Source organism: Oncorhynchus kisutch, unplaced genomic scaffold (genome assembly GCF_002021735.2).
Source record: "Oncorhynchus kisutch isolate 150728-3 unplaced genomic scaffold, Okis_V2 scaffold4063, whole genome shotgun sequence".
NCBI lineage: Eukaryota > Metazoa > Chordata > Actinopteri > Salmoniformes > Salmonidae > Oncorhynchus > Oncorhynchus kisutch.
Genome location: NW_022266008.1, coordinates 42,694 through 186,872, shown reverse-complemented (window position 1 = coordinate 186,872; position 144,179 = coordinate 42,694). Strand labels below are relative to the sequence as shown.

General features: G+C 43.9%; 5 protein-coding genes across 9 annotated transcripts; 4 read left to right on the top strand and 1 right to left on the bottom strand.

The window, feature by feature from the left end:
* The first annotated feature begins 10,556 nt into the window (after positions 1-10,556).
* On the top strand, positions 10,557-32,628 carry LOC109887010 (angiotensin-converting enzyme 2). The gene is made up of 18 exons (XM_031822084.1): positions 10,557-10,782; positions 11,071-11,229; positions 11,993-12,086; positions 12,774-12,920; positions 13,542-13,654; positions 18,655-18,760; positions 18,962-19,059; positions 19,245-19,417; positions 22,139-22,365; positions 23,800-23,944; positions 28,415-28,513; positions 29,827-29,949; positions 30,058-30,236; positions 30,483-30,541; positions 30,650-30,750; positions 30,920-31,036; positions 31,324-31,518; positions 32,337-32,628. The coding sequence occupies exons 1-18, from the start codon at positions 10,591-10,593 to the stop codon at positions 32,431-32,433; spliced, it is 2,424 nt and encodes an 807-aa protein (XP_031677944.1). The 5' UTR covers positions 10,557-10,590; the 3' UTR covers positions 32,434-32,628.
* Positions 32,572-61,555, bottom strand: LOC109879260 (uncharacterized). Its single transcript, XM_031822085.1, has 8 exons — positions 61,383-61,555; positions 61,039-61,160; positions 56,737-56,833; positions 44,785-44,936; positions 43,834-44,051; positions 41,609-41,746; positions 41,228-41,367; positions 32,572-33,419 (listed from the first exon to the last, which is right to left on the bottom strand). The coding sequence occupies exons 1-8, from the start codon at positions 61,392-61,394 to the stop codon at positions 33,201-33,203; spliced, it is 1,098 nt and encodes a 365-aa protein (XP_031677945.1). The 5' UTR covers positions 61,395-61,555; the 3' UTR covers positions 32,572-33,200.
* A 5,907-nt stretch (positions 61,556-67,462) lies between these two features.
* Positions 67,463-91,303, top strand: LOC109877237 (uncharacterized). 2 transcript variants are annotated; one of them, XM_031822079.1, is made up of 10 exons: positions 67,463-68,523; positions 71,590-71,777; positions 72,257-72,447; positions 72,758-72,973; positions 77,458-77,788; positions 79,627-79,763; positions 82,251-82,490; positions 84,165-84,335; positions 90,221-90,310; positions 90,757-91,303. In XM_031822079.1, exons 2-10 carry the CDS (start codon positions 71,597-71,599, stop codon positions 90,931-90,933), a joined length of 1,734 nt encoding a protein of 577 aa, XP_031677939.1. In that variant the 5' UTR covers positions 67,463-68,523; positions 71,590-71,596; the 3' UTR covers positions 90,934-91,303. The 2 variants fall into 2 exon arrangements, with proteins under 2 accessions (XP_031677939.1, XP_031677940.1); XM_031822080.1 differs by having other exon boundaries at positions 67,464-68,523; positions 79,630-79,763.
* Positions 90,945-120,680, top strand: LOC109886293 (pirin). 3 transcript variants are annotated; one of them, XM_031822081.1, is made up of 10 exons: positions 90,948-91,366; positions 91,667-91,823; positions 91,956-92,048; positions 97,293-97,373; positions 103,416-103,622; positions 116,212-116,296; positions 117,164-117,208; positions 120,033-120,115; positions 120,199-120,265; positions 120,369-120,680. In XM_031822081.1, the coding sequence occupies exons 2-10, from the start codon at positions 91,731-91,733 to the stop codon at positions 120,485-120,487; spliced, it is 873 nt and encodes a 290-aa protein (XP_031677941.1). In that variant the 5' UTR covers positions 90,948-91,366; positions 91,667-91,730; the 3' UTR covers positions 120,488-120,680. The 3 variants fall into 3 exon arrangements, with proteins under 3 accessions (XP_031677943.1, XP_031677942.1, XP_031677941.1); XM_031822083.1 differs by lacking the exon at positions 97,293-97,373 and having other exon boundaries at positions 90,945-91,366; XM_031822082.1 differs by lacking the exon at positions 117,164-117,208 and having other exon boundaries at positions 90,945-91,366.
* Positions 120,681-122,568: 1,888 nt separating this feature from the next.
* Positions 122,569-130,726, top strand: LOC116352729 (vascular endothelial growth factor D-like). 2 transcript variants are annotated; one of them, XM_031822086.1, is made up of 7 exons: positions 122,569-123,520; positions 126,792-127,050; positions 127,474-127,664; positions 129,257-129,390; positions 129,479-129,597; positions 129,997-130,185; positions 130,392-130,726. In XM_031822086.1, the coding sequence occupies exons 1-6, from the start codon at positions 123,419-123,421 to the stop codon at positions 130,131-130,133; spliced, it is 942 nt and encodes a 313-aa protein (XP_031677946.1). In that variant the 5' UTR covers positions 122,569-123,418; the 3' UTR covers positions 130,134-130,185; positions 130,392-130,726. The 2 variants fall into 2 exon arrangements, with proteins under 2 accessions (XP_031677946.1, XP_031677947.1); XM_031822087.1 differs by lacking the exon at positions 130,392-130,726 and having other exon boundaries at positions 129,479-129,639; positions 129,997-130,111.
* The last annotated feature ends 13,453 nt before the right edge of the window (positions 130,727-144,179 follow it).

Below are 144,179 nucleotides of genomic sequence, written 5' to 3'. Positions count from 1 at the left end.
TGACAATTCCACTTTATATACATCACAGAAGACTGGAATATAACAAAGATGTTTGACGAAAGAAACCCTGGATTTCAAATCAATTCAAATTTGTCACATGCACCAAATACAACAGGTGTAGGTAGACCTTACCGTGAAATGCTGAATACAACAGGTGTAGGTAGACCTTATCGTGAAATGCTGAATACAACAGGTGTAGGTAGACCTTATCGTGAAATGCTGAATACAACAGGTGTAGGTAGACCTTATCGTGAAATGCTGAATACAACAGGTGTAGGTAGACCTTATCGTGAAATGCTGAATACAACAGGTGTAGGTAGACCTTATCGTGAAATGCTGAATACAACAGGTGTAGGTAGACCTTATCGTGAAATGCTGAATACAACAGGTGTAGGTAGACCTTATCGTGAAATGCTGAATACAACAGGTGTAGGTAGACCTTATCGTGAAATGCTGAATACAACAGGTGTAGGTAGACCTTATCGTGAAATGCTGAATACAACAGGTGTAGGTAGACCTTATCGTGAAATGCTGAATACAACAGGTGTAGGTAGACCTTATCGTGAAATGCTTACTTACAAGCCCTTAACCAACAATGCAGTTCAATAAATAGAGTTAAGAAAATATTTACTAAATAAACTAAAGTAAAAAAATCAAATAAAAAGTAACACAATAAAATTAAATAACAATAACGAGGCTATATACAGAAGGTACTGGTACTGAGTCAGTGTGCGGGGATACAGGTTAGTCGAGGTCATTTGTACATGTAAGTAGGGGTGAAGTGACTCTACATAGATAATAAACAGAGAGTAGCAGCAGTGTACATGTAAGTAGGGGTGAAGTGACTCTACATAGATAATAAACAGAGAGTAGCAGCAGTGTACATGTAAGTAGGGGTGAAGTGACTATACATAGATAATAAACAGAGAGTAGCAGCAGTGTACATGTAAGTAGGGGTGAAGTGACTCTACATAGATAATAAACAGAGAGTAGCAGCAGTGTACATGTAAGTAGGGGTGAAGTGACTCTACATAGATAATAAACAGAGAGTAGCAGCAGTGTACATGTAAGTAGGGGTGAAGTGACTCTACATAGATAATAAACAGAGAGTAGCAGCAGTGTACATGTAAGTAGGGGTGAAGTGACTCTACATAGATAATATACAGAGAGTAGCAGCAGTGTACATGTAAGTAGGGGTGAAGTGACTCTACATAGATAATATACAGAGAGTAGCAGCAGTGTACATGTAAGTAGGGGTGAAGTGACTCTACATAGATAATAAACAGAGAGTAGCAGCAGTGTACATGTAAGTAGGGGTGAAGTGACTATACATAGATAATATACAGAGAGTAGCAGCAGTGTACATGTAAGTAGGGGTGAAGTGACTATGTATAGATAATAAACAGAGAGTAGCAGCAGTGTACATGTAAGTAGGGGTGAAGTGACTCTACATAGATAATAAACAGAGAGTAGCAGCAGTGTACATGTAAGTAGGGGTGAAGTGACTCTACATAGATAATAAACAGAGAGTAGCAGCAGTGTACATGTAAGTAGGGGTGAAGTGACTCTACATAGATAATAAACAGAGAGTAGCAGCAGTGTACATGTAAGTAGGGGTGAAGTGACTCTACATAGATAATAAACAGAGAGTAGCAGCAGTGTACATGTAAGTAGGGGTGAAGTGACTCTACATAGATAATAAACAGAGAGTAGCAGCAGTGTACATGTAAGTAGGGGTGAAGTGACTCTACATAGATAATAAACAGAGAGTAGCAGCAGTGTACATGTAAGTAGGGGTGAAGTGACTCTACATAGATAATAAACAGAGAGTAGCAGCAGTGTACATGTAAGTAGGGGTGAAGTGACTATACATAGATAATAAACAGAGAGTAGCAGCAGTGTACATGTAAGTAGGGGTGAAGTGACTCTACATAGATAATAAACAGTGAGTAGCCCAATGCAAATAGTCTGGGTGGCCATTTGATGAATTGTTCAGCAGTCTTATGGGGGTAGAAGCTGTTAAGAGGCCTTTAGGACCTGACCTTGGGGCTCCGGTACCGCTTGCCGTGCGGTAGCAGAGAGAGTCTATGACTTGGGTGACTGGAGTCTTTGACAATTTTTTGGGCCTTCCTCTGACACTGCCTTGTGTATAGGTCCTGGATGGCAGGATTTTCAGCAGGTTAAAAAAAAAATATGTTTATTAAACACCTAACACAAACACCACATCTGAGGTGAAAGGTGACAGAGAGGTGTTTGTCAGACCACTTCCACATCTGAGGTGAAAGGTGACAGAGAGGTGTTTGTCAGACCATGAGACATCTGAGGTGAAAGGTGACAGAGAGGTGTTTGTCAGACCATGAGACATCTGAGGTGAAAGGTGACAGAGAGGTGTTTGTCAGACCATGAGACATCTGAGGTGAAAGGTGACAGAGAGGTGTTTGTCAGACCATGAGACATCTGAGGTGAAAGGTGACAGAGAGGTGTTTGTCAGACCATGAGACATCTGAGGTGAAAGGTGACAGAGAGGTGTTTGTCAGACCACTTCCACATCTGAGGTGAAAGGTGACAGAGAGGTGTTTGTCAGACCATGAGACATCCCCAAAATCTGTCTTCTCACAAAAAACGTCTGGAGCATCTGAACGATTTGACCTATTAAAAACGATTATGACTACTTTATCTCACGAACACGACGATGTTCTTCGTTTTGCTATCCGACCCCCGAAAGGGGGTCACGGGACTCGTCTGAAGGTAACCGGGACTGGATTAAAACAACTAATAGAAGTCGAAGGTAGTTTGTGCCTACACCCGAAAAGGGGTTAAAACCTGTATGTGATTTAGGACTGACACTTACAAATCTTGTTTCTTATGATAGATTTTTTGACATGTCTGAATGTGTTATTCAATTAGTTTCTATAGGCTTTAGTACTAAAGGCAAAAATATACATTTCTGTCTGATAAAGCTATTCCTGGAATACCTGATAGTTATGTCAGAACATGAGAGAGAGAGAGAGAGAGAGAGAGAGAGAGAGAGAGAGAGAGAGAGAGAGAAAGACAGAGAGAGAGGCTGATTCTTCTGTGACTGTAGAGCAGCCCCCTCTTGTGGCAGATCTCGTAACTTCATCTATCTGGAATCAATCACATGCAGCATAACTAACGGAGGTCTCTCTCTCTCTCTGTCTCTCTCTCTCTCTCTCTCGCTCTCTGTCTCTCTCTCTCTCTCTCTCTCTCTGTCTCTCTCTCTCTCTCTCTCTCAGGGTGTTGTCCAAGTTGCAATGATATCAAGCAGCTACATAATGATAACAACTCAAAAACAGCCATTTCCTGAAAGGACATTAAAAGGGATGGTTTACGATGTTATTGTTCGGCCTGTCAGTCATGACACTAGAAGATTAATCTCTGGTGTAACAGTGAGAAGTGAGGGAACTCCTCTGTGTTTTGGCCTGAAGTCACAGACACTTGATATTTGGGTAAACAGCTTGCGTCCCAAATGGCTTCTTATTCTCTATAGAGTGCACAAACGTTGACCAGGGTTCATAGTGCTCTGGTCAAAAGTAACCTAGTGCACTCAATAGGACATAGGGTGCCATTAGGAACGCAGACATTGTCACCTGATCCTGAGGCAGACATGGAGGGAGTGATACGGTTACGCGGGCGATGCACTGAAAGCCTGAACAGGTATCCTTCCACCACGGCCTAGGGGCCACACAGGAAGTGACTCTATAATACTGGACGTCAGTCAGGGAAACACAGATAGAAGAAAGAAACACCCCATGTGACTTTTTGGTCACTAGGCAACACATTTGAGCAGTTTCATCTCTCTGGATACTCATGCAATACACATTCAGTCCAAAATAAACGACAACTCCATTCTGAGGTAAAGAGATTTAAAAAATATATATAGTGTACTGACAAAATACAAAAAGTCCATTAGTTGTTTGGTTTTAGTAGACCAATAAAATGAAACCCAAAGCATATGATGATATAGTGATATACATCTAAAATGAATGAGTTGAACAAGATGGAACAACCCCCACAATCCCTTTCAGCTGTTCTCCTGCTGATTCATTTACTGAGACAGAAATACAATACTGGGGACTGCAGGTACTGGGGTCAGATATCTGTTACCATATTGTTGTAATAACAAGTTTAATAATCAACTTTCCCTTGATCTGATCGATACTTATCTCCCTTTAGGGCCCAAAGGTGCATGTCTTGCAGTTTCCATCCTGCCTGTAACAGTCCCTGAGTCTGATAAGGTGTCAGCTACAACCAAGAGGCCAATGAAGACCTGCCGTTTCTTTTTAAATCATGTTCCCCTGCTGAAGTACAGCTAAGGACACAGGAAACCAAACCGTTGGGAATTGATCTGTTAAAAGGAGTTTCCTTCCCTGTGTTAATAAAGTAGTTCCTTATAAACAATCTACTAAAGGCTTATTGACGAACAATAAATATATTGTTATATAAATATTAAGTATTTTTGTTAAGTATTATAAAGTATCTATGTTTTGGGAAAAGTTTGCTAAACATTTGCAGTGGTGCATTTGAGATGACTAACTGTTAAACATCCAAACATTTGCAGTGGTGCATTTGAGATGACTAACTGTTAAACATCCAAACATTTGCAGTGGTGCATTTGAGATGACTAACTGTTAAACATCCAAACATTTGCAGTGGTGCATTTGAGATGACTAACTGTTAAACATCCAAACATTTGCAGTGGTGCATTTGAGATGACTAACTGTTAAACATCCAAACATTTGCAGTGGTGCATTTGAGATGACTAACTGTTAAACATCCAAACATTTGCAGTGGTGCATTTGAGATGACTAACTGTTAAACATCCAAACATTTGCAGTGGTGCATTTGAGATGACTAACTGTTAAACATCCAAACATTTGCAGTGGTGCATTTGAGATGACTAACTGTTAAACATCCAAACATTTGCAGTGGTGCATTTGAGATGACTAACTGTTAAACATCCAAACATTTGCAGTGGTGCGTTTGAGATGACTAACTGTTAAACATCCAAACATTTGCAGTGGTGCATTTGAGATGACTAACTGTTAAACATCTAAACATTTGCAGTGGTGCATTTGAGATGACTAACTGTTAAACATCCAAACATTTGCAGTGGTGCATTTGAGATGACTAACTGTTAAACATCCAAACATTTGCAGTGGTGCATTTGAGATGACTAACTGTTAAACATCCAAACATTTGCAGTGGTGTATTTGAGATGACTAACTGTTAAACATCCAAACATTTGCAGTGGTGCATTTGAGATGACTAACTGTTAAACATCCAAACATTTGCAGTGGTGCATTTGAGATGACTAACTGTTAAACATCCAAACATTTGCAGTGGTGCATTTGAGATGACTAACTGTTAAACATCCAAACATTTGCAGTGGTGCATTTGAGATGACTAACTGTTAAACATCCAAACATTTGCAGTGGTGCATTTGAGATGACTAACTGTTAAACATCCAAACATTTGCAGTGGTGCATTTGAGATGACTAACTGTTAAACATCCAAACATTTGCAGTGGTGCATTTGAGATGACTAACTGTTAAACATCCAAACATTTGCAGTGGTGCATTTGAGATGACTAACTGTTAAACATCCAAACATTTGCAGTGGTGCATTTGAGATGACTAACTGTTAAACATCCAAACATTTGCAGTGGTGCATTTGAGATGACTAACTGTTAAACATCCAAACATTTGCAGTGGTGCATTTGAGATGACTAACTGTTAAACATCCAAACATTTGCAGTGGTGCATTTGAGATGACTAACTGTTAAACATCCAAACATTTGCAGTGGTGCATTTGAGATGACTAACTGTTAAACATCCAAACATTTGCAGTGGTGCATTTGAGATGACTAACTGTTAAACATCCAAACATTTGCAGTGGTGCATTTGAGATGACTAACTGTTAAACATCCAAACATTTGCAGTGGTGCATTTGAGATGACTAACTGTTAAACATCCAAACATTTGCAGTGGTGCATTTGAGATGACTAACTGTTAAACATCCAAACATTTGCAGTGGTGCATTTGAGATGACTAACTGTTAAACATCCAAACATTTGTGCAGTCATTTTACTACATTGAACAGAGCTAATACATTTTAAGTTTGGTTTGAGTTCCTTTTAGGTCATGTCCCAAATGGCACCTTATTCCCTACACAGTGCACTATGGGCCATAGGGCCCTGGTCAAAAGTAGTGCACCACATAGGGAACATGGTCAAATTTGGGACAAATCTTAATGGATGTTTTTATTGATGTACTTTAGTGCAGCTGGACCAGGAGATCAGGGTTATCAGACCTAGCTGCCATCAGCTGTCTCCATAACCTCTAGTAGTACTGGTAGCTGTGTGGATCTTGTAGTATATAACCACTAGATTCAGCCGCGGGATGCTTTTTTCTTGAGCTGATGGTCAGGGGGTCAGAACATAATTACAAATCATTTGTAGACTGCAAATTGACAGCATTTTGAAGCCCAGACATAATATTTGCATACAACATAATCATTTCAAACCTCGCTTACATTTGTACAGTATAAGATCACATATATCTCTCACGTTCGTCATAATGAGGAGACCAAGGAGCAGCGTGAATAGAGTTCCACATTTTTTTAATAAAGAGAAACTCACCAAAACAAAACAATAAAGTTTAAATGAAACGTGAAGCTACTGGTGTGCACTCAGGCAACTCAATGTAGACAAGATCCCACAAACACAAATGAGGGAAATGGCTACCTAAATATGATCCCCAATCAGAGACAACGATAAACAGCTGTCTCTAATTGGGAACCATATCAGGCCAACATAGAAAAAACCTAGATGACCCACCCTAGTCACTATCACGCCCCAACCAACAGAGAATAAAGCTTACTATGGTCAGGGCGTGACATACACGTGGGAATAGATTTCCAAAATTAAAATCACTTGGAGCCGTTTTGCTGGTGCTTTGACAGTATTTTAAGTAAAATAAAATAAATAATAATTGGCTGAGAAAACTTGGGGGGACATATAAATCCCTGTGGGCCAAATTCGGCTCGCGGGCCACCAGTTGGGGAACCCTGCCGTACATATTGTTTTTAAATATATTTATTGTCATATGTCCAATGTGTTTCCACTATGTGCTGCAAAATGAATTGCCCCCTGTGGATAATAAAGACTCTACTCTACTCTGTTCTACTCTACTCTACTCTACTCTACTCTGTTCTACTCTACTCTACTCTACTCTGTTCTACTCTACTCTACTCTATTCTACTCTGTTATATTCTACTCTGTTCTATTCTACTCTGTTCTATTCTACTCTGTTCTATTCTACTCTACTCTGTTCTATTCTACTCTGTTCTACTCTACTCTGTTCTATTCTACTCTGTTCTATTCTACTCTACTCTGTTCTATTCTACTCTACTCTATTCTACTCTACTCTGTTCTATTCTACTCTGTTTTGTTCTATTCTATTCTACTCTACTCTGTTCTACTCTACTCTGTTCCACTCTACTCTGTTCTACTCTACTCTGTTCTATTCTACTCTTGTAACGGCGTTCTTCGTTTGTCGAAAGAGAGTCGGACCGAAATGCAGCGTAGTGGTTAATCATGTCTTTAATGAAAAAAGTGACGATACATGAAATAACTTAATAAATACAAAAACAACAAACGGAACGTGAAACCTAATTACAGCCTATCTGGTGAAACTACACAGAGACAGGAACAATCACCCACGAAAGACAAAGCGAACTCAGGCTACCTAAATACGGTTCCCAATCAGAGGCAACGAGAATCACCTGACTGCTGATTGAGAACCGCCTCAGGCAGCCAAGCCTACACTCGACACACCCCTAATCAACCACAATCCCAATGCCTACAAAAAAAAACAATACGACAACACAATAACCCATGTCACACCCTGGCCTGAACAAATAATTAAAGAAAACACAAAATACTAAGACCAAGGCGTGACAACGCTGTTCTATTATATTCTACTCTATTCTATTCTACTCTACTCTGTTCTATTTTATTCTGTTCTATTCTATTCTACTCTACTCTGTTCTACTCTACTCTGTTTTATTCTACTCTACTCTGTTCTGTTCTACTCTACTCTATTCTACTCTGTTCTATTCTACTCTGTTCTATTCTATTCTACTCTACTCTGTTCTATTCTACTCTACTCTACTCTGTTCTATTCTACTCTACTCTGTTCTATTCTATTCTACTCTACTCTGTTCTATTCTACTCTATTCTACTCTGTTCTATTCTATTCTACTCTACTCTGTTCTATTCTACTCTATTCTACTCTGTTCTATTCTATTCTATTCTACTCTGTTCTATTCTATTCTATTCTACTCTACTCTACTCTACTCTGTTCTATTCTATTCTATTCTATTCTACTCTATTCTACTCTATTCTGTTCTACTCTACTATACTCTGTTCTACTCTACTCTGTTCTATTCTACTCTGTTCTATTCTACTCTACTCTGTTCTATTCTACTCTGTTCTATTCTATTCTGTTCTACTCTATTCTGTTCTACTCTACACTACTCTGTTCTATTTTATTCTGTTCTATTCTACTCTACTCTACTCTGTTCTATTCTACTCTGTTCTATTCTACTCTGTTCTATTCTACTCTACTCTACTCTATTATACTCTACTCTACTCTATTCTACTCTACTCTGTTCTATTCTATTCTATTCTATTCTATTCTACTCTACTCTGTTCTAATCTACTCTACTCTACTCTGTTCCATTTTATTCTGTTCTATTCTATTCTACTCTACTCTACTATACTCTGTTCTACTCTACTCTGTTCTATTCTACTCTGTTCTATTCTACTCTACTCTGTTCTATTCTACTCTGTTCTATTCTATTCTGTTCTACTCTATTCTGTTCTACTCTACACTACTCTGTTCTATTTTATTCTGTTCTATTCTACTCTACTCTACTCTGTTCTATTCTACTCTGTTCTATTCTACTCTGTTCTATTCTACTCTACTCTACTCTATTATACTCTACTCTACTCTATTCTACTCTACTCTGTTCTATTCTATTCTATTCTATTCTATTCTACTCTACTCTGTTCTAATCTACTCTACTCTACTCTGTTCCATTTTATTCTGTTCTATTCTATTCTACTCTACTCTACTCTGTTCTATTTGATTCTGTTCTATTCTATTCTACTCTGTTCTACTCTACTCTACTCTGTTCTACTCTACTCTGTTCTATTCTATTCTATTCTACTCTATTCTACTCTACTCTACTCTGTTCTATTCTACTCTACTCTGTTCTATTCTATTCTACTCTACTCTGTTATATTCTATTCTACTCTGTTCTATTCTACTCTAATCTGTTCTACTCTACTCTACTCTGTTCTATTCTACTCTACTCTGTTCTATTCTACTCTACTCTGTTCTATTCTACTCTACTCTGTTCTATTCTATTCTACTCTGTTCTATTCTACTCTACTCTGTTCTATTCTACTCTACTCTGTTCTATTCTACTCTACTCTGTTCTATTCTACTCTACTCTATTCTATTCTACTCTACTCTGTTCTATTATACTCTACTCTGTTCTATTCTACTCTATTCTGTTTCATTCTACTCTACTCTGTCCTATTCTACTCTACTCTGTTCTATTCTACTCTACTCTGTTTTATTCTACTCTACTCTGTTCTATTCTACTCTACTCTGTTTTATTCTACTCTACTCTGTTCTACTCTACTCTGTTTTATTCTACTCTACTCTGTTCTGTTCTACTCTACTCTATTCTACTCTGTTCTATTCTACTCTGTTCTATTCTATTCTACTCTACTCTACTCTGTTCTATTCTACTCTACTCTGTTCTGTTCTATTCTACTCTACTGTACTGTACTGTACTCTATTCAATTCTATTCTACTCTGTTCTATTCTACTCTACTCTGTTCTATTCTACTCTACTCTACTCTGTTCTATTCTACTCTACTCTGTTCTATTCTATTCTACTCTGTTCTATTCTACTCTGTTCTATTCTACTCTGTTCTATTCTACTCTACTCTGTTCTATTCTACTCTACTCTACTCTGTTCTATTCTACTCTACTCTACTCTGTTCTATTCTACTCTACTCTACTCTGTTCTATTCTACTCTACTGTACTGTACTGTACTCTATTCAATTCTATTTTACTCTGTTCTATTCTATTCTACTCTGTTCTATTCTACTCTGTTCTATTCTACTCTATTCAATTCTACTCTACTCTGTTCTATTCTACTCTACTCTACTGTACTGTACTCTATTCAATTCTACACTACTCTGTTTTATTTTAAGCTACAGCAAGACTTAGAAACTGTCAGTAACTTCAAGACAATGTTATAGTTGTAGAACAAAGGCAATGTTATTTTTGAGATATTAGCCCATCTGCCGTGCGATAGCTGGCCCACTGACGTACACTGTACCCTTCTATCCACCAATCTGTGTGTAAAGAACAAGATACACGCAGGAGTTATGACTCTGACCGAAGGGCGAAGACAGCTCTTATAGTTAGATATAAGTGAATAAGAGACTGAGGCGGTCTCAGTGTGACTGTAGAGGACATTCATACAGGATGTCTATGACCAGGCTTCTTCTAGTGGGGCTGATTGCTGTGGCCTGTGTGGCAGCACAGTCAGACTTAGAGAGAAGGGCACAGGAGTTTCTGAACCAGTTTGATGGGAACGCTACTCATCTCATGTATCAGTATTCCCTGGCATCATGGGCGTACAACACAGATATTTCCCAGGAGAATTTAGACAAACTGGTAAGTTTTCTGGTAGATTTAAAGTGGCACTAATGAAAGGCAGAGTTTCAAAGCCATCTTCAAGAATGGCTTGACTGAATTGACTGAATTGAGAAACACGGTGGATCTATGGTTCTGGTTCTGAACAATGTCAATAATGGTATATTGCTGTCAATTTTGGATTAGTAGGCTACATCTCAACACATAACTCCAGACAGACAACTAGTTATTTGATATTGTCTATTGTATTGTATTGTTAATATTAGGAATCAAATGTAATTTCTGTCAATGTTTTGTTAATGGTTTCAGGGTGTACAGAGCGCAATCTGGGGAGAATACTACAGCACAGTATCCAAGGAGTCTGAGAAGTTTCCAATCGATCAGATCAGGGATCCACTGATCAAACTCCAGCTGATTTCCCTCCAGGACAAGGGCTCTGGGGCCTTGTCCGCAGACAAAGCGGCACATGTAAGACACATTTTTTCACTGCTACCTCTCTTCTATTAGTCTGACTGTCCTCATCTCTTCTATCAGTCTGACTGTCCTCATCTCTTCTATTAGCCTGACTGTCCTCATCTCTTCTATTAGTCTGACTGTCCTCATCTCTTCTATTAGCCTGACTGTCCTCATCTCTTCTATTACTCTGACTGTCCTCATCTCTTCTATTAGTCTGACTGTCCTCATCTCTTCTATTAGTCTGACTGTCCTCATCTCTTCTATTACTCTGACTGTCCTCATCTCTTCTATTAGTCTGACTGTCCTCATCTCTTCTATTAGTCTGACTGTCCTCATCTCTTCTATTAGTCTGACTGTCCTCATCTCTTCTATTAGTCTGACTGTCCTCATCTCTTCTATTAGTCTGACTGTCCTCATCTCTTCTATTAGTATGACTGTCCTCATCGCTTCTATTACAGGCTAGTCAAATACTCAAGGGAACAGGCAACATAGCATAACTTGTTGTTGTTAATGTTGTTGTTGTTGATGTTGTTGTTGTTGATGTTGTTGTTGTTGATGTTGTTGTTGTTAATGTTGTTGTTGATGTTGTTGTTGTTAATGTTGTTGTTGTTGTTGATGTTGTTGTTGTTAATGTTGTTGTTGTTGTTGTTGTTGATGTTGTTGTTGTTGATGTTGTTGTTGTTGTTAATGTTGTTGTTAATGTTGTTGTTAATGTTGTTGTTAATGTTGTTGTTGTTGTTAATGTTGTTGTTGTTGTTGTTGTACTTCATGTCAGCTGAACAAAGTGATGAATGAGATGAGCTCCATCTACAGTACAGGCACGGTGTGCAAGAGAGAAGACCCCTTCAACTGTCAAACTTTGGAACCAGGTAAAAGCCAGAGTCCCACATGGCCCTGGGGGAAAGTAGGACACTAAGTAATGAATAGGGTGCCATTTGGTATGGGTACAAAGTACCAACTGCCAGCTCGGCTGTGGCAACCTGACTTTACGACCGACTGCCCTTTTACGGATGTCCAAGGTCATTGACTGAGTCCCAAACGGCACTCTATTCCCGATATAGGGCACTACTTTTGACCAGGGCCCTAGTAGTGTCAAACGTAGAGCAAAATATAGGGTAAAAAGTAGTGCACTATTTAGGGCCAAAGGTAGTGTACTAAATTGTGTACCAGTGGGATGCAGACCCTAGACTTTTATATAAAAACTGTATATCTCAAGACTACTAGTCACTCTGTCAGATACTTCAACAACAAAAAGCCCTGCCGAAAAAACTCCCCTACTTTTGAAGGAATAGTATTTCTTGTAAAAGGTGTCTCCTCACTTCAGGTTTTGGATGTCTTGGTGAGGGAGATGGCTTCAGAAATCTGAGGTCAGATAGTGGTTTAATGTTGTGTATGAAAAAAGGAATCCCAGCTCAATGATATTCCTGTATGCGAAGATACATAAAATAATAACACAAATACAAGGGAATGGACAAGAATACCGGTGTGCTGGAGTTTCTATTTCCAATATGAACTAGCCTTTTGTCAACTGGTTTACTACTGTGTCTAATGTCTAGGGCTGGAGAGTGTAATGGCCAACATGGACAGTGACTACTATGAGCGTCTGCATGTATGGGAGGGCTGGAGAGTGGAGGTAGGGAAGAAGATGAGGCCTCTGTATGAAGACTATGTGGACCTTAAGAACGAAGCTGCCAAACTCAATGGTAGACCTACTAATACTACTACTACTACTACTACTATACTACTACTACTACTACTACTACTACTACTCCTATACTGCTATTATTACTACGAGTACTACTACTAGTACACCACCATACTACTGCGCATCTACTATACTACTACTACTACTACTACTACTACTACTATACTGCTAATATTACTACGAGTACTACTACTATACTGCTATTATTACTACGAGTACTACTACTAGTACACCACCATACTACTACTACTGCGCATCTACTATACTACTACTATACTACTACTACTACTACTGCTAGTATTATAGTGCTACTCCTACTACTACTTCTGCTATAATTACTACTATTACTACTATACTAGTACTACTACTACTACTACTACTACTACTAATACTATTACTATATTACTACTACTACTACTATTACTACTACTAATACTATTACTTCTATATTACTACTACACTACTACTATATTACTATACCACTACTAATATATTACTACTATACTACTACTATATTACTATACTACAAATAATATATTACCAATATACTACAACTATATTACTACCATACTACTACTGCAAACCTGTCCAACTACTACTACTATATCTATCGCCACAGATTATGAGGACTACGGAGATTATTGGCGGTCCAACTATGAAACTATCGATGACAGCCCATACAACTACGCCAGGGGCCAACTGATGACCGATGTGAGGCGCATTTACAAAGAGGTACGTTGTCGACTGTTGTTGTGGTGCTTCAACTACACTGAGCTTTTCTCACATACAAATTAAATGTATTGTATGTAGCAAAAAAAAAACACTTTTAATAAAATATTATTGATACTATTTTGTATTATTGGATGTATTTGTTATTGTATATATTACTGTATTGTGCAAGTTATGGGCTTTACTTTCTAAATGTAATCCGTTCCAGTTACTAGTTACCTGTCCAAAATTGTAATCAGTTCTGCAAACTTTGGATTACCCAAGTGTAACGGATGTGAAACGGCTATTTTAGTTAGCGGTGGTGCGCGCTAAATAGCGTTACAATCGGTGACGTCACCTGCTTGAAGTAGTAGTTCCCCTTGCTCTGCAGGGTCCGCGGCTTTTGTGGAGCGACGGGTAACGATGCTTCGTGGGTGACTGTTGTTGATGTGTACAGAGGGTCCCTGGTTCGCGCCCGGGTATGGGCGAGGGGACGGTCTGAAGTTATACTGTTACACAAACACAGTAACGTAATCCGAATACCTTTAGACACTTAAGAAGCACAGGTTAGCGTTTTTTCGTCATGAATCTTCTTATGGAGGCAGCGCTGCAAAGTGGTCACTAGCTTCCACAGCCACAAAGTCATCAAATCTGATTTTAAACCTAAGCCTAATGTTAACCCTAACCACACTGCTAACCCATAATGTCTAGCCGTAACCTTAAATAAAAAATATAGCCAATTTTGACTCTGCAGCTGGCCTATCTAGCTGAAATCGCTCAGTTCTGCCTCCAGGACAAGACTCATCCCAATTTATTTTATTTTTTCCTTTATTTAACCAGGCAAGTCAGTTAAGAACAAATTCTTATTTTCAATGACGGCCTAGGAACAGTGGGTTAACTGCCTGTTCAGGGGCAGAACGACAGATTTGTACCTTGTCAGCTCGGAGATTTAACGCTCTAACCACTAACCACTGCTTAAGAGGCATTAGAAGAAGATACAAAACAATATTACCAATTGAACAACATCTACTGCAGGATAAGTTCATGTTAAAGTTTACATAGCTGGCCATATATGGATGTTTCATTTTACCTAAATGGGTTGGTTATGTAGACTTCTTCTAACCCATCGCTTTCTACTACTGTATAGAATATAATAGGATTAGGCTATATCTTTACATTAAACACCAGTCTGTCATATTCCTGTCATTCCAATTAATTTAATACCCCTTGATCTTAAAGAATAGGACTTGGAAATATGGAAATATAGATTAGTCAAATAGTTTTACCTGAGTATAACCCAATAACTAAGGACTAATTAGCCGGGTATGGGCGAGGTTATGATTTTGTTGTCATCGACGACTGATTGGGCTTTCTCGTGGTCATCTTAATTATTATTTTATTTTTTTGCCAATATGTAGAAAAATATGACGGGGGCGTTGAGAAGGGAGGAACTGCCTCAAACTTGTATTCCATAGGCTGGGATCCGCACTATGAAGCGGTTGCAAGAACGCATTTTATACTGGCTGTATACTGGCATATTCATTACGCCTTTTCTGTTGCAAAACGTTTCTTAAACGGAAGCAAACTGGACATAACGGGGAGGGACCTACCTCAATTTGTCCAATAGAAACTATTGTTTTGCTCTGTTTGCTTCCGTTTGGTTCTGTCACAAAAACCACGATTGATAGGCAGCTTAAACTTCTTATATTCAACCATTATTGGGTTAAAATACACATATACATTTGTGAACAGCCACCCACATTCACAACATCCACAATCCGTAAGGCACAAATAGCTAAATGAGAGCGCTGCAAGTGTGATTCACATCCATGCGCTATGCAGCCTAGATATCAGTAATAAGTGATGTCCATATCGCCCGTTGAGCTACACCACTACTGTCGTCCTTACCTCCAAGTGTCTATTGAAGTTGGATAACCTTTGAATGCCGACAGCAGTCACTCCATCAGAAGACATAGTTTGGACTGTAGCATACAAAAAAATATTCCTGCGATCCATCAAACGCATTTGTTGTGTCATCATAGTGGTCTCTAATTTGTGGTCAGACTCGCTCAGGCAGAACAAATAAAAATGACCGAGGTAAAGACAGTTTAAAGTTGGATATTCGCGCTTTCAAACTTCAATGGCTTTCAAACCATTTGAGCCACAGACCTCCAAATAAGTGTCATGATGTTGGAAAAATTGCGCACACCAGATTTGGACATTGATTTGCTTTCCAAAGCTAATAAACATGTGGAAATGTGAGCAGCATTTTGTATTCCTAGTTGAAATAGTTAGGGAGCGTAAACAAAGTACAAACTTTTTTTACATTTGAATTTCAATAGCTCCTTGGTCATGTGACCTACGGACTTCAAACAAGGTTCAGAATGTCCACTCAGTGGGCCTACACATTGCACACCCTTTAGTTTGTCAATTTTCATCTCACACATTTTAACATGAATTTTTCTAAATTTAAAATGTCAATAGCTCCTTGGTCATGTGACTTAATGACTTCAAACAAGGTCCAGAATGTCAACTGACTGTCCCTTCTATATTGCACACCCTTTAGTTTGTCCATTTTCATCTCACAAGATTTTACATACATTTTTCTAAATTAAAAATGTATATCTTACAGGCCTACATCTTCTCTAACTTCGTAGGTGTGTCACCTCACCAAATCTGAATACCATGATGTTGACATATTTGCTATATTTGCTCTGCCTTTTTTGTCATCTAAACATGTATGTGGCTTTACATGACTGAAAGGTGCAGGTGTCCGAGGCACAGAAGTAAGGTGAGGCTTTTTTCCCGGGCTGTAACTAGCTTTGACATGCTTGTATTTGAATGCTAAGGTGCAACATGGGTTGACCTTATTACATTCAGAATACAGCAGGTCTGTCCGTGGCTGGTGTAGATTTGAGGTACCCGATAAGGGCTTTATTTCCTTCCACCTGTCCATCTTAATAGAAATGGAAAAGGACTTTGCTCCTGGTCTGGTCATTCTTTTAGCACAACTCACTTGTCCTGTCCCTCTGTCTCCCCGTAGTACTCTTCATCACTTTGTGCTTGTCTGTCATCTTTCCTGTCCTCTAGAGTATCTTCCTCACCTTCTGTCTCTCTGTCTCCGGAGTACTCTTCATCACTTTGTGCTTGTATGTCATCTTTCCTGTCCTCTAGAGTCTCTTCCTCACCTTCTGTCCCTCTGTCTCCGTAGTACTCTTCATCACTTTGTGCTTGTATGTCATCTTTCCTGTCTTCTAGAGTCTCTTCCTCACCTTCTGTCTCTCTGTCTCCGTAGTACTCTTCATCACTTTGTGTTTGTCTGTCATCTTTCCTGTCCTCTAGAGTCTCTTCCTCACCTTCTGTCTCTCTGTCTCTGGAGTACTCTTCATCACTTTGTGTTTGTCTGTCATCTTTCCTGTCCTCTAGAGTATCTTCCTCACCTTCTGTCTCTCTGTCTCTGGAGTACTCTTCATCACTTTGTGCTTGTATGTCATCTTTCCTGTCCTCTAGAGTCTCTTCCTCACCTTCTGTCTCTCTGTCTCTGGAGTACTCTTCATCACTTTGTGCTTGTATGTCATCTTTCCTGTCCTCTAGAGTCTCTTCCTCACCTTCTAAACTGCGTGCAACATAGAAGGATTTGTCTTCATGTACAGTATGAAAGTGATGCTATGAAAACGATTCTTTCACGTTATGAAGCTCACTGTGTCTGACGAATCACTGCCTATTACTGTGATTAAAAAGAGCTCATGAAACATTGTTTTTCATGAGGCCTACCTGTGCGCCTTCCTTTAAAACTTATTTGGGATCAGTGCTGTCCTGGGAAATGTTCTTGTTACTTACAACCTAATGCTAATCTCATTAGCCTACGTTAGCTCAACCTAATGCTAATCTCATTAGCCTACGTTAGCTCAACCTAATGCTAATCTCATTAGCCTACGTTAGCTCAACCTAATGCTAATCGCATTAGCCTATGTTAGCTCAACCGACCCACGGAAGGGACACTGATCCCGAAGAAGTTTTAAGCACCTCTGTTCGAACACCTCTCCTGTCCTTGATCCAAACCACATACAGCCATTTGCAGTGCTTTTCAGTGTCCATGTGAAAGATAGTTATTGCGAGGCTGGAACATTTGTTAACTTCAACATTTTAATTTTTTAACACCGATGTAAAGTTTACAGATTTATTCTAATAACATGAGATGAAAGTAGACAAACATCAGAGTGTACGATATGAAGGTATAGTCAGTGGACATTCTGAACCTTGTTTGAAGTCAGTAGGTCACATGACCAAGGAGCTATTGAAATTTTAAATTTAGAAAAATTAATGTAAAATCATATGAGATGAAAATGGACAAACTAAAGGGTGTGCAATATAGAAGTGTATTCAGTGGACATTCTGGACCTTGTTCATGTCAGTAGGTCACATGACCAAGGAGCTATTGAAATTCAAAAATGTACATAAATAATTTAAAATAGTGCGAGTTGTAAATGAACAAAAAAAAGTGTGTGCAATGTGTGTCTATGCCATCAGGTTAGCTACAATCAGTTCTGAAAGTTGTAGGAGTAATGGTTAAAGAGCTATTGAAATGTGAAAAATTTGATTTGTCACTATGTTGACGGTCCCTAACTGCTGTTGGTGGACGTAAGGAAAACTACAGGCGAATGAATATCTGTCGAATATCCAACCTGAAACTGTCTTAACCTCGGTATAAAAAAAAGTGTCCCTTTTTTTCCAATGCTGATTTGAATGTCATTGAGAAACAGAAAGGTGTCAAATAATTTGTTTGTTTCCTTTCTGAATTTAAAAGTAATACCAGAAGTAATCATATCTGTACCTGTAATCTGATTACAATATTTTTGCTGGTAACACAACGAATTAGAGTTAGATGTTTGGAATCCGTTATATGTCATCCTTTACCTCAACCAGTGTGCTTTATTTGCATTCTGCAAATGGGACTTGCCACATCAAAGATATTGTGTTTTTATGTGTTATTGCACACCATCAACTCTATTGTGTCTTTCCAGATCCTCCCCCTCTACAAAGAGCTGCATGCCTATGTGAGGTCTAAGCTGCAGGCCAAACACCCTGAACACATCCACCCAGAGGGGGGCCTACCTGCACATCTACTGGGTAAGATCACTGGACAGGGCTCAGCTTTCGCTCCAACACTGCTGGAACATGACTGAGTCAGTTTATGAAGGTCTTCTCTCTCTCTCTCTCTCTCTCTCTCTCTCTCTCTCTCTCTCTCTCTCTCGCTCTCTCTCTCTCTGTTCTCTCTGTCTCTCTCTCTCTCTCTCTCTCTCTCTCTCTCTCTCTAATTACCTTTTTCAGGTGACATGTGGGGAAGGTTTTGGACAGGTCTTTACCCCATCTCAACCCCTTTTCCAGAGAAAATCGATATTGATGTGACGAACGCTATGATCGCACAGGTTGAGTGAAAATAAATCATGATCTGCTATTGTATGTATCCAACATAAACCTTGAAAATGGTAGACTAGGAATCGTGGGTTGGATCTGAAGGAAACAAGTGTGACTTTAATGGTGACTTCTGTTACTTTCAATTCTTACCTCCTAAAATACCCTGTGAGTTAAACACCTTTTTTGTAATTCCCAGAAATGGCCTAAGGACAGACTGTTCCAAGAAGCAGAGAAGTTTTTCATGTCGGTGGGTCTATACAAGATGTTTGATAACTTCTGGAAGGACTCTATGCTGGAGAAACCGACTGATGGCAGGAAGGTAGTGTGCCACCCTACAGCCTGGGACATGGGGAACAGAGAGGACTTCAGGTAACAGGAATCGTATTCATCCTGCATTTAACTCATCTAGCAGGTAAGGGCATTGGGCCAGTAAACAAAAAGGTTGCTGGATTGACTCCCTGAGCAGGCAAGGTGGAAAACTCTGCTGTTCCGCCTTTGAGCAAGGCACTTAACCTCCGACAACAACTGCTCCCCGGGTGTTGATGACGTGGGCGGCGATTAACGTCGGCCCTCCGCACCTCTCTGATTCAGAGGGGTTGGGTTAAATGCGGAAGACACGTTTTGGTTGAATGCATTCAGTTATACAACAAACTAGGTATCTCACTTTCCCTTTACGTAGCCCAGGACATGCAGAGTGACAAGCCTTACGGAGGGACAGAGAGGACTTCAGGTAACAGGAATCATGTTCCTACTGTATTTATCCCTGGACACGCAGTAAGTAGAGCCTTAGGGAGGGACAGAGAGGACTTCAGGTAACAGGAATCATGTTCCTACTGTATTTATCCCTGGACACGCAGTAAGTAGAGCCTTAGGGAGGGACAGAGAGGACTTCAGGTAACAGGAATCATGTTCCTACTGTATTTATCCCTGGACACGCAGTAAGTAGAGCCTTAGGGAGGGACAGAGAGGACTTCAGGTAACAGGAATCATGTTCCTACTGTATTTATCCCTGGACACGCAGTAAGTAGAGCCTTACGGAGGGACAGAGAGGACTTCAGGTAACATGAATCATGTTCCTACTGTATTTATCCCTGGACACGCAGTAAGTAGAGCCTTAGGGAGGGACAGAGAGGACTTCAGGTAACAGGAATCATGTTCCTACTGTATTTATCCCTGGACACGCAGTAAGTAGAGCCTTAGGGAGGGACAGAGAGGACTTCAGGTAACAGGAATCATGTTCCTACTGTATTTATCCCTGGACACGCAGTAAGTAGAGCCTTAGGAAGGGACAGAGAGACTGCAGGCACTAACTACTGATATAGAATTCATTTCCTGTTAGTCGCAGCAGTATGTCATAAAGATATGAAGGAATTCTGTTGTGAAACAGAAGTCATCAATGTAAAAATCCACAGCACGTTGAACTGCTTTTCAAAATGCTGTACACACATGTAGAATTAAATATGAGGGAGTTTATCTGATTTTGTAGGCTATACCTCCTTACACTCAGCATCAACTGTAATGATTAAATATTCATCAGAAATATGAACTTATTATACGGTATTGTACTGTATTATATACTGTATTACTGTATTATACTGTATTACTGTATTACTGTATTATACTGTATTACTGTATTATATACTGTATTACTGTATTACTGTATTATACTGTATTATATACTGTATTACTGTATTATATACTGTATTACTGTATTACTGTATTATACTGTATTACTGTATTATATACTGTATTACTGTATTATACTGTATTACTGTATTATACTGTATTACGGTATTATATACTGTATTACTGTAATGTACTGTATTATATACTGTATTACTGTATTACTGTATTACTGTATTACTGTATTATACTGTATTACTGTATTACTGTATTATACTGTATTACTGTATTATATACTGTATTACTGTAATGTACTGTATTATATACTGTATTACTGTATTATACTGTATTACTGTATTACTGTATTATACTGTATTATATACTGTATTATATACTGTATTACTGTAATGTACTGTATTATATACGGTATTACTGTATTATACTGTATTGTGTATTATAACGTATTATACTGTATTATATACTGTATTACTGTATTACTATATTATAGTGTATTATGTATTATAACATATTATACTGTATTATATACTGTATTACTGTATTATGCTGTATTATGTATTATAACGTAGTATACTGTATTATACTGTATTATATACTGTATTACTGTATTATACTGTATTATGTATTATAACATATTATACTGTATTATATACTGCATTACTGTATTATACTGTATTATGTATTATAACGTATTATACTGTATTATATACTGTATTACTGTATTATACTGTATTATGTATTATAACGTATTATACTGTATTATATACTGTATTACAGTATTATGTATTATAACAAATTATACTGTATTATGTATTATAACGTATTATACTGTATTATATACTGTATTATACTGTATTATGTATTATAACGTATTATACTGTATTATATACTGTATTACTGTATTATACTGTATTATATATTATAACGTATTATACTGTATTATATACTGTATTACTGTATTATGTATTATAACATATTATACTGTATTATGTATTATAACGTATTATACTGTATTATATACTGTATTATACTGTATTATGTATTATAACGTATTATACTGTATTATATACTGTATTACTGTATTATACTGTATTATATATTATAACGTATTATACTGTATTATATACTGTATTACTGTATTATGTATTATAACATATTATACTGTATTATATATTATATTACTGTATTATGTATTATAACGTATTATACTGTATTATATACTGTATTACTGTATTATACTGTATTATATATTATAACGTATTATACTGTATTATATACTGTATTACTGTATTATGTATTATAACATATTATACTGTATTATACGTATTATAATGCATTATACTGTAGTATATTGTATTATTCTGTATTATACTGTTTTATAATGTATTATACTCTATTATACTGTACTTCCCTGACTTTGTCTACTTCTTAAATTTCCCCCATTTCCAGGATCAAGATGTGTACGGAGGTGAACATGGACCACTTCCTGACAGCGCATCATGAGATGGGACACAACCAGTACCAGATGGCCTACAGGAACCTGTCCTACCTGCTGAGAGACGGGGCTAACGAGGGCTTCCACGAGGCCGTGGGGGAGATCATGTCCCTGTCCGCTGCCACCCCCAAACACCTGAAGGCCCTGGGACTCCTGCCAGACGACTTCGTCGAGGATAAAGGTGACACCTGAGTCAGGGGTAGGGGCAGGTAGTGGGAGAAGCAGATCTAGATCTGAGGATAACAGTTAGACAACAGTTGTTGTTGTTGTTATAGCTGGTCTATGGAATACCTGAGTTACACCTGAACAGAATCAGGGTCAGGGACAGGGTCAGGAACAGGGTCAAGGTCAGGGACAGGGTCAGGGACAGGGACAGGATCAGGGTCAGGGACAGGGTCAGGGACAGGATCAGGGTCAGGGTCAGGGACAGGGTCAGGAACAGGATCAGGGTTAGGGTAAGGGTCAGGGACAGGGTCAGGAACAGGGTCAGGGTCAGGGACAGGGACAGGATCAGGGTCAGGGTCAGGGTCAGGGTCAGGGTCAGGGTCAGGGTCAGGGACAGGGTCAGGGACAGGGACAGGGACAGGATCAGGGTCAGGGACAGGAACAGGATCAGGGTCAGGGACAGGGTCAGGGTCAGGGACAGGATCAGGGTCAGGGACAGGGACAGGGACAGGGTCAGGGACAGGGACAGGGACAGGATCAGGGTCTGGGTCAGGGACAGGGACAGGATCAGGGACAGGATCAGGGTCAGGGACAGGGACAGGGTCAGGGTCAGGGACAGGGTCAGGGTCAGGGTCAGGGTCAGGGTCAGGGTCAGGGACAGGATCAGGGACAGGGTCAGGGACAGGGACAGGGTCAGGGACAGGAACAGGGACAGGGTCAGGGTCAGGACAGAGCCAGGGTCAGGGACAGGGACAGGGTCAGGGACAGGGTCAGGGACAGGACAGAGCCAGGGTCAGGGTCAGGGACAGGGTCAGGACAGAGCCAGGACAGGGACAGGGTCAGGGACAGGGCCAGGGCCAGGGTCAGGGTCAGGATCAGGGTCAGGGACAGGGCCAGGGTCAGGGACAGGGCCAGGGTCAGGGACAGGACAGAGCCAGGGTCAGGGTCAGGACAGAGTCAGGGACAGGGTCATGGACAGGGTCAGGGACAGGGTCAGGACAGAGCCAGGGTCAGGGACAGGGTCAGGGACAGGGTCAGGACAGAGCCAGGACAGGGACAGGGTCAGGGACAGGGTCAGGGACAGGGCCAGGGTCAGGATCAGGGTCAGGGACAGGGCCAGGGACAGGGTCAGGGCCAGGGTCAGGGACAGGGCCAGGGTCAGGGACAGGGTCAGGACAGATTCAGGGCCAAGGCCAGGGCAGGTATGAGCAAATCTACATGTATATCTGATGGGGATAATTGACACTGAGTCAGACCGTGTTGTAGGTTTTGTTTCACGTTGTTTCATCAAAATGGCTCCTCTAGTGACTCCGTGTCTCGGATAACACCCGAGAAGTGCCCTACTCTTTGACCAGAGACCACTACACTCTGTTTTCTATATAGTGTCAGCATTCTAGATGTACCCTCTCTCAAACACACACTTCTTCCTCTTCCTCCCGCTCCAATGCAGAGACTGAGATCAACTTCCTGATGAAGCAGGCCCTGACCACCGTGGCCACCCTGCCTTTCACCTACATGCTAGAGGAGTGGAGGTGGCAGGTCTTCCTGGGGACCATCCCCAAGGACCAGTGGATGCAGCGCTGGTGGGAGATGAAGTAAGGAAGGACCTCTTCTGGAGCTCCTTCAGCTTGTCATAGGTCACAGTTGATTTAGCTTTAGCTGATTTGTATTTATATATTTTTTTATTTCACCTTTATTTAACCAGGTAGGCTAGTTGAGAACACCTTTATTTAACCAGGTAGGCTAGTTGAGAACACCTTTATTTAACCAGGTAGGCTAGTTGAGAACACCTTTATTTAACCAGGTAGGCTAGTTGAGAACACCTTTATTTAACCAGGTAGGCTAGTTGAGAACACCTTTATTTAACCAGGTAGGCTAGTTGAGAACACCTTTATTTAACCAGGTAGGCTAGTTGAGAACACCTTTATTTAACCAGGTAGGCTAGTTGAGAACACCTTTATTTAACCAGGTAGGCTAGTTGAGAACACCTTTATTTAACCAGGTAGGCTAGTTGAGAACACCTTTATTTAACCAGGTAGGCTAGTTGAGAACACCTTATTTAACCAGGTAGGCTAGTTGAGAACACCTTTATTTAACCAGGTAGGCTAGTTGAGAACACCTTTATTTAACCAGGTAGGCTAGTTGAGAACACCTTTATTTAACCAGGTAGGCTAGTTGAGAACACCTTTATTTAACCAGGTAGGCTAGTTGAGAACACCTTTATTTAACCAGGTAGGCTAGTTGAGAACACCTTTATTTAACCAGGTAGGCTAGTTGAGAACACCTTTATTTAACCAGGTAGGCTAGTTGAGAACACCTTTATTTAACCAGGTAGGCTAGTTGAGAACACCTTTATTTAACCAGGTAGGCTAGTTGAGAACACCTTTATTTAACCAGGTAGGCTAGTTGAGAACACCTTTATTTAACCAGGTAGGCTAGTTGAGAACACCTTTATTTAACCAGGTAGGCTAGTTGAGAACACCTTTATTTAACCAGGTAGGCTAGTTGAGAACACCTTTATTTAACCAGGTAGGCTAGTTGAGAACACCTTTATTTAACCAGGTAGGCTAGTTGAGAACACCTTTATTTAACCAGGTAGGCTAGTTGAGAACACCTTTATTTAACCAGGTAGGCTAGTTGAGAACACCTTTATTTAACCAGGTAGGCTAGTTGAGAACACCTTTATTTAACCAGGTAGGCTAGTTGAGAACACCTTTATTTAACCAGGTAGGCTAGTTGAGAACACCTTTATTTAACCAGGTAGGCTAGTTGAGAACACCTTTATTTAACCAGGTAGGCTAGTTGAGAACACCTTTATTTAACCAGGTAGGCTAGTTGAGAACACCTTTATTTAACCAGGTAGGCTAGTTGAGAACACCTTTATTTAACCAGGTAGGCTAGTTGAGAACACCTTTATTTAACCAGGTAGGCTAGTGAGAACACCTTTATTTAACCAGGTAGGCTAGTTGAGAACACCTTTATTTAACCAGGTAGGCTAGTTGAGAACACCTTTATTTAACCAGGTAGGCTAGTTGAGAACACCTTTATTTAACCAGGTAGGCTAGTTGAGAACACCTTTATTTAACCAGGTAGGCTAGTTGAGAACACCTTTATTTAACCAGGTAGGCTAGTTGAGAACACCTTTATTTAACCAGGTAGGCTAGTTGAGAACACCTTTATTTAACCAGGTAGGCTAGTTGAGAACACCTTTATTTAACCAGGTAGGCTAGTTGAGAACACCTTTATTTAACCAGGTAGGCTAGTTGAGAACACCTTTATTTAACCAGGTAGGCTAGTTGAGAACACCTTTATTTAACCAGGTAGGCTAGTTGAGAACACCTTTATTAACCAGGTAGGCTAGTTGAGAACACCTTTATTTAACCAGGTAGGCTAGTTGAGAACACCTTTATTTAACCAGGTAGGCTAGTTGAGAACACCTTTATTTAACCAGGTAGGCTAGTTGAGAACACCTTTATTTAACCAGGTAGGCTAGTTGAGAACACCTTTACTTAACCAGGGTAGGCTCGTTGAGAACACCTTTATTTAACCAGGTAGGCTAGTTGAGAACACCTTTATTTAACCAGGTAGGCTAGTTGAGAACACCTTTATTTAACCAGGTAGGCTAGTTGAGAACACCTTTATTTAACCAGGTAGGCTAGTTGAGAACACCTTTATTTAACCAGGTAGGCTCGTTGAGAACACCTTTATTTAACCAGGTAGGCTAGTTGAGAACACCTTTATTTAACCAGGTAGGCTAGTTGAGAAACCTTTATTTAACCAGGTAGGCTAGTTGAGAACACCTTTATTTAACCAGGTAGGCTAGTTGAGAACACCTTTATTTAACCAGGTAGGCTAGTTGAGAACACCTTTATTTAACCAGGTAGGCTAGTTGAGAACACCTTTATTTAACCAGGTAGGCTAGTTGAGAACACCTTTATTTAACCAGGTAGGCTAGTTGAGAACACCTTTATTTAACCAGGTAGGCTAGTTGAGAACACCTTTATTTAACCAGGTAGGCTAGTTGAGAACACCTTTATTTAACCAGGTAGGCTAGTTGAGAACACCTTTATTTAACCAGGTAGGCTAGTTGAGAACACCTTTATTTAACCAGGTAGGCTAGTTGAGAACACCTTTATTTAACCAGGTAGGCTAGTTGAGAACACCTTTATTTAACCAGGTAGGCCAGTTGAGAACACCTTATTTAACCAGGTAGGCTAGTTGAGAACACCTTTATTTAACCAGGTAGGCTAGTTGAGAACACCTTTATTTAACCAGGTAGGCTAGTTGAGAACACCTTTATTTAACCAGGTAGGCCAGTTGAGAACACCTTTATTTAACCAGGTAGGCTAGTTGAGAACACCTTTATTTAACCAGGTAGGCTAGTTGAGAACACCTTATTTAACCAGGTAGGCTAGTTGAGAACACCTTTATTTAACCAGGTAGGCTAGTTGAGAACACCTTTATTTAACCAGGTAGGCTAGTTGAGAACACCTTTATTTAAACCAGGTAGGCTAGTTGAGAACACCTTTATTTAACCAGGTAGGCTAGTTGAGAACACCTTTATTTAACCAGGTAGGCTAGTTGAGAACACCTTTATTTAACCAGGTAGGCTAGTTGAGAACACCTTTATTTAACCAGGTAGGCTAGTTGAGAACACCTTTATTTAACCAGGTAGGCTAGTTGAGAACACCTTTATTTAACCAGGTAGGCTAGTTGAGAACACCTTTATTTAACCAGGTAGGCAAGTTGAGAACAAGTTCTCATTTACAATTGCGACCTGGCCAAGATAAAGCAAAGCAGTTCGACAGATAAAACGACACAGAGTTACACATGGAGTAAAAACAAACATACAGTCAATAATGCAGTATAAACAAGTCTATATACAATGTGAGCAAATGAGGTGAGAAGGGAGGTAAAGGCAAAAAAGGCCATGATGGCAAAGTAAATACAATATAGCAAGTAAAATACTGGAATGGTAGTTTTGCAATGGAAGAATGTGCAAAGTAGAAATAAAAATAATGGGGTGCAAAGGAGCAAAATAAATAAATAAATTTAAATTAAATACAGTTGGGAAAGAGGTAGTTGTTTGGGCTAAATTATAGGTGGTCTATGTACAGGTGCAGTAATCTGTGAGCTGCTCTGACAGTTGGTGCTTAAAGCTAGTGAGGGAGATAAGTGTTTCCAGTTTCAGAGATTTTTGTAGTTCGTTCCAGTCATTGGCAGCAGAGAACTGGAAGGAGAGGCGGCCAAAGAAAGAATTGGTTTTGGGGGTGACTAGAGAGATATACCTGCTGGAGCGTGTGCTACAGGTGGGAGATGCTATGGTGACCAGCGAGCTGAGATAAGGGGGGACTTTACCTAGCAGGGTCTTGTAGATGACATGGAGCCAGTGGGTTTGGCGACGAGTATGAAGCGAGGGCCAGCCAACGAGAGCGTACAGGTCGCAATGGTGGGTAGTATATGGGGCTTTGGTGATAAAACGGATTGCACTGTGATAGACTGCATCCAATTTGTTGAGTAGGGTATTGGAGGCTATTTTGTAAATGACATCGCCGAAGTCGAGGATTGGTAGGATGGTCAGTTTTACAAGGGTATGTTTGGCAGCATGAGTGAAGGATGCTTTGTTGCGAAATAGGAAGCCAATTCTAGATTTAACTTTGGATTGGAGATGTTTGATATGGGTCTGGAAGGAGAGTTTACAGTCTAACCAGACACCTAAGTATTTGTAGTTGTCCACGTATTCTAAGTCAGAGCCGTCCAGAGTAGTGATGTTGGACAGGCGGGTAGGTGCAGGTAGCGATCGGTTGAAGAGCATGCATTTAGTTTTACTTGTATTTAAGAGCAATTGGAGGCCACGGAAGGAGAGTTGTATGGCATTGAAGCTTGCCTGGAGGGTTGTTAACACAGTGATGGGAGATAAAGAATCATAAACAATATATCAGTGTTGTATATCAATGTAAAGAAGCAGCTCTAGTGGAGGTTTAGTGTTTTTACCTCATAGTTGGTTTCGCAATACACTATAGGGACATTAGAATGCTAACTATTGATGCTAACTCTGTTACCAGGAGGGATATGGTCGGTGTAGTGGAGCCCTTACCCAGAGATGAGACATACTGTGACCCGCCTGCTCTGTTCCACGTGTCCGGAGACTACTCCTTCATCAGGTCTCATCTCAATATCCCTCACATCCAGCCATTCTCACTACTCCTTCATCAGGTCTCATCTCAATATCCCTCACATCCAGCCATTCTCACTACTCCTTCATCAGGTCTCATCTCAATATCCCTCACATCCAGCCATTCTCACTACTCCTTCATCAGGTCTCATCTCAATACTCCTCACATCCAACCATTCTCACTACTCCTTCATCAGGTCTCATCTCAACACCCCTCACATCCAGCCATTCTCAATACCCCTCACATCCAACCATCCTCACTACCCCTCACATCTAGCCATTCTCACTACTCCTTCATCAGGTCTCATCTCAACACCCCTCACATCCAGCCATTCTCACTACTCCTTCATCAGGTCTCATCTCAACACCCCTCACATCCAGCCATTCTCACTACTCCTTCATCAGGTCTCATCTCAACACCCCTCACATCCAGCCATTCTCACTACTCCTTCATCAGGTCTCATCTCAATACTCCTCACATCCAGCCATTCTCACTACTCCTTCATCAGGTCTCATCTCAACACCCCTCACATCCAGCCATTCTCACTACTCCTTCATCAGGTCTCATCTCAATACTCCTCACATCCAGCCATTCTCACTACTCCTTCATCAGGTCTCATCTCAATATCCCTCACATCCAGCCATTCTCACTACTCCTTCATCAGGTCTCATCTCAATACTCCTCACATCCAGCCATTCTCACTACTCCTTCATCGGGTCTCATCTCAACACCCCTCACATCCAGCCATCCTCACTACTCCTTCATCAGGTCTCATCTCACTACCCCTCACATCCAGTCATTCTCAACACCCCTCACATCCAGCCATTCTCAACACCCCTCACATCCAGCCATTCTCAACACCCCTCACATCCAGCCATTCTCAACACCCCTCACATCCAGTCATTTAGCTTTAGGTGGTGGGAGATGATGAAGCATAGACATGTACTGTACTTGACCCAGGACTGTCTCTGTCTGTCATAGATACTTCACCAGGACATGTACTGTACTTGACCCAGGACTGTCTCTGTCTGTCATAGATACTTCACCAGGACATGTACTGTATCTGACCCAGGACTGTCTCTGTCTGTCATAGATACTTCACCAAGACACGTACTGTACTTGACCCAGGACTGTCTCTGTCATAGATACTTCACCAGGACATGTACTGTACTTGACCTAGGACTGTCTCTGTCATAGATACTTCACCAGGACATGTACTGTACTTGACCTAGGACTGTCTCTGTCATAGATACTTCACCAGGACATGTACTGTATCTGACCCAGGACTGTCTCTGTCATAGATACTTCACCAGGACTATCTATCAGTTCCAGTTCCAGAAGGCTCTCTGTGAGGCAGCTGGCCACTCTGGTCCCTTATTCAAGTGTGACATCACCAACTCTACAGCAGCCGGGGACAAGCTCAGGTGCTCCTACCAAATCTGTTTGTTGTTGCGTCTGTCATGTCTACTTCTAAGAATGCTGAATGGACAATGAACAAGTAATCAAACTAACAACCACATCTCATTTTACAGGACGATGCTGGAGTTCGGGAGGTCAAAGTCGTGGACCAGAGCCCTGGAGACGATTTCAGGAAATCCCAAGATGGACTCCGCCCCTCTCCTGGACTACTTCAAGGACCTCCATGTTTGGCTACTAGAAGAAAACAGGAAGAACAACAGGAAGCCAGGATGGAAAGCAGCTGAGGACCCATGTGAGTACCTATAGAGTAGTGTCCCTATCCATACTAGGGCACTATCTAGTGTACATAGCCAATATATCGCTTCACACAAAGTAGTACAAACGTACAGTGGACCCATGTGAGTCCAGATTCTGTATCTAGCTCACTATCCAGTATGCATAGTCAATACATCGCTCCATACTATGTTCTATGCAGTTTTAGATGTAGCTAAAAGTGATATATTCTATAAATAATGCGTATTTCCTATCTGTTCAACAGTCTCAGAGAATGCCTACAAAGTGAGGTTGAGTCTGAAAGCAGCAATGGGTGACAAGGCAGTGAGTACACTAAGCTGAACTTGGTTGTAAAACAGCTCCACTACCTTTTCGTTTGGACGATCTCTTCATATAATCCAGTTGAACTGACTTGAATTGTTTCTCTTCCAGTACAAGTGGAACGCCAACGAGATGTACCTGTTCAAAGCCAACATGGCCTACGCCATGAGACAGTATTACCTTGAGGTCAACAAGACGGCAGCTCTTTTCACGTAAGTGTTTCACAATAAAAGTCCACCTAGACGTCACTCACTCTCAGCTTTGCTTCTCTTTATGTCAGTCACTCCCATCACATTCCAGAATGTATATATATATATTGTATCAATATTATTTATTAGAACTTTCTTGTGACATCACATCATTTTATTATCTTTGTTCCAGGACAGAGAACATCCACACCTACAAGGAGACAGCCAGAATCTCTTTCTACTTTGTGGTGACTGACCCTGCCAACTCTGCCGTGGTCATTCCCAAAGCTGAGGTAGAGGCTGCTATCAGGTAAAGGAGTCAACCCTTGAACGTGAGCTGATTACACATGCTAAAACAAACCTTGGCCGATCATATCTGCCAAACTGATTGAGTGAGCGACACCACAAGACTGTCTGAAACAGAGTAATAACACTTTGTGTAGCATTCTTGATGTGGTTTCTGAAACTACAGCCATAAACAAAGTTGCATTTTCCAACCAGTATTCAGTAAATCCTCTTATGGATGTTTTATTCCAGTGTTTGTACATGAAACATTACCCATAACCCCATGACTCAAGCCATCGTTCATCTCACTAGGATGTCCAGAGGTCGAATCAATGACGCATTCAAACTGGACGATAAAACTCTGGAGTTCGAGGGTCTCCTAGCAACGCTGGCCCCGCCCGTGGAGCAGCCGGTCACCGTCTGGCTGGTGGTGTTTGGGGTGGTCATGGGACTGGTGGTCTGCATGGGCTGTTACCTGATCATCTCTGGCTTCAGAGACAGGAAGAAGTGAGTCTGGGCCGTATTCATAACAGGGTTGATCATCTCTGGCTTAAGAGACAGGAAGAAGTGAGTCTGGGCCGTATTCATAACAGGGTTGATCATCTCTGGCTTAAGAGACAGGAAGAAGTGAGTCTGGGCCGTATTCATAACAGGGTTGATCATCTCTGGCTTAAGAGACAGGAAGAAGTGAGTCTGGGCCGTATTCATAACAGGGTTGATCATCTCTGGTTTCAGAGACAGGAAGAAGTGAGTCTGGGACATAAAACAGGGTTGATCATCTCTGGTTTCAGAGACAGGAAGAAGTGAGTCTGGGACATAAAACAGGGTTGATCATGTCTGGTTTCAGAGACAGGAAGAAGTGAGCCTGGGCCGTATTCATTATAGGATTGCAAAATTCTTCCAACCAGGATTTCTGGAAAACCAGGGAAATTTGGGCAAAGTTACCAGGATTTTGCAACCCTATTCATAAAGCATACCAGAATAAGAGTGCTGATCTAGGATCAGGTCCTCCCTGTCCATGTAATCATATATTCATTATGATCTAAAAGGCAAACCTGATCCTAGGTCAGCGCCAACTGTGAGATGCTTTATGTTGTTTTAAGGAATGAAAAGAGTAGAGGTTCAAATACAGTTTGAACCAAACTTAATCCTAAAATCTAGTCAACCTAAATCAACAACTTCAAGTATTTGACATGTATTCGATCCAGGTCTGGAAGAGACAAATTAATTGCTACATATTTTATTAACAACCTCACAATTTGCTAAATGTTAATTTAAGCAATTTTTAAAGACACATGACAGTTCTATCTCTTCTATCTCTCCAGGAAATGTGCAGCGAAAGCTGAAGAGAACGCAGAGAACCCCTACGGCGTGACCAACAAAACATTTGAGAGGGAAGACGATGAACAGACAGGGTTCTGAGTCGCTGATTGTCAGTGGGAAAGTTTTGACAGCTGACTTGACAGATCTGAAAACCCCCTACAACAACAACAACAACAGCTCTTTCAAGAAGACCACATTAGAAGTTGGATCATTCGTTGAAATTATGTATAAATTCAAGACAGTTTTAGAATATATTTTTATTCTAAATAAAAAAAGACTTAAGTCACAGAAACATATAAAAGCATTACTCATCTGACTAAACGATCAATAACTGAAAACTACAAACAAATGCTAATTATTTGTGTATGATACATAGCTACTTCTCTCTGCAATAGCAGAATAAACAGGCCACTGCTGCATTACACACACACACACACACACGTATTGTAATATCAGTACACATCCATTCTTTTCCTGGGCTCTGTTACTCTACATTCAATGAATCTACAGTACATTTATGGTAGCCAGTATAACCCACTCAGCAATCATCATTGTTTTCCAGGGACTCATGGGATCAATACAAAATGACATGTTATAAAATGGTGGTATAAAATGGTGGTATAAAATGATGGTATAAAATGGTGGTATAAAATGATGGTATAAAATGGTGGTATAAAATGATGGTATAAAATGGTGGTATAAATTGATGGTATAAAATGATGGTATAAAATGATGGTATAAAATGGTGTTATAAAATGATGGTATAAAATGATGGTATAAAATGGTGGTATAAAATGGTGGTATAAAAATACACTATAGAAACTACATAGAGAAACATAACATGCAGAAACAACAAACCCTCTTCATCATTTATGGATGACAAAGAAGAATGACTGGTCCCCCGTCATCCCCTGGGGTTTCCCCAAAACTACTTTGGTCTTGTTAGAAGTGTGGATGAACCAGCCCTGGCAGTAGGCGGACTCAAACCGGCGCTGTTTGCTCATTTCAGCCTTCATGTAGAAGACAAACGCCTGGATCTCCTCATCATCCTTCCTGATGCTTTTCAGTCTGTGTTGGTCACAAGTCTGAAAGGATATGTACAGGTTAAAGATATTATTATTATTCAACAATTCCTTTTAGTCCTTGTGCATATCTACCGAAATCTGCTTTTAAAGCCTGAATGGACCTGTGCAGTATAGGTAACATAATTCACTACTCAAATTCAACATGAACATGGAATAACCATAACACAACAGGGAATAACAATAACACAACATGGAACAACAATAACAGGGTATAACAATAACACAACAGAGAATAACAATAGTCCTTGGTCTCATTTCCTTTACTGACGACTATGAAGTTATTTGAAAAATATGCAATTAGTGGTGAACTAAAAATACATATAGTAGCAATTATATTGAACACATCTTAAAGTCTTTATCCTTAAGAGTCTATTGATGCACATCTGTGTGTCAAGCTAGTGAACGTCATTTAAAAAAATCCCCATCTAAATCCGTCAGCTTAAGCTAGAGATATTTGCACGGGCTGAGTCTCGATCCCCCACATCCGCCTATGTTGCCCTTCCGCGTCTGCGGTGGAAGGTGGCCGAGCTCCAGCTGTGTTTGTCAGACCATGAGCCATCCCGGAAATCAGTTCTCTCACGAAAAATGTCTGTAGCATCCGAACGGTTTGGCCTACTAACTCTATGGAAAGATGACTCTCACAAACACGTCTGTAGCATCCGAACGGTTTGGCCTACTAACTCTATGGAAAGATGACTCTCACAAACACGTCTGTAGCATCCGAACGGTTTGGCCTACTAACTCTATGGAAAGATGACTCTCACAAACACGTCTGTAGCATCCGAACGGTTTGGCCTACTAACTCTATGGAAAGATGACTCTCACAAACACGATGGTGTTCTCCGTTTTGCTTTACGACTCCCACAAGAGTCTTTGAGAATCGTCTGAAGGGAACTCATACAAATAAATGGAATGGAATTAGCTTTGTGCCAACACAAATAAGGGGTTAAATGTGTGTCCAAAAAAACACAACTATTTCCTAAGCTTTCTTGACATCTCGTTGATATAGGACAGATCACTTCAAAACAACCATGTTATAAAATGATGGTATATAAAATAACTATAGAGAAACATAACATGCAGAAACAACAAACCCTCTTCATCATTTATGGATGACAAAGAAGAACGACTGGTCCCCCGTCATCCCCTGGGGTTTCCCCAAAACTACTTTGGTCTTGTTAGAAGTGTGGATGAACCAGCCCTGGCAGTAGGCGGACTCAAACCGGAGTTGTTTGCTCATTTCAGCCTTCATGTAGAAGACAAACGCCTGGATCTCCTCATCATCCTTCCTGATGCTTTTCAGTTTGTCACAAGACTGAAAGGACGTGTTAAAACTATCAAAACCTTCCTTATGATGCATTTTGACTGTCATTTTGACTGTCATTTTGACTGTCATTTTGACCATTTCTGAATGTTATGTGTTTCTTTGGGCTATAATAGTAAAGGCCAAATTCAATATTTTATCAAATATACCTAAAGAAGTCCTAAAATTCTACATCAAATAGCTAAATGATCCATGGTATGACCATCTTAAAACACTTCCATATGTTAGTCTAGTAGATCCTGGACTAAATGTTGTGTTAAGTTAAACCCAGGAATCATCCTGGATAAAGTAAGGTCCATCTGGGTGAGAACTCAAGGTAATAAATGTCAGATTATGAGTTTAAAAAGTATTACTGTGTATTTTGGGTACTAGACCCGTGGTAAATATCCCTTTATTATACTGTTTAGAAATTACTTTATGACCTAAACCTAAATACATGCAAATTATGTGAATTTCAAATTGCAAATATACCCGAAGCGCTCACCAACAATATAGTGCCATCTGTAGGTCTCATTGAACTGAAATAGTGAAAATACACCTGAAGATCTCGCCAAACTTGTCAAATATATATATATTATCTGTTAAAAAAACATGGGAGCCTCTTAATTGTAAAGAGCAGGCTGTTGAGACTGAAGACAAATGGTCTCTGGACTACCAAGTAGCTCAGAGTTGTAGGAGTTCTCTCAAGATGAGTAAATGGAGAACTTTCCTAAATCAGTTTACGGACACCATCTGGCCAAAGGGTGGTTCCCTGGACCGAGCAAGAATCAAACGCTGCCACAAAAAGTCATTTGAAATTAACCACGGTCGGGACCGTGACCAATGCCTCCTGACAGTAACATTATTTTCCCGTTTGGCTAATTTGAAAACACCAGACTTCAGTGGTTGAATCTCAAACACAACATGTAAAAACTAGATGAGGAACTGGAGTCACAAAGATCTCAAATTCAAGACCTCATCCGACAGAACACGCTCCACACTCCGTAGTAGGGGAAAACTAACCAGGTGACGTCGACCAGGTTCACCAGTTGGGAAGCGAAACTGCTGTCAGGGGACATGTAGTAAAATGTGCTAGGCTAAACCCCGCAACTCTCCTACCTATCCCGACAACACCATCCATCACTGCTGTCTAGACGTGATGGTGACATCGTCACTGCCAACCAGGACTTGAGTGACGTGCCTTTTAAATGCTGACTTAGTGTCATATTCAGATGGGTCATCCAACCTGGACCAAATGGGAAATAGATGGGCGGGGCCCGCTGTAGTCACAGACCACACATGGCTAGGGTCTGCTCCGTTACATACTGGTACCTCAGCACAGTTGGCAGAGGGGACGGCGCTGACACACGCGTTGATGCTGACAGAGGGATGGTGCCTCGATCACACCATCAGCGTTATTACGCAAAAAGGTACGCAGCAGCATCTGGATGTGTGCAGCATCAGTTCAACATTCCCCTTCTGCTACCACTTCTGTCAAGCTGTTTACACATGCAGTTTTACACCAACATACACCACCACACAGAACGCACTGCAACGCACTGCAGCAAGGCAAACATTCCATTGGAAATGAATGTACTTCTGGGGTTCCAAAACGTCATGACGCCGTCGGTGTGATGGAGGCGTAAGGTGACAATCTATACTGATTCAAGGTATGTATGTGGTGTTTGCCAGGACTTCAGGAGGTTGTGGAAACGGCGTGGGTTTATGACGTTGTTAAACACGACGGTAGCGGCATTGTTAGGAGCGGCGGCGTTACCCAACGCTGGTGTTATTATTAAATGTGCCGCCCACTTTTAGGGCCGATTCTGTTACGAAAGGGGATGCCAGTGCTGACATGGCCATGGTACCTCCTCCCCTCACCCATGGTTCCGCCTCCCCTCACCCATGGTTCCTCCTCCCCTCACCCATGGTTCCTCCTCCCCTCACGGGACTCACCCATGGTGACTGTACATACTTCTACTGATGCTGTTAATATGCAAAACCATGCTGATACCGTTGAAAAGTTTGAGGTCTTCAGGCTGAAAACCCGATGACGACGGTGTCTGGCGCCCCCCAGACGGCCGTACGCCACTCATACTACTTCCCTATCTTGCACACATACGTATAGTATCATGGAATAACGCACGAGTCCAAGGAGAGATGTTAGGAATGTGTAGGAAAGAATGGTATTGTCCCAAATTTGGCCCAATTTGCAAAAACAAAATGGTTAAAAAGATCTGAAACACAACATGAAAACAACCACTCCAGTTACTGGAATGGGAACCAGATCACTACCATGGGAACCCTTTGGAAAGCTTCAAATCAATGTCATCTGTTTACCACCAAGTAAAGGGTCAAAATATTGTTTGTATTAGATACGTTCTCCAAGTGGGTTGAAGTCGCCCCCCCCCCCCCCCCACTAGGAGGAATGTTGCTACCACCGAAGCTAAAACCCTGTTGAGAGACTATATTCCCAGATGGGGAGTGCCTGGGCACCTGGAAAGTGACCAGGGCCCGGAATTTATGACTGATAAAGGCTAGCGCACTAGGCTACCTGCCGCCCCGTTGTTCCCTAGAACAACTGAACATACCTGTTCTGTATATTCCCACTATCCTTAAAGAACTCGCTGAGTTGCATGAATTGACTGAGTCTGCCGTGCCCATATCACCCAGTTGAAGGCTAACCACCATTATACATTCCTCTGTAAATGTCAAGGTGAAAGCTGCAATTGGTTCCTTTAGCAGTGAAAGGGGGACTGGTGATCAGACTGACCTATGGGTTATGACCCGATGTCTGTGCTGCCTAGTGCCGGGCGGTACAGAGGGCAGGTGCCCTCTGGGAAAAGTGCCCCCTTTGACGATGTAGGGAGGGACGTCTCGGTCCCTTGTACCACTACAATAAGGAGCCAGAGGACTATAGCTCGTCTGAAATACCTAACCGCAATGTCTATTAGAGGGCCTTGAACCACCTGACCCCAATGTCAATTAGAGGGCCTTGAACCACCTAACCCCAATGTCTATTAGAGGGCCTTGAACCACCTAACCCCAATGTCTATTAGAGGGCCTTGAACCACCTAACCCCAATGTCTATTAGAGAGCCTTGAACCACCTAACCCCAATGTCAATTAGAGGGCCTTGAACCACCTAACCCCAATGTCTATTAGAGGGCCTTGAACCACCTAACCCCAATGTCTATTAGAGAGACTTGAACCACCTAACCCCAATGTCAATTAGAGAGCCTTGAACCACATGACCCCAATGTATATTAGAAGGCCTTGAACCACCTAACCCCAATGTCAATTAGAAAGCCTTGAACCACCTAACCCCAATGTCAATTAGAGGGCCTTGAACCACCTAACCCCAATGTCAATTAGAGGGCCTTGAACCACCCAACCCCAATGTCTATTAGAGGGCCTTGAACCACCTAACCCCAATGTCTATTAGAGAGACTTGAACCACCTAACCCCAATGTCAATTAGAGAGCCTTGAACCACCTAACCCCAATGTATATTAGAGGGCCTTGAACCACCTAACCCCAATGTCAATTAGAGGGCCTTGAACCACCTAACCCCAATGTCTATTAGAGGGCCTTGAACCACCTAACCCCAATGTCTATTAGAGAGACTTGAACCACCTAACCCCAATGTCTATTAGAGGGCCTTGAACCACCTGACCCCAATGTCTATTAGAGGGCCTTGAACCACCTAACCCCAATGTCAATTAGAGGGCCTTGAACCACCTAACCGCAATGTCTATTAGAGAGCCTTGAACCACCTGACCCCAATGTATATTAGAAGGCCTTGAACCACCTGACCCCAATGTCTATTAGAGGGCCTTGAACCACCTAACCCCAATGTATATTAGAAGGCCTTGAACCACCTAACCCCAATGTCAATTAGAGGGCCTTGAACCACCTAACCCCAATGTCAATTAGAGGGCCTTGAACCACCTAACCCCAATGTCAATTAGAGTGCCTTGAACCACCTAACCCCAATGTCAATTAGAGGGCCTTGAACCACCTAACCCCAATGTCAATTAGAGGGCCTTGAACCACCTAACCCCAATGTCTATTAGAGGGCCTTGAACCACCTAACCCCAATGTCTATTAGAGAGCCTTGAACCACCTAACCCCAATGTCAATTAGAGAGCCTTGAACCACCTAACCCCAATGTATATTAGAGGGCCTTGAACCACCTAACCCCAATGTATATTAGAGAGCCTTGAACCACCTAACCCCAATGTCAATTAGAGGGCCTTGATCCACATGACCCCAATGTCTATTAGAGGGCCTTGGACCACATGACCCCAATGTCTATTAGAGGGCCTTGAACCACCTGACCCCAATGTATATTAGAGGGCCTTGAACCACATGACCCCAATGTCTATTAGAGAGCCTTGAACCACCTAACCCCAATGTATATTAGAGGGCCTTGAACCACCTAACCCCAAAGTCTATTAGAGAGCCTTGAACCACCTAACCCCAATGTATATTAGAGGGCCTTGAACCACCTAACCCCAATGTCAATTAGAGAGCCTTGAACCACCTAACCCCAATGTCAATTAGAGAGCCTTGAACCACCTAACCCCAATGTCAATTAGAAGGCATTGAACCACCTAACCCCAATGTCAATTAGAGAGCCTTGAACCACCTAACCCCAATGTCAATTAGAGAGCCTTGAACCACATGACCCCAATGTATATTAGAAGGCCTTGAACCACCTAACCCCAATGTCAATTAGAAAGCCTTGAACCACCTAACCCCAATGTCAATTAGAGGGCCTTGAACCACCTAACCCCAATGTCAATTAGAGGGCCTTGAACCACCTAACCCCAATGTCTATTAGAGGGCCTTGAACCACCTAACCCCAATGTCTATTAGAGAGACTTGAACCACCTAACCCCAATGTCAATTAGAGAGCCTTGAACCACCTAACCCCAATGTATATTAGAGGGCCTTGAACCACCTAACCCCAATGTCTATTAGAGGGCCTTGAACCACCTAACCCCAATGTCTATTAGAGAGCCTTGAACCACCTAACCCCAATGTATATTAGAGGGCCTTGAACCACCTAACCCCAATGTCTATTAGAGAGCCTTGAACCACCTAACCCCAATGTATATTAGAGGGCCTTGAACCACCTAACCCCAATGTCTATTAGAGAGCCTTGAACCACCTAACCCCAATGTATATTAGAGAGCTTTGAACCACCTAACCCCAATGTCAATTAGAGGGCCTTGATCCACATGACCCCAATGTCTATTAGAGGGCCTTGGACCACATGACCCCAATGTCTATTAGAGGGCCTTGAACCACCTGACCCCAATGTATATTAGAGGGCCTTGAACCACATGACCCCAATGTCTATTAGAGAGCCTTGAACCACCTAACCCCAATGTATATTAGAGGGCCTTGAACCACCTAACCCCAATGTATATTAGAGAGCCTTGAACCACCTGACCCCAATGTATATTAGAGAGCCTTGAACCACCTGACCCCAATGTCTATTAGAGAGCCTTGAACCACCTGACCCCAATGTATATTAGAGGGCCTTGAACCACCTGACCCCAATGTATATTAGAGAGCCTTGAACCACCTGACCCCAATGTCTATTAGAGGACCTTGAACCACATGACCCCAAAGTCTATTAGAGAGCCTTGAACCACCTGACCCCAATGTATATTAGAGAGCCTTGAACCACCTGACCCCAATGTCAATTAGAGAGCCTTGAACCACCTAACCCCAATGTCAATTAGAGGGCCTTGAACCACCTGACCATAATGTCTATTAGAGGGCCTTGAACCACCTGACCCCAATGTATATTAGAGAGCCTTGAACCACCTAACCCCAATGTATATTAGAGAGCCTTGAACCACCTAACCCCAATGTATATTAGAGAGCCTTGAACCACCTGACCCCAATGTATATTAGAAGGCATTGAACCACCTAACCCCGCTTTTGACACCTTGTTGAGTCCGTGTCCCGACAAATTGAGGCTGTTCTGAGGGCAAAAAGGGGGACTGGGGGTGCAACTCAGTATTAGAAAGGTGTTCCTAATGTTCGGCATAGTCAGGGTATAGTCAGGGTATAGTCAGTGTATAGTCAGTGTATAGTCAGTGTATAGTCAGGGTATAGTCAGGGTATAGTCAGTGTATAGTCAGTGTATAGTCAGGGTATAGTCAGGGTATAGTCAGGGTATAGTCAGGGTATAGTCAGTGTATAGTCAGTGTATAGTCAGTGTATAGTCAGGGTATAGTCAGGGTATAGTCAGGGTATAGTCAGTGTATAGTCAGTGTATGCTGTGACCTTGTGAGGAGTTATTTGTGTGTCTGTAGAAATATCCTCTCTTTAGGGAAGTAGTATTGAGAGTCTGTTGTACTGTTTTGGTTTACCCTGCAATAAATAGAGTATGAGAACCCAACTTGATACTCTCCTTTTGTAGTTTCGTTTGTCAGGGCCTTGCTAACAGTAGTCTTAGCAGCAGAAAGCAGAAGGGTATGTGCTCACCCCAACACAGAGAGAGACTCGCTCTCCGTCCTTAACACACTTGAGGAAACAGTTAGTGCTGGTGAAGTTGAGCACCACAGGGACCCCCCGAAACTCTCCGTCCACACAGTCAGACTTGTAGTGATAGATGGTGATCTTCTCTGGAATCAATCAATCAATAAACAAAATCAGTTATTACCATAGTAACAAAAAACATTGGGCTAAAGTTAACGTTGGCAGTCCGTAGTCCAGACTGTCCATCATCAAGTTAATATTTGTATTATATATTATATAACTAATTCCCATTACAATGTTTAATAAACAGTTTTATAATTGTTATTATGATAAAAGAAGAAGAAAATTGACGACATAAATACAAAAACACATTATTCTATAACAAACCTGGAGTTGCTGACAAACTAGGAATACTCCACATCTTATGTGTGAGTCTACGCCGAAGGTACGTGCGACATAAATAGTTTTCAATAAAGAGGTTGTCAAACTGTTGTACTTTTTCCAAGTTGCCCATTCCTCGTGACACTGAACACAAAAAGAGAGAAACAAACAGACACAAACGGTCATCAGAAAATACAATGAAGAAGATGAGGAAACACACCTCAACAAGCTCTTCCTTTGGATGATGTCATTGTTTGGGACCCATGGCAGAGCATTGGTGAAGCAGCACAAGTGAAATAATCCCATGGTGCTGAGAGTGGAGGAGATGTGGAAGGGATCCAGTCTAGTTTATATCTATGTGGAGGAGATGTGGAAGGGATCCAGTCTAGTTTATATCTATGTGGAGAAGATGTGGAAGGGATCCAGTCTAGTTTATAACTATGTGGAGGAGATGTGGAAGGGATCCAGTCTAGTTTATAACTATGTGGAGGAGATGTGGAAGGGATCCAGTCTAGTTTATAACTATGTGGAGGAGATGTGGACGGGATCCAGTCTAGTTTATAACTATGTGGAGGAGATGTGGAAAGGATCCAGTCTAGTTTATAACTATGTGGAGGAGATGTGGAAAGGATCCAGTCTAGTTTATAACTATGTGGAGGAGATGTGGAAAGGATCCAGTCTAGTTTATAACTATGTGGAGGAGATGTGGAAGGGATCCAGTCTAGTTTATAACTATGTGGAGGAGATGTGGAAGGGATCCAGTCTAGTTTATAACTATGTGGAGGAGATGTGGAAGGGATCCAGTCTAGTTTATAACTATGTGGAGGAGATGTGGAAGGGATCCAGTCTAGTTTATAACTATGTGGAGGAGATGTGGAAGGGATCCAGTCTAGTTTATAACTATGTGGAGGAGATGTGGAAGGGATCCAGTCTAGTTTATAACTATGTGGAGGAGATGTGGAAGGGATCCAGTCTAGTTTATAACTATGTGGAGGAGATGTGGAAGGGATCCAGTCTAGTTTATAACTATGTGGAGGAGATGTGGAAGGGATCCAGTCTAGTTTATAACTATGGAGGAGATGTGGACGGGATCCAGTCTAGTTTATAACTATGTGGAGGAGATGTGGAAGGGATCCAGTCTAGTTTATAACTATGTGGAGGAGATGTGGAAGGGATCCAGTCTAGTTTATAACTATGTGGAGGAGATGTGGAAGGGATCCAGTCTAGTTTATAACTATGTGGAGGAGATGTGGAAGGGATCCAGTCTAGTTTATAAATACATGGACATGGTGATTGTGATATGGATCCAGTCTAGTTTATAAATACGTGGACATGGTGATTGTGATATGGATCCAGTCAAGTTTATAAATACGTGGACATGGTGATTGTGATATGGATCCAGTCTAGTTTATAAATACGTGGACATGGTGATTGTGATATGGATCCAGTCTAGTTTATAAATACGTGGACATGGTGATTGTGATATGGTATTCATGACCAGGGTTTCACTTCTCTGTCGGAAAGGTCATGGGAGACAGTAATGAGGGAAGTGTATTTCACATTACACAAAATAACCTGTATTTACTCAGAAATTATGTGATTAAATGGTTCATTCACAGTAATAAATATGAAAAAATAGCTTCTATAAGCACCACTAGCCACGATTTGGAACCAGTTAGAGTTAAATAAATTGTAATTATACTGTAATAAAATATCAAAATGTAACTATGATTGTTTCTACAAGCATCGCTATTGCCCGCGATTTGGAACCAGGTAGAGTTGAGTAAGTAGTTCCAGAAAGTATCTGTTGTCACCATACAATGTCTTCTTAAAAGCCAGGCAAAAAGCAGTTAGTTACAACAGTAGAATAAAATGCTCCAGAAGCACTGCTCGGTTGGCAGAACCGATGCTGTTAATAAAAGGAACAGCCTACTTATCAACCAGACGCGTTGAATCTTTTGAAGTCAGCACCAGAACATACCCAGGGTACACCCTGGTTAGATGAAGGGTGGCCTGCTGTGGTCTAGCTTGTGGTTATATGCTGCCACTCCCCAGTGCTCATGTATCGTGTCTGTCTGGGTACGAAACCATCCCACTATCTATTGAACACAATCTTCTCCTGTCTTTCCTGTCCCCTCTACTCACTGTCCTATCAATTAAAAGCAAGTGAAAAATACAAGTGTGCTGGGAACTGCCCCCACTGCTTACAAATACATATCATTCAAACTTACCCAGGGTGACTTTGCTGGACTCTGCGACCATGACAACCTCGTTGAAGTTACAATCCGACTTGCCACAGTTGTGACAAGAGCTCCCGTCACCGCAGCCACGCCCCCTCACCACAGAGATTCTGGTGTTCGTCATGGCAACCAGGAACAGATCGTCAACCTCCCCATCGGCTTTGTTGACATCCTCTTCTGTGAGGTCTTCCATGGGGCGATAGGAGTCACTTCATTCAGGGACGATACATGACGTTATACATTTATATGGAGATTCGTATGAGGCCAGTGGTCCATTAAAACAGGGTTTCCCCAAACTAGGTCCCGGGGCCCCCTGGGTGAACGCTTTGGTTTTTACCCCAGCACTACACAGCTGATTCAAATAATCAACGCTTGACGATGAGTTGGGTATTTGAATCAGCTGTGTTATGCTACGGCAAAAACCTAAACGTGCTCGGGGTTTGGGAAACATCCAAATACATTATACACTAAATATAATATGAGTGTTAACACACGTTCCAGGAATATACAGTGACCTCTAAAAATATTGGAGTGTGACATATTTTTGGGGGGAGTTTGACTCTGTACTCAAGCACTTTGGATTTGAAATGATACAATGACTGTGAGGTTAAATTGTCAGCTTTAATACAGCTAATGTATTATTTACTATTCATTTCTATTGGGCACAAAATGATCTAAAACAAACAACCAAAACAAACAGCAAATGCATCCAACACATTTGTAGAGTCACAAGTTTCATGTAAATCATTACGTGGAATATGGGACCAAATACTTAACTATGTATTGATGTAGTAAAAAGTTAAGTAAATTTGTCCCAATACTTTTGGTCCCCTAAAATGTGGGGACTATGTACGAAAACAGTTAATGGATGATTGACTGACTGACTGACTGACTGACTGACTGACTGAGTGATTGAGTGACTGGTTGATTGATTCAGCCCACCTCTCCAGGTCGTCCAGGTCATCCTCTCGTCTCATCTCCAGGCTGAAGCTGAGTATGGTGCTCTCCTTGGAGACCGGGTGGAGAGCCCTGGCCTCAGCCCCCTCCTCTGGGCATCTCTCTGGTGGAGGAGCCCTGCTGGCTTGGTGGACAGTCTAGAGAGATGGGAAGAGACAAGACTATCTGAATAACAACACTGATGTCCTTCCTCTTCCTACCTGGAGAGGTAAAGAAACCTGTGTACCATAAACAATGGCAACACCGCTTTCAATGTCAATGTAAGGGAGTTCATTAGAAACATATGTTTACGTTGCCAAAGCAAGTGAAAGATACAATTAAAATAAACACTCACAATAGTTCCAAAAGGATAAAGACATTTCAAAAGTCATGTCTATATACAGTGTTGTAATGTTATGCAAATAGTTATAGTACAAAAGGGAAATTAAATAAACATAAATATGGGTTGTATTCACAATGCTGTTTGTTCTTCACTGGTTGACCTTTTCTTGTGGCAACAGGTCACACATCTTGCTGCTGTGATGTCACACTGTGGTATTTCACCCAATAGATATGGGAGTTTATCAAAATTGGATTTGATTTCAAAAATCTTTACGGGTCTGTACAATCTGAGGGAAATATGTGTCTCTAATATGGTCATACATTGGGCACGAGGTTAGGAAGTGCAGCTCAGTTTTCACCTCATTTTTTGGGCAGTTTGCACATAGCCTGTCTTCTCTTGAGAGCCAGGTCTGCCTACGGCGGCCTTTCTAAATAGCAAGGCTATGCTCACGGAGTTTGTACAAAGCTTTCCTTAAGTTTGGGTCAGTCAGTGGTCAGGTATTCTGCCACTGTGTACTCTCCGTTTTGGGCCAAATAGCATTCTAGTTTTCTCTGTTTTTTTGTTAATTCTTTCCAATGTGTCAAGTAATTATCTTTTTGTTTTCTGATGATTTGGTTGGGTCTAATTGTGTTGCTGTCCTGGGGCTCTGTGGGGTGTGTTTGTGAACAGAGCCCCAGGACCAGCTTGCTTAGGGGACTCTTCTCTCTGTAGTGGTTTGCTTTGTATCCTTTTCATTGCTTTTTTCTGAATTATGATCATTAGTGGGTATCAGCCAAATTCTGCTCTGCATGCATTATTTGGTGTTTTATGTTGTACACTGAGGATAGTTTTGCAGAATTAAGCATACAGAGTCTCAATTTGATGCTTGTCCCATTGTGTGAATTCTTGGTTGGTGAGCGGACCTCACAACCATAAAGGGTAATGGGTTCTATAACTGATTCAAGTATTTTTAGCCAGAACCTAATTGGTATGCCGAATTTTATGTTCCTTTTGATGGCACATGTTCCTCGCCTTGTCTCTCAGATCGTTCACAGCTTTGTGGAAGTGACCTGTGGTCCCGATGTTTAGGCCAGGGTATGTATAGTTTTTTTTTGTGTTCTAGGGCAACAGTGTCCAGATGGAATTTGTATTTGTTGACCTGGCAACTGGAACTTTTTTGGAACACCATTATTTTTTGTCTTGCTGAGATTTACTGTCAGGGCCCAGGTCTGACAAAATTCCCCTGTCGCTCTCTCTCTCTCTCTCCCTCTCTCTCTGACTAATATTCAGATTAATGGGTTCAAACGGTGACTCAAAACATCAATCAATGTTGGTCACTTCTGGTAAATATCTTATTCATAGGTTTCACCTCAGTCATACCATTGTTATGAAAATGATCAAGCCGCCCTCTACCAGCAGCGTTTTCCTTCTAAATTGGGCTACAATGAAAATGATGTCATGGGTAAAATGTATTGGTTGCAGGTTTTTGGGCTACTTTTAAATGTCTTAAAAATATATATTTCACTGTGACCTGCTGCTTCTGACTTTCAGGCAGTGAGGCAGCCTGTTGCTGAGTGAGTGAATGAGAGAGACTATTTTAACTATTTGCACATCCTTACATCACTGTATATAGACATAATATGACATTTGAAATGTCTTTATTCTTTTGTAACTTCTGTGAGTGTAATGTTTACTGTTAATTGTATTGTTTATTATCTACTTCACTTGTTTTAGAAATGTTAACAAAACATATCCTATGCCAAAAAAAGCCCCTAACTAACATTGAAACTGAGTGAGTGAGCGGTGGGGGAGCGCCGGAGGCCTATAAGTGTGTTGAGCCCGAGCGCTGCAAGCGGACAGCCATGTCACGTGAATGAAAGGAGCCGGAGGAGCACGCGCGCACGTCGTGACACTTCCCCCCCCCCCAGTTGTAGGTAGGCTATTTAGTGTCATCATGGAGACACCTACAGTAATTTCCATTAAAAAAAAACATTAACACGCTAGGACTGATGCACAAAGAAATAAGGCGACAAAGCACAGGAAAGCGACTTTATGTTCATTTTGATACATTCGCTCAGAGGTGGTTTAAACGGCATTCTAATGACGACATTGCATATAGAAAACCATACTGTATGAAGCGACGGGTGGAAATTTGAAATTGAAGTTCTGGAACTCCCTCGTCTGCTTCTTTTATGGGGAAAAGTTCACAATGAAAATATTACATTAAATGTCGAGAATATAACATTTGTATCTGTTGGCCAACAATTAGCATATTGATTTCTATGCCTATGTAGGCTACTGTAGCCTACCATTTTATACAATAAACACGTTGAAATGACAATATGACTGGAGTCATTGCAAATCAATTAGTTTTTTAAACATTTATGGATAGCCAGGGGTTATCTCCAACATTCAGACATCATTTAGAAACAAAGCACGTGTGTTTAGTGAGTCTGCCAGATCAGAGGCATTAGGGATGACCAGGGATGTTCTCTTGATAAATGCGTGAATTAGACACTTTCTGTCCTTAAGCATTCAAAAATGTAAAGAGTACTTTTGTCAGGGAAAATATATGGTGTAAAAGTACCTACTTTTCTTTTAGGAATGTAGTAAAGTAAAAGTTGTCAAAAATATAAATAGTAAAGTACAGATACCCTAAAAAATGAAGTAATAATAATTAAGTATTTTTACATAAGTACTTTACACCACTGGATTTAATAAATAGGCTATATTATAACTTTAGTTTATTGTTGTTGTAGCCTTATGTTATTATACAATTATGAATGGCCAAGTTTAGTTAATTAAGTTGGATGTTATCAATTGTGATCATGGTCACAGTGCTAACTCAATTACCAATCAGCTGTTTGTTGGAATTGATTATATTGAAAGTAAATCAGTCAGATTAGACTACAGGAAAATAAATACAAACACTGGCTGTTGTTGACAAGCATAGGTCTATTGTTCACATTTGGTTCAGTGATTGAAATTACGACCCCATCCTCAGTAGCCTATTCGGCAACTGAAGCACTTAATACCTTGAAATCGCCTCGATATTCATGTTGAATGAATTAGTCTGTCAATTCGAACTAAGCAAGCTGCTAAATAGTTCATGTCACATCTTGCCTAGGCTACTGTAGGCTATCTGAAATTAGATGTAGGCCTATCAGGGGCTATAAGCTACCTGCATCCAGCTACCCAAACCATGACAAAGTTGAATTACAATCATAAACCTGGATTTTAGTCATTTGGCCTAGCCTACGCTGATTGAAATGACAAGTCAATCTCGCAAATAGGCCATTTATAATGGTTTGTAGTCTTAACATCTGGCACATTTTCCAGAAAATAGCCATACATTCATTTTTTAAAGTTTAATAAGGGCAAATGATCTTTACTCTCACAAAATATAAGATGGCGCCGAAGAGGATGAACGTTTTACATGCTCCTAACCAACTGAGCTATTTTGTTAGTTTTTTTGCGTTGCTTGTTACTTGTTTTTTAAACTTATTTTGTACATAATGTTGCTGCTACCATCTCTTATGACCAAAAATATCTTCTGGACATCAGAACAGCGATTACTCACCACGAACTGGAAGAAGCTTTTTCCTTTAACGAGTCCGACAAGACGGATATACTGGTTTCCCGGGAACAGGCCCAAATCCCCGTTATTTGCGTGAAGAAACGAAGGAGGAAAAGAAGGTGCTGAGAATCCGTAGATCGAGCGAGTAAACTCCCACTGTTATCTGTTCTACTTGCTAACATGCAATCATTGGAAAATAAAATTAATGACCTACGATTATGTTTATCCTACCAACGGGACATTAAAAATGGTAATATCTTATGTTTCACCGACTCGTGGCTGAATGACGACACGGACAATATAGAGCTGGTGGGATTTTCCATGCACCGGCAGAACAGAGAAGAAGCTACTTCTGGTAAGAGAAGGGGTGGGGGTGTGTGTCTTTTTGTCAATAACAGTCAATAAAGAAGTCTCGAGGTATTGCTCGCCTGAGGTAGAGTACCTTATGATAAGCTGTAGACCACACTATCTATATTATTCGTAACCATCTATTTATCACCACAGACCGATGCTGGCACTAAGACCGCACTCAACCAAATCTATAAGGCCCTAAGCAAACAAGGAAATGCTCATCCAGAAGCGGCGCTCCTAGTGGCCGGGAACTTTAATGCAGGTAAACTTATATCAGTTGTACCATTTTTTTGCCAGCATGTCACATGTACAACCAGAGGGGGGAATAAAATACATTTTTTTTTAAACTCAAAGCCCAACTTTACTCCACACAGAGATACATACAAAGCTCTCCCCCACCCTCCATTTGGCAAATCTGACCATAATTCCATCCTCCTGATTCCTGCTTTACAAACAAAAACTAAAGCAGGAAGTACCGGTGACTCGCTCAATACAGAAGTGTTCCAGGATTCATCCATTGGCGTTGAGGAGTCATCGGCTTCATCAATAAGTGTATCGACAACGTCGTCCCCACAGTGACTGTACATACATACCCCAACCAGAAGCCATGGATTACAGGCAACATCCGCATCGAGCTAAAGGCTAGAGCTGCCGCTTTCAAGGAGCGGAACACTAATCTGGACGCTTATAAGAAATTCCACTGTGCCCTCAAATGAACCATCAAACAAGTAAAGCATCAATACAGGATTCACTTCTTGAGTGTAGGGGGCAGTATTTTCGTTTTTGGCAACAAAAGAAAACATACCCATTTGAAACGGCCTATTTCTCAGGCCCAGAAACTAGAATATGCATATAATTGTCAGATTAGGATAGAAAACACTCTAAAAAGTTTCCAAAACTGTCAAATATTGTCTGAGTATAACAGAACTGATATTACAGGTGAAAACCTGAGGAAAATCCAACAAGAAAGGTGCTGTTGTTCCTGAAAGCTCTCTGTTCCATTGGATGCCTTGCCTCCATTTAAAGGGATATCAACCAGATTCCTTTTCCTATGGCTTCCTCAATCTGTGAACAGTCTTTAGACATAGTTTCAGGCTTTTATTTAGAAAAATGAGCGAGAAAGAACCCATCGCGTCAGTGGATGGCTGGGTGCCAGCAGAGTTTTTCATGCGCATCAGCCATTTTCTCTCTCTCGCCTATGGAAGAAGCTACATTCCGGTTGACATATTATCGATTATATATTGTAAAAACAACCTGATTGATTGATTATAAACAACATTTGACATCTTTCTACGCACTTTACGGATACTATTTGGAATTTTCATCTGCGATGTCGTGACCGCTCGAGCCTGTGGATTTCTGAACATAATGAGCCAAACAAATGGAGGTATTTTGGATATAAAAATAATATTTATGGAACAAAAGGAATTTTTATTATGTAACTGGGAGTCTCGTGAGTGCAAACATCCGAAGATCAAAGGTAAGCAATTTAATTTATTGCTTTTCTGACTTTCATGACCAATCTACTTGGCTGCTACCTGTTTGTAATATTTTGTCTACTGAGAGAGATGTTCTTACAGAAACGCTTGTTATGCTTTCGCCGAAAAGCTTTATTGAAATCTGACACGCCAGGTGGATTAACAACAAGCTAAGCTGTGTTTTGCTATATTGCACTTGTGATTTCATGAAAATTAAATATTTTTAGTAATTTAATTTGGTTGAAAATGATCCCGCTGACGGGATGGGTGCGTCAAGAAGTTAAGATTGAATCCTACTACGCCGGCTCTGATGCTCGTCGGATGAGGCAGGGCTTGAAAACTATTACGGACTACAAAGGGAAACCCAGACATGAGCCGAGCTAAATGCCTTTTATGCTCGCTTCGAGGTAAGCAACACTGAAGTAGGCATGAGAGCACCAGCTGTTCTGGATGACTGTGTGATAACGCTCTCAGTAGCCGATGTGAGCAAGACCTTTAAACAGGTCAACATTCACAAAGCCGTGGGACAGACGGATTACCAGGACGTGTACTCAAAGCATGCATGGACCAACTGGCAAGTGTCTTCACTGATATTTTCAACCTCTCCCTGACCGAGTCTGTCATACCTACATGTTTCAAGCAGACCACCATAGGACTACAGGAAAAGGAGGGCCGAACAGGCCCCCATTAACATTGACGGGGCTGTAGTGGAGCGGGTCAAGAGTTCAAGTTCCTTGGTGCCCATATCACCAACGAACTATCATGGTCCAAACACACCAAGACAGTCATGAAGAGGGCACGACAAAACTAAATGCATGCTCTTCAACAAATCACGGCTCGCACCCCCGACTAGCATCACTACACTGGACGGTTCTGACTTAGAATATGTGGACAACTATAAATACCTAGGTGTCTGGCTCGACTGTAAATGCTCCTTCCAGACTCACATTAAGCATCTTCAATCCAAACTTAAATATAGATTTGGCTTCCTATTTCGCAACAAAGCCTCCCTTCACTCATGCTGCCAAACATACTCTCGTAAAACTGACTATCCTACCGATCCTTGACTTTGGCGATGTCATTTACAAAATAGCCTCCAACACACTACTCAGCAAATTGGATGCAGTCTATCACAGTGCCATCCGTTTTGTGACCAAAGCCCCATATACTACCCAACCCTGCGATTTGTATGATCTCGTTGGCTGGTCCTCGCTACATATTCGTTGCCAAACCCACTGTCTCCAGGTCATCTATAAATCTTTGCTAGGTAAAGCTCCGCCTTATCTCAACTCACTGGTCACCATAGCAACACCCAACCGTCACACGTGCTGCAGCAGGTATATTTCACTTGCCATCCCCAAAGCCAACACCTCTTTTGGCCGCCTTTCCTTCCAGTTCTCTGCTGCCAATGACTGGAACTAGTTACAAAAATAAATAAAATATAAAAATCACTGAAGTTGGATACATATCTTCCTCACTAACTTTAAGTGTCAGCTGTCAGAGCAGCTTACCGATCGCTGCAGCCCATCTGTAAATACCCCAGCCAACCAACTACCTACCTCATCCCCATATTTGTTTTTCTGCTCTTTTGCACACCAGTGTTTCTATTTGCACATATCACTCCAGTGTAAGTTGCTAAATTGTAATTACTTCGCCACTTCGCCTATTTATTGCCTTACCTCCTTACTTCATTTGCACACAGTGTACACAGATTTTTCTATTGTGTTATTGACTATACGTTTGTTTATCCCCTGTGTAACTGTGTTGTTTTTGTCGCACCTTATCTTGGCCAGGTCGCAGTTGTAAAGGAGAACTTGTTCTCAACTGGCCTACCTGGTTAAATAAAAAATGTCATCAAATACAGAGGTAGTGCGTATGGCCCAATGCGTCACTGGGGCCAAGCTTCCTGCCATCCAGGATCTATATACCAGGCAGTGTCAGAGGAAAGCCCATAAAATTGTAGGAGACTCCAGCGGTACCGGAGTGCCAAGTCTAGGACCAAAAGGCTCATCAACAGCAGCAGGGTAGCCTAGTGGTTAGAGTGTTGGACTAGTAACCGGAAGGTTTCAAGTTCAAACCCCAGAGCTGACAAGGTACAAATCTGTCGTTCTGCCTCTGAACAGGCAGTTAACCCACTGTTCCTAGGCTGTCATTGAAAATAAGAATTTGTTCTTAACTGACTTGCCTGGTTAAATAAAGATTAATTAATAACACACCCAAGCAATAAGACGGCTGAGATATTTTCTTCTTCTTGAACTGCACTGGTTAAGGGCTTGTAAGTCATCATTTCACGGTAAAGTGAAACACTACACTTGTTGTATTCGGCGCATGTGACAAATAAAATTTGATTTAATTTGATTTTGTACACTGCTGCTACGCTGTTTATTATCTATGCATAGTCACTTCAACCCTACCTACATGTCCAGATTACCTCAACTAACCTGTACCCCACACACTGACTCGGTACCCACTGTATATAGCCTCGTTATTGTTATGTTGTTATTGTGTTACTTTAAGGGATTGTAAGTAATAATTTCACGGTAAGGGCTACAATTGTTCTACTCGGCGCATGTAACAAATAAAGTTTGATTTGATATTCAAATTCCTTAGCTAGTCATATTAGTTCACAATAATTATTATTTTGATGGAAAACAGAATTTTGCTTCTTAAGTCTTTAGAAGTTAAGTCGATATTCACTCGATAACGTTATTGACAAAAATTGTTTATTGGCTAATTGTGCCAACTCCTTTCATGCTGCGAAAAAAACAATTGGGCTAGTTTAGGCCTTGTGGGTGGGTTTTGAGTAATCAATGTTATCAGACCTGGCAACCCTGACGGGCGGCGTAATAGTGGTGCCCTAAAGTCGTGATAAGCCCAGTCATTCTGGACGGAGGGTACGGCTGTTTAGTCTAAATTACACTATAGTGTCACGCCTTGGTCTTAGTATTTTGTGTTTTCTTTAATTATTTGTTCAGGCCAGGGTGTGACATGGGTTTATTGTGTTGTCGTATTGGGGTTTTTGTAGGCATTGGGATTGTGGCTGATTAGGGGTGTGTCTAGCATAGGCTTGGCTGCCTGAGGCGGTTCTCAATCAGAGTCAGGTGATTCTCGTTGTCTCTGATTGGGAACCATATTTAGGTAGCCTGGGTTTCACTGTGTGTTTGTGGGTGATTGTTCCTGTCTTTGTGTGTGTTAGCACCAGACAGGCTGTTTCGGTTTTCACATTACGTTTATTGTTTTTTTTGTAAGTTCGTGTTTCGTTATTTAATATACATGGATTGCAATAGCCACGCTGCATTTTGGTCCGATCCTTGTTCTATCTCTTCGTCAGAGGAGGAGATAGAAGAGAGCCGTTACAGAATCACCCACCACACACGGACCAAGCAGCGTGGTAACAGGCAGCGACAGCAGGAGCAGCGAAAGGAGGAATGGACATGGGAGGACGTTATGGACAGCAGGAGTATGGAGTATACGACGTGGGAGGAAATAGACAGGTGGGCGGTCGACCCAGAGAGAGTGCCGGAGCCCGCCAGGGATTCGCTGGAGCAGTGCGAAGAGGGCTATAGGAGAATGGAGTCGAAGAGAAAGACACGGCGGCGCAGAAAGAAACCCGAAAGTCAGCCCCAGAAATGTATTGGGGGGGGGCTCAGGGAGAGTGTGGCAGAGTCAGGAGTCAGAGCTGAGCCAACTCTCCCTGTTAATCGTGAGGAGCAGCGATCAAAGGACTTCTGGACTTGGGAAGAAATATTGGACGGAAAAGGACCCTGGGCACAGCCTGGTGAATATCGACGCCCCAAAGAAGAACTGGAGGCGACTAAAGCGGAGAGGCGCTGGTATGAAGAGGCAGCACGGCGACGCGGATGGAAGCCTGAGAGTCACCCCCAAAAAATTATTGGGGGGGGGGGGCTCACAGGGAGTATGGCGATGCCAGGTAGGAGACCTGCGCAAACTCCCTGTGCTTACCGGGGGGCTAAAAAGACCGGGCAGGCACCGTGTTATGCTGTGGAGTGCACGGTGTCTCCAGTGCGGGTGCATAGCCCGGTACGGTACATACCAGCTCTTCGTATTAGCTGGGCTAGAGTGGGCATCGAGCCAAGTAAGGTTGGGCAGGCTCGGTGCTCAAGAGCTCCAGTGCGCCTGCACGGTCCGGTCTATCCAGAGCCACCTCCACACACCAGTCCTCCGGTAGCAGCTCCCCGCACCAGGCTTCCTGTGCGTGTCCTCGATCCAGTACCACCAGTTCCAGCACCACGCACCAGGCCTTCAGTGCGCCTCGCCTGTTCAGCACAGCCAGAGCCATCCTTCTCTCTAGCGCTGTCGGAGCCTCCCACCTGTTCAGCGCAGCCAGCGTTTTCCTCCTCTCCTGCGCTGTCGGAGTCTCCCGCCTGTTCAGCGCTTCCAGAGCCTTCCTCCTCTACAGCGCTGCCGGAGCCTCCTGCCTGTTCAACGCAGCCAGAGCTGCCAGTCTGCATGGAGCAGCCAGAGCTGCCAGTCTACATGGAGCAGCCAGAGCTGTCAGCCTGCATGGAGCAGCCTGAGCTGTCAGTCTGCATGGAGCAGCCAGAGCTGCCAGTCTGCATGGAGCAGCCAGAGCTGCCAGTCTACATGGAGCAGCCAGAGCTGTCAGCCTGCATGGAGCAGCCAGTCTGCATGGAGCAGCCAGAGCTGTCAGTCTGCATGGAGCAGCCAGAGCTGTCAATCTGCATGGAGCAGCCAGAGTTGCCAATCTACATGGAGCAGCCAGAGCTGTCAGTCTGCATGGAGCAGCCAGAGCAGCTAGATCCGCTAATCAGCCATGATCTTCCAGATCTGCCAGTCAACCAGACTCTTCCAGATCTGCCAGTCAACCAGACTCTTCCAGATCTGCCAGTCAACCAGACTCTTCCAGATCCGCCAGCCAGCCAGGATCTGCCGGAGCCAACTACCTGCCTGAGCTTCATCTCAGTACTGGGCTTCCTCTCAGTACTGGGCTTCCTCTCGGTACTGGGCATCCCCTCTGTACTGGGCTTCTCCTCAGTCCCGGGCTTCCCCTCAGTCCCGGGCTTCCCCTCAGTCCCGGGCTTCCCCTCAGTCCCGGGCTGCCCCTCAGTCCCGGGCTGCCCCTCAGTCCCGAGCTGCCTCAGTCCCGAGCTGCCCCTCAGTCACGAGCTGCCCCTCAGTCCAGTGGGGTTCTGGGTGAGGACTACGAGGTCATGGTCGGCGGCGAGGGTGGACTATCCCAGGACGCAAGGGGGAGGAACTAAGACATTTATGGAGTGGGGTCCACGTCCCGAGCCGGAGCCGCCACCATGGACAGACGCCCACCCGGACCCTCCCTATGGTTTTGAGGTGCGTCCGGGAGTCCGCACCTTGGGGGGGGGGGGGGGGGGGGGGGGGGGGTTCTGTCACGCCTTGGTCTTAGTATTTTGTGTTTTCTTTAATTATTTGTTCAGGCCAGGGTGTGACATGGTTTATTGTGTTGTCGTATTGGGGTTTTTGTAGGCATTGGGATTGTGGCTGATTAGGGGTGTGTCTAGCATAGGCTTGGCTGCCTGAGGCAGTTCTCAATCAGAGTCAGGTGATTCTCGTTGTCTCTGATTGGGAACCATATTTAGGTAGCCTGGGTTTCACTGTGTGTTTGTGGGTGATTGTTCCTGTCTTTGTGTGTGTTAGCACCAGACAGGCTGTTTCGGTTTTCACATTACGTTTATTGTTTTTTTTGTAAGTTCGTGTTTCGTTATTTAATATACATGGATTGCAATAGCCACGCTGCATTTTGGTCCGATCCTTGTTCTATCTCTTCGTCAGAGGAGGAGATAGAAGAGAGCCGTTACATATAGTACCTGGAAATAAGATGACATTGCTAAACGAGTCAAATATTTAGTTAGAAACAACTTTTCCAGCATTATCATGTCGTCAAATTTACTTTAGACTGATGGCAATGTTGTCATTAGCGAGCAAAGTTCATCAAAAATAGCTAGCAATGCTAACGGCAGCTACCTCAATTTTATCTAACGTTATACTGCATCTAAAGTTTTGCTACTAATTATTTGCATCCTTTTGAATGGCATTGTATTTCTAAGCCACTGTAACGCACTTTTGATTAAATCTTAATCAGTGCTCATTGACAATACATTTTAGTAGAATGCTCAGTTGGGCATTAGTTCAAAACAATATTGTGATGAAACATGCAACCCATGAAGAGAGTGAAGTGATATAAGAACTCTCCTCCAGCTATATCTATCACTCACCAACATGGGGTTTCCTTCCGTCAGAATCTTGGCGAAGGCCTCTGGGGATAGATCCTGTAGGTCCACTCCATTGATCGTCAGGAGCTTGTCCCCTTCACTGAGGAACAACAACACCACATACCTGTTTTATATATATATTTATATATTTATTAGGTTTTTTTCATTGCAACTGCCACCCACAGGAGGACTCTCAATGAGTGTAAACTGCCTGTTGCCGCTCTGCTAATCATCAGATGGGGGAAGGAGAGGAGGTAGAGGGCCCACGTGGGCAACTCTTAAAAAATATTCAGCTAATGTCTTCTGGCATGTAAATGATGTAGATTTGCATGATATGCATTTTTAAAAAGGCAGATTTTTAAAAAGGGGATCTCTATAAAAAAAACAAAGCCCTGGGGCCTATGATTTCTTAATATGGCCCTGCACAGACCCCGTGGTTCAATCTACACAGACCCCAGTGGTTCAATCTACACAGACCCCATGGTTTAATCTACACAGACCCCGTGGTTCAATCTACACAGACCCCGTGGTTCAATCTACACAGACCCCATGGTTTAATCTACACAGACCCCGTGGTTTAATCAACACAGACCCCATGGTTCAATCTACACAGACCCCGTGGTTTAATCAACACAGACCCCGTGGTTCAATCTACACAGACCCCATGGTTTAATCTACACAGACCCCATGGTTTAATCTACACAGACCCCGTGGTTTAATCAACACAGACCCCATGGTTCAATCTACACAGACCCCGTGGTTCAATCTACACAGACCCAGTGGTTCAATCTACACAGACCCAGTGGTTCAATCTACACAGACCCTGTGGTTCAATCTACACAGACCCTGTGGTTCAATCTACACAGACCCAGTGGTTCAATCTACACAGACCCAGTGGTTCAATCTACACAGACCCAGTGGTTCAATCTACACAGACCCAGTGGTTCAATCTACACAGACCCTGTGGTTCAATCTACACAGACCCTGTGGTTCAATCTACACAGACCCAGTGGTTCAATCTACACAGACCCAGTGGTTCAATCTACACAGACCCCGTGGTTCAATCTACACAGACCCTGTGGTTCAATCTACACAGACCCTGTGGTTTAATCTACACAGACCCAGTGGTTCAATCTACACAGACCCCGTGGTTCAATCTACACAGACCCCGTGGTTCAATCTACACAGACCCAGTGGTTCAATCTACACAGACCCAGTGGTTCAATCTACACAGACCCAGTGGTTCAATCTACACAGACCCAGTGGTTCAATCTACACAGACCCAGTGGTTCAATCTACACAGACCCTGTGGTTCAATCTACACAGACCCTGTGGTTCAATCTACACAGACCCAGTGGTTCAATCTACACAGACCCAGTGGTTCAATCTACACAGACCCAGTGGTTCAATCTACACAGACCCAGTGGTTCAATCTACACAGACCCTGTGGTTCAATCTACACAGACCCTGTGGTTCAATCTACACAGACCCAGTGGTTCAATCTACACAGACCCAGTGGTTCAATCTACACAGACCCAGTGGTTCAATCTACACAGACCCCGTGGTTCAATCTACACAGACCCTGTGGTTCAATCTACACAGACCCTGTGGTTAATCTACACAGACCCAGTGGTTCAATCTACACAGACCCCGTGGTTCAATCTACACAGACCCCGTGGTTCAATCTACACAGACCCAGTGGTTCAATCTACACAGACCCAGTGGTTCAATCTACACAGACCCAGTGGTTCAATCTACACAGACCCAGTGGTTCAATCTACACAGACCAAGTGGTTCAATCTACACAGACCCCGTGGTTCAATCTACACAGACCCCGTGGTTCAATCTACACAGACCCAGTGGTTCAATCTACACAGACCCCGTGGTTCAATCAACACAGACCCCGTGATTCAATCAACACAGACCCCGTGGTTCAATCTACACAGACCCAGTGGTTCAATCTACACAGACCCCGTGGTTCAATCTACACAGACCCAGTGGTTCAATCTACACAGACCCCGTGGTTCAATCTACACAGACCCAGTGGTTCAATCTACACAGACCCAGTGGTTCAATCTACACAGACCCCGTGGTTCAATCAACACAGACCCCGTGGTTCAATCAACACAGACCCCGTGGTTCAATCTACACAGACCCAGTGGTTCAATCTACACAGACCCCGTGGTTCAATCTACACAGACCCAGTGGTTCAATCTACACAGACCCCGTGGTTCAATCTACACAGACCCAGTGGTTCAATCTACACAGACCCCGTGGTTCAATCTACACAGACCCAGTGGTTCAATCTACACAGACCCAGTGGTTCAATCTACACAGACCCAGTGTTTCAATCTACACAGACCCAGTGGTTCAATCTACACAGACCCCGTGGTTCAATCTACACAGACCCCGTGGTTCAATCTACACAGACCCCGTGGTTCAATCTACACAGACCCTGTGGTTCAATCTACACAGACCCTGTGGTTCAATCTACACAGACCCAGTGGTTCAATCTACACAGACCCCGTGGTTCAATCTACACAGACCCAGTGGTTCAATCTACACAGACCCCGTGGTTTAATCTACACAGACCCCGTGGTTTAATCTACACAGACCCAGTGGTTTAATCTACACAGACCCAGTGGTTCAATCTACACAGACCCAGTGGTTCAATCTACACAGACCCCGTGGTTCAATCTACACAGACCCAGTGGTTCAATCTACACAGACCCCGTGGTTCAATCTACACAGACCCTGTGGTTCAATCTACACAGACCCAGTGGTTCAATCTACACAGACCCCGTGGTTCAATCTACACAGACCCCGTGGTTCAATCTACACAGACCCAGTGGTTCAATCTACACAGACCCAGTGGTTCAATCTACACAGACCCAGTGGTTCAATCTACACAGACCCCGTGGTTCAATCTACACAGACCCAGTGGTTCAATCTACACAGACCCAGTGGTTCAATCTACACAGACCCAGTGGTTCAATCTACACAGACCCAGTGGTTCAATCTACACAGACCCAGTGGTTTAATCTACACAGACCCTGTGGTTTAATCTACACAGACCCCATGGTTCAATCTACACAGACCCAGTGGTTCAATCTACACAGACCCAGTGGTTTAATCTACACAGACCCAGTGGTTTAATCTACACAGACCCAGTGGTTCAATCTACACAGACCCAGTGGTTTAATCTACACAGACCCAGTGGTTTAATCTACACAGACCCCGTGGTTCAATCTACACAGACCCAGTGGTTCAATCTACACAGACCCTGTGGTTTAATCTACACAGACCCAGTGGTTCAATCTACACAGACCCAGTGGTTCAATCTACACAGACCCCGTGGTTTAATCTGCACAGACCCCATGGTTCAATCTACACAGACCCAGTGGTTCAATCTACACAGACCCAGTGGTTCAATCTACACAGACCCAGTGGTTCAATCTACACAGACCCAGTGGTTCAATCTACACAGACCCCGTGGTTCAATCTACACAGACCCAGTGGTTCAATCTAAACAGACCCCGTGGTTTAATCTACACAGACCCCGTGGTTCAATCTACACAGACCCCGTGGTTCAATCTACACAGACCCCGTGGTTCAATCTACACAGACCCCGTGGTTCAATCTACACAGACCCCGTGGTTCAATCTACACAGACCCCGTGGTTCAATCTACACAGACCCAGTGGTTTAATCTACACAGACCCCGTGGTTCAATCTACACAGACCCCGTGGTTCAATCTACACAGACCCCGTGGTTTAATCAACACAGACCCCATGGTTCAATCTACACAGACCCGGTGGTTTAATCTACACAGACCCCGTGGTTCAATCTACACAGACCCAGTGGTTCAATCTACACAGACCCAGTGGTTCAATCTACACAGACCCAGTGGTTTAATCTACACAGACCCAGTGGTTCAATCTACACAGACCCCGTGGTTCAATCTACACAGACCCCGTGGTTCAATCTACACAGACCCCGTGGTTCAATCTACACAGACCCAGTGGTTTAATCTACACAGACCCCGTGGTTCAATCTACACAGACCTGGAGAAAAACAATACAGCTTTTTATGACATTCAGGGGTGGAATTACCAAAATAAATAACTCTGTGACCTCACCCCTGACATTAGATCAAAAACTATTTCCTTACATCATGAAGGAGTTTTACTTATGGGAAGTCCCTCTTGTTTCCCTCTAAAATGTCTCAACTCCTCTATCCTTAAAAGGTTTCAACCTACAGTATATTCAAATTCTTCACAGATAAACAGAGGTTATCAGAGGTTACCTGGCGAAGGCTCCTCCTCCTTGTCCTCCTTTCTTGAACTTGAGGATCTTCTCCACTTCATAGTGGTGTTTCCCATCCTCCTCTGTGTGAAGTATAGAGATACCTCCCTTCACAGGTGAATCCTATGGACCGGAATGGAAATCATAGCAACTCACATTACCATACATGGTTGAAAACAAAGCCTTAGCCTCCACGTGACGACTACTACTGTATACATTGTTGAAAAGACCAAAGAGCATATCCCTGATCCCTCACATTTCTACTACCCTACCCTACATTGTTACAATTCAAATAGAAAACTACAACATAAACTGGAAGGGAAGTGATGCAGTCATATCACTTACTGTGATATCCATATCCTTCTCTAGGTCTCCCCACTGGTAGTGTGTAGGCAGTCTCCCTACTGGTAGTATGTACACAGTCTCCCTACTGGTAGTGTGTAGGCAGTCTTCTGACTGGTAGTGAGTGTTAGCAGTCTCCCCACTGGTAGTGTGTGGGCAGTGCCACAAGTCCTGACTTAAATAGCTTTGTATAGGAGGGTTGACCAGGCACTTCTGCATCATGTGAACCGAGCAGCCAGAGAGGAAGTAGGTACACGCACACAAGAGGGACTATTATTTTGCCAAAAGAGGATCTTCTGCAGAACGAGGAACTGGTCATGAGTTGTAAAATGGAAAAACAATAGATTACAAGAACACAGCTGTTTGAGTGTTAAATGGACAATTCAAAGTCTGCTTGTGTACTAGCTATCCACTCATTAAACTCTTAGCTGTGTTGAAAATGTTGGCTTTCCAGGTATGACATGGCATCAACGTCCTCACCACAAACAGATCTGTGGCTTCGGTAGCTCCTTGTTAGCCTGGTCCCTGATTACTGTGTGCCGTCAGGCCCAACTCCCATGGTCATTGTTTGGCAAGACAGCACACACAGACCTGGAAGCAGGCTAGCTCTCTGTTGCAATACGAAGAAATGACTCACTACATACAATTGAAGTCGGAAGTTTACATACACTTAAGTTGGAGTCAATAAAACTCGTTTTTCAACCACTCCACACATTTCTTGTTAATAAATTATAGTTTTGGCAAATCGGTTAGGACATCTACTTTGTGCATAACAAATAATTTCCCCAACAATTGTTAACATACAGATTATTTCACTTATAATTCACAGTATCACAATTCCAGTGGGTCAGAAGTTTACATACACTAAGTTGACTGTGCCTTTAAACAGCTTGGAAAATTCATGAAAATTATGTCATGGCTTTAGAAGCTTCTGATAGGCTAACTGACATCATTTGAGTCAATTTTGAGGTGTGCCTGTGGATGTATTTCAAGGCCTACCTTCAAACTCAGTGCCTCTTTGCTTGACATCATGGGAAAATCAACAGAAATCAGCCAAAAAATTGTAGACCTCCACAAGTCTGGTTCATCCTTGGGAGCAATTTCCAAACGCCTGAAGGTACCATGTTCATCTGTACAAACAATAGTACGCAAGTATAAATACCATGGGACCACGCAGCCGTCATACTACTCAGGAAGGAAACACGTTCTGTCTAGAGATGAATGCACCTTGGTGCGAAAAGTGCAAATCAATACCCGAACAACAGCAAAGGACCTTGTGAAGATGCTGGAGGAAACAGGTAAAAAAGTATCTATAGCCACAGTAAAATGAGTCCTATATCGAAGTACTTTTTGGAGAAATGTCCTCTGGTCTGATGAAATAAAAATAGAACTGTTTGGCCATAATGACCATCGTTATGTTTGAAGGAAAAAGGGGGAGGCTTGCAAGCCGAAGAACACCATCCCAAAAGTGAAGAACGAGGGTGGCAGCATCATGTTGTGGGGGTGCTTTGCTGCAGGAGGGCCAGGTGCACTTCACAAAATAGATGGCATCACGAGGGAGGAACATGATGTGGATATATTGAAGCAACATCTCAATCAGTCAGGAAGTCAAAGCTTGGTCGCAAATGGGTCTTCCAAATGGACAATGACCCCAAGCATACTTCCAAAGTTGTGGCCAAATGGCTTAATGACAACAAAGTTAAGGTATTGGAATGGCCATCACAAAGCGCTGACCTCAATCCCATAGAAAATGTGTGGGCAGAACTGAAAAAGCGTGTGCGAGCAAGGAGGCCTACAAACCTGAAAAAAATATTTTTTGGGGGGGGGCACATGGAGCCATCTGTACCGGCTCAATGCACCAGGCCACCAGTGCGCCTCCCCAGCACGGTACATCCTGTGCCTGCTCCCTGCACTCGCCCTGAAGAGCCAGAGACCTTCAGGGAGGCGATGGAGAAGTTGGGAGAGAGAGAGAGAGAAGAGAGATGTTGGTTTGGTGTGTTCGGCACCGCATTGGCCCTGAAGAGCGTGTTACCAGTCTGGTACAACCTGTGCGCACCAGGTCTCCAGTGCTCCTCCCCAGTCCGGTATGTCCTGTGTCTGCTTTCTGCACTCGCCCTGAGGAGTGTGTCACCAGTCCAGTGCAACCTGTGCCGGCTCCACGCATCAGGCCTCCAGTGCGCCTACCCAGTCCGGTACGTCCTATGCCTGCTCCCTGCACTCGCCCTGAAGAGTGTGTCACCAGTCCGGTGCAACCTGTACCACCTCCACACACAAGGCCTCCAGTGCGTATTCACAGTCCAGAGCTTCCGGCGACGGTTCACAGTCCGGAGCTTCCAGCGACGGTTCACGGTCCGGAGCTTCCGGCGACAGTCCTTGGTCCGGAACCTCCAGTGACGGTCCACGGTCCGGAACCCCCAGCGACGGTCCACGGTCCGGAACCCCCAACGACGGTCAACGGTCTGGAACCCCAGCGATGGTCCACTGCCCGGAACCCCCAGCGACGGTCCACGGTCCGGAACCTCCAGCGACGGTCAACGGTCCGGAACCTCCAGCGACGGTCAACGGTCCGGTACCTCCAGCGACAGTCAACCTTCTGTGACGATCAACGGCCCGGCACCTTCTGTGACAGTCATTGGCCCGGAGCTTCCTGTGACGGTCAATGGTCCGGAGCTTCCAGGCACGCCGTCCAGTCCAGCTCCATGGCTGGAGCCTTCTTCTGCGCCGGTGCCCAGTCCAGGCACGGCGTCCAGTCCCCACTCCAATGCCGAAGCCTTCCTCTGCACCGGTGCCCAGTCCAGGCACGGCGTCCAGTCCCCGCTCCATGGCCGGAGCCTTCTTCTGTCCCGGTGCCCAGTCCAGGCACGGCGTCCAGTCCCGCTCCATACCGAAGCCTTCTTCTGCGCCGGTGCCCAGTCCAGGCACGGCGTCCAGTCCCGCTCCAAGGCCGGAGCCTTCCTCTGCGCTGGTGCCCAGTCCAGGCATGGAGTTCAGCCCGGCATCATGGCCGGATCCGGGGTCCGGGTGGGAGCTACGACCCGCACCGGAGCCGCCACCGACACTAGTCACCCCCCCACCCTCCCCATTTTGTTTCAGGTTTTGCAGCCGGAGTCCGCACCTTTGGGGGTGGGGGGTACTGTCACGCCCTGACCATAGAGAGCCCTTGGTTCTCTATAGTGTTGTAGGTCAGAGCGTGACTTGGGGGGTGTTCTAGTTTTTTCCTATTTCTATGTTGGTTAGTTTGGTATGGTTCCCAAGTAGAGGCAGCTGATTATCGTTGTCTTTAATTGGGGATCATATTTAAGTTCTCCATTGTTCCCACCTGGGTTATGGGATATTGTTTGTGTTAGTGTGTTTGGCCACTACGACTTCACGTTCTTTGTAGTTTTGTTGTTTTGGTTTCTAGTTTCACTTTGTATTAAAAAGATGTGGAACTCAATCCACGCTACGCCTTGGTCCGCTCATTTCGAAGAACGTTACTGTAGGTGAACTTCAGACTTCAACTGTACATCACAATAGAGATGGCTTGGTCCGCTCATTTCGAAGAACGTTACTGTAGGTGAACTTCAGACTTCAACTGTACATCACAATAGAGATGGCTTGGTCCGCTCATTTAGAAGAACGTTACTGTAGGTGAACATATTTTTGTTTGACCGAGCTTCCTCAAAACATCTTTTGACACGATGCTCGATTAGAGTTGTTTATACATTGAAATGCATCCCTTTAGTAACTAGGCGTTGACTGTTTGAAAGTAGAGTGTTGTTATTTCCAGAAGTGGGATTTTAAAAAAGCAGAAGCATTTGAAGGTCTAGATCATTGAAGGTACAGGTGGTGGCTGAATTTAAGTACAGAAGTGAAGATTAGGGATGTTGATTGAAACAATGAAAGGTTTATGCATACAGATGAGTGAACACACACTAACACATACAAACACAATGACACACTGCCTCACTAACACCATACAGAGACATGGTCCTTCACCTCCATGGGAAAGCCTAGAAAGGGGAACATCGAGGGGAACTGAGATGATGACCCTGTAGACAGGAAATCACATCACAATCGCAGCTTCCTCTGTGAAGTCAACTGAAAATATGAGGTTCTCCCAGATTAACTTGACCATGTTGACCGTTCACGGTGTGTGTGTCTGTGTGTGTCTGTGTGTCTGTGTGTGTCTGTGTGTGTCTGTGTGTGTCTGTGTAAGATACTTACACTACTGTTCAACAGTTTGGGATCACTTAGAAATCTCCTTGTTTTTTAAAGAAAAGCAAATGTTTTGTTCATTAAAATAACATCAAATTGATCAAAAATACAGTGTAGACATTGTTAATGTTGTAAATTACTTTTGTAGTTGGAAACGGCTGATTTTTTTAATGGAATATCTACATAGGCGTACAGAGGCCCATTATCAGCAACCATCACTCCTGTGTTCCAATGGCACGTTGTGTTAGCTAATCCAAGTTTATCATTTTAAAAGGCTTATTGATCATTAGAAAACCCTATTGCAATTATGGTAGCACAGCTGAACACTGTTGTTCTGATTAAAAAAGCAATAAAACTGTCCTTCTTGAAACTAGTTGAGTATCTGGAGCATCAGCATTTGTGGGTTCGATTACAGGCTCAAAATGGCCAGAAACAAAGCACTTTCCTCTGAAACTCTTCAGTCTATTCTTGCTCTGAGAAATTAAGGCTATTCCATGTGAGAAATTTCCAAGAAATTGAAGATCTCGTACAACACTGTGTACTACTCCCTTCACAGAACTGCGCAAACTGGCTCTAACCAGAATAGAAAGATGATTAGGAGGCCCCTGGTCCCCAACTGAGCAAGAGGACAAGTACATTAGAGTGTCTAGTTTGAGAAACAGACTCCTCACAAGTCCTCAACTGGAAGCTTCATTAAATAGTGCCCGCAAAACACTAGTCTCAACGTCAACAGTGAAGAGGCGACTCTGGGATGCTGGCCTTCTAGGCAGAGCTCCTCTGTCCAGTGTCTGTGTTCTTTTGCCCATCTTAATCTTTTCTTTTTATTAGCCAGTATGAGAAATGGCTTTTTCTTTGCAACTCTGCCTAGAAGGTCAGCATCCCGGAGTCGCCTCTTCACTGTTGACATTGAGACTGGTGTTTTACGGGTACTATTTAATGAAGCTGCCAGTTGAGGACTTATGAGTCGTAACATAGTCAAGCTAAATCTGGGACACTCAAATTAGTATGATATGTTACGTTTGGTATAGTTACTTAAAACAGAAGGTTACTGTAGGCAAACCAATAGGAGGGTGGTCGGTCGAGAATGTCGAGCAACCCAAAGGTTGCATGTTTGAATATACTGTAATTACGGACAACTTCAGCATTTTAGCCAATAAGGAACTTTTCAAGTACTTACGACTTTGTTGCTATTTTTCAACTGCTTAGCATTCTAGCTAACCCTTACCCTAACCCTAACCATAATGCTTTTAGCTATCCTTTCCCCCGAACCCTAACCTTAACTCTAACCCCTAGCCTAGCTAACATTAGCGTTAGCCACCTAGCAAACATTAGTCACAACAAATTGGAATTTGTAACATATTATACTTTTAGCAAATTCATAACATGTCATACAAGTTGTAATGCGTAACATATCATACAAAATGGGTGATGGACATCCACAAAATAATTACATACCATACGAAACATAAAATATCATGCTAAATGGAATGTCTCGGACTTACGTAAAGAATAATATGAGACCAGGTTGTGTGTTTACACATTTATCACATTTATAGGACGTCTCTATAGTGCAATTGGTAGGTAGCCTAGAGGTTAGAGCGAAGGACTAATAGCCAGAAGGTTGCTGGTTCTAGTGGTCTAAAAAGTCTGTTATATTTTTTTCAAAATCAATCCTATGATGTCATAGGTTCAGGGAGCACCATTGGTGGACAGTATCAAGTCAGTTTAGATAACAGTGGTAATAAGCTGTGAGAGTGTGAGAGAGTTCAGAGCACCCCTCCCCCCTTCTTTATGACAAGGCTATTTTGAGAGCCCTCCTGGTAGCCAATGACACTCAACTGTGTCTATAGATGCCTGAGGTAGATAGGGTTTCAGCCCTGACCAGCTGTGGGCTGCCTACCACCATTTTCATCTTTAGTTGTTTTCAGCCTTAATTGATTTCAGCCTTAGTATTAATTGTTTTCAGCCTTAGTATTCATTGTTTTCAGCCTTAGTATTCATTGTTTTCAGCCTTAGTATTAATTGTTTTCAGCCTTAGTATTCATTGTTTTCAGCCTTAGTATTCATTGTTTTCAGCCTTAGTATTCATTGTTTTCAGCCTTATTAGTATATGTTGATTTCAGGCATAGTTGTTTTCAGCCTTAATTGATTTCAGCCTTAGTGTTCGTTGTTTACAGCCTTAGTATTAATTGTTTTCAGCCTTAGTATTCATTGTTTTCAGCCTTAGTATATGTTGTTTTCAGCCTTAGTATTAATTGTTTTCAGCCTTAGTATTCATTGTTTTCAGCCTTAGTATTCATTGTTTTCAGCCTTAGTATTCATTGTTTTCAGCCTTATTAGTATATGTTGATTTCAGGCATAGTTGTTTTCAGCCGTAGTGTATGTTGTTTTCAGCCTTAGTATATGTTGTTTTCAGCCTTAGTATTCATTGTTTTCAGCCTTAGTATTCATTGTTTTCAGCCTTATTAGTATATGTTGATTTCAGGCATAGTTGTTTTCAGCCTTAATTGTTTTCAGCCTTAGTATTAATTGTTTTCAGCCTTAGTATTAATTGTTTTCAGCCTTAGTATTCATTGTTTTCAGCCTTAGTATTCATTGTTTTCAGCCTTAGTATTCATTGTTTTCAGCCTTAGTATTCATTGTTTTCAGCCTTAGTATTAATTGTTTTCAGCCTTAGTATTAATTGTTTTCAGCCTTAGTATTAATTGTTTTCAGCCTTAGTATTCATTGTTTTCAGCCTTAGTATTAATTGTTTTCAGCCTTAGTATTCATTGTTTTCAGCCTTAGTATTCATTGTTTTCAGCCTTATTAGTATATGTTGATTTCAGGCATAGTTGTTTTCAGCCGTAGTATATGTTGACTGTTTTATGTTGACACACTGTGGCTGTTGGAGGCTTTGCGTATTTTGACCAACTGAATTGACAGATACTGGAATCTTATTAATAAGGTACTGTGTTTTGTGTTATGTTTGTGTGTTTGTGTGTTTGACAAACTGAGTTGACAGATACTGAAAGTTCAACGAGGTACTGTTTTGTGTTTACTTGGTCTTGGTACTTTTTAGGTAGCTAAATGACTAACTAGCCTATGGTAAGTGAAAATATATCTGAAGCAGTAGGCTTGTCGTGTTGGCATGAAATCTTAAACTGCCACACATTCCAGTAGGGTAGAGATCCTTCTGGAAGGCTTAGTGGTCTCAAAATCACTCACTGTTTTGCTGGGTAGTACTTTGCAGTGGAGAGTTAGAGATTGACATTGTGTGTGTGTGAGTGTGGTTGTGTGTGTGCATACCTGCATATGTGTGTGTTATATGAACAGTCTCTACTCCCAAGCCATAAGACTGCTAAATAGTTAGTTAAAGTGTTAACCAAATAGCTACCTGGACTATCTGCAATGACTCTCTTCACACTAACTCTTTTGACTCATCACTGTTGTTACTGTTTATTATCTATCCTGTTACCCCTACCTAGAGTATACTGCTGCTACTGTCTATTATCTATCCTGTTACCCCTACCTAGAGTATACTGTTGTTACTGTTTATTATCTATCCTGTTACCCCTACCTAGAGTATACTGTTGTTACTGTTTATTATCTATCCTGTTACCCCTACCTAGAGTATACTGTTGTTACTGTTTATTATCTATCCTGTTGACTAGTCACTGTATCCCTACCTATATGTACATATCTACCTCAATTACCTTGTACCTGTGCACATGGACTCGTACTGGTACTCTGTGTAATATAGCCAAGTTATCATTGACTCAGTACTGGTACTCTGCGTATATAGCCAAGTTATCATTGACTCAGTTCTGGTACTCTGTGTAAACAGCCAAGTTATCATTGACTCAGTTCTGGTACTCTGTGTAAACAGCCAAGTTATCATTGACTCAGTGCTGGTACTCTGTGTAAACAGCCAAGTTATCATTGACTCAGTGCTGGTACTCTGTGTAAACAGCCAAGTTATCATTGACTCAGTGCTGGTACTCTGTGTAAACAGCCAAGTTATCATTGACTCAGTGCTGGTACTCTGTGTAAACAGCCAAGTTATCATTGACTCAGTGCTGGTACTCTGTGTAAACAGCCAAGTTATTGTTTCTCAGTGGGGATTTATTCCTTGTGTTATTATCTTTCTGTTATTTCTCTTTCTGTTTCTCCGTATGGTTGGGAAGGACGGTCAGGTCAGGAAGGATGGTTGGGAAGGACGGTCAGGTCAGGAAGGATGGTTGGGAAGGACGGTCAGGTCAGGAAGGATGGTTGGGAAGGACGGTCAGGTCAGGCAGGATGGTTGGGAAGGACGGTCAGGTCAGGAAGGATGGTTGGGAAGGACGGTCAGGTCAGGAAGGATGGTTGGGAAGGACGGTCAGGTCAGGAAGGATGGTTGGGAAGGACGGTCAGGTCAGGAAGGATGGTTGGGAAGGACGGTCAGGTCAGGAAGGATGGTTGGGAAGGACGGTCAGGTCAGGAAGGATGGTTGGGAAGGACGGTCAGGTCAGGCAGGATGGTTGGGAAGGACGGTCAGGTCAGGCAGGATGGTTGGGAAGGACGGTCAGGTCAGGAAGGATGGTTGGGAAGGACGGTCAGGTCAGGAAGGATGGTTGGGAAGGACGGTCAGGTCAGGCAGGATGGTTGGGAAGGACGGTCAGGTCAGGAAGGATGGTTGGGAAGGACGGTCAGGTCAGGAAGGATGGTTGGGAAGGACGGTCAGGTCAGGAAGGATGGTTGGGAAGGACGGTCAGGTCAGGAAGGATGGTTGGGAAGGACGGTCAGGTCAGGAAGGATGGTTGGGAAGGACGGTCAGGTCAGGAAGGATGGTTGGGAAGGACGGTCAGGTCAGGAAGGATGGTTGGGAAGGACGGTCAGGTCAGGAAGGATGGTTGGGAAGGACGGTCAGGTCAGGAAGGATGGTTGGGAAGGACGGTCAGGTCAGGAAGGATGGTTGGGAAGGACGGTCAGGTCAGGAAGGATGGTTGGGAAGGACGGTCAGGTCAGGAAGGATGGTTGGGAAGGACGGTCAGGTCAGGAAGGATGGTTGGGAAGGACGGTCAGGTCAGGAAGGATGGTTGGGAAGGACGGTCAGGTCAGGAAGGATGGTTGGGAAGGACGGTCAGGTCAGGAAGGATGGTTGGGAAGGACGGTCAGGTCAGGAAGGATGGTTGGGAAGGACGGTCAGGTCAGGAAGGATGGTTGGGAAGGACGGTCAGGTCAGGCAGGATGGTTGGGAAGGACGGTCAGGTCAGGAAGGATGGTTGGGAAGGACGGTCAGGTCAGGAAGGATGGTTGGGAAGGACGGTCAGGTCAGGCAGGATGGTTGGGAAGGACGGTCAGGTCAGGAAGGATGGTTGGGAAGGACGGTCAGGTCAGGAAGGATGGTTGGGAAGGACGGTCAGGTCAGGAAGGATGGTTGGGAAGGACGGTCAGGTCAGGAAGGATGGTTGGGAAGGACGGTCAGGTCAGGAAGGATGGTTGGGAAGGACGGTCAGGTCAGGCAGGATGGTTGGGAAGGACGGTCAGGTCAGGAAGGATGGTTGGGAAGGACGGTCAGGTCAGGAAGGATGGTTGGGAAGGACGGTCAGGTCAGGAAGGATGGTTGGGAAGGACGGTCAGGTCAGGCAGGATGGTTGGGAAGGACGGTCAGGTCAGGAAGGATGGTTGGGAAGGACGGTCAGGTCAGGAAGGATGGTTGGGAAGGACGGTCAGGTCAGGAAGGATGGTTGGGAAGGACGGTCAGGTCAGGAAGGATGGTTGGGAAGGACGGTCAGGTCAGGAAGGATGGTTGGGAAGGACGGTCAGGTCAGGAAGGATGGTTGGGAAGGACGGTCAGGTCAGGAAGGATGGTTGGGAAGGACGGTCAGGTCAGGAAGGATGGTTGGGAAGGACGGTCAGGTCAGGAAGGATGGTTGGGAAGGACGGTCAGGTCAGGAAGGATGGTTGGTTGTTTACCAAGGACTAGAATGTTTAAAAAAATTTGATTTAGATTTTGTAACTTTTGTCTGTGCTGGTGTTTGTCTCATGCCAGCCGTGTGATGTTGGACGTCCTGATAATAGGTGGAGGACCCCAGGCCCTGACCCTGGCCACCCTGCTGTCCTGTCCAGACCAGGCCCTGACCCCACCTCCCCCCAACACAGACATCCTCCAGGGGATCCAGTTCAGCCAGGGCAGGGCCAAGACCAGCCGCTCTAAGAGCAAGAGAGGAGGAGCTACCCGTGAGGATAACTACACTGCAAGCTCAATGTTTTTTACGTGAGCTTTTCATAAAGGGCCCAGATGAAGCCTGTTCCCAGACTAAAGAGTGAATGTTTATTAAAAGGGCGTTTTAGTCAGGGGTCCAGGAAAACATCCCAGAAAGTAGACTGATGTTTTTCCTCCCATTTCAGTTAGGAGAGACATTCCTCTATAATCTCCCTACACATATAGTGTACAGCATGCTGTTGGTGCTCTCTGTTTGACAGGTCTCTAATCTCTCCCCATCCCCATGACAACAGCCAGCTGAGGAGCAGGTCACTCCAAGCCGGGCTCAGATCCAGTCTCTTAGACTAAAAAGAAAATCTCCATTGAAAGTGGTTTTTAGTCGAGGTTGAAGGTGTAGGCTTAATTTGCCTGTATAGACTGTATTTTAGTCTCTCCAGTTCACACCGTTCTGCTGGCGATGCTGTCTGGTTGACAGGTGTGTAATATCTCCCAGGACAGCAGACAGCCGAGCCCGAGGAGCAGGCCACTCCAGACCCAGAGTCAGTTACATCTTGCCCTCTGCTGGCCTTCAGAGTGGTGGACTCATACGGAACATGGACCTCGCTGTGGGAGAGCCAGTTCAGAGCACTCAACATCCCTCACCTTCGCTCACACACCCTGGTGCACACAGACCCACTCAATAAGGTATATCCCTCACCTTCGCTCACACACCCTGGTGCACACAGACCCACTCAATAAGGTATATCCCTCACCTTCACTCACACACCCTGGTGCACACAGACCCACTCAATAAGGTACAACCCTCAACTTCGCTCACACACCCTGGTGCACACAGACATACACACACTCAACAAGGTTGATGGTCCCTGCTGTAGGGTTGAATGAATGGTTCCTTCTGGACAACGCGAGTTGAGGTCACTTCAGTTTTCAATCCAGTCAATTCAGGCAGGGTACTTGTTTTTGCCTATAATCCCTTTGTCTTGGTTCCTCCCAGAGGGCTTTGCAGGAGTTTGTTCTGGAGAAGGATCGGACAGCGGAGCTACACTGCCTCCCTGACCACACCTTCATTCTGGATGAGAACGCCTTCTTCAACGACATGCGTCTGGGCAAGAAGGACAGGAGGAGACTGAGCAGCAGCAGAGGCCTACAGAAGAGCCTGTACTTTAGCCTGCCAGGCACCAGGCTCAGTGTGGACTTCTTCATGCAGCAGGTCAGAGATGGAGATGCACGCTGGCTGTGGCTTGAGTTGAGTTGAAGTGAAAAGGCACCATACCATCATTGGGGTGAATCCCATTTCAGTTCAGTCAATTCAGGAAGGAAACTGAACTTCCAGTTGGAATTGAAATGGAATTGACCCCAACCCTGCACCATACTAAACATACTATGTGAGTCCCTCCACTACACAAAATTGTGCAATAACAGTGACGCTTCTCTGTGTGACACAAGTAGGACTTACCTGGGAGTGGTCAACTAACCCTCCTGCTGGAGAGCTACTGGGGTTGCAGGCTTTTGTTCCAGACCTGCACTAATACACTTGATGACTACTAATGATAGTGAATGTGAGTTTTACAGTGAATGCTTGCTCTATTGTAGGGTTTATGTACAGCTGCAAGAAAAAGTATGTGAACCCTTTGGAAATACCCGGATTTCTGCATAAATTGGTCATAAAATGTGATCTGATCTTTATCTAGGTCACAACAACAGACAAACCCAGTCTGCTTAAACTCATAAAACACAAACAATGATACGTTTTCATGTCTTTATTGAACACATCGTGTGAACAGTCACAGTGCAGGGTGGGAAAAGTATGTGAACCCTTGGTTTTAATAACAGGTTGACCCTCCTTTGGCAGCAATAACCTCAACCAAACGTTTTCTGTAGTTGAGGATCAGACCTGCACAACGGTCAGGAGGAATTTTGGACCATTCCTCTTTACAAAACTGTTTCAGTTCAGCAATATTCTTGGGATGTCTGGTGTGAACTGCTCTCTTGAGGTCATGCCACAGCATCTCAATCAGGTTGAGGTCAGGACTCTGACTGGGCCACTCCAGAAGGTCAGGACTCTGACTGGGCCACTCCAGAAGGTCAGGACTCTGACTGGGCCACTCCAGAAGGTCAGGACTCTGACTGGGCCTCTCCAGAAGGTCAGGACTCTGACTGGGCCACTCCAGAAGGTCAGGACTCTGACTGGGCCTCTTCAGAAGGTCAGGACTCTGACTGGGCCTCTCCAGAAGGTCAGGACTCTGACTGGGTCACTCCAGAAGGTCAGGACTCTGACTGGGCCACTCCAGAAGGTCAGGACTCTGACTAGGCCACTCCAGAAGGTCAGGACTCTGACTGGGCCACTCCAGAAGGTCAGGACTCTGACTGGGCCACTCCAGAAGGTCAGGACTCTGACTGGGCCACTCCAGTTGGGATGAGATGTTGATGTTGGTGTGCTGTGCCTTTTTTTCTCCACACATAGTGTTGTGTGTTCCTTCCAAACAACTCAATTTTAGTTTAATCTGTTCTCAGAATATTTTCCCAGAAGCACAGTGGAACATCCAGGTGCTCTTCAGACAATGTTCAGCAATGTTTTTTTTGGACAGCAGCGGCTTCTTCCGTTGTGTCCTCCCATGAACACCATTCTTGTTTAGTGTTTTACGTATTGTAGACTCGTCAACAGAGATGTTAGCATGTTTCAGAGATTTCTGTAAGTCTTTAGCTGACACTCTAGGATTCTTCATAACCTCATTGAGCATTCTGAGCTGTACTCTTGCAGTAATCTTTGAAAAACGGCCACTCCTAGGGAGAGTAGCAACAGTGCTGAACTTTCTCCATTTATAGACAATTTGTCTTACAGTGGACTGATGAACATCAAGGCTTTTAGAGATACTTTGTAACCCTTTCCAGCTTCATGCAGGTCAACAATTCTTAATCTTAGGTCATCTGAGATCTCTCTTGTTCGAGACATGGTTCACATCAAGCAATGCCTCTTGTGAATAACAACCTCAAATTTTATAGTGTTAGTGTTAGTGTTTTTATAGGGCGAGGCAGCTCTAACCAACATCTCCAATCTTGTCTCATTGACTGGACTCCAGGTTAGCTGACTCCTGACTCCAATTAGCTTTTGGAGAAGTCATTAATACCTCTTCAGGCTAGGGGGCGGTATTTTCACATCCGGATGAAAAGTGTGCCCAAAGTAATCTGCCTGCTACTCAGGCCCAGAAGCTAGGATATGCATATAATTGGTAGATTTGGATAGAAAACACTCTAAAAGTTTCTAAAACTGTTAAAATTATGTCTGTGTATAACAGAACTTATTTGGCAGGCGAAACCCAGAGGACAAACCATCCAGGGATGTTTTATTTAGGGGACAATTCTCTTTTCAATGGGGTTTCTATGTGGATCTACATTTCTAAGGCACTTGCTTGCATTACCTATCGCTTCCACTGGATGTCAACAGTCTTTAGAAATTGGTTGATGTTTTTCCTTTGAGTAATGAAGAAGTAGGGCTGTTCCGAATGAGGGTTGAGTCTAGTGTACTGTTGTGGTTGGGGCCCGCGACCCAAAAGCTCCACATTGTTTTTATCCGCTATTGAGATATATATATAGATATATTACAGTTTATCCCATCTTAAATTTTATTGATTATTTACGTTAAAAATACCTAAAGTTGGATTAGGAAAGTAGTTTGAAATGTTTGGATCAAGATTACGGTTTAGATTAATTTATTAGATATTTTGTAGTCATGTTGTTCAAGTTGGAACCAGTGTTTTTTTTTATCAATGGACATTTTGGAGATATAACGACAGAATTAATCGAACAAAAGGACCATTTAGGATGTTTATGGGACATATTGGAGTGCCAACAGAACAAGATCTTCATAGGTAAGGCATGAATTATATAGTTATTTCTGAGTTTTGTGTCGCGCCTGGCGGGATGAAATATGATTGTCTGTGTTTGTTTGATGGGGTGCTGTCCTCAGATAATAGCATGGTTTGCTTTCGCCGCAAAGCCTTTTTGAAATTTGACACAGTGGCTAAAATAGCAAGAAGTTAAGCTTTAATTTGGTGTGTTGGAGTTGTGAATGTACGAAAGTTAAAGATATATATATATATTTTTTTTTCGGGCTCTGCCATTTCACCGGATGTTGTCGAAACATTCCACTAGCGGAACCCCTAGCCGTAAAAGGTTTTAACCTAACGTTTTCCAACCTACACTGTGAATGTTTAAATGAAACATTCCGTTAGCAGAACCCCTAGCCGTAAAAGGTTTTAACCTAGCATTTTCCAACCTACACTGTGAATGTTTAAATTATGTATTCAATATAGACAAGATAAATACAATAATTTGTGTGTTATTAGTTTAAGCACACTGTTTGTCTATTGTTGTGACTTAGATGAAGATCAGATCAAATTTGATGACCAATTTATGCAGAAATCCAGGTACAGTTGAAGTCGGAAGATTACATACACTTAGGTTGGAGTCATTAAAACTTGTTTTTCAACCACTCCAAAATGTCTTGTTAACAAACTATAGTTTTGTCAAATCGGATAGGACATCTGCTTTGTGCATGACACATAATTTTTCCAACAATTGTTTACAGACAGATTATTTAACTTATAATTCACTGTATCACAATTCCAGTGGGTCAGAAGTTTACATACAGTAAGTTGACTGTGCCTTTAAACAGCTTGGAAAACTCCCGAAAATTATGCCATGGCTTTAGAAGCTTCTGATAGGCTAATTGACATCATTTGAGTAAATTGGAGGTGTACCTGTGGATGTATTTGGGGACAAAGATCGTACTTTTTGGAGAAATGTCCTCTGGTCTGATGAAACAAAAATAGAACTGTTTGTTCATAATGACCATCGTTATGTTTGGAGAAAAAAGGGGGAGGCGCTTTGCTGCAGGAGGGACTGGTGCACTTCACAAAATAGATGGCATCACGAGAATGGAAAATGATGTGGATATATTGAAGCAACATCTCAAGACATCAGTCAGGAAGTCAAAGCTTGGTCGCAAAAGGGTCTTCCAAATGGACAATGACCCCAAGCATACTTCCAAAGTTGTGGCAAAATGGCTTAAGGACAACAAAGTCAAGGTATTGGAATGGCCATCACAAAGCCCTGACCTCAATCCCATAGAAAATTTGTAGGCAGAACAGGTAAAGCGTGTGCGAGCAAGGAGGCCTACAAACCTGACTCAGTTACACCAGCTCTGTCAGGAGGAATGGGCCAAAATTCCCCCAACTTATTGTGGGAAGTTTGTGGAAGGCTACCCGAAACGTTTGACCCAAGTAAAAAAAATGTAAAGGCAATGCTACCAAATACTAATTGAGTGTATGTAAACTTCTGACCTACTGGGAATGTGATGAAAGAAATAAAAGCTTAAATAAATCATTCTCTACTATTATTCTGACATTTCACATTCTTGAAGTGGTGATCCTAACTGACCTAAGACAGGACATTTTTATTAATATTAAATGTCAGGAATTGTGAAAAACTGAGTTTAAATGTATTTGGCTAAGGTGTATGTAAACTTCAGACTAATTCCAAAGGGTTCATATACTTTTATTTGCCACTGTAGTTGTGCATTAAAATCTATGAACTTGTGATATATAATGTAACGTGTGTGTGCATGTAATCTATTAGCCATCAACTCAAATCACCCAGAACAAAATAACTATACAACAACAATACTCTATCCAGGTGGACAAATATGGCCTGGACAGTGTCCTGACAAAGGGCACAGTGGACAGACTGACCCCTGTCATGTCAGAAGGAATTGTGACATCATTCAGGGTATTCCTTCAGAACGGGGACGTCCTCGAGGCAAGGCGGGTAGTCATGGCGACCGGGCCGACCCGTGCCCAGATGGCCAACATTCCTTTCTGGGTGTCGTCCATAGCGGAGAGCTACCCTGAGGAACGCCTGCAGCACACCGTACAGCTCATGCACCACCACTCACGGTCAACACGGCAACAGGAACCAAGAAGCCAGAACCAGGAACAGGAAGAGAGTTCTTCTTCTCTCTTATCAGGTCGGTTGAGATGAGAATCCTCTGCTATTGATAGCTATCTGTATAGATGGACCATATGTCTCCACATGACACTGTCCTATAATGTCCTCTCCTGGTGTTGAGGTGACATGACACTGTCCTATAATGCCCTCCCCTGGTGTTTAGGTGACATGACACTGTCCTATAATGCAATCTCCTGGTGTTGAGGTGACATGACACTGTCCTATAATGCCCTCTCCTGGTGTTGAGGTGACATTACATGACACTGTACTATAATGCCCTCTCCTGGTGTTGAGGTGACATGACACTGTACAATACCGCCCTCTCCTGGTGTTGAGGTGACATGACACTGTACAATAACGCCCTCTCCTGGTGTTGAGGTGACATGACACTGTACAATACCGCCCTCTCCTGGTGTTGAGGTGACATGACACTGTACTATAACGCCCTCTCCTGGTGTTGAGGGGACATGACACTGTGCTATAACGCCCTCTCCTGGTGTTGAGGTGACATGACACTGTACAATAACGCCCTCTCCTGGTGTTGAGGTGACATGACGCTGTACAATAATGCCCTCTCCTGGTGTTGAGGTGACATGACATGACACTGTGCTATAATGCCCTCTCCTGGTGTTGAGGTGACATGACATGACACTGTGCTATAACGCCCTCTCCTGGTGTTGAGGGGACATGACATGACACTGTACAATAACGCACTCTCCTGGTGTTGAGGTGACATGACACTGTGCTATAACGCCCTCTCCTGGTGTTGAGGTGACATGACACTGTACAATAACGCCCTCTCCTGGTGTTGAGGTGACATGACGCTGTACAATAATGCCCTCTCCTGGTGTTGAGGTGACATGACATGACACTGTGCTATAATGCCCTCTCCTGGTGTTGAGGTGACATGACATGACACTGTGCTATAATGCCCTCTCCTGGTGTTGAGGTGACATGACACTGTACAATAATGGCCTCTCCTGGTGTTGAGGTGACATGACACTGTACAATAATGGCCTCTCCTGGTGTTGAGGTGACATGACACTGTACAATACCACCCTCTCCTGGTGTTGAGGTGACATGACACTGTACAATACTGCCCTCTCCTGGTGTTGAGGTGACATGACACTGTACAATACCACCCTCTCCTGGTGTTGAGGTGACATGACATGCTGTCAAGCCAAAGGCTGCAATGCTGTAATATCACACTGACTGGCCATCTGTTTGAGTTATCAAATGTAGAAATTAACTTATTTACTTAGTACTTATTTGTGTTGGACATTCTGTTCCTGTTAAGAGTCAGTGTGGTGTTACTAACTCTCTCTCCATCCAGCAGGTCTCTATGTGGTGTTACTAACTCTGTCTCCATCCAGCAGGTCTCTATGTGGAGTCACTAACTCTGTCTTCATCCAGCAGGGTCTCTATGTGGTGTCACTAACTCTGTCTCCATCCAGCAGGTCTCTATGTGGTGTTACTAACTCTGTCTCCATCCAGCATGGTCTCTATGTGGTGTCACTAACTCTGTCTCCATCCAGCAGGTCTCTATGTGGTGTTACTAACTCTGTCTCCATCCAGCAGGTCTCTATGTGGTGTCACTAACTCTGTCTCCATCCAGCATGGTCTCTATGTGGTGTCACTAACTCTGTCTCCATCCAGCAGGTCTCTATGTGGTGTTACTAACTCTGTCTCCATCCAGCAGGTCTCTATGTGGTGTCACTAACTCTGTCTCCATCCAGCATGGTCTCTATGTGGTGTCACTAACTCTCTCTCCATCCAGCAGGTCTCTATGAGGTGTTACTAACTCTCTCTCTATCTTTCAGGTCTCTATGTGGTGTCACTAACCCTGTCTCCATCCAGCAGGTCCCTATGTGGTGTGTGAGCCTGGCCAGAGGGTGATGGTGGTTGGTGGAGGCCTGACCAGCGCTCATGTCATCTCCATCGCTCTGCAGCAAGGAGCCAGTCATGTGACCTGGGTGATGCGCAAACACTTACAGGTCTGTTTTGGTTTAAATCTATGGCCATGTCCCAATTATCTTTCAATCCGCCCGAAGTGGAAACTTGTTAGTTCTGGGAATTATCACATAGAAACTTCATTTGGAGAATCAAGGAGGTTTTAATATGCTTTCACATTTGTAGCACAAACCATTGTTTTGAAAACCATGGTGAAAATGTATACATGCCTCCTGTATGACCCTATAATCTGTGAACTGTACATGATACTGTCCCGCCTTCCACCGAAGGTGGCTCCTCCCCCTGTTCGGGAGGCGCTCGGCGGTCGTCGTCGCCGGCCTACTAGCTGCCACCGATCCCTTTTCTTTTTCGTTTGGTTTTGTCTGTCTTGTGTTCACCTGTGTCTAGTTTAGGCTAATCAGTGGGGTATTTAATCTCACCCTACCCGCTAGGTTTTGTGCAAGATTGTTTGTGTTACTGTCGTTGGCCTGGGTTGCGTTTTTCTCTGTTAAGCAGGTTTATTTCACAGGACTGTTTTTCCAGCACGTTAGTTTAGTCAGAGGAGTGTGTTCCTCCGTTTTCGACTAGACTGGGTTCCTGTTTTTAGTGGCTGCTTTTGTGGTCCTCCACCTTGTTGGCGGACCAGTAAATAACACGCCCTTCTTGAAATTCTTGCTCTCCTAGGGAGATACTGACAGATAGACAACATCTTGGTCTCCTGCTCCTGACTCCACACCCACCTCTCCTAGGGAGATACTGACAGATAGACAACATCTTGGTCTCCTGCTCCTGACTCCACACCCACCTCTCCTAGGGAGATACTGACAGATAGACAACATCTTGGTCTCCTGCTCCTGACTCCACACCCACCTCTCCTAGGGAGATACTGACAGATAGACAACATCTTGGTCTCCTGCTCCTGACTCCACACCCACCTCTCCTAGGGAGATACTGACAGATAGACAACATCTTGGTCTCCTGCTCCTGACTCCACACCCACCTCTCCTCGGGAGATACTGACAGATAGACAACATCTTGGTCTCCTGCTCCTGACTCCACACCCACCTCTCCTCGGGAGATACTGACAGATAGACAACATCTTGGTCTCCTGCTCCTGACTCCACACCCACCTCTCCTAGGGAGATACTGACAGATAGACAACATCTTGGTCTCCTGCTCCTGACTCCACACCCACCTCTCCTCGGGAGATACTGACAGATAGACAACATCTTGGTCTCCTGCTCCTGACTCCACACCCACGTCTCCTCGGGAGATACTGACAGATAGACAACATCTTGGTCTCCTGCTCCTGACTCCACACCCACCTCTCCTAGGGAGATACTGACAGATAGACAACATCTTGGTCTCCTGCTCCTGACTCCACACCCACCTCTCCTAGGGAGATACTGACAGATAGACAACATCTTGGTCTCCTGCTCCTGACTCCACACCCACCTCTCCTCGGGAGATACTGACAGATAGACAACATCTTGGTCTCCTGCTCCTGACTCCACACCCACCTCTCCTAGGGAGATACTGACAGATAGACAACATCTTGGTCTCCTGCTCCTGACTCCACACCCACCTCTCCTAGGGAGATACTGACAGATAGACAACATCTTGGTCTCCTGCTCCTGACTCCACACCCACCTCTCCTCGGGAGATACTGACAGATAGACAACATCTTGGTCTCCTGCTCCTGACTCCACACCCACCTCTCCTCGGGAGATACTGACAGATAGACAACATCTTGGTCTCCTGCTCCTGACTCCACACCCACCTCTCCTAGGGAGATACTGACAGATAGACAACATCTTGGTCTCCTGCTCCTGACTCCACACCCACCTCTCCTAGGGAGATACTGACAGATAGACAACATCTTGGTCTCCTGCTCCTGACTCCACACCCACCTCTCCTCGGGAGATACTGACAGATAGACAACATCTTGGTCTCCTGCTCCTGACTCCACACCCACCTCTCCTCGGGAGATACTGACAGATAGACAACATCTTGGTCTCCTGCTCCTGACTCCACACCCACCTCTCCTAGGGAGATACTGACAGATAGACAACATCTTGGTCTCCTGCTCCTGACTCCACACCCACCTCTCCTCGGGAGATACTGACAGATAGACAACATCTTGGTCTCCTGCTCCTGACTCCACACCCACCTCTCCTCGGGAGATACTGACAGATAGACAACATCTTGGTCTCCTGCTCCTGACTCCACACCCACCTCTCCTAGGGAGATACTGACAGATAGACAACATCTTGGTGTCATTACTCTCTTCATTAGAGTGCTCTAAAATATGGAGTATTTATATGCGTATTTAATATAGTATGTCTATATTGTGAACAATTTTACACAAATTTATTCAACATTAAAACTAATAATATGAATATCTCAAAAGTACCCTTTTAGATTTTGTTCATTTGTAGACAAGCTGAAACAGTTTGATGTTAAGAGAATGTTATAGTCAGACCACCATGATCTCCAACCCCAAACCCCTCTGCCTCGTTCCTCTCCCCCAGCTGAAGCAGTTTGACGTGGGTGACGTGGAAAGCCTGGTGGGCCGGTACTCCCATGTGGAGCATGGCATCAAGATGGACGGCCTGGCCTACCTGCGCCAGTTCTACAACGAGAGCAGCGTCCATAAGAGACTGGCCATGATCAGACAGGCCAGGAAGGGAGGGGCAGTTACACCTGAGGCCTACGCAGCCCTGCAGCCCTACATCCAGACTGGACAGCTGTCTGTCCGAGCATACTGCCAGGTACAGAAATAACAATAATATGGTAATGCTACTAGGTAAATAAATAGATATCAATAATATTAATACTACTGTGACCCCCAGTCACACACAACCTCTGTCCACCCTCTCTACTGCGACCCCCAGGCACACACAACCTCTGTCCACCCTCTCTACTGCGACCCCCAGTCACACACAACCTCTGTCCACCCTCTCTACTGCGACCCCCAGGCACACACAACCTCTGTCCACCCTCTCTACTGCGACCCCCAGTCACACACAACCTCTGTCCAACCTCTCTACTGCGACCCCCAGGCACACACAACCTCTGTCCACCCTCTCTACTGCGACCCCCAGTCACACACAACCTCTGTCCACCCTCTCTACTGCGACCCCCAGGCACACACAACCTCTGTCCACCCTCTCTACTGCGACCCCCAGGCACACACAACCTCTGTCCACCCTCTCTACTGTGACCCCCAGTCACACACAACCTCTGTCCACCCTCTCTACTGCGACCCCCAGGCACACACAACCTCTGTCCACCCTCTCTACTGCGACCCCCAGTCACACACAACCTCTGTCCACCCTCTCTACTGCGACCCCCAGTCACACACAACCTCTGTCCACCCTCTCTACTGTGACCCCCAGGCACACACAACCTCTGTCCACCCTCTCTACTGTGACCCCCAGGCACACACAACCTCTGTCCACCCTCTCTACTGCGACCCCCAGGCACACACAACCTCTGTCCAACCTCTCTACTGCGACCCCCAGTCACACACAACCTCTGTCCACCCTCTCTACTGTGACCCCCAGTCACACACAACCTCTGTCCACCCTCTCTACTGCGACCCCCAGTCACACACAACCTCTGTCCACCCTCTCTACTGCGACCCCCAGGCACACACAACCTCTGTCCACCCTCTCTACTGCGACCCCCAGTCACACACAACCTCTGTCCACCCTCTCTACTGCGACCCCCAGTCACACACAACCTCTGTCCACCCTCTCTACTGCGACCCCCAGTCACACACAACCTCTGTCCACCCTGTCTACTGCGACCCCCAGTCACACACAACCTCTGTCCACCCTCTCTACTGCGACCCCCAGGCACACACAACCTCTGTCCAACCTCTCTACTGCGACCCCCAGTCACACACAACCTCTGTCCACCCTCTCTACTGCGACCCCCAGGCACACACAACCTCTGTCCACCCTCTCTACTGCGACCCCCAGTCACACACAACCTCTGTCCACCCTCTCTACTGCGACCCCCAGTCACACACAACCTCTGTCCACCCTCTCTACTGCGACCCCCAGTCACACACAACCTCTGTCCACCCTCTCTACTGCGACCCCCAGTCACACACAACCTCTGTCCACCCTCTCTACTGCGACCCCCAGGCACACACAACCTCTGTCCAACCTCTCTACTGCGACCCCCAGTCACACACAACCTCTGTCCACCCTCTCTACTGCGACCCCCAGGCACACACAACCTCTGTCCAACCTCTCTCCACAGAGGTTGTGTGTGCCTGAGGGTCGCAGTAGAGAGGGTGGACAGAGGTTGTGAGTGCCTGGGGGTCACAGTAGAGAACTAACATTTGGAACAAACATTTTGAAACATAAAACAATACAATCTGGTGAAAGAGAGAAAGCAGAGCCAAGGTATTCATGACCTGTTGTGTTCTACAGGTGACTGAAGCTAAGTGGTGCTATGACAGCCAGGTGTGGAGACTGTCACTGTGTGGACAGAATGGCTATGAGACTTGGACTGGGGACAGGATATGGCTGGCTACAGGATGCAAACTGGACGTCAACCAAGACCCTATGCTCTCTTCTGTCATCAAGGAATTCCCTATTCAGGTGTGCTGCTATCACATCATATCTCAACCTCTGCAAGAATCTTTCATGTATCTTTAATCAAATCTGTGTCCACAAAATGACTATACTTCTATACTATACGACCGTGGTGTAAAGTACTTAAGGAAAAATACTTTAAAGTACTACTTAAGTAGTTTTTTGGTGTATGTGTACTTTTACTATTTATATATTTGTTTACTACTTTTACTTTTACTTCACTACATTCCTTAAGAAAATATTGTACTTTTTACTTCATACATTTTCCTTGACACCCAAAAGTACTTAGGACAGGAGAATAGTCCAATTCACGCACTTATCAACCGAACATCCCTGGTCATCTCTACTGCCTCTGATCTGGTAGACTCACTAAACAGAGATCATCCCTGGTAATCTCTACTGCCTCTGATCTGGTGGACTCACTAAACAGAGAACATCCCTGGTAATCCCTACTGCCTCTGATCTGGTGGACTCTCTAAACAGAGAACATCCCTGGTCATCTCTACTGCCTCTGATCTGGTAGACTCACTAAACAGAGATCATCCCTGGTAATCTCTACTGCCTCTGATCTGGTGGACTCACTAAACAGAGAACATCCCTGGTCATCCCTACTGCCTCTGATCTGGTGGACTCTCTAAACAGAGAACATCCCTGGTCATCTCTACTGCCTCTGATCTGGTGGACTCACTAAACAGAGAACATCCCTGGTCATCCCTACTGCCTCTGATCTGGTGGACTCTCTAAACAGAGAACATCCCTGGTCATCTCTACTGCCTCTGATCTGGTGGACTCTCTAAACAGAGAACATCCCTGGTCATCTCTACTGCCTCTGATCTGGTGGACTCTCTAAACAGAGATCATCCCTGGTCATCTCTACTGCCTCTGATCTGGCAGACTCACTAAACAGAGAACATCCCTGGTCATCTCTACTGCCTCTGATCTGGTGGACTCTCTAAACAGAGAACATCCCTGGTCATCTCTACTGCCTCTGATCTGGTGGACTCTCTAAACAGAGATCATCCCTGGTCATCTCTACTGCCTCTGATCAGGTGGACTCACTAAACAGAGAACATCCCTGGTCATCCCTACTGCCTCTGATCTGGTGGACTCTCTAAACAGAGAACATCCCTGGTCATCTCTACTGCCTCTGATCTGGTGGACTCTCTAAACAGAGAACATCCCTGGTCATCTCTACTGCCTCTGATCTGGTGGACTCTCTAAACAGAGATCATCCCTGGTCATCTCTACTGCCTCTGATCTGGCAGACTCACTAAACAGAGAACATCCCTGGTCATCTCTACTGCCTCTGATCTGGTGGACTCACTAAACAGAGAACATCCCTGGTTATCCCTACAGCCTCTGATCTGGTGGACTCACTAAACAGAGAACATCCCTGGTCATCTCTACAGCCTCTGATCTGGTGGACTCACTAAACAGAGAACATCCCTGGTCATCTCTACTGCCTCTGATCTGGTGGACTCACTAAACACACATGATTTGTTTGTAAATTATGACTGAATGTTGGACAAGAAAATGGTGCCATCTGGTTTGCTTAATATAAGGAATTTAGAAGGATTTACACATTTTTTCTTTTGATACTTAAGTATATTTTAAACTAAAAACCTTTATACCGTTACTCAAGTAGATTTTACTGGGTGACTTTTACTTGAGTCATTTTCTATGAAGGTCTCTTTACTTTTACACAAGTATGATAGTTGGGTACTTTTTCCACCACCGCTGTACCACCATACTATACTATAATACTACACTACTATACTAGTATACTACTATACTAGTATACTACTATACTATACTATACTATACCACCATACTATACTATAATACTACACTACTATACTAGTATACTACTATACTAGTATACTACTATACTATACCACCATACTATACTATATTACTACACTACTATACTAGTATACTACTATACCATTATACTACTATACTATACTATACCACCATACTATACCATACTACTACAATACTATACTAGTATACTACTATACTATACCACCATACTATACTATAATACTACAATACTATACTAGTATACTACTATACTATACCACCGTACTATACTATAATACTACACTACTATACTAGTATACTACTATACTATACTATACCACCATACTATACTATAATACTACAATACTATACTAGTATACTACTATACTATACCACCATACTATAATACTACACTACTATACTAGTATACTACCATACTATACTATACCACCATACTATACTATAATACTACAATACTATAATACTACACTACTACACTAGTATACTACTATACTATACCACCATACTATACTATAATACTACAATACTATAATACTACACTACTATACTAGTATACTACTATACTATACCACCATACCATACTATAATACTACAATACTATAATACTACACTACTATACTAGTATACTACTATACTATACCGCCATACTATACTACGGTACTACAATACTATAATACTATAATACTATAATACTATACTAGTATACTACTATACTATACCGCCATACTATACTATAATACTACACTACTATAATACTATAATACTATACTAGTATACTACTATACTATACCACCATACTATACTATAATACTACAATACTATAATACTACACTACTATACTAGTATACTACTATACTATACTAGTATACTACTATACTATACTATACCACCATACTATACTATAATACTACAATACTATAATACTACAATACTATACTGGTATACTACCATACTATACCACCATACTATACTATAATACTACAATACTATAATACTACACTACTATACTAGTATACTACTATACTATACCGCCGTACTATACTATAATACTACAATGCTATAATACTACACTACTATACTGGTATACTACTATACTATACTATACCACCATACTATACGATAATACTACCCTACTATAATACTACACCACTATACTAGTATACTGCTATACTATACGATACCGCCATACTATACTATAATACTACAATACTATAATACTACAATACTATAATACTACACTACTATACTATACTATACCACCATACTATGATATACTACTATACTACTATACTATGGGGTACTACCATACTATACTATACTACTGTGGTATGGTCTACTACTACACTATACTACTATACTAATATAGGCTACCGCTACACTTTAGGCTACTACTATACTTTACCACTATACTATAGGCTACTACTATACTATACCAAACTATACCATACTATACTACTATAGGCAACTACAGTGCCTTGCGAAATTATTCGGCCCCCTTGAACTTTGCGACCTTTTGCCACATTTCAGGCTTCAAACATAAAGATATAAAACTGTATTTCTTTGTGAAGAATCAACAACAAGTGGGACACAATCATGAAGTGGAACGACATTTATTGGATATTTCAAACGTTTTTAACAAATCAAAAACTGAAAAATTGGGCGTGCAAAATTATTCAGCCCCCTTAAGTTAATACTTTGTAGCGCCACCTTTTGCTGCGATTACAGCTGTTGCTGTAAGTCGCTTGGGGTATGTCTCTATCAGTTTTGCACATCGAGACACTGTCCCACTTGTTGTTGATTCTTCACAAAAAAATACAGTTTTATATCTTTATGTTTGAAGCCTGAAATGTGGCCAAGGGTCGCAAAGTTCAAGGGGGCCGAATACTTTCGCAAGGCACTGTACAATACTATACTATAGGCTACTACTGTACGACAATACTATACTACTATAGGCTACTGCTATACTATGCTACTTTACTATAGGCTACTCCTAGACTACACTACTATACTATAGGTGACTACTACACTACGCTACTACACCCCACTACTATAGGCTATTACTATACCATACTATACTATTATAGGCTACTACTATAATACTATAGGCTACTGCTATTTTATACTACCATGCTATATGCTACTACACTACTATACTATTATATTATGGGCTACTACTATACTATACTACTATAGGCTACTACTATACTATACTACCATGATATATGCTACTACTATACTATACTACTATAATATAGGCTACTATTATACTAAACCACTATGCTATAGGCTACTACTATACTATCCTAATATAGGCTACTACTATACTATACTACCATGATATATGCTACTACTATACTACTATAATATAGGCTACTACTATACTAAACCACTATTCTATAGGCTACTAATATGCTATACTACTATAGTATACTACTATAGGCTACTACTATGCTATAGGCTACCTCTATACTATACTACTATTCTATAAGCTACTACTATACTACTATACTATAGGCTACTACTATACTAATATAATATAGGCTACTATACTATAGGCTACTACTATACTATACACATATACTATCATAATATAGGCTACTACTATAATATAGGCTACTACTATAGTATAATACTATACTAATATAGGCTACTACTATACTATACCGCTATGGGCTGCTACTATAATATATGCCACTACTATACTATGCCACAATACAACTATACTATTGGCTACTACTATACTATACTACAATATACTACTATAGGCTACTACTATACTACTATAGGCTACTACTATACTACTATAATACTATAGGCTACTATTATACTATACTTTAGGCTACTACTAGGCTACTATACTATACTACTATAGCCTACTACTATACTATACCATAATACTATAAGCTCTACTATACTATGCCACACTATGCCATACTATACTACTATAGGCTACTACTATACTACTATAATACTATAGGCTACTATTATACTATACTTTAGGCTACTACTAGGCTACTATACTATACTACTATAGCCTACTACTATACTATACCATAATACTATAAGCTCCTACTATACTATGCCACACTATGCCATACTATACTACTATAGGCTACTACTATACTATACTATAGGCTAATTCTATATGGCTTTAATATACTACTATAGGCTACTGCTATACTAAGCTACTATACTATAGGCTACTAATATACTTCACTACTATACTATAGGCTACTATACTACTATACCATACCACTGTAGGCTATTACTATACTATACTACCATACTACTATGCGATACTATTATACTATAGGCTACTACTACACCATACCATACTATACAATACTACTATACTATTATATTACACTATAGGCTATTTCTGTGCTATACTACTATAGGCTACTACTATACTATACTACTATAGGCTACTACTATACTATAGGCTGCTACTATACAACTATACTATACTACTATAGACTACTACTATACTATACTACTATACTATAGGTTACAACTATACTGTGCTACTTTACTATACTACTATAGGCTACTACTATATTATACTACTATATGCTACTACTATACTATAGTCTTCTACTATACTATAATACTATAGGCTACTACTATACTATTGTAGGCTCCTACTATTCTATAATACTATAGGCTACTACTATACTATAGGCTCCTACTATACTATAATACTATAGGCTGCTACTATACTGCTGTGGGCTACTACTATACTATAGGCTGCTGCTATACGGCTGTGGGCTACTACTATACTACTATAGGCTACGACTATACTACTATACTATAGGCTGCTACTATACTACTATGAGCTACTACTATACTGCTACGGGCTACTACTATACTACTATAGGCTACTACTATACTACTATACTATAGGCTGCTACTATACTACTATGAGCTACTACTATACTATACTACTATACTTTTGATGGCTACTGTACTACTATAGACTACTATTATACTACTATACTATGTTATACCACTATACTACAGTCACCTGCATTTGATCCAAGTCTAATTACAACGTATCTCAACTTTAGGTCCTGGATGGCTGGCCTTGTATATCTGAGAGCTTGCAGTGGGCTCCAGGCTGTCCTCTGTACCTGATGGGACAGTACACAGCACTTCAGGTATATTGGTATTTTTTGCTAATCACACAAATGAAAACATTTTGTAGAAATAAGACGAATGGAATGTCAGAGGGATAATATTTCATTCATTTGTATTGCTGGGAATTTGTCAAAGCATTGACAGATACAAGTAATGAAAAAATGGTAATGGATTAAAAAAACAAGTAGCTTTTCAGGGTTTTGGAGGGGTGGAATGATAACCCAATGGAGTGTTGGCAAAAACGCAGCAGAGCAGGGATAGCCTTTTGATATATTTATAAACTTGTATTTTCTTTAGTCTTTCAAGGCCGCAATATAGGCTCTGAAATATAGGCAACATATGGCTTGGAAAGTAGACCTATGTGAGAATCTCTTTTGTAGGGTACTTGTCGATAAAGACTCAGTTGGTTACGTAATACTGTACAGTCAGTGTGACTCAGCTGTATTCCCTTTGTTGTCACAAACAGGTTGGTCCGCACGCGCTGAATCTGGCAGGAGGACAGGCTGCAAGCGCGCGCATCGCGAAGGACATAATATTCCAGCACAGCCGGAGTCGTTACGGAGGGACAGGGACACAAACCACCGTGGAGAGAGCACACACAGAAGAATACATTCAGCAGATGCACGGGCTGATGTGGTTATGATTAAAGACCTTAGCGCAAGTAATGTTTTGATGTCAAAGGGAGATTTACGCAACGATAAATCATGGATTCAGCTGCCTTCCTAGTTGAGAATAAACTACACCTCACCCCATCCTAGCTCCGAATAAACTCCCCCCCCCTTCCTAATAAACTGCACCTCACCCCTTCTTATCTGAGAATGAACTAACCCTCCCTCTTTTTTTATTCAAACTAATCCCTTGCGGTCAATCACGCCCTTCATGTCCGTACATGCGCAACAGATGCAGTGTTGGTAACCGCGACAACAACATGACTGCGCTTGGAAGATGATAGGCTTATAATTCTGTTGTTGCCTACACACTGGGAGGATTTGACAGCCTACATTACGTGCTTGTCTGATTGTAGTTGACATTCGGGGTAAATTAGTCTTGTTGAGTCCACATCCAATTTCTGCAAGGTTAGTGACATTGAGTTTCGTGTATCAAAGTAAACTCTACTCCACGGAGAAGTCCGCTAAACTTCATTTATCCTAGCTAGAGACCGATGCTGTTATTGCTCTGTCATGTTGTATTTTTACTCCATATTATCCCAATAAAAGTCTTAGCCACATAATAAATATTGTAACATCTAATAACAAAACACTCGTTATGGTGTTTGGTATTGACGTGATGTTTTGTATTGACGTTGAACAATAACGGTGGGTATTTGAAGGCTTTGGCTATATATTCAATGCAGTTATTTTTCCTTTTCTCTTCAGTATTTTTGTTCAAGGTGTACCATAATAAATACGGTACTACTAGTAAATAACCCTATCCTCTACAATGAGGATAAGAAGAGTTGTGAAGACGGTGTTGAGTGTGGAGCAGGTAGAAGGTGTGGGAGCCCATGTCCGCAGAAGCATAGGAAGAAAGGAGGTGAGTTACTGTCATGCTGTCTGTCTTACATCTGCCTAGTTTATCATGTTTAATAATAGCCTTTTAAAATACCAAACTAAACCACATATTATGACATGGTAGGCTGATATCTTGTCCATCCATGTATTTCAGCTGATTAACCTGGATCCTTTCTTGATGTTGGATGAGTTCAAAGTCAAAAAGCCATCTGGCTTCCCCGATCACCCCCACAGAGGATTTGAGACCGTGAGTAGGCTATCTATTCTCTCTCTCTCTCTCTCTCTCTCTCTCTCTCTCTGCCTGTCTAGCTAGCGCGATGCAGCATCTATACTGTCTCTCTCTATCTGGAGTGATACAATGTTGTGTTCTGACTGAAGCCCTGGCAGATCGGACCGTCATGTGGAATAACAGGTTCATATGAGGCCGTTGAGGGAGGATGAGGCACATACAGCAGTAATGATGAGGGAGGGTGAGGCACGTACACCATTAATGATGAGGGAGGGTGAGGCACGTACACCATTAATGATGAGGGAGGGTGAGGCACGTACACCATTAATGATGAGGGAGGGTGAGGCACATACACCATTAATGATGAGGGAGGATGAGGCACATACACCATTAATGATGAGGGAGGATGAGGCACATACACCATTAATGATGAGGGAGGGTGAGGCACATACACCATTAATGATGAGGGAGGATGAGGCACATACCTCATTAAAGATGAAGGAGGGTGAGGCACATACATCATTGATGCACTTCCTGCTAACGACCAGCAGATGGCACTAACAGGCCAACTGTAGTGTAAGCCTTGTCCAGAGAAAGCTTCTCAATAGGTTTGTTATACATAGCATTAGCTTGCTTTTGGATACTGAGGTTTGAATGAAAACCCACCAATATCACATATTTAGACAGAGGGGAGGAGGGAAATTAAACTTCTGCTTTGGAAGTGGTGTTGGTGAATCACGGTTTCCTCAACCATAAAGGCGATGGTCCACAGTGGGAATTTATAGAGTCAAAACAAGTGTTTTTAATAGAAAAGTCTCGGCCTGTGTTTGATACTGTAGATACATGTGTAACCTAACATAGCGTCTATCATGGCCCAGACCAGATGAGGCCATAGGCCCAGCTGATACTGTAGATACATGTGTAACCTAGCCTAGTGTCCACCATGGCCCAGACCAGATGATACTGTAGATTAGAGGTTGACCGATTATGATTTTTCAACGCCGATACCGATTATTGGAGGGCCAAAAAAAGCAGACACCGATTAATCTGCCGTTTTTTAAAATGTATTTATAAAAATGACAATTACAACAATACTGAATGAACACTCATTTTAACTTAATATAATACATCAATAAAATACATTTAGCCTCAAATAAATAATGAAACATGTTCAATTTGGTTTAAATAATGCAAAAACAAAGTGTTGGAGAAGAAAGTAAAAGTGCAATATGTGCCGTGTAAGAAAGCTAAGGTTTAAGTTCCTTGCTCAGAACATGAGAACATATGAAAGTTGGTGGTTCCTTTTAACATGAGTCTTCAGTATTCCCAGGTAAGATGTTTTAGGTTGTAGTTTCTCTCTATACCATTTGTATTTCATTAACCTTTGACTATTGGATGTTCTTATAGGCACTTATAGGCACAGATGCTACTGAGCCAGATGTCTATGTGTCAGGGGAGAAGCTCCAGGTGGTATCCGATTTTAAGTACCTTGGCATCATACTTGATTCCAACCTCTCTTTTAAAAAGCATGTGAAAAAGGTCATTCAAATAACCAAATTCAACCTAGCTAATTTCCGATTTATACGAAATTGTTTGACTACAGAGGTAGCAAAACAGTACTTCAAATCTATGATACTCCCCCACTTAACATACTGCTTGACTAGTTGGGCCCAAGCTTGCTGTACAACATTAAAACCTATTCAGTCTGTCTACAAACAGGCTCTCAAAGTGCTTGATAGGAAGCCCAATAGCCATCATCATTGTCACATCCTTAGAAAGCATGAGCTCCTGAGTTGGGAAAATCTTGTGCAATACACCGACGCATGTCTTGTATTCAAGATCCTCAATGGCCTGGCTCCCCCTCCACTCAATATTTTTGTTAAACAGAAAACCCAGACATATGGCAGCAGATCCACAAGGTCTGCCATGAGAGGTGACTGTATAGTTCCCCTAAGGAAAAGCACCTTTAGTAAATCTGCATTCTCTGTGAGAGCTTCCCATGTCTGGAATACACTGCCATCAGACACACATAACTGCACCACATATCACACTTTCACAAAATGCTTGAAGACATGGCTAAAGGTCAATCAGATTTGTGAACATGGTCCCTAGCTGTGTGTTGCCACTCTCCATGTTGTCTGTTGTCTGTAGCTTGTGAGGTGTGGAAACACCTCACAAGCTATGCAGAGCAAGGGGAACAACTACTCCAAGTCTCCAAGTTTGAAACGCTATTAGTGCGCACCCAGCTAACTAGCTAGCCATTTCACATCGGTTACACCAGCCTAATCTCGGGAGTTGATGGGCTTGAAGTCATAAACAGCTGCTGGCAAACGCACGAAAGTGCTGTTTGAATGAATGCTTACGAGCCTGCTGCTGCCTACCATCGCTCAGTCAGACTACTTTATCAAATCATAGACTTAATTACAACATAACACACAGAAATACGAGCCTTTGGTCATTAATATGGTTGAATCCAGAAACTATCATTTCGAAAACAAAACGTTTATTTCAGTGAAATACGGAACCGTTCAGTATTTTATCTAACGGGCGGCATCCATAAGGCTAAATATTCCTGTTCCATTGCACAACCTTCAATGTTATGTCATAATTACGTACATTTCTGGCAAATTAGGCGGCCCAAACTGTTGTATATACACTGACTCTGCGCGCAATGAACGCAAGAGAAGTGACACAATTTCACCCGGTTAATATTGCCTGCTAACCTGGATTTCATTTAGCTAAATATGCAGGTTTAAAAATATATACTTCTGTGTATTGATTTTAAGAAAGGCATTGATGTTCATGGTTAGGTTCACGTTGGAGCAACGATACGCACCGCATCGATTATATGCAATGCAGGACACGCTAGATAAACTAGTAATATCATCAACCATGTGTAGTTAACTATTGATTATGATTGATTGATTGATTGTTTTTTATAAGATAAGTTTAATGCTAGCTAGCAACTTACCTTGGCTTACTTCATTTGCGTAACAGGCAGCCTCCTCGTGGAGTGCAATAAGAGGCAGGTGGTTAGCGCATTGGACTAGTTAACTGTAAGGTTGCAAGATTGAATCCCCCAGCTGACAAGGTAAAAATCTGTCGTTCTGCCCCTGAACAAGGCAGTTAACCCACCGTTTCTAGGCCGTCATTGAAAATAATAACGTGTTCTTAACTGACTTGCCTCGTTAAATAAATATTAAATAAAGGTGTAAATATGAAAAAAATCTGCCAAGTCGGCGTCCAAAAATACGGATTTCCGATTGTTATGAAAACTTGAAATCGGCCCTAATTAATCGGCCATTCCGATTAATCGGTTGACCTCTACTGTAGATACATGTGTAACCTAACATAGCATCTACCATGGCCCAGACCAGATGATACTGTAGATACATGTGTAACCTAACATAGCGTCTACCATGGCCCAGACCAGATGATACTGTAGATACATGTGTAACCTAACATAGCGTCTACCATGGCCCAGACCAGATGATACTGTAGATACATGTGTAACCTAACATAGCGTCTACCATGGCCCAGACCAGATGATACTGTAGATACATGTGTAACCTAACATAGCGTCTACCATGGCCCAGACCAGATGATACTGTAGATACATGTGTAACCTAACATAGCGTCTACCATGGCCCAGACCAGATGATACTGTAGATACATGTGTAACCTAACATAGCGTCTACCATGGCCCAGACCAGATGATACTGTAGATACATGTGTAACCTAACATAGCGTCTACCATGGCCCAGACCAGATGATACTGTAGATACATGTGTAACCTAACATAGCGTCTACCATGGCCCAGACCAGATGATACTGTAGATACATGTGTAACCTAACATAGCGTCTACCATGGCCCAGACCAGATGATACTGTAGATACATGTGTAACCTAACATAGCGTCTACCATTGCTCAGACCAGCTGATCCTGTATATACATGTGTAACTTAACATAGCGTCTACCATGGCCCAGACCAGATGGACCAGGACAGACCAGGACAGACCAGCCGATACTGTAGCTTAGTGTCCATCTGGCCGCGGACTGGACCAGACCTGACGGGGGCGGGGCTGAAGCGCCCACGGCCCAGCATTCCATGCAGCAGGTGTGTTGGCTCACTGTTACATCTCAGAGCTCAAAGCCACGTGCGCAGCCAGATCAGAGAGAGGCTCTCGCCCCCCTGGCTGGAGGTTTGGAAGCCTCTCTGAGAAACAGATGTTTACCTCTGACCTCTATAGCTTTCTACTTCCTGTCCGTTTTGACCTCAGTCCATGTGGCAGTGGAATGGACACGGGGAGTGAACACGTGCTCTTGTCTGTCCTGGTCAACGGACACTGCATTACACACACACACACACACACACACACACACACACACACACACACACACACACACACACACACACACACACTGTACATATTTCATCTGTTAGACTTGCATGAGGAAAATATGAAATAAATTATTTGCCATACTATGTTTCTTACGAGCTTTATGATGAGATTTCCTTCCCAAACCATTCATGTTTACAACTGAGATTCATTCATCTCTTTCCTAATCTCAACCTGAATTGGCAAAGACTTAGAGCAAGTTGTTTTCCACTTGTCTAGAAACGGTTGGTATTCGGGGGAGGGATAACTGCAGAGGACAGTTAATGTTTTCCACTTCTCTAGAAACGGTTGGTATTCGGGGGAGGGATAACTGCAGAGGACAGTTAATGTTTTCCACTTCTCTAGAAACGGTTGGTATTCGGGGGAGGGATAACTGCAGAGGACAGTTAATGTTTTCCACTTGTCTAGAAACGGTTGGTATTCGGGGGAGGGATAACTGCAGAGGACAGTTAATGTTTTCCACTTGTCTAGAAACGGTTGGTATTCGGGGGAGGGATAACTGCAGAGGACAGTTAATGTTTTCCACTTGTCTAGAAACGGTTGGTATTCGGGGGAGGGATAACTGCAGAGGACAGTTAATGTTTTCCACTTGTCTAGAAACGGTTGGTATTCGGGGGAGGGATAACTGCAGAGGACAGTTAATGTTTTCCACTTCTCTAGAAACGGTTGGTATTCGGGGGAGGGATAACTGCAGAGGACAGTTAATGTTTTCCACTTCTGTAGAAACGGTTGGTATTCGGGGGAGGGATAACTGCAGAGGACAGTTAATGTTTTGTTTTGCCTCTCAGCTGTTACATAAAATCAGCAATGGCTCATCTGTGGGTTTGTGAATATATTTGCATCTATTTTGTCTTTGTTTAGGTGACCTACGTTTTGAAAGGCGTTTCAGCCCATGAGGATTTCTGTGGCCACTCTGGACTACTGAAACCAGGGGATTTACAGGTATAGAAACACCTTGTGGCACATACACGGTCTGTAGGTTCCTACTCTTCACCAGACTCCCACCAGAACCAATGAAGCATCGTGCCTTCAGGGGCATTTCCTGTGTTTTTCCCATGCAGCAGTCGTAAAGCTGTTGTCCCTGGTCAGTCAGTCAGCATCAACCAGGAAGTGGTTTAATAGGCACTAAATAGACACTAATGCCACTGGCATTAAATAAAGCATGTGTGTCTATGTATGCTAATGATTCAACCATGTACACATCAGAAACCACAGCTAATGAAGTCACTGAAACCCTTAAAGAGTTGCAGTCTGTTTTGGAATGTGTGGCCAGTAATAAACTGGTCCTGAACATCTCTAAAACTAAGAGCTTTGTATTTGGTACAAATCATTCCCTAAGTTCTGGACCTCAGCTGAATCTAGTAATGAATGGTGTGGCTGTTGAACAAGGAGACTAAATTATGTCATGTTCTGTGTGGACCCAGTAAGAGGAGCTGCTTCTTTCTCAACAGCTAACAGGGATCCTAATAAAATACTAAGATACTACTACAAGAGACTTGGTGTGTGTGTGTGTGTGTGTGTGTGTGTGTGTGTGTGTGTGTGTGTGTGTGTGTGTGTGTGTGTGTGTGTGTGTGTGTGCAACAGTGAGAGAGAGAGAGCGGGAGAGACAAACACCATTGGGGGGGGGGGGGCAGACGGGTTTCCTCACAGTGGAACAGGGAGCTACTAACCCAGGGCAGACGGGTTTCCTCACAGTGGAACAGGGAGCTACTAACCCAGGGCAGACGGGTTTCCTCACAGTGGAACAGGGAGCTACTAACCCAGGGCAGACGGGTTTCCTCACAGTGGAACAGGGAGCTACTAACCCAGGGCAGGCGGGTTTCCTCACAGTGGAACAGGGAGCTACTAACCCAGGGCAGACGGGTTTCCTCACAGTGGAACAGGGAGCTACTAACCCAGGGCAGACCGGTTTCCTCACAGTGGAACAGGGAGCTACTAACCCAGGGCAGACGGGTTTCCTCACAGTGGAACAGGGAGCTACTAACCCAGGGCAGACGGGTTTCCTCACAGTGGAACAGGGAGCTACTAACCCAGGGCAGACGGGTTTCCTCACAGTGGAACAGGGAGCTACTAACCCAGGGCAGACGGGTTTCCTCACAGTGGAACAGGGAGCTACTAACCCAGGGCAGACGGGTTTCCTCACAGTGGAACAGGGAGCTACTAACCCAGGGCAGGCGGGTTTCCTCACAGTGGAACAGGGAGCTACTAACCCAGGGCAGACGGGTTTCCTCACAGTGGAACAGGGAGCTACTAACCCAGGGCAGGCGGGTTTCCTCACAGTGGAACAGGGAGCTACTAACCCAGGGCAGACGGGTTTCCTCACAGTGAACAGGGAGCTACTAACCCAGGGCAGATGGGTTTCCTCACAGTGGAACAGGGAGCTACTAACCCAGGGCAGGCAGGTTTCCTCACAGTGGAACAAGAGGGGAAAGCTGCTGATGAAAGTTTGAAGTGTTATTGCCCAATCAGCTTCCCACAGCAACGCTGCATCACCCTCTGGGCACTGACAATGTGCATCAGAAATGTCTCCCTATTCCCTATATAGTGCACTACTTTTGACTAAAACCCCTATTCCCTATATAGTGCACTACTTTGGACTAAAACCCCTATTCCCTATATAGTGCACTACTTTGGACTAAAACCCCTATTCCCTATATAGTGCACTACTTTGGACTAAAACCCCTATTCCCTATATAGTGCACTACTTTTGGCTAAAACCCCTATTCCCTGAGCCCTTATTCTCTAGACCAAGGGTACTCAACTCTTACCCTACGAGGTCCGGAGCCTGCTGGTTTTCTGTTTTACCTGATAATGAATTGCACACACCTGGTTTCCCAGGACTAAATCTGTCCCTGATTAGAGGGGACGATGAGAACACGCAGTGGAACTGGCTTCGAGGTCCAACGTTGAGTTTGAGGGCTCTAGACCCTATTTAGTGCACAGCTTTTAGCCCCTGGACCAAAAGTAGTAGCAGCCATTTTGGACACAACCTTCCAGTGTGTTCTTTTAATGTTAGTGGAGCTTTGAGAAGAACAATGGACATCCACTAGGTACATATCACAGCCCTGGGGAAGATAGACATCCACTAGGTACATATCACAGCCCTGGGGAAGATAGACATCCACTAGGTACATATCACAGCCCTGGGGAAGATAGACATCCACTAGGTACATATCACAGCACTGGGGAAGATAGACATCCACTAGGTACATATCACAGCCCTGGGGAAGATAGACATCCACTAGGTACATATCACAGCCCTGGGGAAGATAGACATCCACTAGGTACATATCACAGCCCTGGGGAAGATAGACATCCACTAGGTACATATCACAGCCCTGGGGAAGATAGACATCCACTAGGTACATATCACAGCCCTGGGAAGATAGACATCCACTAGGTACATATCACAGCACTGGGGAAGATAGACATCCACTAGGTACATATCACAGCCCTGGGGAAGATAGACATCCACTAGGTACATATCACAGCACTGGGGAAGATAGACATCCACTAGGTACATATCACAGCCCTGGGGAAGATAGACATCCACTAGGTACATATCACAGCCCTGGGGAAGATAGACATCCACTAGGTACATATCACAGCACTGGGGAAGATAGACATCCACTAGGTACATATCACAGCACTGGGGAAGATAGACATCCACTAGGTACATATCACAGCCCTGGGGAAGATAGACATCCACTAGGTACATATCACAGCCCTGGGGAAGATAGACATCCACTAGGTACATATCACAGCCCTGGGGAAGATAGACATCCACTAGGTACATATCACAGCCCTGGGGAAGATAGACATCCACTAGGTACATATCACAGCCCTGGGGAAGATAGACATCCACTAGGTACATATCACAGCCCTGGGGAAGATAGACATCCACTAGGTACATATCACAGCCCTGGGGAAGATAGACATCCACTAGGTACATATCACAGCCCTGGGGAAGATAGACATCCACTAGGTACATATCACAGCCCTGGGGAAGATAGACATCCACTAGGTACATATCACAGCCCTGGGGAAGATAGACATCCACTAGGTACATATCACAGCACTGGGGAGAAGATAGACATCCACTAGGTACATATCACAGCACTGGGGAAGATAGACATCCACTAGGTACATATCACAGCACTGGGGAAGATAGACATCCACTAGGTACATATCACAGCACTGGGGAAGATAGACATCCACTAGGTACATATCACAGCCCTGGGGAAGATAGACATCCACTAGGTACATATCACAGCACTGGGGAAGATAGACATCCACTAGGTACATATCACAGCCCTGGGGAAGATAGACATCCACTAGGTACATATCACAGCCCTGGGGAAGATAGACATCCACTAGGTACATATCACAGCCCTGGGGAAGATAGACATCCACTAGGTACATATCACAGCCCTGGGGAAGATAGACATCCACTAGGTACATATCACAGCCCTGGGGAAGATAGACATCCACTAGGTACATATCACAGCCCTGGGGAAGATAGACATCCACTAGGTACATATCACAGCCCTGGGGAAGATAGACATCCACTAGGTACATATCACAGCACTGGGGAAGATAGACATCCACTAGGTACATATCACAGCCCTGGGGAAGATAGACATCCACTAGGTACATATCACAGCCCTGGGGAAGATAGACATCCACTAGGTACATATCACAGCACTGGGGAAGATAGACATCCACTAGGTACATATCACAGCCCTGGGGAAGATAGACATCCACCAGGTACATATCACAGCCCTGGGGAAGATAGACATCCACTAGGTACATATCACAGCACGGGGAAGATAGACATCCACTAGGTACATATCACAGCACGGGGAAGATAGACATCCACTAGGTACATATCACAGCCCTGGGGAAGACAGACATCCACTAGGTACATATCACAGCATTGGGGAAGACAGACATCCACTAGGTACATATCACAGCCCTGGGGAAGATAGACATCCACTAGGTACATATCACAGCACTGGGGAAGATAGACATCCACTAGGTACATATCACAGCCCTGGGGAAGATAGACATCCACTAGGTACATATCACAGCCCTGGGGAAGATAGACATCCACTAGGTACATATCACAGCCCTGGGGAAGATAGACATCCACTAGGTACATATCACAGCCATGGGGAAGATAGACATCCACTAGGTACATATCACAGCCCTGGGGAAGATATACATCCACTAGGTACATATCACAGCCCTGGGGAAGATAGACATCCACTAGGTACATATCACAGCCCTGGGGAAGATAGACATCCACTAGGTACATATCACAGCACTGGGGAAGATAGACATCCACTAGGTACATATCACAGCCCTGGGGAAGATAGACATCCACTAGGTACATATCACAGCCCTGGGGAAGATAGACATCCACTAGGTACATATCACAGCCCTGGGGAAGATAGACATCCACTAGGTACATATCACAGCCCTGGGGAAGATAGACATCCACTAGGTACATATCACAGCACTGGGGAAGATAGACATCCACTAGGTACATATCACAGCACTGGGGAAGATAGACATCCACTAGGTACATATCACAGCCCTGGGGAAGATAGACATCCACTAGGTACATATCACAGCACTGGGGAAGATAGACATCCACTAGGTACATATCACAGCACTGGGGAAGATAGACATCCACTAGGTACATATCACAGCACTGGGGAAGATAGACATCCACTAGGTACATATCACAGCCCTGGGGAAGACAGACATCCACTAGGTACATATCACAGCCCTGGGGAAGATAGACATCCACTAGGTACATATCACAGCCCTGGGGAAGATAGACATCCACTAGGTACATATCACAGCACTGGGGAAGATAGACATCCACTAGGTACATATCACAGCACTGGGGAAGATAGACATCCACTAGGTACATATCACAGCCCTGGGGAAGATAGACATCCACTAGGTACATATCACAGCCCTGGGGAAGATAGATATCCACTAGGTACATATCACAGCACTGGGGAAGATAGACATCCACTAGGTACATATCACAGCCCTGGGGAAGATAGACATCCACTAGGTACATATCACAGCCCTGGGGAAGATAGACATCCACTAGGTACATATCACAGCACTGGGGAAGATAGACATCCACTAGGTACATATCACAGCCCTGGGGAAGATAGACATCCACTAGGTACATATCACAGCCCTGGGGAAGATAGACATCCACTAGGTACATATCACAGCCCTGGGGAAGATAGACATCCACTAGGTACATATCACAGCCCTGGGGAAGATAGACATCCACTAGGTACATATCACAGCCCTGGGGAAGATAGACATCCACTAGGTACATATCACAGCACTGGGGAAGATAGACATCCACTAGGTACATATCACAGCCCTGGGGAAGATAGACATCCACTAGGTACATATCACAGCACTGGGGAAGATAGACATCCACTAGGTACATATCACAGCCCTGGGGAAGATAGACATCCACTAGGTACATATCACAGCCCTGGGGAAGATAGACATCCACTAGGTACATATCACAGCACTGGGGAAGATAGACATCCACTAGGTACATATCACAGCACTGGGGAAGATAGACATCCACTAGGTACATATCACAGCCCTGGGGAAGATAGACATCCACTAGGTACATATCACAGCACTGGGGAAGATAGACATCCACTAGGTACATATCACAGCCCTGGGGAAGGAAAGGTGTACATGTGAAGTTAATTTCCTCCTGGAAACCAGTTAGTTCCAGTATTAAGTCCACATGGGTGTTATATTATGGAAATCATATCAGACAACATTGAGTTCATGCATATTATACTGTACAATTCTCCTTTATGTGGTTAGTAATTGTGTTTTGTGTGTGTGTGTCTATGCCTCTCTGTATCTGTGCGTGTGTGTTTCTGTGTCCGTCTCTGTGTGGTTATGTCCATGTCGCTTCATAAGTGGATGACGGCAGGCCGAGGGGTGGTCCATGCAGAGATGCCCGTGTCTGAGGAGCCCGTCCAGGGCCTGCAGCTGTGGGTCAACCTGAGGAGGGAGGACAAGATGGTGGAGCCCCAGTACCAGGAGCTGAAGGACAGCCAGGTCCCCAAGCCCAGCAGGGAGGGGGTCACTGTGGCTGTCATCTCTGGACAGGCCCTGGGGGTACAGGTGAGAGCACCATACTAACCATAACCCTGGGTGTACAGGCCAGGAGCACCATACTAACCATAACCCTGGGTGTACAGGCCAGGAGCACCATACTAACCATAACCCTGGGTGTACAGGCCAGGAGCACCATACTAACCATAACCCTGGGTGTACAGGCCAGGAGCACCATACTAACCATAACCCTGGGTGTACAGGTGAGAGCACCATACTAACCATAACCCTGGGGGTACAGGCCAGGAGCACCATACTAACCATAACCCTGGGTGTACAGGCCAGGAGCACCATACTAACCATAACCCTGGGTGTACAGGCCAGGAGCACCATACTAACCATAACCCTGGGTGTACAGGCCAGGAGCACCATACTAACCATAACCCTGGGGGTACAGGCCAGGAGCACCATACTAGCCATAACCCTGGGTGTACAGGTGAGAGCACCATACTAACCATAACCCTGGGTGTACAGGTGAGAGCACCATACTAACCATAACCCTGGGTGTACAGGCCAGGAGCACCATACTAACCATAACCCTGGGTGTACAGGCCAGGAGCACCATACTAACCATAACCCTGGGTGTACAGGCCAGGAGCACCATACTAACCATAACCCTGGGTGTACAGGCCAGGAGCACCATACTAACCATAACCCTGGGTGTACAGGCCAGGAGCACCATACTAACCATAACCCTGGGTGTACAGGCCAGGAGCACCATACTAACCATAACCCTGGGGGTACAGGCCAGGAGCACCATACTAACCATAACCCTGGGTGTACAGGTGAGAGCACCATACTAACCATAACCCTGGGTGTACAGGCCAGGAGCACCATACTAACCATAACCCTGGGTGTACAGGCCAGGAGCACCATACTAACCATAACCCTGGGTGTACAGGTGAGAGCACCATACTAACCATAACCCTGGGGGTACAGGCCAGGAGCACCATACTAACCATAACCCTGGGTGTACAGGCCAGGAGCACCATACTAACCATAACCCTGGGTGTTTATTTATTTTATTTATTTACCTTTATTTAACCAGGTAGGCAAGTTGAGAACAAGTTCTCATTTACAATTGCGACCTGGCCAAGATAAAGCAAAGCAGTTCGACAGATAAAACGACACAGAGTTACACATGGAGTAAAAACAAACATACAGTCAATAATGCAGTATAAACAAGTCTATATACAATGTGAGCAAATGAGGTGAGAAGGGAGGTAAAGGCAAAAAAAGGCCATGATGGCAAAGTAAATACAATATAGCAAGTAAAATACTGGAATGGTAGTTTTGCAATGGAAGAATGTGCAAAGTAGAAATAAAAAAATAATGGGGTGCAAAGGAGCAAAATAAATAAATAAATAAAAATTAAATACAGTTGGGAAAGAGGTAGTTGTTTGGGCTAAATTATAGGTGGGCTATGTACAGGTGCAGTAATCTGTGAGCTGCTCTGACAGTTGGTGCTTAAAGCTAGTGAGGGAGATAAGTGTTTCCAGTTTCAGAGATTTTTGTAGTTCGTTCCAGTCATTGGCAGCAGAGAACTGGAAGGAGAGGCGGCCAAAGAAAGAATTGGTCTTGGGGGTGACTAGAGAGATATACCTGCTGGAGCGTGTGCTACAGGTGGGAGATGCTATGGTGACCAGCGAGCTGAGATAAGGGGGGACTTTACCTAGCAGGGTCTTGTAGATGACATGGAGCCAGTGGGTTTGGCGACGAGTATGAAGCGAGGGCCAGCCAACGAGAGCGTACAGGTCGCAATGGTGGGTAGTATATGGGGCTTTGGTGATAAAACGGATTGCACTGTGATAGACTGCATCCAATTTGTTGAGTAGGGTATTGGAGGCTATTTTGTAAATGACATCGCCAAAGTCGAGGATTGGTAGGATGGTCAGTTTTACAAGGGTATGTTTGGCAGCATGAGTGAAGGATGCTTTGTTGCGAAATAGGAAGCCAATTCTAGATTTAACTTTGGATTGGAGATGTTTGATATGGGTCTGGAAGGAGAGTTTACAGTCTAACCAGACACCTAAGTATTTGTAGTTGTCCACGTATTCTAAGTCAGAGCCGTCCAGAGTAGTGATGTTGGACAGGCGGGTAGGTGCAGGTAGCGATCGGTTGAAGAGCATGCATTTAGTTTTACTTGTATTTAAGAGCAATTGGAGGCCACGGAAGGAGAGTTGTATGGCATTGAAGCTTGCCTGGAGGGTTGTTAACACAGTGTCCAAAGAAGGGCCGGAAGTATACAGAATGGTGTCGTCTGCGTAGAGGTGGATCAGGGACTCACCAGCAGCAAGAGCGACCTCATTGATGTATACAGAGAAGAGAGTCGGTCCAAGAATTGAACCCTGTGGCACCCCCATAGAGACTGCCAGAGGTCCGGACAGCAGACCCTCCGACTTGACACACTGAACTCTATCAGAGAAGTAGTTGGTGAACCAGGCGAGGCAATCATTTGAGAAACCAAGGCTGTCGAGTCTGCCGATGAGGATATGGTGATTGACAGAGTCGAAAGCCTTGGCCAGATCAATGAATACGGCTGCACAGTAATGTTTCTTATCGATGGCGGTTAAGATATCGTTTAGGACCTTGAGCGTGGCTGAGGTGCACCCATGACCAGCTCTGAAACCAGATTGCATAGCAGAGAAGGTATGGTGAGATTCGAAATGGTCGGTAATCTGTTTGTTGACTTGGCTTTCGAAGACCTTAGAAAGGCACGGTAGGATAGATATAGGTCTGTAGCAGTTTGGGTCAAGAGTGTCCCCCCCTTTGAAGAGGGGGATGACCGCAGCTGCTTTCCAATCTTTGGGAATCTCAGACGACACGAAAGAGAGGTTGAACAGGCTAGTAATAGGGGTGGCAACAATTTCGGCAGATAATTTTAGAAAGAAAGGGTCCAGATTGTCTAGCCCGGCTGATTTGTAGGGGTCCAGATTTTGCAGCTCTTTCAGAACATCAGCTGAATGGATTTGGGAGAAGGAGAAATGGGGAAGGCTTGGGCGAGTTGCTGTTGGGGGTGCAGTGCTGTTGTCCGGGGTAGGAGTAGCCAGGTGGAAAGCATGGCCAGCCGTAGAAAAATGCTTATTGAAATTCTCAATTATGGTGGATTTATCAGTGGTGACAGTGTTTCCTATCTTCAGTGCAGTGGGCAGCTGGGAGGAGGTGTTCTTATTCTCCATGGACTTTACAGTGTCCCAGAACTTTTTTGAGTTAGTGTTGCAGGAAGCAAATTTCTGCTTGAAAAAGCTAGCCTTGGCTTTTCTAACTGCCTGTGTATAATGATTTCTAGCTTCCCTGAACAGCTGCATATCACGGGGGCTGTTCGATGCTAATGCAGAACGCCATAGGATGTTTTTGTGTTGGTTAAGGGCAGTCAGGTCTGGGGAGAACCAAGGGCTATATCTGTTCCTGGTTCTAAATTTCTTGAATGGGGCATGTTTATTTAAGATGGTTAGGAAGGCATTTTTAAAAAATATCCAGGCATCCTCTACTGACGGGATGAGATCAATATCCTTCCAGGATACCCCGGCCAGGTCGATTAGAAAGGCCTGCTCGCAGAAGTGTTTCAGGGAGCGTTTTACAGTGATGAGTGGAGGTCGTTTGACCGCTGACCCATTACGGATGCAGGCAATGAGGCAGTGATCGCTGAGATCTTGGTTGAAGACAGCAGAGGTGTATTTAGAGGGGAAGTTGGTTAGGATGATATCTATGAGGGTGCCCGTGTTTAAGGTTTTGGGGAGGTACCTGGTAGGTTCATTGATTATTTGTGTGAGATTGAGGGCATCAAGTTTAGATTGTAGGATGGCTGGGGTGTTAAGCATGTTCCAGTTTAGGTCGCCTAGCAGCACGAACTCTGAAGATAGATGGGGGGCAATCAGTTCACATATGGTGTCCAGAGCACAGCTGGGGGCAGATGGTGGTCTATAGCAGGCGGCAACGGTGAGAGACTTGTTTTTAGAGAGGTGGATTTTTAAAAGTAGAAGTTCAAATTGTTTGGGTACAGACCTGGATAGTAGGACAGAACTCTGCAGGCTATCTTTGCAGTAGATTGCAACACCGCCCCCTTTGGCAGTTCTATCTTGTCTGAAAATGTTGTAGTTTGGAATTAAAACTTCAGAATTTTTGGTGGTCTTCCTAAGCCAGGATTCAGACACAGCTAGAACATCCGGGTTGGCAGAGTGTGCTAAAGCAGTGAATAGAACAAACTTAGGGAGGAGGCTTCTAATGTTAACATGCATGAAACCAAGGCTATTACGGTTACAGAAGTCGTCAAAAGAGAGCGCCTGGGGAATAGGAGTGGAGCTAGGCACTGCAGGGCCTGGATTCACCTCTACATCGCCAGAGGAACATAGGAGGAGTAGAATAAGGGTACGGCTAAAAGCTATGAGAATTGGTCGTCTAGAACGTCTGGAACATAGAGTAAAAGGAGGTTTCTGGGGGCGATAAAATAGCATCAAGGTATAATGTACAGACAGATGTATGGCAGGATGTGAATACAGTGGAGGTAAACCTAGGTATTGAGTGATGAAGAGAGAGATATTGTCTCTAGAAACATCGTTGAAACCAGGAGATGTCATTGCATGTGTGGGTGGTGGAACTAATAGGTTGGATAAGGTATAGTGAGCAGGACTAGAGGCTCTACAGTGAAATAAGCCAATAAACACTAACCAGAACAGAAATGGACAAGACATATTGACATTAAGGATAGGCATGCTTAGTCGAGTGATCAAAAGGGTCCGGTGAGTGGAGAGGTTGGTTGGTGATTTAGACAGCTAGCCAGGGCATCGGTAGCAAGCTAGCATAGGATGGAGGTCTGTTAGCCACCCCTTACGTTCCGTCAGTAGATTAGTGGGGTTCCGTGTGGTAGAGGGGATTAATCCAAATCACACAACAACAACAAAAATAAAAACAATAGATATAGTTATAGAGGCCCAAGAAGAAAATATAATAATAATAATTTAAAAAATAATTTAAAAAAAAATAATAATAAAAAAATTGTCCGATTGTCTATTCAGATAGCAGCCGGTAAGACAGCTAACGGTTAGCAGGCCGCAGATGGGCGTTCAGGTAACGTCGCGACGGAGGAGCCGGCCGAATAACTCCTTCGGGTAGATAACGTCGGCAGTCCAGTTGTGAAGGCCCGGTGGGGCTCCGCGAAGGCAGTAAAACGGGTCCGGATAGGTGACTGCAGCCCAGGTGTGATTGATGGAACTCAGGAGTGATTGACGGAGCTTGCTAGCTCCGATGGTCACACGGATAGCAGCTAGCTAGCTGTGAGATCCGGGTATGAATGTCCAGGGACATGGAGAGAAAAATTGGTCCGGTATGTTCCGTTCCGAGCCGCGCTGCGCCGTACAGAACTGGCGATAGATTTTCGAGCTAAAGGATAGCTGATGACCACAAAACGATTTGCCAGTAAAGGAGCTAACTAGCTTCTGAACTAGCTTCTGGATTAGCTTCTGGCTAGTTTCAGGCTAGCTTCTTGGAGTTTCTGGCTAGCTTCTTGGAGGATTACAGATCTGAGGTAAATAATACTTTTTTATAAATATACATTGGTGAGGCGGGTTGCAGGAGAGTGTTTTGAAGATGAGTTGATGGAAAATAAAAATAAAATGTATGTGAAAAAGTTGTAAATAAATATATATACAGGACACGACAAGACGAGGACAAAAGACGTCTGAACTGCTATGCCACCTTGGAGACATGTGTACAGGCCAGGAGCACCATACTAACCATAACCCTGGGTGTACAGGTGAGAGCACCATACTAACCATAACCCTGGGGGTACAGGCCAGGAGCACCATACTAACCATAACCCTGGGTGTACAGGCCAGGAGCACCATACTAACCATAACCCTGGGTGTACAGGCCAGGAGCACCATACTAACCATAACCCTGGGTGTACAGGTGAGAGCACCATACTAACCATAACCCTGGGGGTACAGGCCAGGAGCACCATACTAACCATAACCCTGGGTGTACAGGTGAGAGCACCATACTAACCATAACCCTGGGGGTACAGGCCAGGAGCACCATACTAACCATAACCCTGGGTGTACAGGCCAGGAGCACCATACTAACCATAACCCTGGGTGTACAGGCCAGGAGCACCATACTAACCATAACCCTGGGTGTACAGGTGAGAGCACCATACTAACCATAACCCTGGGGGTACAGGCCAGGAGCACCATACTAACCATAACCCTGGGTGTACAGGCCAGGAGCACCATACTAACCATAACCCTGGGTGTACAGGCCAGGAGCACCATACTAACCATAACCCTGGGTGTACAGGCCAGGAGCACCATACTAACCATAACCCTGGGTGTACAGGCCAGGAGCACCATACTAACCATAACCCTGGGGGTACAGGCCAGGAGCACCATACTAACCATAACCCTGGGTGTACAGGTGAGAGCACCATACTAACCATAACCCTGGGTGTACAGGTGAGAGCACCATACTAACCATAACCCTGGGTGTACAGGCCAGGAGCACCATACTAACCATAACCCTGGGTGTACAGGCCAGGAGCACCATACTAACCATAACCCTGGGTGTACAGGCCAGGAGCACCATACTAACCATAACCCTGGGTGTACAGGCCAGGAGCACCATACTAACCATAACCCTGGGTGTACAGGCCAGGAGCACCATACTAACCATAACCCTGGGTGTACAGGCCAGGAGCACCATACTAACCATAACCCTGGGTGTACAGGCCAGGAGCACCATACTAACCATAACCCTGGGTGTACAGGCCAGGAGCACCATACTAACCATAACCCTGGGGGTACAGGCCAGGAGCACCATACTAACCATAACCCTGGGTGTACAGGTGAGAGCACCATACTAACCATAACCCTGGGTGTACAGGTGAGAGCACCATACTAACCATAACCCTGGGTGTACAGGCCAGGAGCACCATACTAACCATAACCCTGGGTGTACAGGCCAGGAGCACCATACTAACCATAACCCTGGGTGTACAGGCCAGGAGCACCATACTAACCATAACCCTGGGTGTACAGGCCAGGAGCACCATACTAACCATAACCCTGGGTGTACAGGCCAGGAGCACCATACTAACCATAACCCTGGGTGTACAGGCCAGGAGCACCATACTAACCATAACCCTGGGGGTACAGGCCAGGAGCACCATACTAACCATAACCCTGGGTGTACAGGTGAGAGCACCATACTAACCATAACCCTGGGTGTACAGGTGAGAGCACCATACTAACCATAACCCTGGGTGTACAGGCCAGGAGCACCATACTAACCATAACCCTGGGTGTACAGGCCAGGAGCACCATACTAACCATAACCCTGGGTGTACAGGCCAGGAGCACCATACTAACCATAACCCTGGGTGTACAGGCCAGGAGCACCATACTAACCATAACCCTGGGTGTACAGGCCAGGAGCACCATACTAACCATAACCCTGGGTGTACAGGCCAGGAGCACCATACTAACCATAACCCTGGGTGTACAGGCCAGGAGCACCATACTAACCATAACCCTGGGTGTACAGGCCAGGAGCACCATACTAACCATAACCCTGGGTGTACAGGCCAGGAGCACCATACTAACCATAACCCTGGGTGTACAGGTCAGGAGCACCATACTAACCATAACCCTGGGTGTACAGGTCAGGAGCACCATACTAACCATAACCCTGGGTGTACAGGCCAGGAGCACCATACTAACCATAACCCTGGGTGTACAGGCCAGGAGCACCATACTAACCATAACCCTGGGTGTACAGGCCAGGAGCACCATACTAACCATAACCCTGGGTGTACAGGCCAGGAGCACCATACTAACCATAACCCTGGGTGTACAGGCCAGGAGCACCATACTAACCATAACCCTGGGTGTACAGGTCAGGAGCACCATACTAACCATAACCCTGGGTGTACAGGTCAGGAGCACCATACTAACCATAACCCTGGGTGTACAGGCCAGGAGCACCATACTAACCATAACCCTGGGTGTACAGGCCAGGAGCACCATACTAACCATAACCCTGGGTGTACAGGCCAGGAGCACCATACTAACCATAACCCTGGGTGTACAGGCCAGGAGCACCATACTAACCATAACCCTGGGGGTACAGGCCAGGAGCACCATACTAACCATAACCCTGGGTGTACAGGCCAGGAGCACCATACTAACCATAACCCTGGGTGTACAGGTCAGGAGCACCATACTAACCATAACCCTGGGTGTACAGGCCAGGAGCACCATACTAACCTTAACCCTGGGTGTACAGGTCAGGAGCACCATACTAACCTTAACCCTGGGTGTACAGGCCAGGAGCACCATACTAACCATAACCCGGGTGGTGGTAGTGGGTGTGGCCAGATGTGCGGTTTTAGAGGCCCTCTTCTTGGCCGCAGAGACAAACTGCTGCTGTTTTAACGCAAATTTCCTGCAATTCTATACATTTTGCCGCGGGGCAGAGAGAACATTGTACTGTGTTTTTTAAAGCTAATTTCATGCCATTCAAAAAAAATGTGCCATAGGGCTGAGAGAAGATTTTAAAGCTAAATGTCCTTCAATTCTACACATTTTGCTGTGGCTTATGGCGTGTTCTTATGCTATCTGAATGACTCAAACAGTATAACAAAATCAATCGTGGCCCCATGACATGATATTTCTTACATTTTGGATTCTCCCCGACTGTTTATTTTTTATTTTGGGGGATTGTTAGTTCTCAAAGGTAATCATTAAAATATATATATATTGCTCTTATTATATTTTCTACATATTTTATCTGGGTTTTAGTTATTTAAGTTTATACAAGTTCTTATGGATGTTTGTTCTGACTTCCACATGACATCAACCAGTGTTTCCCCTATATGCGCTTAGCAGCGCTGCACCACGGGATGGTAACATGATTTCTTATTTTTATATACGCTGTTCGGTGGCGTCCATGAATTAGCAACGGCAGTGCGCCGCTGCTAAACGCATTTAGGAGAAACATGTATAAACTTAAACGACTAAAAATAGATTTATATATTTCTCACCCTACAATGTAACGCATTTGTAATCATAGGTCCAAAACCACAGTGGATGAAAAAGGGGGGGAGTTTATCATCGCCATCATTGTCATCATCATTGTTCCTTTGTCACTGTATTATACAGAATGAATACTTAGTGTCGGCTGTTGATATGATGTGCTGGGGTCTTGCCCATATCAAAGCCAGAAAACTTTATACAATACAATGACTGAGATGTTGAAAGCCTCAGGCCTAGATATCCCTCGCCAGAAATGCCAACCAACCACAAGACATTCAGCTTCATCATGTGACGTTTGCAGGCAATTACATCTTCACGAGTATCCATCCTCTTTCTCACCCCCCTCTCCTTCTCCTCCTTATTTTCTCTGTGTCTGTCTGCTGAGTTAGACGAGACAGGAAATGAGTTGCAGGTTTCTGGGGAAGTGGGTTTGTCATGTTTCAGATGTAAATTTGACCAGGGCAGGTTTGGTTTGGGGTTACTCTAGGGCAGGAGAGAAGACTGACAGACAGAGTTTCTAATGACGTCCATAAGGTTTGTCATTTTACACATGAAAATGTGTTGAACTGGGAAAGGGGCGGGGCATCGCTGGGACCGTATTGCCTGGCGGGGTTTCTCTAGGGCAGGAGAGGAGACAGACAGAGTTTCTAATGACGTCCATAAGGTTTGTCATTTTACACATGAAAATGTGTTGAAGCTGGGAAACGGGTTGCCTCTGGTTACTACAGGGCAGGGGGAGACACTACAGACAGGCAGAGAGGCTAACGATGGCCAACAGGGTAATAGACAGGTAACTGTCAAAATAAAGGAAACACCAAAATAAAGTGTTTTAATGTGTCATTGGGCACCACGAGCTGCCAGAACAGCTTCAATGCACCGTAGATTCTACAAGCTGAGGGATAAGACACCATTTTTCCACTGGAAATTCCATCATTTTGTGTTTTGTTGATGGTGGTGGAAAACGCTGTCTCAGGCGTTGGTCCAGGATCTCCAGTAAGTGTTCAATTGGGTTGAGATCTGGTGACTGAGACACAACACACATTATACAGAACGCTAAGCATGATGGGATGTTAATTCCTTAATTAACTCAGGAACCACACCTGTGTGGAAGCCCCTGCTTTCAATATATTTTGTATTCCTCATTTGTGTTTCCTTCATTTTGGCAGTTATCTGTATGTAAATGTGTTGAGGCTGGGACTGGGCTGGGGGTGGGACTGAGCTGGGGGTGGGACTGAGCTGGGGGTGGGAGTGGGGCTGGGTGGGACTGGGGCTGGGACTGGGCTGGGACTGAACTGGGACTGGGGCTGGGGGTGGGACTGGGCTGGGGGTGGGACTGGGCTGGGACTGGGCTGGGGGTGGGACTGGGTGGGACTGGGGCTGGGACTGGGCTGGGACTGAACTGGGACTGGGCTGGGACTGGGGCTGGGACTGGGCTAGGACTGAGCTGGGACTGGGGATGGGTGGGCTAGGACTGAACTGGGACTGGGGCTGGGTGGGATAGGACTGAACTGGGACTGGGGCTGGGACTGGGCTAAGACTGAGCTGGGACTGGGGCTGGGTGGGATAGCTGCACAGCACAATTTGATTGGTAAAACACACTGTGGTTGTTCAATTTCACACCTTTTAAGTGTTTATATGAGAACCACCAGAAAGTGTTGAATTTACGCTTTTCAAAGTGTTGCCCTTTTAACACTGATACTTTCCAACACCAGTGGCATTAAAATGTTACACTAACTCAGTGTTATGGTGTTCACTGATACTGTCACAGCATATTCTTCAGTGTTAAATAAACACTGAGAGTGTTACATTTAACACTGGTCCAGTGTCTATACTGGTCCACACTTTCAGTGTTACATGAACACACTGCTTAGTGTGGAAGCCTTATTTCCCAGAGTGCCTTGCCTTTCAAGTGACTTGTTGAGTTACGATCCATGCCTGTATTTGTTAGTGACAGAGACATGAGCAGCAGACGTCTGATGAGAGCGGATACAAATTCATTGCTTTAAACTAACTATGACAAATGTTAAAGAAATGTTGAGCAATGTAATGACTTTTCAAATAAGTTACGTTACACGTTATGCTGGCTTACAAATGGTTAGCTACGCTAGCCTTACGAACCGCATATCATTACAACAATTGCTTGTATGTACTGGTATGTTAGCTAGCTACGTAATGTTAGTTGGCTACTAATACATTGAACTTTCCAGTATATTAACTATATGCTATCTAACTACCTACCCAACATTTATTAACTAGATTTATTCACGTCATTCTTAGCTTAGCTAAGTGGTATAGTCTTGGTGCGTTCTCAATGGACATTGTTAATGAAGTCGTAAGATGGCTAGCTATTAATATGTTATCTATACTAACAAACTAGCAAGGAGTTACATAGTGACAGCATCAACTTCCGATAGACAGGCGAAGCGCTACTACACTCAACTGAAAGGATACTGTTTGTTTACAGTATACTAAAAGAGACTTATATTATGTAGTGTGTATATATACTCATTAAGTATGTAGTATACAGTATGTTAGTACGGGTATTCAAACACAGTTATGGTTGTTGCTTTCATCCATTTTCCGTCCTGTGGCCTTCACCAAATGAGATCCTAAGCGATTATGTTATCATTACAATTGTATTATTTAACACAATACAACACATCATTCACAAAGCCTTATTTTTGAGGGCTTAGTTTTACCCTAATAAAGTGGCCTGAAACTCATGGTTTACAGGAAAAATGTAGGCCTGCAAATCACATTATGCTGGCTTGCAAAGTGATGTGTAATTCCTATTGGAATCCAGCCAGAGTGGGGATATCCAACATTTAGAATTTTTATTCACCTGCAACCTGATTCAGAATCACTGCTGGGATCGGAAGAATACCGTAATCATCTAAACTGGATCAACCATTTCAGTAATGGGTGCAATGAATCCATATAACAGATTGGATTAGCTTAGAAAAATGTATGTTATTTATATTTCATTAATTAATCACTGTACATTCAAAAACATAGATATCGAAACAAACAATTCAAAAAAATATCTAACTGCAGTAGAGCATGCTGGGAAATATGATAATGATGGGCGTGGTTTTAGTTCAACACTGGGTATTAACACCAACACTGGGTTTCTTCTAAACCAATGAGTGTTTAACACTTACAGAGCTACTTTAACACCTTAATCAACACTAGAAATGTTACACTGAAAAGTCAGCACCAGGTAACACTGTCTTCCCTCACAGTAGGGCTGGTCTGGTCTTCCCTCACAGTAGGGCTGGTCTGGTCTTCCACCACAGTAGGGCTGGTCTGGTCTTTCACCACAGTAGGGCTGGTCTGGTCTTCCACCACAGTAGGGCTGGTCTGGTCTTCCATTACAGTAGGGCTGGTCTGGTCTTCCATTACAGTAGGGCTGGTCTGGAAGGGTAACACCAACAGATCAGGGTGCTAGGTGTTAAAAGAGGCTGTGGGAAGGGTAACACCAACAGATCAGGGTGCTAGGTGTTAAAGGGGTGCTGCCTGAATGTTGGGGGTCAATGAAATACTATAAATGTCTTGTCCTTTTTTTTGTCCAGTCAAAAGTCTTCACCAGGACTCCAACACTATATCTGGACTTCAAGCTGGATGGAGGAGCCAAGCATGTACAACCAGTTCCTTCAGGTGAAACCATCTTTACTGAATAGGCCTTCTGTGGCTCTGGTCCAGGGCGTTACGTGCTCCTTGAAGAAAGCTCAAGCTGCATGTAACACCATGGACCAGAGCTTGGTCTACTGTAACGATATTGTTCTGTGTGCTCCATTCATCCACAATCTGGCACTAAATCTGTTGACCTTTTCAGTAAAGTTAGCAGAACCTTTCAACTCAAACCCTAAGTGCTGTGTGGTGTGTATGACACACGCTTTCTCATTGTGGGAACTGTACTGTACCTGACGTTGGTTTGTGGTGGGAGAAAGTTGCTATCTACTGTCTGTGACAAACAGAAGTCCTCCAGGGGTTGGGAGTCTTCTAAAGTTTATACAACTGGCTTGGTTTCCATGGTCACCCTGCCTGTTCTCTATGGAGTCAGTGGTGCTGTGTGGTTGCTATGGAGTCAGTGGTGCTGTGTGGTTGCTATGGAGTCAGTGGTGCTGTGTGGTTGCTATGGAGTCAGTGGTGCTGTGTTGAATGGTCACATAATACCATACGTAAGACGTTAAGTAGTCCATTACTTTGTGTGTGTGTGTGTGTGTGTGTGTGCACACAGTCAGTGTTGGTGCGTTGAATGGATGGCTCCCACGTCATCGTATTACAGGGCCCTATGGTGGATTAGATATGAGACCATCTCAGTGTTATGGCCCACAGCTCACATGGCAAGACGTCGGTATACCAAGTGGTCAGACTCGCCCACCAAGTCACATCATTTAGAATATGAGGCTTTATAAATGTCGTGATTGTTGTGTATACTGTGACAGTTAACTTGGTAATGAGGTAACAAAATGCATTATCAATGCCAGTTAAAAACAACAGTTTTTCTATCATCTCTGCTAGGATGGACCTCGTTTATCTACACACTGGCAGGATCTGTCTGTGTTGGTGAGTTTCCTCTGTTTAGTTTCTGTTCAACAGTTTTCCATTAGTTCCTAACTGCCCTGCAGCCTCATGTTGATGGTCACCCAGAACAGTGTTGTGTTTGGTAGTGGTTCAGAAACACTCTGCATTTATTTAGAGTGTCCTCTCTGGGATGTTCCTATCCTCTTCTCCTCTCCTCCGTCCTCTCTGGGATGTTCCCTTCCTCTTCTCCTCTCCTCTGTCCTCTCTGGGATGTTCCCTTCCTCTTCTCCTCTCCTCCGTCCTCTCTGGGATGTTCCCTTCCTCTTCTCCTCTCCTCCATCCTCTCTGGGATGTTCCCTTCATCTCCTCCGTCCTCTCTGGGATGTTCCCTTCCTCATCTCCTCCGTCCTCTCTGGGATGTTCCCTTCCTCTTCTCCTCTCCTCTGTCCGCTCTGGGATGTTCCCTTCCTCTTCTCCTCTCTGTCCTCTCTGGGATGTTCCCTTCCTCTTCTCCTCTCCTCTGTCCTCTCTGAGATGTTCCCTTCCTCTTCTCCTCTCCTCTGTCCTCTCTGGGATGTTCCCTTCCTCTTCTCCTCTCCTCCGTCCTCTCTGGGATGTTCCCTTCCTCCTCTCCTCTGTCCTCTCTGGGATGTTCCCTTCCTCCTCTCCTCTGTCCTCTCTGGGATGTTCCCTTTCTCCTCTCCTCTGTAATCTCTGGGATGTTCCCTTCCTCTTCTCCTCTCCTCTGTCCTCTCTGGGATGTTCCCTTCCTCTTCTCCTCCGTCCTCTCTGGGATGTTCCCTTCCTCCTCTCCTCTGTCCTCTCTGGGATGTTCCCTTCCTCCTCTCCTCCGTCCTCTCTGGGATGTCATGTCAACGTTGGGATGTAGCCTTCTGATCTGAAGCCAATAGCAACTCTAGGAATGGTTTAGGAATGGGACAAAATCCCACTTGAACCCTTCATGTTGTGATTCATGTTCTAGGGCAACCTTTCCCTATATAGTGCCCTATGGGGCCTGGTCAAAAGTAGTGCACTATGTAGGGAATAGGGTGCCATATGGGACGCAGGAATAGATGTATGTCTTATGGTACTATACCTGTAACAAATGGTTTCACCTACAGTCCTGTGACACCCTGCTATACAGAGTTGAACTGTTCCCTACAGTCCTGTGACACCCTGCTATACAGAGTTGAACTGTTCCCTACAGTCCTGTGACACCCTGCTATACAGAGTTGAACTATTCCCTACAGTCCTGTGACACCCTGCTATACAGAGTTGAACTATTCCCTACAGTCCTGTGACACCCTGCTATGCAGAGTTGAACTGTTCCCTACAGTCCTGTGACACCCTGCTATACAGAGTTGAACTATTCCCTACAGTCCTGTGACACCCTGCTATACAGAGTTGAACTATTCCCTACAGTCCTGTGACACCCTGCTATACAGAGTTGAGCTATTCCCTACAGTCCTGTGACACCCTGCTATACAGAGTTGAACTATTCCCTACAGTGTTTGTCTATACAGGACACGTTAAGCCTGTCCTTTTTCATGTGTAAAAATATCCTTATGCTGAAGTGTTTTAGCGTTTCTTTTGTTTGTCAATGGGAAGCACATATTTGAGTCGGAGGGATTGTATTTTCATTATGATCGATGTTAGCTAGCGTGAGAAGGAGGAATTGTATTTTCATTATGATCGATGTTAGCTAGCGTGAGTCGGAGGGATTGTATTTTCATTATGATCGATGTTAGCTAGCGTGAGTTGGAGGAATTGTATTTTCATTATGATCGATGTTAGCTAGCGTGAGTCGGAGGGATTGTATTTTCATTATGATCGATGTTAGCTAGCGTGAGTTGGGGGAATTGTATTTTCATTATGATCGATGTTAGCTAGCGTGAGTCGGAGGGATTGTATTTTCATTATGATCGATGTTAGCTAGCGTGAGAAGGCGTTATTGTATTTTCATTATGATAGATGTTAGCTAGCGTGAGAAGGCGTTATTGTATTTTCATTATGATCGATGTTAGCTAGCGTGAGTTGGGGGAATTGTATTTTCATTATGATCGATGTTAGCTAGCGTGAGTTGGGGGAATTGTATTTTCATTATGATCGATGTTAGCTAGCGTGAGAAGGAGGAATTGTATTTTCATTATGATCGATGTTAGCTAGCGTGAGTCGGAGGGATTGTATTTTCATTATGATCGATGTTAGCTAACGTGAGTCGGAGGGATTGTATTTTCATTATGATCGATGTTAGCTAGCGTGAGAAGGAGGAATTGTATTTTCATTATGATAGATGTTAGCTAGCGTGAGTCTGAGTTATTTCACGCTCTTCACTTGTTTAGAAAGGGCTTCTGTTACATTTCACTCATAGTTGATATTTGTTTCTACAGGAAGTTGCATTATGATCTGATTAAATGGAATCATTGCTTCGTAGGATCTCACGGAAAACTCCTATTTAATTGTAGACAGATGTTTTGAAACCAGAATCAAGTTGAACCGTTCGCTGTAACTAAGATTAAGGTGGGTTTGAACCGAGATGCCACTGAATCGACAGAGTGTAGTCTGTAAGGCAAATCAAGCACAGCTGTGTCTGAAAAATATATCCACCACAACTTGAAGCGTTTGGCGTTTCAGCATTTCTTTTGACCTTAGTATTCAGATGAAGGAAGCAGACTTAACCATGTCAGATGGAGAGGAAATGCACATTTTCTTTGGTTCTTGATTGCTGTTTCCCTCGGGTTAAAATCTTGACAGAAATTCCTCAAATGAAAGTTGTTTTGTTTGCCATTTCTTTTGAGGTAATAATCTTGTTTTCATCCCAGGGGCCCGTCTGTAGAGTTTATTCTGTTTTCCATTGCTCTTTCAGGTCCAGATGCAGAGCAGCAGAAAGCGGAGCCACATCACACCATCGTGTTTGATGATGGAGACTGCATAGCCGTAGAAAACAAGGTAGGCTGTCTGAACTTCTTACAGACTCTTAACACAGTTTTCAGGAATTGTAAATTCACTACAACTCAAACTCCTTTCTCCAGACATCAGAGGTTTGCCATTTTGTCTTGATTGCGGGACAGCCGATCAATGAACCGGTGGTCCAACATGGTAAGACCTTCATTTCTTCACATCACTGAACTCCAGTCAGTTACCACAGTATTGGATCGTTTATGTGTAACGTGACACACTACACTTTCCTTTTTCTCTCCAGGTCCGTTTGTGATGAACACGGAAGAGGAGATCAACCAGGCAGTCAGAGACTACAGGACAGGGACCAATGGGTTCGAGAGGGCTACGGCTTGGAGGTCTAAGATCAGGGATTCCTTCTAAGAATCGGCAGACATCTTCTAATCATGTTATAGGTCATGTGACCCAAGTGTATTTTAATAATGAACCAGCTTGATGTGTTTGTCTCTTTTTAAATCATTAAGTTCTCATTTTATACTGATTTGTTTTCTTCTCAAATAGATGTTTTGTTACTGTGCCTCCAAGCCATTAAACTGAAATGTAAATGATGAAAAAAGCACTTTTAATTGAACCTCAACAAAACTATCCTGCCGTGATGTCTCCAGAAGCTATCTAATGGAACCACTGATTCGTTCCAGTCATTATGTCCTTGGACAGACCTCAGAGGAGATGCAAGTATCCATTACGGGAAGGAGGGAAACCAACCACGTCTCACATTTCAAGGCCATTTGCATCTGGCAGAATGACGTCTCATACTGTGAAACAGCGGGTCTCCTCTCCCTCTCTATCACATCTCCTGTTTCTCCCTCCTCCCTCCCTCTCTATCACATCTCCTGTTTCTCCCTCCCTCTCTATCACATCTCCTGTTTCTCACTCCTCCCTCCCTCTCTATCACATCTCCTGTTTCTCCCTCCCTCTCTATCACATCTCCTGTTTCTCACTCCTCCTCCCTCCCTCCCTCTCTATCACATCTCCTGTTTCTCCCTCCCTCTCTATCACATCTCCTGTTTCTCACTCCTCCTCCCTCCCTCCCTCTCTATCACATCTCCTGTTTCTCCCTCCCTCTCTCACATCTCCTGTTTCTCCCCCTTCCCTCTCTATCACATCTCCTGTTTCTCCCCCCTCCCTCTCTATCACATCTCCTGTTTCTCCCTCCTCCTCCCTCCCTCTCTATCACATCTCCTGTTTCTCCCTCCTCCTCCCTCCCTCTCTATCACATCTCCTGTTTCTCACTCCTCCCTCCCTCTCTATCACATCTCCTGTTTCTCCCTCCCTCTCTATCACATCTCCTGTTTCTCCCTCCTCCTCCCTCCCTCTCTATCACATCTCCTGTTTCTCACTCCTCCCTCCCTCTCTATCACATCTCCTGTTTCTCCCTCCCTCTCTATCACATCTCCTGTTTCTCCCTCCTCCTCCCTCCCTCTCTATCACATCTCCTGTTTCTCCCTCCTCCTCCCTCCCTCTCTATCACATCTCCTGTTTCTCCCTCCTCCCTCTCTATCACATCTCCTGTTTCTCCCTCCCTCTCTATCACATCTCCTGTTTCTCCCTCCTCCTCCTCCCTCCCTCTCTATCACATCTCCTGTTTCTCCCTCCTCCTCCCTCCCTCCCTCTCTATCACATCTCCTGTTTCTCCCTCCCTCTCTATCACATCTCCTGTTTCTCCCTCCTCCTCCCTCCCTCTATCACATCTCCTGTTTCTCCCTCCTCCTCCCTCCCTCTCTCATCTCCTGTTTCTCCCTCCCTCTCTATCACATCTCCTGTTTCTCCCTCCTCCTCCCTCCCTCTCTATCACATCTCCTGTTTCTCCCTCCTCCTCCCTCCCTCTCTATCACATCTCCTGTTTCTCCCTCCCCCTCTATCACATCTCCTCTCCCTCCATCCCTCCCTCCGCAGACAATCAAACCCCTGGGCACACACTGGTTGAATCAATGTTTCCTCGTAATTAGACGTTGAAATGAGGTCTGTGCCCAGTGGGAAGTGAGTTTTGGCTGGGATGGGATAGGGGTGGGGTGGAGGGTGGGAGCGTCCCTCCCTGGCCCATGTATCCATGCTGCTGCGTAGCTGAGGTCTGGATCACATTTAAAACACATGTTCATGCTGCTCCAGATAAGCTGAACTCTGTGGAAATACAGTGGCTTTGGATTTAACAGCCAAGGCAGGGGCAGACAGAACAGACTTACAGACAGACAGAGCAAGGCAACATCAGACAGGGGCAGACAGAACAGACTTACAGACAGACAGAGCAAGGCAACATCAGACAGGGGCAGACAGAACAGACTTACAGACAGACAGAGCAAGGCAACATCAGACAGACAGAGCAAGGCAACATCAGACAGAACAGACTTACAGACAGACAGAGCAAGGCAACATCAGACAGGGACAGACAGACAGAGCAAGGCAACATCAGACAGACAAACAGAATCAGGGAGACAAGGCAGGGGCAGACAGAACAGACAGACAGACAGACAGAGCAAGGCAACATCAGACAGACAAACAGAACCAGGCAGCAAAGGTTGGGACAGAGAGACAGACAGACAGCCCTCTCAACCCTGAAGGACGGGAACTAAGTGCGGGGCCATGCTCACTCGATGTGACAAGCAGGCCCTTTAACGCAGAGGCTGAGACACAGTAGATAATGAGATCTGAAGATGTCTGGACTAACTGGGGAGAAGAGAAGAGAGGGGATAGTCAAGACAGGCGAAAGAAAGAGAGACAGTCTTAAGAGTCCTTGCTTGTAGTTGGACCAATAGAGAGACAGTCTTAAGAGTCCTTGGGGCAGTCTCAAGTGACTGTGAAACTTTAAGTGTCCTTTCTGTGTGTAGTTGGGGGGGGGGGAGAGAGGTAGAGGTGTTTTAAATCCTCTTTAGCTGTTCCATTTGCTCTGGGGTGTCTGTGGCCAGACGGAGAGGGAGAGAGGTGTCTGTGACCCGGGGGGAGAGAGGGAGAGGTGTCTGTGACCAGGGAGAGAGGGAGAGGTGTCTGTGACCCAGGGGGAGAGAGGGAGAGGTGTCCGTAACCACAGGGACTGTGACATGAGCTTGTGTGTGGTCTGAGGAGTCAGCGCCGGTCTGAGAGGGGCTGGTCTGTAGAGAGGAGACTCCTTCCTCTGGCTCTGCTCTCTATTATAGAGGATTACCCAATAAAGAAACATCTCTCTGTTACAGGGGATTACCCTGAGAGAAACATCTCTCTGTTATACAACTTCTGTCCAGAGACTGAAAATTGACTGTACAGAGACAGAAGGAGAACTTTGAACACAAAAGAGACTGAGATACAGCATCGAACCAGAGGATGCAGAGGATGCTTGCTGCCGGTGTTGGAATGATGCTGGTGTTGGTGAGGTTGAACTTGGGAATGCCAAACAAGGTTCAAGATGATCCCAGCTCTCTCAGGGTAAGTGTCCAGTGTCTATGCACTTCATTTCTGTATGGCTTCAATGTCCAGACCAGGCACTGTTTCATCTGCAACTCATGTTCTGCTCAGGCTCTTATTCTGTGGATTAAATGCACAAGTCATCGTCATCAAGAAGCTATTTATTAATAACCGGTATGTCATCAAACACAGTGGGACACATGTCTCCCACTGGAGGCACCAGGTTTGTGTCCATCTTTGTGTTCTTATGAACTGAATCAACTCTCCTTACAACTCACCATGTGAGCTAATAAAACTAGCGCTGACCAGTTGGCAGGGGGCGTAGAGACACACACACACACCACCTGTGAGCTGTCCATGAAGATCAGCGCTGACATGGTCTAATGAGCAGTATGTGTGTGTGTGTGTGTGTGTGTGTGTGTGTGTGTGTGTGTGTGTGTGTGTGTGTGTGTGTGTGTGTGTGTGTGTGTGTGTGTGTGTGTGTGTGTGTGTGTGTGTGTGTGCCTCTTATGTAAACAGTGCAAATGTATTGGAAGTGCAAATGCATGCAAGATCTCACTGACCTGGAAAGGGGAGCGTTTGAACTTCCTAAATTATCAATCACTTCTCTCTCTTTCTCGTCTTCGCTCTCTCCTCTCTCCCGATATCTCTCCCCTTGGGGACCTGTTTTCCCCCCTGGGTCTAAATTGCAGAATAGGGAAAAGAAAACTCCTTGTCTGTCTGGTTTACGAGGAAGCAGCCAGCTACACCCTGACGTCACAATCCTCACATAGAGGAAGCAGCCAGCTACACCCTGACGTCACAATCCTCACATAGAGGAAGCATCCAGCTACACCCTAACGTCACAATCCTCACATAGAGGAAGCATCCAGCTACACCCTAAACAACACAATCCTCACATAGAGGAAGCATCCAGCTACACCCTAAACAACACAATCCTCACATAGAGGAAGCATCCAGCTACACCCTAAACAACACAATCCTCACATAGAGGAAGCATCCAGCTACACCCTAAACAACACAATCCTCACATAGAGGAAGCAGCCAGCTACACCCTAAACAACACAATCCTCACATAGAGGAAGCAGCCAGCTACACCCTAAACAACACAATCCTCACATAGAGGAAGCATCCAGCTACACCCTAAACAACACAATCCTCACATAGAGGAAGCATCCAGCTACACCCTAAACAACACAATCCTCACATATTGAACAGATCAGTGGCGGCTCATGTCGTTACAACGACTGGAAGAAATGAAAGCAAACTGTTTCTGTTTGACATGTTTCGTATTGCATGACAGTCCTTTTCCTCAGCCTCGCCTCTGACCCGGCCCCTCTCCTCTCCGTTGTTTATTCAACTCTCCATCTGTTCTGTGGGTTTCCTTTCCCGTCTCATAAATGAATGGAAGTCCCTTATTCCCTCGTTATTTGTCTTTCTCAACAAATCCGACCGCACCCTTTTTATATTGTAAATGCTTAAAAGGTTATTATGATTTTGAACTTTTACAATTGGCAACAATAGACTATTTAAATTGCAACATTTTGTTGTTAAATTGACATTACACCAACACAGTCATAATGTAATGTCTTAGTTTTTTGGGGGGTAATAGTGTGCAGAAAGAGTGAATGTAGAGTAAATATGATTTGAACACTATAAGTGGAGGCAGGGAAGAAGCCACAGCTCCATAGGACTGGTCAGCTGTAATACCAGACCGGTCTCCTCCAATGTGTTTGGAGTTGTACACATGACTGTTCCCTTTCTCCATGTTGGCCTGTAGGGCATTGAGAGAGATCACACAACACACCTTTATCAATTATTGTGCTCGGATTTTCTGACCTGCTTGTTATCTGCAGTAGTACTGTATATTAGTTAGTGATCTACCTGCTTGTTATCTGCACTAGTACTGTATATTAGTTAGTGATCTACCTGCTTGTTATCTGCAGTAGTACTGTATATTAGTTAGTGATCTACCTGCTTGTTATCTGCAGTAGTACTGTATATTTGCTAGTTTGTGGCCTACCTGCTTGTTATCTGCACTAGCATGTGCAGCAGCAGTTGTAAGCTTGTCTCTGTGGGAAGGCTAGGTCTCCTAATATTCTGTGTCTCTCCTCCATCCTCTGCTCCATGGGAAGGAGGAGGCTTGTCTTCTCATAGCTCCTAGAGCTCCTCAACAGGTGGACCCTGGGAACTCCTGCCCCTCACTACCCCTTAATGTCACCCCAGCCAACTCCACATTCGCAGCTGTTATGTTGTCTATGGGCTGATGCCAGGGGATCTACTGTGCATTTGGGGTACAATGGGCATCCTCTCATCCCAGCTATGAAGAGTCATGGGAATGAGAAGAAGTAATGATTACACACGTAGTACTATAATAATGTAGTACTATAATACTACAATACTGTAGTACTATAAAACTGTAGTACTATTGTACTTTAGTACTATTGTACTGTAGTACTATAATACTGCAGTTCTACAATACTACAATATTGTAGTACTATAATACTACAATACTGTAGTACTATAATACTGTAGTGCTATAATACTGTAATGCTATACTACATTACCGTAGTACTATAAAATTACAATACTGTAGTACTATAATACCACAATACTGCAGAACTATAATACTACAATACTGTAGTACTATAATACTACAATACTGTAGTACTATAATACTACAATAATATAGTACTATACTACTGTAGTGCTATAATACTATAATGCTGTAGTACTACAATACTGTGGTACTATAATACTGTAGTACTATAATACTACAATACCATAGTACTATAATACTGTACTACTATAATACTACACTACCTTAGTACTATAGTTCTATAATACTGGAGTACTATAATACCGTAGTGCTATAATACTGTAGTACTATACTATGTAGTGCTATAATACTATAATACACAGAAGCACTGATTGTTTTTGTATCTGTTGTGATCTAAATGATGATAGTCTTAAATCCCAGGACAGCTGTTAATGGTCTGTGGGACCTGGCGTTGGGCAATAATAGCACAGTCAGAGGTGGATGTGAGTGTGAGGAATCAGACTGACTTGCATGTATCATCAGCTCAGTCCAGTCCTTGTAAACCGGCCTCAATGGCATCTAAAGTTAATCCTGACGTGGATGTAAGAGTGCTGCCCTCTTGTGGTGAGACTGTTGACTCTCACAAACCAACTAACAATATTTTACCAGCGTGTTGGAGCTTATTTTCTATCCTGTCTTTAAAACAACATATATCATTAAATGTTTTGTGTCCTCCTCCTCTGCTCCCTGCAGGTGATCAACCAGGAGAAGTGGGAGAGGGATGTGCGTTCGGCCTCCAGTCTGGACGAGCTGCTCATGCTGACAGATTTCCCTGACTGGAAGCTGTGGAAGTGTGGTCTAAAACTCAAACACCTGGAGACGTCTCCCTCATCCTCTTCCTCTCAGCAGCCCAACCACCGTTCCTCCTCCTCGTCCTCCTCCTCCACTGGATCTGGGTCACACCGCTCCACGCGCTACGCTGTAGCATCCTACAGCCTGGAGATACTCAAAGGTATGTGGGTTCGAAACCTGGGTCTCCTCAAAACTGTGTTGGCTCTCTAAGCTAAAGCTTTGGTATTGTTTGTTGAGCTATGCTGCTGGCTCATACAGCCTCGGGATACTCAAAGGTATGTGGGTTCGATATCTGCGTCTACTGTGCACTGCAAGAATGTGTTAGACCTCTGAGCTAAAGGCTGGGCATTATTCAATGTTCTCCCTGGAGATAAAGTATGAGACAGACGGGTTTGAACCCTGGGTCTTCTCGAGACTGTGTTGACCCTCCAAGCAAAAGCCAAGACATTAATTCCAGGTTGCTAATGCATGTTTTGTGGTTAGAATGTGAGTGTACCCAGACGGTAGCCAAAGCAAGTCTCTATGGTTGCTATTAGTTTTGTTCTGTGTGTAACTGTTGATGTTGTGTGTATGTGATCATTAGCCATAGATGATGAGTGGCAGAAGACCCAGTGCACGCCCAGAGAGACGTGTGTAGACGTGGCAAAGGAACTGGGCACCACGACTTCCATGTTCTTCAAGCCCCCCTGCGTGTCCGTCTTCAGGTGCAACGGATGCTGCAACAAAGAGGGTGTATCGTGCAGAAACACAAGTACTGCCTATGTTAATAAAACAGTGAGCATTTCCTCTTTAAATATCTGTTAGTAGGTGTATTACAAATCAAACGCATTATTAATATTATCCTTAATAAATGGCAATCATTTCTGGCAGGGGTCGGCAACGGACAACAGGCAGCCCGCGGTCCCAAAGTTTTTAGTAAATAAATATAGATATTTTTTAAATATGGCTATAGTTCCTGACCATCCGCTCCAACAAACACCACCCCGCGGCTATAGTTCCGGCCCCCTGACCATCCGCTCCACCCCGCGGCTATTGTTGGGGACCCCTGACCATCCGCTCTAACAAACATCAGCTATAGTTCCGGCCCCCTGACCATCCGCTCCACCCCGCGGCTATAGTTCCGGCCCCCTGACCATCCGCTCCACCCCGCGGCTATAGTTCCGGCCCCCTGACCATCCGCTCCAACAAGCATCAGCTATAGTTCCGGCCCCCTGACCATCCGCTCCAACAAGCATCAGCTATAGTTCCGGCCCCCTGACCATCCGCTCCAACAAGCATCAGCTATAGTTCCGGCCCCCTGACCATCCGCTCCAACAAGCATCAGCTATAGTTCCGGCCCCCTGACCATCCGCTCCACCCCGCGGCTATAGTTGGGGACCCCTGACCATCCGCTCCAACAAGCATCAGCTATAGTTCCGGCCCCCTGACCATCCGCTCCAACAAGCATCAGCTATAGTTCCGGCCCCCTGACCATCCGCTCTAACAAGCATCAGCTATAGTTCCGGCCCCCTGACCATCCGCTCCACCCCGCGGCTATAGTTCCGGCCCCCTGACCATCCGCTCCAACAAGCATCAGCTATAGTTCCGGCCCCCTGACCATCCGCTCCAACAAGCATCAGCTATAGTTCCGGCCCCCTGACCATCCGCTCCAACAAGCATCAGCTATAGTTCCGGCCCCCTGACCATCCGCTCCAACAAGCATCAGCTATAGTTCCGGCCCCCTGACCATCCGCTCTAACAAGCATCAGCTATAGTTCCGGCCACCTGACCATCCGCTCCACCCCGCGGCTATAGTTCCGGCCCCCTGACCATCCGCTCCAACAAGCATCAGCTATAGTTCCGGCCCCCTGACCATCCGCTCCAACAAGCATCAGCTATAGTTCCGGCCCCCTGACCATCCGCTCCAACAAGCATCAGCTATAGTTCCGGCCCCCTGACCATCCGCTCCAACAAGCATCAGCTATAGTTCCGGCCCCCTGACCATCCGCTCCAACAAGCATCAGCTATAGTTCCGGCCCCCTGACCATCCGCTCCAACAAGCATCAGCTATAGTTCCGGCCCCCTGACCATCCGCTCCAACAAGCATCAGCTATAGTTCCGGCCCCCTGACCATCCGCTCCAACAAGCATCAGCTATAGTTCCGGCCCCCTGATTTATGTTTTAAGACAATTGTGATTATGATAAGTGCTCCTAAATGACAAGGATTTTGGAGAACGTGAATATATACAGAACGTACAGACTACGTAATGTACACTATGCACATCATTGGGCCATCAATGAGTCAAATAAAATACATCTCTCTCTACAAAGTGGATCTCTTGACTCCAGAACCGGACTAATATGTTCTGACACGTTCCGTCCTGCAGCTGCTGACTGTGATACCGTTCAAATACGGACCTGAGCCGGTGTTGATACAGGTAGCCAATCACACAGAGTGTAAGTGTATGGAACCACCCCTGATCCGACGGCAAGCCCATATACGCTCTCACAGGAGGAACGGGTGAGTCCAGATGTACAGATACACACACACACACACACCCTCGCTAGTCGTACCCTTAGCACTAACCAGGCTGTGTGTTTGGTTGCAGGTGCTCTCCGATGCGTCAGCTCTCTAAATCAGAGGACTCCAGGCGTCTGTGTGCCAGTGGGTTGATCTGGGACTGCATGGCCGACCGTTGTGTGTCCTACCCCTCCACTGAACAACCTGGTTAGTCTACCACTGTGTCCTACCCCTCCACTGAACAACCAGGTTAGTCTACCACTGTGTCCTACCCCTCCACTAAACAACCAGGTTAGTCTACCACTGTGTCCTACCCCTCCACTAAACAACCAGGTTAGTCTACCACTGGTAGATATATCAACTATCCAGCCCAGTAGATGCACTAGATTTAGCTGGTATGCAGCACTGGGATTGGGCAGTGTTTGCACTTTGGGGACCATTCCATTGTAATGCGCTGGGGATGCTAAATCAGGGTGTTATTCAGGATATTACATAGCCTCTGTAGGAAGTGGTTATTTTGATGTTTTGTTCTCGCTCCATTTTCCCTGGTCTAGTCCCTGTAGTAATATTAAGTCATTCCTATGTTTTTCTCTCTGTTTGTTCCAGACTTCTCTCCCAATATGAGAACGGTGGACTGTGACATAGATGTTGACAGGTGTGACTGTGTCCCAGACCGCACTACACTGTCCCCACAGCCCACCCTAACCCAGGACCCAGACCATCCTACCCTGCATGTCACCTGAACCATACTGCCTGTGCTAACAACAAACAGCACTTCGACCATGCCTCTTGCAGGTAGAGTGCAACTTGAGACACACCCCTTTCAACTAGTTAGTTTGATCGTTTTGATATTAGTTCATTGATAAATCAGCTGATGTTCAACGTCTGAATGAATCAGTCCCTGATGTACATCAGAAATGTTTGGGTCCTCAGAGACCGTGGTTGAACAGCCATACTACATACAACATGTAATAACACCTTTTCATTCTTTTGATCCGCAGATGCCAGTGATACTAAGAAGAATATAACCTTTGACATCTGCTTGGCTTTGAAGTTTGGAAGCAGTGAAAAAGTTCATAATTTAATTTATATCGCTATTTATATATCTAACTTCAAATAAAATAGTTTATCTTTCTAACCTACATACATGACGTTTTACATGCTTCATTTACATATGTAAATGATTAGTATTTATATGCACTGAACATGTATTTTACGCTAAAGAACAATATTTTTGTAATAATTGCTTCCAACATTTTGTAAATATAATCGAAGTTTGTCCTTTTGGTGTCTATCCTTCATATTTATAATTAAAGTTTTAACCGTTTTGTTCAAAGTTCTCTCACCTTGTTAAGTATTAGGTCGCTACCAGACCTGTTAACGGTGGGTCGCGACGTGTTAGAGCGAATGTATCATTATTTAATGAATTACTGGAATTGATTTGGCCAAGTACAAATGGTCTGTGTTCATTGCGCTCTCTGCTAATCAGCTGTGTCAGTTCGGCAGCTGCGCGACTGAGAGGGAGAAGCCTGTGTGCTTCGCGGTTTACCGGATCTTTTTTTTCTCGGCAGTTTTAATTGAAGATCACTCCGCGACCAACACGATGCAGCGCTGTAGTTCAGCAGCATATGATGCGCCGTCAGCCAATGACTTGGTATTCTCACTCGCCAGCTGTCATCAAATGTAGTCAAGCTAGCCATAAATTCTGACAGCTCAATCGTCATTAAACTCAAATACAGCGATACGTTTCTTTCTCTTGGTTTCATACCAACTTTGAGAAACTTTGAGAAATAACACACAATGTATTTTGTCCAGGGAAGTGCTTAGTAATGAGACTCTCACATTAAAATAACACATTCTGACCAAACATCCACAGCATGATGGTAAACCCAGGGAGTTCTTTCAGAGCAGGGCTGAAATGCTTCAGGAAACATCGCTTTGACAGTGGAAAAGTAAGTTAACTAGCTTGTTGTCATTTTATAACAGGTAAGCAGAAATAAGGGAGTACAATCTCTCAAAGTAGCAACTTAGATGTGAGTTTCCCTTTCAAACAATTACATTGTACACAGCTATTGACGTTAGTTAGATTGCTAATATTAGCCAAAGCAAGCAAGCTAGCTAGCTACTGTGCTACCCTTTTAAGTTACAGTACTGTATATTTTTAATATAAAATGATCGGGCCTACTGCACAACTTAATGTAGAAATGATTGTTGAAAACAAGTCGAGGTTGGAACTGTTGCTGTTAAAATACAAGTTATCATTTTTATTCTGAACTGGAATAAAATGATTGATGCTTTTTTAGGCAAACCCACACACAGTTCTGGGTTGCTCATCTACAGCAGGAAGCAGTCTCCTGCCTGACTGAGAAAGCAGTAGATGTTCTGGTCCAGTTTGGCACCACATGCTGATGTGAGTCAGGGTTCTTATCTCTGGCGTACTTAAAAAACAAGTACAGAAACAGACTCCATGCTGAGCATGACCTCAGGGTTGCACTGTTAAAAACTGAACCCAGAATAGAAATGCTTGTTGAAAGCATCAACCAGCCACACAGCAGGGTAGGCGGCAGGGTAGCCTAGTGGTTAGAGCGTTGGACTAGTAACCGGAAGGTTGCAAGTTCAAACCCCCGAGCTGTTGTTCTGACCCTGAACAGGCAGTTAACCCACTGTTCCTAGGCTGTCATTGAAAATAAGAATTTGTTCTTAACTCAAATCAAATTTATTTATATAGCCCTTCGTACATCAGCTGATATCTCAAAGTGCTGTACAGAAACCCAGCCTAAAACCCCAAACAGCAAGCAATGCAGGTGTAGAATCTGCTTAACTGACTTGCCTGGTTGAATAAAGGTAAAATAAAAAATAAACACACCTCTCATTAGGACTGTGTGTGTTTTCTGCTCTACATCTGTGTGATGTGATCAGCTTATTCCAGTTCAGAATGAAAAATTATTTATTCTATTTTAACAGCAACAGTTCCAACCTAGACAGATGAGTACAGAGCATTCGGAAAGTATTCAGACCCCTTCCCTTTTCCCACATTTTGTTCAGTTACAGCCTTAGTCTAAAATTGATTAAATAAATAAAAATCCTCATCAATCTATACCCCATAATGACAAAGCAAAAGCAGGTTTTTGCAAAGGTATAAAAAAAACCCAATGGAAATACCTTATTTGCATAAATATTCAGGCCCTTTGCATGAGACTCGAAATTGAGCTTAGCTGCATCTTGTTTCCATTGATCATCCTTGAGATGTTTCTACAACTTGATTGGAGTCCACCGGTGGTAAATTCAATTGATTGGACAATTGTCTATATATAAGGACCCACAGTTCATGTCAGAGCAAAAACCAAACCATGAGGTGAAAGGAATTGTCTCTAGAACTCCAAGACAGGATTGTGTCGAGGCACAGATCTGAGGAAAGGTACCAAAAAATGTCTGCAGCATTGAAGGTCCCCAAGAACTGTCACGACTTCTGCATAAGTCGATCCCGCTCCTTGTTCGGGCGGTCAGCCTTACCTCAGGTTTTCACCCCGAGAGTAACGGGCAGGTGGAGAGAGTTAACCAGGATGTGGGAAGGTTTCTGAGGTCTTAATGCCAGAACCTGCCGGCAGGACTGGGCGGCGTTCGTGCCCTGGGCAAAGATGGCCCAGAACTCGCTCCGCCACTCCTCCACTAACCTTTCTCCCTTCCAGTGTGTCTTGGGGTACCAGCCGGTTCTGGCTCCTTGGCATCAGAGTCAGACCGAGGCTCCTGCGGTGGACGACTGGTTCCGGTGCATGGAGGAAACATGGGACGCCGCCCATGTCCACCTTCAGTGCGCCGTACTGCGCCAGAAAAGGGGAGCAGACCGTCACCGCAGTGAGGCCCCGGTGTTCGCACCAGGGGACAGGGTCTGACCCGAAACCTGCCCCTCCGCCTGCCCTGTCGGAAGATGGGTCCGCGGTTTGTGGGGGCCATTTAAAGTCCTGGGGAGAGTGAACAAGGTATGTTACAGGTTACAGCTTCTCCCGATTACCACATTAACCCCTCGTTCCATATGTCTCTCCTCAGGCCGGTGGTGGCTGGCCCGCTCCAGGAGGCTGAGGTGCGGGAGGTTCCTCCACCCCCTCTGGACATCGAGGGGGACCCGGCGTACTCCGTTCGATCCATACTGGATTCGAGACGTCGGGCCTTCAGTACCTCATGGACTGGGAGGGGTATAGTCCGGAGTTGATAGAATGATTTATTTCAGCTTTTATTTCTTTCATCACATTCTCAGTAGGGATGAAGTTTACAAACACTCAATTAGTATTTGGTAGCATTGCCTTTAATTTTTTTTACTTGGGTCAAACGTTTCGAGTAGCCTTCCACAAGCTTCCCACAATAAGTTGGGTGAATTGTGTCCCATTCCTCCTGACAGAGCTGGTGTAACTGAGTCAGGTTTGTAGGCCTCCTTGCTCGCACATGCTTTTTCAGTTCTGGCCACACATTTTCTATAGGATTGAGGTCAGGGCTTTGTGATGGCCATTCCAATACCTTGACTTTGTTGTCCTTAAACCATTTTGCCACAACTTTGGAATTATGCTTGGGGTCATTGTCCATTTGGAAGACCAATTTGCGACCAAGCTGTAACTGATGTCTTGAGATGTTGCTTCAATATATCCACATATAGTTCCTGCCTCATGATGCAATCTATTTTGTGAAAGGCACCAGTCCCTCCTGCAGCAAATCACCCCACAACATGATGCTGCCACCCCCGTGCTTCACGGTTGGGATGGTATTCTTCGGCTTGCAAGCCTCCCCCTTCTTCCCTCAAACATAACAATGGTCATTATGGCCAAACAGTCCTATTTTTGTTTCATCAGACCAGAGGACATTTCTCCAAAAAGTCTCCAAAAAGTACGATCTTTGTCCCCATGTGCAATTGCAAACCATAGTCTGGCTTTTTTATGGCGGTTTTGGAGCAGTGGCTTCTTCCTTGCTGAGCGACCTTTCAGGTTATATTGATATAGGACACGTTTTACTGTGGATATAGATACTTTTGTACCTGTTTCCTCCAGCATCTTCACAAGGTCCTTTGCTGTTGTTCTGGGATTGATTTGCACTTTTTGCACCAAAGTGTGTTCATCTCTAGGAGAAAGAATGTGTCTCCTTCCTGAGCGGTATGATGGCTGCATGGTCCCATGGTGTTTATACTTGTGTACTATTGTTTGTTCAGATGAAGGTGGTACCTTCAGGTGTTTGGAAATTGCTCCCAGGGATGAACCAGATTTGTGGAGGTCTACCAAAAAAATTCTGAGGTCTTGGCTGATTTCTTTAGATTTCCCCATGGTGTCAAGCAAAGAGGCACTGAGTTTGAACGGAGGCCTTAAAATACATCCACAGGTACACCTCCAATTGACTCAAATTATGTCAATTAGCCTATCAGAAGCTTCTAAAGCCATGACAATTTTCTGGAATTTTCCAAGCTGTTTAAAGGCACAGTCAACTTAGTGTATGTAGACTTCTGACCCACTGGAATTGTGATACAGTGAATTATAAGTGAAATAATCTGTCTGCAACATTTGTTGTGAAAAGTACTTGTGCCATGCACAAAGTAGATGTCCTAACCGACTTGCCAAAACTATAATTTGAAGTTTGTGAAGTGGTTGAAAATCGAGTTTTAATGACTCCAACCTAAGTGTATGTAAACTTCTGACTTCAACTGTAGCTGTGCAGCGACGCTCCCCATCCAACCTGACAGAGCTTGAGAGGATCTGCAGAGAAGAATGGGAGAAACTCCCCAAATACAGGTGTGCCAAGCTTGTAGCGTCATACCCAAAAAGACTTGAGGCTGTAATCGCTGCCAAAGGTGCTTCAACAAAGTACTGAGTAAAGGGTCTGAATGCTTATGTAATTTTTAAAAACATTTGCTAACATTTCTAAAGACTTTTTTTTGCTTTGTTGTTATGGGGCATTGTGTGTAGAATGATGAGGGGGGGGGGAAACAATTTGATCCATTTTAGAATAAGGTTGTAATTTAACAAATGTGGAAAAAGTCAAGGGGTCTGAATTTTTTCCGAATGCGGTGTAAGAGTGTTTTTAAATGGGGAAAATAAACATGAATATAGCTATTTATATCATTATTATTATTATATTATATTTTTTTTATTATTTTATATTATATATGTGTTTTATGCATAAGGGCAGTGAAAAGTACCAATATTTATGTATAGTTGCATGTTTTCATAAGCGTAAATTGGGTCCCAGGCTGAAAAGGTTTAAGAACCCCTGATTTAGAGATGACATAACAACCATTCAACTGTGTTGTTCATGCCTCCGCGATACAGCTTTTTTTTTTTTTATAGAAGAAACATTTGATGTTGCTACGGCAACCAATTATTTCACAGAGACGATTTCAGAGCACTCTCGTCTGTGTGCCAAAGTGCAGAATAAATTATGAATTTACAAATGCTCAACACCTGTTGAATATGGCCGGTGTCAGTAAACGTTGGCAAAAAAAATGCGTAGTTAAATTGTTGCCAGCACGGTTACAGTCACCAACGCTCTAGATAACATGAAAACAGCCTAACCAGCTTTTCTACGATGAGTAACATCGTCAGAGTGAGGTGTTCTCTCATTTGTGTCTGGAAGTAGCTCGCAAACTAGCCAAACTAGCCAACGCTCTGAATTTACAAACGTCCAGAGCGCACTCTGAGCTGAGCGCACTCCATATTGAATTTACCAACACACCACTTCTCTGAACAAATGTGTGGAATGTTGCTCCAGGTATCTAGAAACTAGCCTGGGTACCAGTCTGTTTGTGCTAACATTCCACTCGTTGTACTCTTTATCCTATGCCAAACATGACTAGCTAGAAACCGAGGATGGAGACACTTTGTTCTGCTCCTAGTAATCTCATCTGTCCAAATATAGGTCTATTCTCCCCCTCCGTTTAAATATAGTTAGAATGCCCCCCTCTGTTCAACTATAGGTCTAATGTCCTAGCCTGGGTACTAGTCTCTTTAGTTAATCCACTCTGTGTCATTGTGCCAAAGTGAATGGCTTTTACTGCCATCTTGAAATATGAGCATTTTATCATTAATGAGCTCGAGGAGAACATAGGAGTTGATCCTGATTTGATCACCCTCAAAGCTATCCTCCAATCACAATGATTTTATGCAAATTTTGGAACACTATCCTTTTTTATCTCCCCAGAACACCTTGGTATCCGGTTGCTCAGCATCAATTTTTTTGTTTGATCCAGAGGAAACCAGTACATCAATAGCTGCTAGCTCATATCTAAAATTCTCTAACAAAATACATACTGCAATTCTAACCACAGAACAAAATGTTAAGCCTCGAAATACAACAACTTACCTAGCTAACAGCTAAATGTTTGTTTTTGAATTTGTTATAAATTCTTATTATATTTGAAGCTCCACATGTTGTCCTGGAAAATATGAATGTTATTTCAATCAACCAATGAGCAACTCTGAGGTAAATCCAGCGCATATTGAACATTGAGATTGCCAAAAGGCCAGTCTCATTGGCAATGACAAGGAGTAGCAAGGAGTGAAATGTTAGCTGAAGAGACTGGTACAGACTACTAATGTCCCCCTCTGTTGAAATATATAGATATAAAGTCCCCCTCTGTTCAGATATGGCTAGGTCAAATCAAATCAAATTGTATGTGTCACATGCTTGGTAAACAACAGGTGTAGACTAACAGTGATTGGTTCCTTACGGGTCCAGTCTGTGCTAGAGAAACAGTCCTGTAGCTTCCTCTTTGTCGAACTTTCATATTGAGCGTGTCACTGGTTCTTCCTATTCGAATTTTATTGTAAGCTGGAGTTATGGTCTAATTTGCCAAAAGGAGGGTGAGAAAGTGCCTTGTATGCATTTCTGTGTGTGGAGTAAAGTGATCTAGAGTTTATGCATTTCTGTGTGTGGAGTAAAGTGATGTAGAGTTTTTCCCCTCTAGTTGCACAGGTGACATGCTGGTCAAAATGAGGTAAAACGGATTTCAGTTTCCCTGCATTAAAATCACTGTTTTCTGAATGTGTCTGTGCTCAGTCGCACCTATAGCAAGCAAATGTCTGTGATAGCTTAGAGAAACCACTGTACTTCCAGCACCCATAGCTGGTTATGGTGTTAGAGGTTACAACAGGGAGGTAGGAGACATAAATGTATGTACTGTATAGATTGTAGATATGTTCCTATAAATGCCTGATATGTTCAGCTGTCTAAACCAGATAACACATGGATTTCTACTGTATAGATTGTGTGTATTATACCATATACCACTGATGTGTTGTCTGAACCAGAGGAGACCTTGATGTTTACGGTAGCCTGGACATGCTCTCTTTTCCTTAGATTCCTGGTGAGGAGATTCTTGTTGAAGTCATTATCATGTCTTAATTACAGTATGTCATAAATGAACATAATTTGGGAAGCTAATTTCTTGTTTTTTCGCAATGTGCATTGTTTTCACCAGTCTTGGAAAATGAAAGCTTTATCCAGACTAGTTATTCTTATAAGTCAAGTCTTTAACCCCCTGGAGTCGATTGACTCACCCTCGGATCATTTAAACACACAAGACATGGAGGAATGAGTAGAATTGCAGGAAATGTGCTTTAAAACAAAAACAAACAAGTGACGGGAACTTGTTCTCTCCGCCAACAAGAGGGGTGTGAACAGTTTGGGGTCGCATGGAACATGCCTTAGCATCCAGAACATCCTCTCAAACACTCCCTGTGTGAACTTATGTGGCTTTATACTCTCCTCGCAGATAGATTGAGCAATATTAGCAGCTGCTCTGTTCTGCTTTAAGACCAGCCATGCACTGCGGGTTAGTGATGTCAGAGCTGTTGTTCTGTTGTCTCGTCCTCCAGCCATTTCTCCCTCTCCCTCTCCATCTCCCTCCTTTTCCCCTGGTTATTGTTCTGTTGTGAGACCAGCTGTCAGCCAATGAGCAGTGAGTCAGTGACCTTCTCCTAACAAACCCCTGCATCTCTGCCCGGAGACCCCTGCTGGCCATGGGAGGGTGCTTTGAGGTCCAATCAGACTGAAGGACAGAGAGCACTAATGTGCTGGGCGCAGAGGGCAGTGGAGATGGTGTGAGGGAGGTGAGCCTTCACACCACTACCACCAACACTGTCAGATCCTTCACGTCAAACCCTCCCTCCATGCATCTGAGTCACCCCAAAGCAATCGGCTAGGTTTGAGGTGTGGGCTATGTTACATTCAGCTTGGTTTGAGGTGTGGGCTATGTTACAATCAGCTAGGTTTGAGGTGTGGGCTATGTTACAATCAGCTAGGTTTGAGGTGTGGGCTATGTTACATTCAGCTAGGTTTGAGGTGTGGGCTATGTTACATTCAGCTAGGTTTGAGGTGTGGGCTATGTTACATTCAGCTAGTTTTGAGGTGTGGGCTATGTTACATTCAGCTAGGTTTGAGGTGTGGGCTATGTTACATTCAGCTAGGTTTGAGGTGTGGGCTATGTTACATTCAGCTAGGTTTGAGGTGTGGGCTATGTTTATGAGACAAGCGTGTTTTTGGACTGCAGGGGTCCCGTGTCTGAAGGGAGGGAAGGATGGCAGGAAAGAAAGGAAGGAAAGGAAAGAAAGAAAGAAGGAAGGAAATGAAGATTTGGCTGCTGTTGCTAAAGGAGTGTGAGGTATGATGAGATGCATGCCACCTTCCTCTGTTGGTTCCTGACCAGAGATATTACAATGTGGGCTGTAGCAGAGGTCACTTTGGAGGGAGGGAGGGAAGGAGGGCTGTGACAAGGGACTGTGTGATCTTTATTCTCTGTCACGTTGTGACAAGGGACTGTGTGATCTTTATTCTCTGTCACGCTGTGACAAGAGACTGGGTCTTTAGCCCCCACTCCTCCAGTTGTCAAAGAGAAAGTGGAAAGGTCATGGTCTATCTAGTCCAGTCTCTCTACATTCTGATGCTGAGGTAGCTGAGCACCATGGACAACATCTGGGATACCGTTGAAATTGTCCTTTTTATTCGCTCCTCCAGTGCATTTAATCAGCTAATAGTAGAATTCAAGTTGAAATTCAAAGAACAACAATAGTATGATTCTGTACTCTAGGTTGGTTAAATATAGTCCATCTGCCGAGATGATTCTGTACTCTAGGTTGGTTAAATATAGTCCATCTGCTGAGATGATTCTGTACTCTAGGTTGGTTAAATATAGTCCATCTGCTGAGATGATTCTGTACTCTAGGTTGGTTAAATATAGTCCATCTGCTGAGATGATTCTGTACTCTAGGTTGGTTAAATGAAGTCCATCTGCTGAGATGATTCTGTACTCTAGGTTGGTTAAATATAGTCCATCTGCTGAGATGATTCTGTACTCTAGGTTGGTTAAATATAGTCCATCTGCTGAGATGATTCTGTACTCTAGGTTGGTTAAATATAGTCCATCTGCTGAGATGATTCTGTACTCTAGGTTGGTTAAATATAGTCCATCTGCTGAGATGATTCTGTACTCTAGGTTGGTTAAATATAGTCCATCTGCTGAGATGATTCTGTACTCTAGGTTGGTTAAATATAGTCCATCTGCTGAGATGATTCTGTACTCTAGGTTGGTTAAATATAGTCCATCTGCTGAGATGATTCTGTACTCTAGGTTGGTTAAATATAGTCCATCTGCTGAGATGATTCTGTACTCTAGGTTGGTTAAATATAGTCCATCTGCTGAGATGATTCTGTACTCTAGGTTGGTTAAATATAGTCCATCTACTGAGATGATTCTGTACTCTAGGTTGGTTAAATATAGTCCATCTGCTGAGATGATTCTGTACTCTAGGTTGGTTAAATATAGTCCATCTGCTGAGATGATTCTGTACTCTAGGTTGGTTAAATATAGTCCATCTGCTGAGATGATTCTGTACTCTAGGTTGGTTAAATATAGTCCATCTGCTGAGATGATTCTGTACTCTAGGTTGGTTAAATGAAGTCCAGACATGAAAATGATTCATCCTTGTCAAATAAAATATTTAGTTTGCATTTATTTTTGTAGGTTTTTCAGTGCTTGAAAACCACTAGACCCTGACCTATTCCCATTAAAAGCCCAGCAGTGCGTTCCATTTGAAGTCATTATTGCCTGGATAGGTTCATTCATGGCAAACCTGTAGCTATAGCAACAGACTTTTCTTTTTACAAATGGTACTGAATCAAAGAGACGACGTTCCATTAGTCATTCTCTTTAAGGGAAACTGGGTGACCAAAGGTCTACCATGACGACAAATAAAATATATTCAGTTATGAATATAAGAGTCCCTGCTGATGACAAACCCTTTTCAGGTTCTTACTTTTGATTGGGAACACAATTACAATTTGGTTCATTTTCTGGCACAAAGAACCTCTGCTGCTGCTGCTCCTTCACTGAGACTGACAATTAATTTCTAAAGTCTCCTCCTTGGAAAACGTTACCTGAAAATCATCAATGTTTGTGTACATATATACAGTGGGGAGAACAAGTATTTGATACACTGCCGATTTTTCAGGTTTCCCTACTTACAAAGCATGTAGAGGTCTGTAATTTTTTATCATAGGTACACTTCAACTGTGAGAGACAGAATCTAAAACAAAAATCCAGAAAATCACATTGTATGATTTTTAAGTAATTAATTAGCATTTTATTGCATGACATAAGTATTTGATACATCAGAAAAGCAGAACTTAATATTTGGTATAGAAACCTTTTGTTTGCAATTACAGAGATCATACGTTTCCTGTAGTTCTTGACCAGGTTTGCACACACTGCAGCAGGGATTTTGTCTCACTCCTCCATACAGACCTTCTCCAGATCCTTCAGGTTTCGGGGCTGTCGCTGGGCAATACGGACTTTCAGCTCCCTCCAAAGATTTTCTATTGGGTTCAGGTCTGGAGACTGGCTCCAGGACCTTGAAATGCTTCTTACGGAGCCACTCCTTAGTTGCCCTGGCTGTGTGTTTCGGGTCGTTGTCATGCTGGAAGACCCAGCCACGACCCATCTTCAATACTCTTACTGAGGGAAGGAGGTTGTTGGCCAAGATCTCGCGATATATGGCCCCATCCATCCTACCCTCAATACGGTGTAGTCGTCCTGTCCCCTTTGCAGAAAAGCATCCCCAAATAATGATGTTTCCACCTCCATGCTTCACGGTTGGGATTGTGTTCTTGGGGTTGTACTCATCCTTCTTCTTCCTCCAAACACGGCGAGTGAAGTTTAGACCAAAAGCTCTATTTTTGTCTCATCAGACCACATGACCTTCTCCCATTCCTCCTCTGGATCATCCAGATGGTAATTGGCAAACTTCAGACGGGCCTGGACATGCGCTGGCTAGAGCAGGGGGACCTTGCGTGCGCTGCAGGATTTTAATCCATGACGGCGTAGTGTGTTACTAATGGTTTTCTTTGAGACTGTGGTCCCAGCTCTCTTCAGGTCATTGACCAGGTCCTGCCGTGTAGTTCTGGGCTGATCCCTCACCTTCCTCATGATCATTGATGCCCCACGAGGTGAGATCTTTCATGGAGCCCAAGACCGAGGGTGATTGATCGTCATCTCGAACTTCATCCATTTTCTAAGAATTGTGCCAACAGCTGTTGCCTTCTCACCAAGCTGCTTGCCTATTGTCCTGTAGCCCATCCCAGCCTTGTGCAGGTCTACAATTGTATCTCTGATGTCCTTACACAGCTGTCTGGTCTTGGCCATTGTGGAGAGTTTGGAGTCTGTTTGTGGAGTGTGTGGACAGGTGTCTTTTATACAGGTAACGAGTTCAAACAGGTGCAGTTAATACAGGTAATGAGTGGAGAACAGGACGGCTTCATAAAGAAAAACTAACAGGTCTGTGAGAGCCGGAATTCTTACTGGTTGGTAGGTTATCAAATACTTATGTCATGCAATAAAATGCAAATTAATTACTTAAAAATCATACAATGGGATTTTCTGGATTTTTGTTTTAGATTCCGTCTCTCACAGTTGAAGTGTACCTATGATAAAAATTGCAGACCTCTACGTGCTTTGTAAGTAGGAAAACCTACAAAATCGGCAGTGTCACAAATACTTGTTCTCCCCACTGTATATAGTACCTGTGACCCTTAAGGCAACTTTTATGTTGTTCAGGCAGGCTCCATTCTTTCAGAACACAGGGTATGGAGAGTTTAAGAAGAGAGAAGTTGGGAAGAGGGGGGAGAGAGAGAGAGAAAGGGGTAGGGGGGTGATGAGAGCGAAAGGGGGAGAGAGAGAGACGGGGAGGCAGGGAGAGAGAAAGGTGGGGGGAGAGGAGAAGAGTCCAAAGAGATTACATAAAACGAAAGGAGAGGACAGTTCCCCTGTACCTACACTAAAATATTCCAGATTAGATTACATGTACAGCAGTAGATATAGTCTACATTAGATGATATGTACTGCAGTAGATATATTCTAGATTAGATTATACAGTGGGACAAAAAAGTATTTAGTCAGCCACCAATTGTGCAAGTTCTCCCACTTAAAAAGATGAGAGAGGCCTGTAATTTTCATCATAGGTACACTTCAACTATGACAGACATAGCTCTCACAGACCTGTAACTTCTTCTTTAAGAGGCTCCTCTGTCCTCCACTCGTTACCTGTATTAATGGCACCTCTTTGAACTTGTTATCAGTATAAAAGACACCTGTCCATAACCTCAAACAGTCACACTCCAAACTCCATACAAGACCACTGATAATCTCCCCTCGATCTGGGGCTCCACGCAAGATCTCACCCCGTGGGGTCAAAATGATCACAAGAACGGAGAGCAAAAATCCCAGAACCACACGGGGGGACCTAGTGAAAGACTTGCAGAGAGCTGGGACCAAAGTAACAAAGCCTACCATCAGTAACACACTACGCCGCCAGGGACTCAAATCCTGCAGTGCCAGACGTGTCCCCCTGCTTAAGCCAGTACATGTCCAGGCCCGTCTGAAGTTTGCTAGAGAGCATTTGGATGATCCAGAAGAAGATTGGGAGAATGTCATATGGTCAGATGAAACCAAAATATAACTTTTTGGTAAAAACTCAACTCATCGTGTTTGGAGGACAAAGAATGCTGAGTTGCATCCAAAGAACACCATACCTACTGTGAAGCATGGGGGTGGAAACAGCATGCTTTGGGGCTGTTATTCTGCAAAGGGACCAGGAAGACTGATGTATCGTGAGATTTTGAGTGAAAACCTCCTTCCATCAGCAAGGGCATTGAAGATGAAATGTGGCTGGGTCTTTCAACATGACAATGATCCCAAACACACCGCCCGGGCAATGAAGGAGTGGCTTCGTAAGAAGCATTTCAAGGTCCTGGAGTGGCCTAGCCAGTCTCCAGATCTCAACCCCATAAATCTTTGGAGGGAGTTGAAAGTCTGTGTTGCCCAGCAACAGCCCCAAAACATCACTGCTCTAGAGGAGATCTGCATGGAGGAATGGGCCAAAATACCAGCAACAGTGTGTGAAAACCTTGTGAAGACTTACAGAAAACATTTGACCTCTGTCATTGCCAACAAAGGGTATATAACAAAGTATTGAGATAAACTTTGGTTATTGACCAAATACTTATTTTCCACCATAATTTGCAAATAAATACATTTAAAATCCTACAATGTGATTTTCTGGATTTTTTTTCCCTCTAATTTTGTCTGTCATAGTTGAAGTGTACCTATGATGAAAATTACAGGCCTCTCTCATATTTTTAAGTGGGAGAACTTGCACAATTGGTGGCTGACTAAATACATTTTTTGCCCCACTATGTACAGCAGTAGATATATTCCAGATTAGATGATATGTACAGCAGTAGATATATTCTAGATTAGATGATAT

Bases quoted from the DNA above. Each gene is read 5' to 3' on its own strand.
- LOC109877237 (XM_031822079.1), top strand. From the start codon at position 71,597: ATGTTGGACGTCCTGATAATAGGTGGAGGACCCCAGGCCCTGACCCTG. The intron at 71,778-72,256 runs GTGAGGATAACT...AATATCTCCCAG, and splicing joins CAAGAGAGGAGGAGCTACCC to GACAGCAGACAGCCGAGCCC. The intron at 79,764-82,250 runs GTCTGTTTTGGT...CCTCTCCCCCAG, and splicing joins TGATGCGCAAACACTTACAG to CTGAAGCAGTTTGACGTGGG.
- LOC109879260 (XM_031822085.1), bottom strand. The intron at 44,937-56,736 runs GTGAGTGATAGA...CCATCTCTCTAG, and splicing joins CGGAAGGAAACCCCATGTTG to ACTGTCCACCAAGCCAGCAG. The intron at 44,052-44,784 runs GTGGGCTGAATC...CCCTGAATGAAG, and splicing joins GACCTGGACGACCTGGAGAG to TGACTCCTATCGCCCCATGG.
- LOC109887010 (XM_031822084.1), top strand. From the start codon at position 10,591: ATGTCTATGACCAGGCTTCTTCTAGTGGGGCTGATTGCTGTGGCCTGT. The intron at 19,060-19,244 runs GTTGAGTGAAAA...TGTAATTCCCAG, and splicing joins CGAACGCTATGATCGCACAG to AAATGGCCTAAGGACAGACT. The intron at 31,519-32,336 runs GTGAGTCTGGGC...CTATCTCTCCAG, and splicing joins GGCTTCAGAGACAGGAAGAA to GAAATGTGCAGCGAAAGCTG.
- LOC116352729 (XM_031822086.1), top strand. From the start codon at position 123,419: ATGCAGAGGATGCTTGCTGCCGGTGTTGGAATGATGCTGGTGTTGGTG. The intron at 127,665-129,256 runs GTGAGCATTTCC...TCCGTCCTGCAG, and splicing joins CTGCCTATGTTAATAAAACA to CTGCTGACTGTGATACCGTT. The intron at 129,598-129,996 runs GTTAGTCTACCA...TGTTTGTTCCAG, and splicing joins CCCCTCCACTGAACAACCTG to ACTTCTCTCCCAATATGAGA.
- LOC109886293 (XM_031822081.1), top strand. From the start codon at position 91,731: ATGAGGATAAGAAGAGTTGTGAAGACGGTGTTGAGTGTGGAGCAGGTA. The intron at 120,116-120,198 runs GTAGGCTGTCTG...TCCTTTCTCCAG, and splicing joins GCATAGCCGTAGAAAACAAG to ACATCAGAGGTTTGCCATTT. The intron at 120,266-120,368 runs GTAAGACCTTCA...TTTTCTCTCCAG, and splicing joins TGAACCGGTGGTCCAACATG to GTCCGTTTGTGATGAACACG.